General features: G+C 44.5%; 4 protein-coding genes across 4 annotated transcripts; 3 read left to right on the top strand and 1 right to left on the bottom strand.

Moving 5' to 3' along the window:
* The first annotated feature begins 59,345 nt into the window (after positions 1–59,345).
* On the top strand, positions 59,346–75,754 carry LOC575987 (DNA-directed RNA polymerase II subunit RPB3). Its single transcript, XM_030975695.1, has 7 exons — positions 59,346–59,525; positions 70,560–70,678; positions 71,346–71,398; positions 71,791–71,919; positions 73,016–73,061; positions 74,193–74,399; positions 75,454–75,754. Exons 1-7 carry the CDS (start codon positions 59,440–59,442, stop codon positions 75,639–75,641), a joined length of 828 nt encoding a protein of 275 aa, XP_030831555.1. The 5' UTR covers positions 59,346–59,439; the 3' UTR covers positions 75,642–75,754.
* Positions 60,365–66,038, top strand: LOC115920267. Its single transcript, XM_030975696.1, has 5 exons — positions 60,365–61,102; positions 62,187–62,329; positions 62,592–62,660; positions 63,282–63,377; positions 64,177–66,038. The coding sequence occupies exons 3-5, from the start codon at positions 62,602–62,604 to the stop codon at positions 64,439–64,441; spliced, it is 420 nt and encodes a 139-aa protein (XP_030831556.1). The 5' UTR covers positions 60,365–61,102; positions 62,187–62,329; positions 62,592–62,601; the 3' UTR covers positions 64,442–66,038.
* Positions 75,755–79,391: 3,637 nt separating the features above from the next.
* On the bottom strand, positions 79,392–87,202 carry LOC590568 (deubiquitinase OTUD6B). Its single transcript, XM_030975694.1, has 9 exons — positions 87,024–87,202; positions 86,362–86,522; positions 85,744–85,836; positions 84,769–84,906; positions 84,113–84,178; positions 83,167–83,275; positions 82,292–82,353; positions 80,783–80,889; positions 79,392–79,837 (listed from the first exon to the last, which is right to left on the bottom strand). The coding sequence occupies exons 1-9, from the start codon at positions 87,076–87,078 to the stop codon at positions 79,753–79,755; spliced, it is 876 nt and encodes a 291-aa protein (XP_030831554.1). The 5' UTR covers positions 87,079–87,202; the 3' UTR covers positions 79,392–79,752.
* Positions 87,203–87,236: 34 nt separating this feature from the next.
* Positions 87,237–140,490, top strand: LOC100888112 (sorting nexin-16). Its single transcript, XM_030975693.1, has 8 exons — positions 87,237–87,347; positions 103,202–103,962; positions 115,761–115,847; positions 116,660–116,808; positions 124,791–124,860; positions 132,725–132,879; positions 134,010–134,162; positions 139,557–140,490. Exons 2-8 carry the CDS (start codon positions 103,246–103,248, stop codon positions 139,669–139,671), a joined length of 1,446 nt encoding a protein of 481 aa, XP_030831553.1. The 5' UTR covers positions 87,237–87,347; positions 103,202–103,245; the 3' UTR covers positions 139,672–140,490.
* The last annotated feature ends 3,689 nt before the right edge of the window (positions 140,491–144,179 follow it).

Here is a 144,179-nt window from a genome sequence, read left to right as displayed (position 1 = left end):
CCGTGCCATGGCCGATGTACGAGAGGGGAATGCTGGGCTATTATACTAAGCTCTGTGAGTGGGAGCACCGTGCCGTGGAGATGTACGAAAGGTGAATGCAGGGCTATACTTAGCTCTGTGAGTGGGAGCACCGTGCCGTGGCCGATGTACGAGAGGGGAAAGCGGTTGGCCATAGCTCTGTGAGTGGGAGCACCGTGCCGTGGCCGATCGATGCACGAGAGGGGAAAGCGCTTGGCTATAGCTCTGTGAGTAGGAGCACAGTGCCGTGGCCTATATGCACGAGAGGGGAATGCTGGGCTATACTTAGCTCTGTGAGTGGGAGCACCATGCCGTGGCCGATGTACGAGAGGGGAAAGCGGTGGGCTATAGCTCTGTGAGTGGGAGCACCGTGCCGTGGCCGATGCACGAGAGGGCAATGCTGGGCTATACTAAACTATGTGGGTGGGAGCACCGTGCCGTGGCCGATGCACGAGAGGGGAAAGCGCTGGGCAATAGCTCTGTGAGTGGGAGCACCGTGCCATGGCCGCGATGCACGAGAGAGGAAAGCGCTGGGCTATACTAAGCTCTGTGAGTGGGAGCACCGTGCCGTAGCCGATGCACGAGAGGCGCCGGTGTTGGAGCTTCCCGGAGTTATGTGAGTGGGAGCACCGTGCCGTGGCCGATGCACGAGAGAGGAAAGCGCTGGGCTATACTAAACTCTGTGAGTGGGAGCACCGTGCCGTGGAGATGTACGAGAGGTAAATGCAGGGCTATACTTAGCTCTGTGCGTGGGAGCACCGGGCCGTGGCCGATGTACGAGAGGTTAAAGCGGTGGGCTATAGCTCTGTGAGTGGGAGCACCGTGCCGTGGCCGATCGATGCACGAGAGGGGAAAGCGCTTGGCTATAGCTCTGTGAGTAGGAGCACCGTGCCGTGGCCTATGCACGAGAGGGGAATGCTGGGCTATACTTAGCTCTGTGAGTGGGAGCACCGTGCCGTGGCCGATGTATGAGAGGGGAAAGCGGTGGGCTATAGCTCTGTGAGTGGGAGCACCGTGCCATGGCCGCGATGTACGAGAGGGGAAAGCGCTGGGCAATAGCTCTTTGAGTGGGAGCATCGTGCCATGGCCGCGATGTACGAGAGGGGAATGCTGGGCTATTATACTAAGCCCTGTGAGTGGGAGCACCGTGCCGTGGCCGATGCACGAGAGGGGAAAGCACTGGGCAATAGCTCTGTGAGTTGGAGCACCGTGCCATGGCCGATGTACGAGAGGGGAATACTGGGCTATTATACTAAGCTCTGTGAGTGGGAGCACCGTGCCGTGGCCGATGCACGAGAGGCGCCGGTGTTGGAGCTTCCCGGAGTTATGTGAGTGGGAGCACCGTGCCGTGGCCGATGCACGAGAGAGGAAAGCGCTGGGCTATACTAAACTCTGTGAGTGGGAGCACCGTGCCGTGGCCGATCGATGCACGAGAGGGGAAAGCGCTTGGCTATAGCTCTGTGAGTATAGGAGCACCGTGCCGTGGCCTATGCACGAGAGGGGAATGCTGGGCTATACTTAGCTCTGTGAGTGGGAGCACCGTGCCGTGGCCGATGCACGAGAGGGGAAAGCGCTTGGCTATAGCTCTGTGAGTAGGAGCACCGTGCCGTGGCCTATGCACGAGAGGGGAATGCTGGGCTATACTTAGCTCTGTGAGTGGGAGCACCGGCCGTGACGTGGCCGATGTACGAGAGGGGAAAGCGGTGGGCTATAGCTCTGTGAGTGGGAGCACCGTGCCGTGGCCGATGCACGAGAGGGCAATACTGTGTATGACTTTTTCTTGTAATTCTTTCTTTTCTACTTGAAGTGCATAGGGACATGCTATCCTGTAATGTGTTATGCGCTATAAAAGAACTGAGTATTATTATTATTATTATTAATACTGGGCTATACTAAGCTCTGTGAGTGGGAGCACCGTGCCGTGGCCGATGCACGAGAGGGGAAAGCGCTGGGCAATAGCTCTGTGAGTGGGAGCACCGTGCCATGGCCGCGATGTACGAGAGGGGAATGCTGGGCTATTATACTAAGCCCTGTGAGTGGGAGCACCGTGCCGTGGCCGATGCACGAGAGGGGAAAGCGCTGGGCAATAGCTCTGTGAGTTGGAGCACCGTGCCATGGCCGATGTACGAGAGGGGAATGCTGGGCTATTATACTAAGCTCTGTGAGTGGGAGCACCGTGCCGTGGAGATGTACGAAAGGTGAATGCAGGGCTATACTTAGCTCTCTGAGTGGGAGCACCGTGCCGTGGCCGATGCACGAGAGAGGAAAGCGCTGGGCTATACTAAACTCTGTGAGTGGGAGCACCGTGCCGTGGCCGATCGATGCACGAGAGGGGAAAGCGCTTGGCTATAGCTCTGTGAGTAGGAGCACCGTGCCGTGGCCTATGCACGAGAGGGGAATGCTGGGCTATACTTAGCTCTGTGAGTGGGAGCACCGGCCGTGCCGTGGCCGATGTACGAGAGGGGAAAGCGGTGGGCTATAGCTCTGTGAGTGGGAGCACCGTGCCGTGGCCGATGCACGAGAGGGGAAAGCGCTGGGCAATAGCTCTTTGAGTGGGAGCACCGTGCCATGGCCGCGATGTACGAGAGGGGAATGCTGGGCTATTATACTAAGCCCTGTGAGTGGGAGCACCGTGCCGTGGCCGATGCACGAGAGGGGAAAGCACTGGGCAATAGCTCTGTGAGTTGGAGCACCGTGCCATGGCCGATGTACGAGAGGGGAATGCTGGGCTATTATACTAAGCTCTGTGAGTGGGAGCACCGTGCCGTGGCCGATGCACGAGAGGCGCCGGTGTTGGAGCTTCCCGGAGTTATGTGAGTGGGAGCACCGTGCCGTGGCCGATGCACGAGAGAGGAAAGCGCTGGGCTATACTAAACTCTGTGAGTGGGAGCACCGTGCCGTGGCCGATCGATGCACGAGAGGGGAAAGCGCTTGGCTATAGCTCTGTGAGTATAGGAGCACCGTGCCGTGGCCTATGCACGAGAGGGGAATGCTGGGCTATACTTAGCTCTGTGAGTGGGAGCACCGTGCCGTGGCCGATGTACGAGAGGGGAAAGCGGTGGGCTATAGCTCTGTGAGTGTGAGCACCGTGCCGTGGCCGATGCACGAGAGGGCAATGCTGGGCTATACTAAACTATGTGAGTGGGAGCACCGTGCCGTGGCCGATGCAGGAGAGGGGAAAGCGCTGGGCAATAGCTCTGTGAGTGGGAGCACCGTGCCATGGCCGCGATGTACGAGAGGGGAATGCTGGGCTATTATACTAAGCCCTGTGAGTGGGAGCACCGTGCCGTGGCCGATGCACGAGAGGGGAAAGCGCTGGGCAATAGCTCTGTGAGTTGGAACACCGTGCCATGGCCGATGTACGAGAGGGGAATGCTGGGCTATTATACTAAGCTCTGTGAGTGGGAGCACCGTGCCGTGGAGATGTACGAAAGGTGAATGCAGGGCTATACTTAGCTCTGTGAGTGGGAGCACCGTGCCGTGGCCGATGTACGAGAGGGGAAAGCGGTTGGCCATAGCTCTGTGAGTGGGAGCACCGTGCCGTGGCCGATCGATGCACGAGAGGGGAAAGCGCTTGGCTATAGCTCTGTGAGTAGGAGCACAGTGCCGTGGCCTATATGCACGAGAGGGGAATGCTGGGCTATACTTAGCTCTGTGAGTGGGAGCACCATGCCGTGGCCGATGTACGAGAGGGGAAAGCGGTGGGCTATAGCTCTGTGAGTGGGAGCACCGTGCCGTGGCCGATGCACGAGAGGGCAATGCTGGGCTATACTAAACTATGTGGGTGGGAGCACCGTGCCGTGGCCGATGCACGAGAGGGGAAAGCGCTGGGCAATAGCTCTGTGAGTGGGAGCACCGTGCCATGGCCGCGATGCACGAGAGAGGAAAGCGCTGGGCTATACTAAGCTCTGTGAGTGGGAGCACCGTGCCGTAGCCGATGCACGAGAGGCGCCGGTGTTGGAGCTTCCCGGAGTTATGTGAGTGGGAGCACCGTGCCGTGGCCGATGCACGAGAGAGGAAAGCGCTGGGCTATACTAAACTCTGTGAGTGGGAGCACCGTGCCGTGGAGATGTACGAGAGGTAAATGCAGGGCTATACTTAGCTCTGTGCGTGGGAGCACCGGGCCGTGGCCGATGTACGAGAGGTTAAAGCGGTGGGCTATAGCTCTGTGAGTGGGAGCACCGTGCCGTGGCCGATCGATGCACGAGAGGGGAAAGCGCTTGGCTATAGCTCTGTGAGTAGGAGCACCGTGCCGTGGCCTATGCACGAGAGGGGAATGCTGGGCTATACTTAGCTCTGTGAGTGGGAGCACCGTGCCGTGGCCGATGTATGAGAGGGGAAAGCGGTGGGCTATAGCTCTGTGAGTGGGAGCACCGTGCCATGGCCGCGATGTACGAGAGGGGAAAGCGCTGGGCAATAGCTCTTTGAGTGGGAGCATCGTGCCATGGCCGCGATGTACGAGAGGGGAATGCTGGGCTATTATACTAAGCCCTGTGAGTGGGAGCACCGTGCCGTGGCCGATGCACGAGAGGGGAAAGCACTGGGCAATAGCTCTGTGAGTTGGAGCACCGTGCCATGGCCGATGTACGAGAGGGGAATACTGGGCTATTATACTAAGCTCTGTGAGTGGGAGCACCGTGCCGTGGCCGATGCACGAGAGGCGCCGGTGTTGGAGCTTCCCGGAGTTATGTGAGTGGGAGCACCGTGCCGTGGCCGATGCACGAGAGAGGAAAGCGCTGGGCTATACTAAACTCTGTGAGTGGGAGCACCGTGCCGTGGCCGATCGATGCACGAGAGGGGAAAGCGCTTGGCTATAGCTCTGTGAGTATAGGAGCACCGTGCCGTGGCCTATGCACGAGAGGGGAATGCTGGGCTATACTTAGCTCTGTGAGTGGGAGCACCGTGCCGTGGCCGATGCACGAGAGGGGAAAGCGCTTGGCTATAGCTCTGTGAGTAGGAGCACCGTGCCGTGGCCTATGCACGAGAGGGGAATGCTGGGCTATACTTAGCTCTGTGAGTGGGAGCACCGGCCGTGCCGTGGCCGATGTACGAGAGGGGAAAGCGGTGGGCTATAGCTCTGTGAGTGGGAGCACCGTGCCGTGGCCGATGCACGAGAGGGCAATACTGTGTATGACTTTTTCTTGTAATTCTTTCTTTTCTACTTGAAGTGCATAGGGACATGCTATCCTGTAATGTGTTATGCGCTATAAAAGAACTGAGTATTATTATTATTATTATTAATACTGGGCTATACTAAGCTCTGTGAGTGGGAGCACCGTGCCGTGGCCGATGCACGAGAGGGGAAAGCGCTGGGCAATAGCTCTGTGAGTGGGAGCACCGTGCCATGGCCGCGATGTACGAGAGGGGAATGCTGGGCTATTATACTAAGCCCTGTGAGTGGGAGCACCGTGCCGTGGCCGATGCACGAGAGGGGAAAGCGCTGGGCAATAGCTCTGTGAGTTGGAGCACCGTGCCATGGCCGATGTACGAGAGGGGAATGCTGGGCTATTATACTAAGCTCTGTGAGTGGGAGCACCGTGCCGTGGAGATGTACGAAAGGTGAATGCAGGGCTATACTTAGCTCTCTGAGTGGGAGCACCGTGCCGTGGCCGATGCACGAGAGAGGAAAGCGCTGGGCTATACTAAACTCTGTGAGTGGGAGCACCGTGCCGTGGCCGATCGATGCACGAGAGGGGAAAGCGCTTGGCTATAGCTCTGTGAGTAGGAGCACCGTGCCGTGGCCTATGCACGAGAGGGGAATGCTGGGCTATACTTAGCTCTGTGAGTGGGAGCACCGGCCGTGCCGTGGCCGATGTACGAGAGGGGAAAGCGGTGGGCTATAGCTCTGTGAGTGGGAGCACCGTGCCGTGGCCGATGCACGAGAGGGGAAAGCGCTGGGCAATAGCTCTTTGAGTGGGAGCACCGTGCCATGGCCGCGATGTACGAGAGGGGAATGCTGGGCTATTATACTAAGCCCTGTGAGTGGGAGCACCGTGCCGTGGCCGATGCACGAGAGGGGAAAGCACTGGGCAATAGCTCTGTGAGTTGGAGCACCGTGCCATGGCCGATGTACGAGAGGGGAATGCTGGGCTATTATACTAAGCTCTGTGAGTGGGAGCACCGTGCCGTGGCCGATGCACGAGAGGCGCCGGTGTTGGAGCTTCCCGGAGTTATGTGAGTGGGAGCACCGTGCCGTGGCCGATGCACGAGAGAGGAAAGCGCTGGGCTATACTAAACTCTGTGAGTGGGAGCACCGTGCCGTGGCCGATCGATGCACGAGAGGGGAAAGCGCTTGGCTATAGCTCTGTGAGTATAGGAGCACCGTGCCGTGGCCTATGCACGAGAGGGGAATGCTGGGCTATACTTAGCTCTGTGAGTGGGAGCACCGTGCCGTGGCCGATGTACGAGAGGGGAAAGCGGTGGGCTATAGCTCTGTGAGTGGGAGCACCGTGCCGTGGCCGATGCACGAGAGGGCAATGCTGGGCTATACTAAACTATGTGAGTGGGAGCACCGTGCCGTGGCCGATGCACGAGAGGGGAAAGCGCTGGGCAATAGCTCTGTGAGTGGGAGCACCGTGCCATGGCCGCGATGTACGAGAGGGGAATGCTGGGCTATTATACTAAGCCCTGTGAGTGGGAGCACCGTGCCGTGGCCGATGCACGAGAGGGGAAAGCGCTGGGCAATAGCTCTGTGAGTTGGAACACCGTGCCATGGCCGATGTACGAGAGGGGAATGCTGGGCTATTATACTAAGCTCTGTGAGTGGGAGCACCGTGCCGTGGAGATGTACGAAAGGTGAATGCAGGGCTATACTTAGCTCTGTGAGTGGGAGCACCGTGCCGTGGCCGATGTACGAGAGGGGAAAGCGGTTGGCCATAGCTCTGTGAGTGGGAGCACCGTGCCGTGGCCGATCGATGCACGAGAGGGGAAAGCGCTTGGCTATAGCTCTGTGAGTAGGAGCACAGTGCCGTGGCCTATATGCACGAGAGGGGAATGCTGGGCTATACTTAGCTCTGTGAGTGGGAGCACCATGCCGTGGCCGATGTACGAGAGGGGAAAGCGGTGGGCTATATAATATAGCTCTGTGAGTGGGAGCACCGTGCCGTGGCCGAGAGGGCAATACTGGGCTATACTAAGCACTGTGAGTGGGAGCACCGTGCCGTGGCCGATCGATGCACGAGAGGGGAAAGCGCTGGGCTATAGCTCTGTGAGTAGGAGCACCGTGCCGTGGCCGATGCACGAGAGGGGAAAGCGCTGGGCAATAGCTCTGTGAGTGGGAGCACCGTGCCATGGCCGCGATGTACTGGGCTATTATACTAAGCCCTGTGAGTGGGAGCACCGTGCCGTGGCCGATGCACGAGAGGGGAAAGCGCTTGGCTATAGCTCTGTGAGTGGGAGCACCGTGCCGTGGCCTATGCACGAGAGGGGAATGCTGGGCTATACTTAGCTCTGTGAGTGGGAGCACCGGCCGTGCCGTGGCCGATGTACGAGAGGGGAAAGCGGTGGGCTATAGCTCTGTGAGTGGGAGCACCGTGCCGTGGCCGATGCACGAGAGGGGAAAGCGCTTGGCTATAGCTCTGTGAGTAGGAGCACCGTGCCGTGGCCTATGCACGAGAGGGGAATGCTGGGCTATACTTAGCTCTGTGAGTGGGAGCACCGGCCGTGACGTGGCCGATGTACGAGAGGGGAAAGCGGTGGGCTATAGCTCTGTGAGTGGGAGCACCGTGCCGTGGCCGATGCACGAGAGGGCAATACTGTGTATGACTTTTTCTTGTAATTCTTTCTTTTCTACTTGAAGTGCATAGGGACATGCTATCCTGTAATGTGTTATGCGCTATAAAAGAACTGAGTATTATTATTATTATTATTAATACTGGGCTATACTAAGCTCTGTGAGTGGGAGCACCGTGCCGTGGCCGATGCACGAGAGGGGAAAGCGCTGGGCAATAGCTCTGTGAGTGGGAGCACCGTGCCATGGCCGCGATGTACGAGAGGGGAATGCTGGGCTATTATACTAAGCCCTGTGAGTGGGAGCACCGTGCCGTGGCCGATGCACGAGAGGGGAAAGCGCTGGGCAATAGCTCTGTGAGTTGGAGCACCGTGCCATGGCCGATGTACGAGAGGGGAATGCTGGGCTATTATACTAAGCTCTGTGAGTGGGAGCACCGTGCCGTGGAGATGTACGAAAGGTGAATGCAGGGCTATACTTAGCTCTCTGAGTGGGAGCACCGTGCCGTGGCCGATGCACGAGAGAGGAAAGCGCTGGGCTATACTAAACTCTGTGAGTGGGAGCACCGTGCCGTGGCCGATCGATGCACGAGAGGGGAAAGCGCTTGGCTATAGCTCTGTGAGTAGGAGCACCGTGCCGTGGCCTATGCACGAGAGGGGAATGCTGGGCTATACTTAGCTCTGTGAGTGGGAGCACCGGCCGTGCCGTGGCCGATGTACGAGAGGGGAAAGCGGTGGGCTATAGCTCTGTGAGTGGGAGCACCGTGCCGTGGCCGATGCACGAGAGGGGAAAGCGCTGGGCAATAGCTCTTTGAGTGGGAGCACCGTGCCATGGCCGCGATGTACGAGAGGGAATGCTGGGCTATTATACTAAGCCCTGTGAGTGGGAGCACCGTGCCGTGGCCGATGCACGAGAGGGGAAAGCACTGGGCAATAGCTCTGTGAGTTGGAGCACCGTGCCATGGCCGATGTACGAGAGGGGAATGCTGGGCTATTATACTAAGCTCTGTGAGTGGGAGCACCGTGCCGTGGCCGATGCACGAGAGGCGCCGGTGTTGGAGCTTCCCGGAGTTATGTGAGTGGGAGCACCGTGCCGTGGCCGATGCACGAGAGAGGAAAGCGCTGGGCTATACTAAACTCTGTGAGTGGGAGCACCGTGCCGTGGCCGATCGATGCACGAGAGGGGAAAGCGCTTGGCTATAGCTCTGTGAGTATAGGAGCACCGTGCCGTGGCCTATGCACGAGAGGGGAATGCTGGGCTATACTTAGCTCTGTGAGTGGGAGCACCGTGCCGTGGCCGATGTACGAGAGGGGAAAGCGGTGGGCTATAGCTCTGTGAGTGGGAGCACCGTGCCGTGGCCGATGCACGAGAGGGCAATGCTGGGCTATACTAAACTATGTGAGTGGGAGCACCGTGCCGTGGCCGATGCAGGAGAGGGGAAAGCGCTGGGCAATAGCTCTGTGAGTGGGAGCACCGTGCCATGGCCGCGATGTACGAGAGGGGAATGCTGGGCTATTATACTAAGCCCTGTGAGTGGGAGCACCGTGCCGTGGCCGATGCACGAGAGGGGAAAGCGCTGGGCAATAGCTCTGTGAGTTGGAACACCGTGCCATGGCCGATGTACGAGAGGGGAATGCTGGGCTATTATACTAAGCTCTGTGAGTGGGAGCACCGTGCCGTGGAGATGTACGAAAGGTGAATGCAGGGCTATACTTAGCTCTGTGAGTGGGAGCACCGTGCCGTGGCCGATGTACGAGAGGGGAAAGCGGTTGGCCATAGCTCTGTGAGTGGGAGCACCGTGCCGTGGCCGATCGATGCACGAGAGGGGAAAGCGCTTGGCTATAGCTCTGTGAGTAGGAGCACAGTGCCGTGGCCTATATGCACGAGAGGGGAATGCTGGGCTATACTTAGCTCTGTGAGTGGGAGCACCATGCCGTGGCCGATGTACGAGAGGGGAAAGCGGTGGGCTATATAATATAGCTCTGTGAGTGGGAGCACCGTGCCGTGGCCGAGAGGGCAATACTGGGCTATACTAAGCACTGTGAGTGGGAGCACCGTGCCGTGGCCGATCGATGCACGAGAGGGGAAAGCGCTTGGCTATAGCTCTGTGAGTAGGAGCACCGTGCCGTGGCCGATGCACGAGAGGGGAAAGCGCTGGGCAATAGCTCTGTGAGTGGGAGCACCGTGCCATGGCCGCGATGTACTGGGCTATTATACTAAGCCCTGTGAGTGGGAGCACCATGCCGTGGCCGATGCACGAGAGGGGAAAGCGCTTGGCTATAGCTCTGTGAGTAGGAGCACCGTGCCGTGGCCTATGCACGAGAGGGGAATGCTGGGCTATACTTAGCTCTGTGAGTGGGAGCACCGGCCGTGCCGTGGCCGATGTACGAGAGGGGAAAGCGGTGGGCTATAGCTCTGTGAGTGGGAGCACCGTGCCGTGGCCGATGCACGAGAGGGCAATACTGTGTATGACTTTTTCTTGGAATGTGTTATGCGCTATAAAAGAACTGAGTATTATTATTATTATTATTAATACTGGGCTATACTAAGCTCTGTGAGTGGGAGCACCGTGCCGTGGCCGATGCACGAGAGGGAAAGCGCTGGGCAATAGCTCTGTGAGTTGGAACACCGTGCCATGGCCGATGTACGAGAGGGGAATGCTGGGCTATTATACTAAGCTCTGTGAGTGGGAGCACCGTGCCGTGGAGATGTACGAAAGGTGAATGCAGGGCTATACTTAGCTCTGTGAGTGGGAGCACCGTGCCGTGGCCGATGTACGAGAGGGGAAAGCGGTTGGCCATAGCTCTGTGAGTGGGAGCACCGTGCCGTGGCCGATCGATGCACGAGAGGGGAAAGCGCTTGGCTATAGCTCTGTGAGTAGGAGCACAGTGCCGTGGCCTATATGCACGAGAGGGGAATGCTGGGCTATACTTAGCTCTGTGAGTGGGAGCACCATGCCGTGGCCGATGTACGAGAGGGGAAAGCGGTGGGCTATATAATATAGCTCTGTGAGTGGGAGCACCGTGCCGTGGCCGAGAGGGCAATACTGGGCTATACTAAGCACTGTGAGTGGGAGCACCGTGCCGTGGCCGATCGATGCACGAGAGGGGAAAGCGCTTGGCTATAGCTCTGTGAGTAGGAGCACTGTGCCGTGGCCGATGCACGAGAGGGGAAAGCGCTGGGCAATAGCTCTGTGAGTGGGAGCACCGTGCCATGGCCGCGATGTACTGGGCTATTATACTAAGCCCTGTGAGTGGGAGCACCATGCCGTGGCCGATGCACGAGAGGGGAAAGCGCTTGGCTATAGCTCTGTGAGTAGGAGCACCGTGCCGTGGCCTATGCACGAGAGGGGAATGCTGGGCTATACTTAGCTCTGTGAGTGGGAGCACCGGCCGTGCCGTGGCCGATGTACGAGAGGGGAAAGCGGTGGGCTATAGCTCTGTGAGTGGGAGCACCGTGCCGTGGCCGATGCACGAGAGGGCAATACTGTGTATGACTTTTTCTTGGAATGTGTTATGCGCTATAAAAGAACTGAGTATTATTATTATTATTATTAATACTGGGCTATACTAAGCTCTGTGAGTGGGAGCACCGTGCCGTGGCCGATGCACGAGAGGGGAAAGCGCTGGGCAATAGCTCTGTGAGTGGGAGCACCGTGCCATGGCCGCGATGTACGAGAGGGGAATGCTGGGCTATTATACTAAGCCCTGTGAGTGGGAGCACCGTGCCGTGGCCGATGCACGAGAGGGGAAAGCGCTGGGCAATAGCTCTGTGAGTTGGAGCACCGTGCCATGGCCGATGTACGAGAGGGGAATGCTGGGCTATTATACTAAGCTCTGTGAGTGGGAGCACCGTGCCGTGGCCGATGCACGAGAGGCGCCGGTGTTGGAGCTTCCCGGAGTTATGTGAGTGGGAGCACCGTGCCGTGGCCGATGCACGAGAGAGGAAAGCGCTGGGCTATACTAAACTCTGTGAGTGGGAGCACCGTGCCGTGGCCGATCGATGCACGAGAGGGGAAAGCGCTTAGCTATAGCTCTGTGAGTAGGAGCGCCGTGCCGTGGCCTATGCACGAGAGGGGAATGCTGGGCTATAGCTCTGTAAGTGGGAGCACCGTGCCGTGGCCGATGCACGAGAGGGCAATGCTGGGCTATACTAAACTATGTGAGTGGGAGCACCGTGCCGTGGCCGATGCACGAGAGGGGAAAGCGCTGGGCAATAGCTCTGTGAGTGGGAGCACCGTGCCATGGCCGCGATGTACGAGAGGGGAATGCTGGGCTATTATACTAAGCCCTGTGAGTGGGAGCACCGTGCCGTGGCCGATGAACGAGAGGGCAAAGCGCTTGGCTATAGCTCTGTGAGTAGGAGCACCGTGCCGTGGCCTATGCACGAGAGGGGAATGCTGGGCTATACTTAGCTCTGTGAGTGGGAGCACCGGCCGTGCCGTGGCCGATGTACGAGAGGGGAAAGCGGTGGGCTATAGCTCTGTGAGTGGGAGCACCGTGCCGTGGCCGATGCACGAGAGGGCAATACTGTGTATGACTTTTTCTTGTAATTCTTTCTTTTCTACTTGAAGTGCATAGGGACATGCTATCCTGTAATGTGTTATGCGCTATAAAAGAACTGAGTATTATTATTATTATTATTAATACTGGGCTATACTAAGCTCTGTGAGTGGGAGCACCGTGCCGTGGCCGATGCACGAGAGGGGAAAGCGCTGGGCAATAGCTCTGTGAGTGGGAGCACCTTGCCATGGCCGCGATGTACGAGAGGGGAATGCTGGGCTATTATACTAAGCCCTGTGAGTGGGAGCACCGTGCCGTGGCCGATGCACGAGAGGGGAAAGCGCTGGGCAATAGCTCTGTGAGTGGGAGCACCGTGCCATGGCCGCGATGTACGAGAGGGGAATGCTGGGCTATTATACTAAGCCCTGTGAGTGGGAGTACCGTGCCGTGGCCGATGCACGAGAGGGGAAAGCGCTTGGGTATAGCTCTGTGAGTAGGAGCACCGTGCCGTGGCCTATGCACGAGAGGGGAATGCTGGGCTATACTTAGCTCTTTGAGTGGGAGCACCGGCCGTGCCGTGGCCGATGTACGAGAGGGGAAAGCGGTGGGCTATAGCTCTGTGAGTGGGAGCACCGTGCCGTGGCCGAGAGGGCAATACTGGGCTATACTAAGCTCTGTGAGTGGGAGCACCGTGCCGTGGCCGATCGATGCACGAGAGGGGAAAGCGCTTGGCTATAGCTCTGTGAGTAGGAGCACCGTGCCGTGGCCTATGCACGAGAGGGGAATGCTGGGCTATACTTGGCTCTGTGAGTGGGAGCACCGTGCCGTGGCCGATGTACGAGAGGGGAAAGCGGTGGGCTATAGCTCTGTGAGTGGGAGCACCGTGCCGTGGCCGATGCACGAGAGGGCAATGCTGGGCTATACTTAACTATGTGAGTGGGAGCACCGTGCCGTGGCCGATGCACGAGAGGGGAAAGCGCTGGGCAATAGCTCTGTGAGTGGGAGCACCGTGCCATGGCCGCGATGTACGAGAGGGGAATGCTGGGCTATTATACTAAGCCCTGTGAGTGGGAGCACCGTGCCGTGGCCGATGCACGAGAGGGGTAAGCGCTGGGCAATAGCTCTGTGAGTTGGAGCACCGTGCCATGGCCGATGTACGAGAGGGGAATGCTGGGCTATTATACTAAGCTCTGTGAGTGGGAGCACCGTGCCGTGGAGATGTACGAAAGGTGAATGCAGGGCTATACTTAGCTCTCTGAGTGGGAGCACCGTGCCGTGGCCGATGCACGAGAGAGGAAAGCGCTGGGCTATACTAAACTATAGCTATAGCTCTGTGAGTGGGAGCACCGTGCCGTGGCCGATGCACGAGAGGGCAATACTGTGCTATACTTAGCTCTTTGAGTGGGAGCACCGGCCGTGCCGTGGCCGATGTACGAGAGGGGAAAGCGGTGGGCTATAGCTCTGTGAGTGGGAGCACCGTGCCGTGGCCGAGAGGGCAATACTGGGCTATACTAAGCTCTGTGAGTGGGAGCACCGTGCCGTGGCCGATCGATGCACGAGAGGGGAAAGCGCTTGGCTATAGCTCTGTGAGTAGGAGCACCGTGCCGTGGCCTATGCACGAGAGGGGAATGCTGGGCTATACTTGGCTCTGTGAGTGGGAGCACCGTGCCGTGGCCGATGTACGAGAGGGGAAAGCGGTGGGCTATAGCTCTGTGAGTGGGAGCACCGTGCCGTGGCCGATGCACGAGAGGGCAATGCTGGGCTATACTTAACTATGTGAGTGGGAGCACCGTGCCGTGGCCGATGCACGAGAGGGGAAAGCGCTGGGCAATAGCTCTGTGAGTGGGAGCACCGTGCCATGGCCGCGATGTACGAGAGGGGAATGCTGGGCTATTATACTAAGCCCTGTGAGTGGGAGCACCGTGCCGTGGCCGATGCACGAGAGGGGAAAGCGCTGGGCAATAGCTCTGTGAGTTGGAGCACCGTGCCATGGCCGATGTACGAGAGGGGAATGCTGGGCTATTATACTAAGCTCTGTGAGTGGGAGCACCGTGCCGTGGAGATGTACGAAAGGTGAATGCAGGGCTATACTTAGCTCTCTGAGTGGGAGCACCGTGCCGTGGCCGATGCACGAGAGAGGAAAGCGCTGGGCTATACTAAACTCTGTGAGTGGGAGCACCGTGCCGTGGCCGATCGATGCACGAGAGGGGAAAGCGCTTGGCTATAGCTCTGTGAGTAGGAGCACCGTGCCGTGGCCTATGCACGAGAGGGGAATGCTGGGCTATACTTAGCTCTGTGAGTGGGAGCACCGGCCGTGCCGTGGCCGATGTACGAGAGGGGAAAGCGGTGGGCTATAGCTCTGTGAGTGGGAGCACCGTGCCGTGGCCGATGCACGAGAGGGGAAAGCGCTGGGCAATAGCTCTTTGAGTGGGAGCACCGTGCCATGGCCGCGATGTACGAGAGGGGAATGCTGGGCTATTATACTAAGCCCTGTGAGTGGGAGCACCGTGCCGTGGCCGATGCACGAGAGGGGAAAGCACTGGGCAATAGCTCTGTGAGTTGGAGCACCGTGCCATGGCCGATGTACGAGAGGGGAATGCTGGGCTATTATACTAAGCTCTGTGAGTGGGAGCACCGTGCCGTGGCCGATGCACGAGAGGCGCCGGTGTTGGAGCTTCCCGGAGTTATGTGAGTGGGAGCACCGTGCCGTGGCCGATGCACGAGAGAGGAAAGCGCTGGGCTATACTAAACTCTGTGAGTGGGAGCACCGTGCCGTGGCCGATCGATGCACGAGAGGGGAAAGCGCTTGGCTATAGCTCTGTGAGTATAGGAGCACCGTGCCGTGGCCTATGCACGAGAGGGGAATGCTGGGCTATACTTAGCTCTGTGAGTGGGAGCACCGTGCCGTGGCCGATGTACGAGAGGGGAAAGCGGTGGGCTATATAATATAGCTCTGTGAGTGGGAGCACCGTGCCGTGGCCGAGAGGGCAATACTGGGCTATACTAAGCACTGTGAGTGGGAGCACCGTGCCGTGGCCGATCGATGCACGAGAGGGGAAAGCGCTTGGCTATAGCTCTGTGAGTAGGAGCACAGTGCCGTGGCCTATATGCACGAGAGGGGAATGCTGGGCTATACTTAGCTCTGTGAGTGGGAGCACCGTGCCGTGGCCGATGTATGAGAGGGGAAAGCGGTGGGCTATAGCTCTGTGAGTGGGAGCACCGTGCCGTGGCCGATCGATGCACGAGAGGGGAAAGCGCTTGGCTATAGCTCTGTGAGTAGGAGCACAGTGCCGTGGCCTATATGCACGAGAGGGGAATGCTGGGCTATACTTAGCTCTGTGAGTGGGAGCACCATGCCGTGGCCGATGTACGAGAGGGGAAAGTTGTGGGCTATATAATATAGCTCTGTGAGTGGGAGCACCGTGCCGTGGCCGAGAGGGCAATACTGGGCTATACTAAGCACTGTGAGTGGGAGCACCGTGCCGTGGCCGATCGATGCACGAGAGGGGAAAGCGCTTGGCTATAGCTCTGTGAGTAGGAGCACTGTGCCGTGGCCGATGCACGAGAGGGGAAAGCGCTGGGCAATAGCTCTGTGAGTGGGAGCACCGTGCCATGGCCGCGATGTACTGGGCTATTATACTAAGCCCTGTGAGTGGGAGCACCATGCCGTGGCCGATGCACGAGAGGGGAAAGCGCTTGGCTATAGCTCTGTGAGTAGGAGCACCGTGCCGTGGCCTATGCACGAGAGGGGAATGCTGGGCTATACTTAGCTCTGTGAGTGGGAGCACCGGCCGTGCCGTGGCCGATGTACGAGAGGGGAAAGCGGTGGGCTATAGCTCTGTGAGTGGGAGCACCGTGCCGTGGCCGATGCACGAGAGGGCAATACTGTGTATGACTTTTTCTTGGAATGTGTTATGCGCTATAAAAGAACTGAGTATTATTATTATTATTATTAATACTGGGCTATACTAAGCTCTGTGAGTGGGAGCACCGTGCCGTGGCCGATGCACGAGAGGGGAAAGCGCTGGGCAATAGCTCTGTGAGTGGGAGCACCGTGCCATGGCCGCGATGTACGAGAGGGGAATGCTGGGCTATTATACTAAGCCCTGTGAGTGGGAGCACCGTGCCGTGGCCGATGCACGAGAGGGGAAAGCGCTGGGCAATAGCTCTGTGAGTTGGAGCACCGTGCCATGGCCGATGTACGAGAGGGGAATGCTGGGCTATTATACTAAGCTCTGTGAGTGGGAGCACCGTGCCGTGGCCGATGCACGAGAGGCGCCGGGTTGGAGCTTCCCGGAGTTATGTGAGTGGGAGCACCGTGCCGTGGCCGATGCACGAGAGAGGAAAGCGCTGGGCTATACTAAACTCTGTGAGTGGGAGCACCGTGCCGTGGCCGATCGATGCACGAGAGGGGAAAGCGCTTAGCTATAGCTCTGTGAGTAGGAGCGCCGTGCCGTGGCCTATGCACGAGAGGGGAATGCTGGGCTATAGCTCTGTAAGTGGGAGCACCGTGCCGTGGCCGATGCACGAGAGGGCAATGCTGGGCTATACTAAACTATGTGAGTGGGAGCACCGTGCCGTGGCCGATGCACGAGAGGGGAAAGCGCTGGGCAATAGCTCTGTGAGTGGGAGCACCGTGCCATGGCCGCGATGTACGAGAGGGGAATGCTGGGCTATTATACTAAGCCCTGTGAGTGGGAGCACCGTGCCGTGGCCGATGAACGAGAGGGCAAAGCGCTTGGCTATAGCTCTGTGAGTAGGAGCACCGTGCCGTGGCCTATGCACGAGAGGGGAATGCTGGGCTATACTTAGCTCTGTGAGTGGGAGCACCGGCCGTGCCGTGGCCGATGTACGAGAGGGGAAAGCGGTGGGCTATAGCTCTGTGAGTGGGAGCACCGTGCCGTGGCCGATGCACGAGAGGGCAATACTGTGTATGACTTTTTCTTGTAATTCTTTCTTTTCTACTTGAAGTGCATAGGGACATGCTATCCTGTAATGTGTTATGCGCTATAAAAGAACTGAGTATTATTATTATTATTATTAATACTGGGCTATACTAAGCTCTGTGAGTGGGAGCACCGTGCCGTGGCCGATGCACGAGAGGGGAAAGCGCTGGGCAATAGCTCTGTGAGTGGGAGCACCGTGCCATGGCCGCGATGTACGAGAGGGGAATGCTGGGCTATTATACTAAGCCCTGTGAGTGGGAGCACCGTGCCGTGGCCGATGCACGAGAGGGGAAAGCGCTGGGCAATAGCTCTGTGAGTGGGAGCACCGTGCCATGGCCGCGATGTACGAGAGGGGAATGCTGGGCTATTATACTAAGCCCTGTGAGTGGGAGTACCGTGCCGTGGCCGATGCACGAGAGGGGAAAGCGCTTGGGTATAGCTCTGTGAGTAGGAGCACCGTGCCGTGGCCTATGCACGAGAGGGGAATGCTGGGCTATACTTAGCTCTTTGAGTGGGAGCACCGGCCGTGCCGTGGCCGATGTACGAGAGGGGAAAGCGGTGGGCTATAGCTCTGTGAGTGGGAGCACCGTGCCGTGGCCGAGAGGGCAATACTGGGCTATACTAAGCTCTGTGAGTGGGAGCACCGTGCCGTGGCCGATCGATGCACGAGAGGGGAAAGCGCTTGGCTATAGCTCTGTGAGTAGGAGCACCGTGCCGTGGCCTATGCACGAGAGGGGAATGCTGGGCTATACTTGGCTCTGTGAGTGGGAGCACCGTGCCGTGGCCGATGTACGAGAGGGGAAAGCGGTGGGCTATAGCTCTGTGAGTGGGAGCACCGTGCCGTGGCCGATGCACGAGAGGGCAATGCTGGGCTATACTTAACTATGTGAGTGGGAGCACCGTGCCGTGGCCGATGCACGAGAGGGGAAAGCGCTGGGCAATAGCTCTGTGAGTGGGAGCACCGTGCCATGGCCGCGATGTACGAGAGGGGAATGCTGGGCTATTATACTAAGCCCTGTGAGTGGGAGCACCGTGCCGTGGCCGATGCACGAGAGGGGTAAGCGCTGGGCAATAGCTCTGTGAGTTGGAGCACCGTGCCATGGCCGATGTACGAGAGGGGAATGCTGGGCTATTATACTAAGCTCTGTGAGTGGGAGCACCGTGCCGTGGAGATGTACGAGAGGTGAATGCAGGGCTATACTTAGCTCTCTGAGTGGGAGCACCGTGCCGTGGCCGATGCACGAGAGAGGAAAGCGCTGGGCTATACTAAACTATAGCTATAGCTCTGTGAGTGGGAGCACCGTGCCGTGGCCGATGCACGAGAGGGCAATACTGTGCTATACTTAGCTCTTTGAGTGGGAGCACCGGCCGTGCCGTGGCCGATGTACGAGAGGGGAAAGCGGTGGGCTATAGCTCTGTGAGTGGGAGCACCGTGCCGTGGCCGAGAGGGCAATACTGGGCTATACTAAGCTCTGTGAGTGGGAGCACCGTGCCGTGGCCGATCGATGCACGAGAGGGGAAAGCGCTTGGCTATAGCTCTGTGAGTAGGAGCACCGTGCCGTGGCCTATGCACGAGAGGGGAATGCTGGGCTATACTTGGCTCTGTGAGTGGGAGCACCGTGCCGTGGCCGATGTACGAGAGGGGAAAGCGGTGGGCTATAGCTCTGTGAGTGGGAGCACCGTGCCGTGGCCGATGCACGAGAGGGCAATGCTGGGCTATACTTAACTATGTGAGTGGGAGCACCGTGCCGTGGCCGATGCACGAGAGGGGAAAGCGCTGGGCAATAGCTCTGTGAGTGGGAGCACCGTGCCATGGCCGCGATGTACGAGAGGGGAATGCTGGGCTATTATACTAAGCCCTGTGAGTGGGAGCACCGTGCCGTGGCCGATGCACGAGAGGGGAAAGCGCTGGGCAATAGCTCTGTGAGTTGGAGCACCGTGCCATGGCCGATGTACGAGAGGGGAATGCTGGGCTATTATACTAAGCTCTGTGAGTGGGAGCACCGTGCCGTGGAGATGTACGAAAGGTGAATGCAGGGCTATACTTAGCTCTCTGAGTGGGAGCACCGTGCCGTGGCCGATGCACGAGAGAGGAAAGCGCTGGGCTATACTAAACTCTGTGAGTGGGAGCACCGTGCCGTGGCCGATCGATGCACGAGAGGGGAAAGCGCTTGGCTATAGCTCTGTGAGTAGGAGCACCGTGCCGTGGCCTATGCACGAGAGGGGAATGCTGGGCTATACTTAGCTCTGTGAGTGGGAGCACCGGCCGTGCCGTGGCCGATGTACGAGAGGGGAAAGCGGTGGGCTATAGCTCTGTGAGTGGGAGCACCGTGCCGTGGCCGATGCACGAGAGGGGAAAGCGCTGGGCAATAGCTCTTTGAGTGGGAGCACCGTGCCATGGCCGCGATGTACGAGAGGGGAATGCTGGGCTATTATACTAAGCCCTGTGAGTGGGAGCACCGTGCCGTGGCCGATGCACGAGAGGGGAAAGCACTGGGCAATAGCTCTGTGAGTTGGAGCACCGTGCCATGGCCGATGTACGAGAGGGGAATGCTGGGCTATTATACTAAGCTCTGTGAGTGGGAGCACCGTGCCGTGGCCGATGCACGAGAGGCGCCGGTGTTGGAGCTTCCCGGAGTTATGTGAGTGGGAGCACCGTGCCGTGGCCGATGCACGAGAGAGGAAAGCGCTGGGCTATACTAAACTCTGTGAGTGGGAGCACCGTGCCGTGGCCGATCGATGCACGAGAGGGGAAAGCGCTTGGCTATAGCTCTGTGAGTATAGGAGCACCGTGCCGTGGCCTATGCACGAGAGGGGAATGCTGGGCTATACTTAGCTCTGTGAGTGGGAGCACCGTGCCGTGGCCGATGTACGAGAGGGGAAAGCGGTGGGCTATAGCTCTGTGAGTGTGAGCACCGTGCCGTGGCCGATGCACGAGAGGGCAATGCTGGGCTATACTAAACTATGTGAGTGGGAGCACCGTGCCGTGGCCGATGCAGGAGAGGGGAAAGCGCTGGGCAATAGCTCTGTGAGTGGGAGCACCGTGCCATGGCCGCGATGTACGAGAGGGGAATGCTGGGCTATTATACTAAGCCCTGTGAGTGGGAGCACCGTGCCGTGGCCGATGCACGAGAGGGGAAAGCGCTGGGCAATAGCTCTGTGAGTTGGAACACCGTGCCATGGCCGATGTACGAGAGGGGAATGCTGGGCTATTATACTAAGCTCTGTGAGTGGGAGCACCGTGCCGTGGAGATGTACGAAAGGTGAATGCAGGGCTATACTTAGCTCTGTGAGTGGGAGCACCGTGCCGTGGCCGATGTACGAGAGGGGAAAGCGGTTGGCCATAGCTCTGTGAGTGGGAGCACCGTGCCGTGGCCGATCGATGCACGAGAGGGGAAAGCGCTTGGCTATAGCTCTGTGAGTAGGAGCACAGTGCCGTGGCCTATATGCACGAGAGGGGAATGCTGGGCTATACTTAGCTCTGTGAGTGGGAGCACCATGCCGTGGCCGATGTACGAGAGGGGAAAGCGGTGGGCTATAGCTCTGTGAGTGGGAGCACCGTGCCGTGGCCGATGCACGAGAGGGCAATGCTGGGCTATACTAAACTATGTGGGTGGGAGCACCGTGCCGTGGCCGATGCACGAGAGGGGAAAGCGCTGGGCAATAGCTCTGTGAGTGGGAGCACCGTGCCATGGCCGCGATGCACGAGAGAGGAAAGCGCTGGGCTATACTAAGCTCTGTGAGTGGGAGCACCGTGCCGTAGCCGATGCACGAGAGGCGCCGGTGTTGGAGCTTCCCGGAGTTATGTGAGTGGGAGCACCGTGCCGTGGCCGATGCACGAGAGAGGAAAGCGCTGGGCTATACTAAACTCTGTGAGTGGGAGCACCGTGCCGTGGAGATGTACGAGAGGTAAATGCAGGGCTATACTTAGCTCTGTGAGTGGGAGCACCGGCCGTGGCCGATGTACGAGAGGTTAAAGCGGTGGGCTATAGCTCTGTGAGTGGGAGCACCGTGCCGTGGCCGATCGATGCACGAGAGGGGAAAGCGCTTGGCTATAGCTCTGTGAGTAGGAGCACCGTGCCGTGGCCTATGCACGAGAGGGGAATGCTGGGCTATACTTAGCTCTGTGAGTGGGAGCACCGTGCCGTGGCCGATGTATGAGAGGGGAAAGCGGTGGGCTATAGCTCTGTGAGTGGGAGCACCGTGCCATGGCCGCGATGTACGAGAGGGGAAAGCGCTGGGCAATAGCTCTTTGAGTGGGAGCATCGTGCCATGGCCGCGATGTACGAGAGGGGAATGCTGGGCTATTATACTAAGCCCTGTGAGTGGGAGCACCGTGCCGTGGCCGATGCACGAGAGGGGAAAGCACTGGGCAATAGCTCTGTGAGTTGGAGCACCGTGCCATGGCCGATGTACGAGAGGGGAATACTGGGCTATTATACTAAGCTCTGTGAGTGGGAGCACCGTGCCGTGGCCGATGCACGAGAGGCGCCGGTGTTGGAGCTTCCCGGAGTTATGTGAGTGGGAGCACCGTGCCGTGGCCGATGCACGAGAGAGGAAAGCGCTGGGCTATACTAAACTCTGTGAGTGGGAGCACCGTGCCGTGGCCGATCGATGCACGAGAGGGGAAAGCGCTTGGCTATAGCTCTGTGAGTATAGGAGCACCGTGCCGTGGCCTATGCACGAGAGGGGAATGCTGGGCTATACTTAGCTCTGTGAGTGGGAGCACCGTGCCGTGGCCGATGCACGAGAGGGGAAAGCGCTTGGCTATAGCTCTGTGAGTAGGAGCACCGTGCCGTGGCCTATGCACGAGAGGGGAATGCTGGGCTATACTTAGCTCTGTGAGTGGGAGCACCGGCCGTGCCGTGGCCGATGTACGAGAGGGGAAAGCGGTGGGCTATAGCTCTGTGAGTGGGAGCACCGTGCCGTGGCCGATGCACGAGAGGGCAATACTGTGTATGACTTTTTCTTGTAATTCTTTCTTTTCTACTTGAAGTGCATAGGGACATGCTATCCTGTAATGTGTTATGCGCTATAAAAGAACTGAGTATTATTATTATTATTATTAATACTGGGCTATACTAAGCTCTGTGAGTGGGAGCACCGTGCCGTGGCCGATGCACGAGAGGGGAAAGCGCTGGGCAATAGCTCTGTGAGTGGGAGCACCGTGCCATGGCCGCGATGTACGAGAGGGGAATGCTGGGCTATTATACTAAGCCCTGTGAGTGGGAGCACCGTGCCGTGGCCGATGCACGAGAGGGGAAAGCGCTGGGCAATAGCTCTGTGAGTTGGAGCACCGTGCCATGGCCGATGTACGAGAGGGGAATGCTGGGCTATTATACTAAGCTCTGTGAGTGGGAGCACCGTGCCGTGGAGATGTACGAAAGGTGAATGCAGGGCTATACTTAGCTCTGTGAGTGGGAGCACCGTGCCGTGGCCGATGCACGAGAGAGGAAAGCGCTGGGCTATACTAAACTCTGTGAGTGGGAGCACCGTGCCGTGGCCGATCGATGCACGAGAGGGGAAAGCGCTTGGCTATAGCTCTGTGAGTAGGAGCACCGTGCCGTGGCCTATGCACGAGAGGGGAATGCTGGGCTATATAGCTCTGTGAGTGGGAGCACCGGCCGTGCCGTGGCCGATGTACGAGAGGGGAAAGCGGTGGGCTATAGCTCTGTGAGTGGGAGCACCGTGCCGTGGCCGATGCACGAGAGGGGAAAGCGCTGGGCAATAGCTCTTTGAGTGGGAGCACCGTGCCATGGCCGCGATGTACGAGAGGGGAATGCTGGGCTATTATACTAAGCCCTGTGAGTGGGAGCACCGTGCCGTGGCCGATGCACGAGAGGGGAAAGCACTGGGCAATAGCTCTGTGAGTTGGAGCACCGTGCCGTGGCCGATGTACGAGAGGGGAATGCTGGGCTATTATACTAAGCTCTGTGAGTGGGAGCACCGTGCCGTGGCCGATGCACGAGAGGCGCCGGTGTTGGAGCTTCCCGGAGTTATGTGAGTGGGAGCACCGTGCCGTGGCCGATCGATGCACGAGAGGGGAAAGCGCTTGGCTATAGCTCTGTGAGTAGGAGCACCGTGCCGTGGCCTATGCACGAGAGGGGAATGCTGGGCTATACTTGGCTCTGTGAGTGGGAGCACCGTGCCGTGGCCGATGTACGAGAGGGGAAAGCGGTGGGCTATAGCTCTGTGAGTGGGAGCACCGTGCCGTGGCCGATGCACGAGAGGGCAATGCTGGGCTATACTTAACTATGTGAGTGGGAGCACCGTGCCGTGGCCGATGCACGAGAGGGGAAAGCGCTGGGCAATAGCTCTGTGAGTGGGAGCACCGTGCCATGGCCGCGATGTACGAGAGGGGAATGCTGGGCTATTATACTAAGCCCTGTGAGTGGGAGCACCGTGCCGTGGCCGATGCACGAGAGGGGTAAGCGCTGGGCAATAGCTCTGTGAGTTGGAGCACCGTGCCATGGCCGATGTACGAGAGGGGAATGCTGGGCTATTATACTAAGCTCTGTGAGTGGGAGCACCGTGCCGTGGAGATGTACGAAAGGTGAATGCAGGGCTATACTTAGCTCTCTGAGTGGGAGCACCGTGCCGTGGCCGATGCACGAGAGAGGAAAGCGCTGGGCTATACTAAACTATAGCTATAGCTCTGTGAGTGGGAGCACCGTGCCGTGGCCGATGCACGAGAGGGCAATACTGTGCTATACTTAGCTCTTTGAGTGGGAGCACCGGCCGTGCCGTGGCCGATGTACGAGAGGGGAAAGCGGTGGGCTATAGCTCTGTGAGTGGGAGCACCGTGCCGTGGCCGAGAGGGCAATACTGGGCTATACTAAGCTCTGTGAGTGGGAGCACCGTGCCGTGGCCGATCGATGCACGAGAGGGGAAAGCGCTTGGCTATAGCTCTGTGAGTAGGAGCACCGTGCCGTGGCCTATGCACGAGAGGGGAATGCTGGGCTATACTTGGCTCTGTGAGTGGGAGCACCGTGCCGTGGCCGATGTACGAGAGGGGAAAGCGGTGGGCTATAGCTCTGTGAGTGGGAGCACCGTGCCGTGGCCGATGCACGAGAGGGCAATGCTGGGCTATACTTAACTATGTGAGTGGGAGCACCGTGCCGTGGCCGATGCACGAGAGGGGAAAGCGCTGGGCAATAGCTCTGTGAGTGGGAGCACCGTGCCATGGCCGCGATGTACGAGAGGGGAATGCTGGGCTATTATACTAAGCCCTGTGAGTGGGAGCACCGTGCCGTGGCCGATGCACGAGAGGGGAAAGCGCTGGGCAATAGCTCTGTGAGTTGGAGCACCGTGCCATGGCCGATGTACGAGAGGGGAATGCTGGGCTATTATACTAAGCTCTGTGAGTGGGAGCACCGTGCCGTGGAGATGTACGAAAGGTGAATGCAGGGCTATACTTAGCTCTCTGAGTGGGAGCACCGTGCCGTGGCCGATGCACGAGAGAGGAAAGCGCTGGGCTATACTAAACTCTGTGAGTGGGAGCACCGTGCCGTGGCCGATCGATGCACGAGAGGGGAAAGCGCTTGGCTATAGCTCTGTGAGTAGGAGCACCGTGCCGTGGCCTATGCACGAGAGGGGAATGCTGGGCTATACTTAGCTCTGTGAGTGGGAGCACCGGCCGTGCCGTGGCCGATGTACGAGAGGGGAAAGCGGTGGGCTATAGCTCTGTGAGTGGGAGCACCGTGCCGTGGCCGATGCACGAGAGGGGAAAGCGCTGGGCAATAGCTCTTTGAGTGGGAGCACCGTGCCATGGCCGCGATGTACGAGAGGGGAATGCTGGGCTATTATACTAAGCCCGTGAGTGGGAGCACCGTGCCGTGGCCGATGCACGAGAGGGGAAAGCACTGGGCAATAGCTCTGTGAGTTGGAGCACCGTGCCATGGCCGATGTACGAGAGGGGAATGCTGGGCTATTATACTAAGCTCTGTGAGTGGGAGCACCGTGCCGTGGCCGATGCACGAGAGGCGCCGGTGTTGGAGCTTCCCGGAGTTATGTGAGTGGGAGCACCGTGCCGTGGCCGATGCACGAGAGAGGAAAGCGCTGGGCTATACTAAACTCTGTGAGTGGGAGCACCGTGCCGTGGCCGATCGATGCACGAGAGGGGAAAGCGCTTGGCTATAGCTCTGTGAGTATAGGAGCACCGTGCCGTGGCCTATGCACGAGAGGGGAATGCTGGGCTATACTTAGCTCTGTGAGTGGGAGCACCGTGCCGTGGCCGATGTACGAGAGGGGAAAGCGGTGGGCTATAGCTCTGTGAGTGTGAGCACCGTGCCGTGGCCGATGCACGAGAGGGCAATGCTGGGCTATACTAAACTATGTGAGTGGGAGCACCGTGCCGTGGCCGATGCAGGAGAGGGGAAAGCGCTGGGCAATAGCTCTGTGAGTGGGAGCACCGTGCCATGGCCGCGATGTACGAGAGGGGAATGCTGGGCTATTATACTAAGCCCTGTGAGTGGGAGCACCGTGCCGTGGCCGATGCACGAGAGGGGAAAGCGCTGGGCAATAGCTCTGTGAGTTGGAACACCGTGCCATGGCCGATGTACGAGAGGGGAATGCTGGGCTATTATACTAAGCTCTGTGAGTGGGAGCACCGTGCCGTGGAGATGTACGAAAGGTGAATGCAGGGCTATACTTAGCTCTGTGAGTGGGAGCACCGTGCCATGGCCGATGTACGAGAGGGGAAAGCGGTTGGCCATAGCTCTGTGAGTGGGAGCACCGTGCCGTGGCCGATCGATGCACGAGAGGGGAAAGCGCTTGGCTATAGCTCTGTGAGTAGGAGCACAGTGCCGTGGCCTATATGCACGAGAGGGGAATGCTGGGCTATACTTAGCTCTGTGAGTGGGAGCACCATGCCGTGGCCGATGTACGAGAGGGGAAAGCGGTGGGCTATAGCTCTGTGAGTGGGAGCACCGTGCCGTGGCCGATGCACGAGAGGGCAATGCTGGGCTATACTAAACTATGTGGGTGGGAGCACCGTGCCGTGGCCGATGCACGAGAGGGGAAAGCGCTGGGCAATAGCTCTGTGAGTGGGAGCACCGTGCCATGGCCGCGATGCACGAGAGAGGAAAGCGCTGGGCTATACTAAGCTCTGTGAGTGGGAGCACCGTGCCGTAGCCGATGCACGAGAGGCGCCGGTGTTGGAGCTTCCCGGAGTTATGTGAGTGGGAGCACCGTGCCGTGGCCGATGCACGAGAGAGGAAAGCGCTGGGCTATACTAAACTCTGTGAGTGGGAGCACCGTGCCGTGGAGATGTACGAGAGGTAAATGCAGGGCTATACTTAGCTCTGTGAGTGGGAGCACCGGGCCGTGGCCGATGTACGAGAGGTTAAAGCGGTGGGCTATAGCTCTGTGAGTGGGAGCACCGTGCCGTGGCCGATCGATGCACGAGAGGGGAAAGCGCTTGGCTATAGCTCTGTGAGTAGGAGCACCGTGCCGTGGCCTATGCACGAGAGGGGAATGCTGGGCTATACTTAGCTCTGTGAGTGGGAGCACCGTGCCGTGGCCGATGTATGAGAGGGGAAAGCGGTGGGCTATAGCTCTGTGAGTGGGAGCACCGTGCCATGGCCGCGATGTACGAGAGGGGAAAGCGCTGGGCAATAGCTCTTTGAGTGGGAGCATCGTGCCATGGCCGCGATGTACGAGAGGGGAATGCTGGGCTATTATACTAAGCCCTGTGAGTGGGAGCACCGTGCCGTGGCCGATGCACGAGAGGGGAAAGCACTGGGCAATAGCTCTGTGAGTTGGAGCACCGTGCCATGGCCGATGTACGAGAGGGGAATACTGGGCTATTATACTAAGCTCTGTGAGTGGGAGCACCGTGCCGTGGCCGATGCACGAGAGGCGCCGGTGTTGGAGCTTCCCGGAGTTATGTGAGTGGGAGCACCGTGCCGTGGCCGATGCACGAGAGAGGAAAGCGCTGGGCTATACTAAACTCTGTGAGTGGGAGCACCGTGCCGTGGCCGATCGATGCACGAGAGGGGAAAGCGCTTGGCTATAGCTCTGTGAGTATAGGAGCACCGTGCCGTGGCCTATGCACGAGAGGGGAATGCTGGGCTATACTTAGCTCTGTGAGTGGGAGCACCGTGCCGTGGCCGATGCACGAGAGGGGAAAGCGCTTGGCTATAGCTCTGTGAGTAGGAGCACCGTGCCGTGGCCTATGCACGAGAGGGGAATGCTGGGCTATACTTAGCTCTGTGAGTGGGAGCACCGGCCGTGCCGTGGCCGATGTACGAGAGGGGAAAGCGGTGGGCTATAGCTCTGTGAGTGGGAGCACCGTGCCGTGGCCGATGCACGAGAGGGCAATACTGTGTATGACTTTTTCTTGTAATTCTTTCTTTTCTACTTGAAGTGCATAGGGACATGCTATCCTGTAATGTGTTATGCGCTATAAAAGAACTGAGTATTATTATTATTATTATTAATACTGGGCTATACTAAGCTCTGTGAGTGGGAGCACCGTGCCGTGGCCGATGCACGAGAGGGGAAAGCGCTGGGCAATAGCTCTGTGAGTGGGAGCACCGTGCCATGGCCGCGATGTACGAGAGGGGAATGCTGGGCTATTATACTAAGCCCTGTGAGTGGGAGCACCGTGCCGTGGCCGATGCACGAGAGGGGAAAGCGCTGGGCAATAGCTCTGTGAGTTGGAGCACCGTGCCATGGCCGATGTACGAGAGGGGAATGCTGGGCTATTATACTAAGCTCTGTGAGTGGGAGCACCGTGCCGTGGAGATGTACGAAAGGTGAATGCAGGGCTATACTTAGCTCTCTGAGTGGGAGCACCGTGCCGTGGCCGATGCACGAGAGAGGAAAGCGCTGGGCTATACTAAACTCTGTGAGTGGGAGCACCGTGCCGTGGCCGATCGATGCACGAGAGGGGAAAGCGCTTGGCTATAGCTCTGTGAGTAGGAGCACCGTGCCGTGGCCTATGCACGAGAGGGGAATGCTGGGCTATACTTAGCTCTGTGAGTGGGAGCACCGGCCGTGCCGTGGCCGATGTACGAGAGGGGAAAGCGGTGGGCTATAGCTCTGTGAGTGGGAGCACCGTGCCGTGGCCGATGCACGAGAGGGGAAAGCGCTGGGCAATAGCTCTTTGAGTGGGAGCACCGTGCCATGGCCGCGATGTACGAGAGGGGAATGCTGGGCTATTATACTAAGCCCTGTGAGTGGGAGCACCGTGCCGTGGCCGATGCACGAGAGGGGAAAGCACTGGGCAATAGCTCTGTGAGTTGGAGCACCGTGCCATGGCCGATGTACGAGAGGGGAATGCTGGGCTATTATACTAAGCTCTGTGAGTGGGAGCACCGTGCCGTGGCCGATGCACGAGAGGCGCCGGTGTTGGAGCTTCCGGAGTTATGTGAGTGGGAGCACCGTGCCGTGGCCGATGCACGAGAGAGGAAAGCGCTGGGCTATACTAAACTCTGTGAGTGGGAGCACCGTGCCGTGGCCGATCGATGCACGAGAGGGGAAAGCGCTTGGCTATAGCTCTGTGAGTATAGGAGCACCGTGCCGTGGCCTATGCACGAGAGGGGAATGCTGGGCTATACTTAGCTCTGTGAGTGGGAGCACCGTGCCGTGGCCGATGTACGAGAGGGGAAAGCGGTGGGCTATAGCTCTGTGAGTGTGAGCACCGTGCCGTGGCCGATGCACGAGAGGGCAATGCTGGGCTATACTAAACTATGTGAGTGGGAGCACCGTGCCGTGGCCGATGCAGGAGAGGGGAAAGCGCTGGGCAATAGCTCTGTGAGTGGGAGCACCGTGCCATGGCCGCGATGTACGAGAGGGGAATGCTGGGCTATTATACTAAGCCCTGTGAGTGGGAGCACCGTGCCGTGGCCGATGCACGAGAGGGGAAAGCGCTGGGCAATAGCTCTGTGAGTTGGAACACCGTGCCATGGCCGATGTACGAGAGGGGAATGCTGGGCTATTATACTAAGCTCTGTGAGTGGGAGCACCGTGCCGTGGAGATGTACGAAAGGTGAATGCAGGGCTATACTTAGCTCTGTGAGTGGGAGCACCGTGCCGTGGCCGATGTACGAGAGGGGAAAGCGGTTGGCCATAGCTCTGTGAGTGGGAGCACCGTGCCGTGGCCGATCGATGCACGAGAGGGGAAAGCGCTTGGCTATAGCTCTGTGAGTAGGAGCACAGTGCCGTGGCCTATATGCACGAGAGGGGAATGCTGGGCTATACTTAGCTCTGTGAGTGGGAGCACCATGCCGTGGCCGATGTACGAGAGGGGAAAGCGGTGGGCTATAGCTCTGTGAGTGGGAGCACCGTGCCGTGGCCGATGCACGAGAGGGCAATGCTGGGCTATACTAAACTATGTGGGTGGGAGCACCGTGCCGTGGCCGATGCACGAGAGGGGAAAGCGCTGGGCAATAGCTCTGTGAGTGGGAGCACCGTGCCATGGCCGCGATGCACGAGAGAGGAAAGCGCTGGGCTATACTAAGCTCTGTGAGTGGGAGCACCGTGCCGTAGCCGATGCACGAGAGGCGCCGGTGTTGGAGCTTCCCGGAGTTATGTGAGTGGGAGCACCGTGCCGTGGCCGATGCACGAGAGAGGAAAGCGCTGGGCTATACTAAACTCTGTGAGTGGGAGCACCGTGCCGTGGAGATGTACGAGAGGTAAATGCAGGGCTATACTTAGCTCTGTGCGTGGGAGCACCGGGCCGTGGCCGATGTACGAGAGGTTAAAGCGGTGGGCTATAGCTCTGTGAGTGGGAGCACCGTGCCGTGGCCGATCGATGCACGAGAGGGGAAAGCGCTTGGCTATAGCTCTGTGAGTAGGAGCACCGTGCCGTGGCCTATGCACGAGAGGGGAATGCTGGGCTATACTTAGCTCTGTGAGTGGGAGCACCGTGCCGTGGCCGATGTATGAGAGGGGAAAGCGGTGGGCTATAGCTCTGTGAGTGGGAGCACCGTGCCATGGCCGCGATGTACGAGAGGGGAAAGCGCTGGGCAATAGCTCTTTGAGTGGGAGCATCGTGCCATGGCCGCGATGTACGAGAGGGGAATGCTGGGCTATTATACTAAGCCCTGTGAGTGGGAGCACCGTGCCGTGGCCGATGCACGAGAGGGGAAAGCACTGGGCAATAGCTCTGTGAGTTGGAGCACCGTGCCATGGCCGATGTACGAGAGGGGAATACTGGGCTATTATACTAAGCTCTGTGAGTGGGAGCACCGTGCCGTGGCCGATGCACGAGAGGCGCCGGTGTTGGAGCTTCCCGGAGTTATGTGAGTGGGAGCACCGTGCCGTGGCCGATGCACGAGAGAGGAAAGCGCTGGGCTATACTAAACTCTGTGAGTGGGAGCACCGTGCCGTGGCCGATCGATGCACGAGAGGGGAAAGCGCTTGGCTATAGCTCTGTGAGTATAGGAGCACCGTGCCGTGGCCTATGCACGAGAGGGGAATGCTGGGCTATACTTAGCTCTGTGAGTGGGAGCACCGTGCCGTGGCCGATGCACGAGAGGGGAAAGCGCTTGGCTATAGCTCTGTGAGTAGGAGCACCGTGCCGTGGCCTATGCACGAGAGGGGAATGCTGGGCTATACTTAGCTCTGTGAGTGGGAGCACCGGCCGTGACGTGGCCGATGTACGAGAGGGGAAAGCGGTGGGCTATAGCTCTGTGAGTGGGAGCACCGTGCCGTGGCCGATGCACGAGAGGGCAATACTGTGTATGACTTTTTCTTGTAATTCTTTCTTTTCTACTTGAAGTGCATAGGGACATGCTATCCTGTAATGTGTTATGCGCTATAAAAGAACTGAGTATTATTATTATTATTATTAATACTGGGCTATACTAAGCTCTGTGAGTGGGAGCACCGTGCCGTGGCCGATGCACGAGAGGGGAAAGCGCTGGGCAATAGCTCTGTGAGTGGGAGCACCGTGCCATGGCCGCGATGTACGAGAGGGGAATGCTGGGCTATTATACTAAGCCCTGTGAGTGGGAGCACCGTGCCGTGGCCGATGCACGAGAGGGGAAAGCGCTGGGCAATAGCTCTGTGAGTTGGAGCACCGTGCCATGGCCGATGTACGAGAGGGGAATGCTGGGCTATTATACTAAGCTCTGTGAGTGGGAGCACCGTGCCGTGGAGATGTACGAAAGGTGAATGCAGGGCTATACTTAGCTCTCTGAGTGGGAGCACCGTGCCGTGGCCGATGCACGAGAGAGGAAAGCGCTGGGCTATACTAAACTCTGTGAGTGGGAGCACCGTGCCGTGGCCGATCGATGCACGAGAGGGGAAAGCGCTTGGCTATAGCTCTGTGAGTAGGAGCACCGTGCCGTGGCCTATGCACGAGAGGGGAATGCTGGGCTATACTTAGCTCTGTGAGTGGGAGCACCGGCCGTGCCGTGGCCGATGTACGAGAGGGGAAAGCGGTGGGCTATAGCTCTGTGAGTGGGAGCACCGTGCCGTGGCCGATGCACGAGAGGGGAAAGCGCTGGGCAATAGCTCTTTGAGTGGGAGCACCGTGCCATGGCCGCGATGTACGAGAGGGGAATGCTGGGCTATTATACTAAGCCCTGTGAGTGGGAGCACCGTGCCGTGGCCGATGCACGAGAGGGGAAAGCACTGGGCAATAGCTCTGTGAGTTGGAGCACCGTGCCATGGCCGATGTACGAGAGGGGAATGCTGGGCTATTATACTAAGCTCTGTGAGTGGGAGCACCGTGCCGTGGCCGATGCACGAGAGGCGCCGGTGTTGGAGCTTCCCGGAGTTATGTGAGTGGGAGCACCGTGCCGTGGCCGATGCACGAGAGAGGAAAGCGCTGGGCTATACTAAACTCTGTGAGTGGGAGCACCGTGCCGTGGCCGATCGATGCACGAGAGGGGAAAGCGCTTGGCTATAGCTCTGTGAGTATAGGAGCACCGTGCCGTGGCCTATGCACGAGAGGGGAATGCTGGGCTATACTTAGCTCTGTGAGTGGGAGCACCGTGCCGTGGCCGATGTACGAGAGGGGAAAGCGGTGGGCTATAGCTCTGTGAGTGTGAGCACCGTGCCGTGGCCGATGCACGAGAGGGCAATGCTGGGCTATACTAAACTATGTGAGTGGGAGCACCGTGCCGTGGCCGATGCAGGAGAGGGGAAAGCGCTGGGCAATAGCTCTGTGAGTGGGAGCACCGTGCCATGGCCGCGATGTACGAGAGGGGAATGCTGGGCTATTATACTAAGCCCTGTGAGTGGGAGCACCGTGCCGTGGCCGATGCACGAGAGGGGAAAGCGCTGGGCAATAGCTCTGTGAGTTGGAACACCGTGCCATGGCCGATGTACGAGAGGGGAATGCTGGGCTATTATACTAAGCTCTGTGAGTGGGAGCACCGTGCCGTGGAGATGTACGAAAGGTGAATGCAGGGCTATACTTAGCTCTGTGAGTGGGAGCACCGTGCCGTGGCCGATGTACGAGAGGGGAAAGCGGTTGGCCATAGCTCTGTGAGTGGGAGCACCGTGCCGTGGCCGATCGATGCACGAGAGGGGAAAGCGCTTGGCTATAGCTCTGTGAGTAGGAGCACAGTGCCGTGGCCTATATGCACGAGAGGGGAATGCTGGGCTATACTTAGCTCTGTGAGTGGGAGCACCATGCCGTGGCCGATGTACGAGAGGGGAAAGCGGTGGGCTATAGCTCTGTGAGTGGGAGCACCGTGCCGTGGCCGATGCACGAGAGGGCAATGCTGGGCTATACTAAACTATGTGGGTGGGAGCACCGTGCCGTGGCCGATGCACGAGAGGGGAAAGCGCTGGGCAATAGCTCTGTGAGTGGGAGCACCGTGCCATGCCGCGATGCACGAGAGAGGAAAGCGCTGGGCTATACTAAGCTCTGTGAGTGGGAGCACCGTGCCGTAGCCGATGCACGAGAGGCGCCGGTGTTGGAGCTTCCCGGAGTTATGTGAGTGGGAGCACCGTGCCGTGGCCGATGCACGAGAGAGGAAAGCGCTTGGCTATACTAAACTCTGTGAGTGGAGCACCGTGCCGTGGAGATGTACGAGAGGTAAATGCAGGGCTATACTTAGCTCTGTGAGTGGGAGCACCGGGCCGTGGCCGATGTACGAGAGGTTAAAGCGGTGGGCTATAGCTCTGTGAGTGGGAGCACCGTGCCGTGGCCGATCGATGCACGAGAGGGGAAAGCGCTTGGCTATAGCTCTGTGAGTAGGAGCACCGTGCCGTGGCCTATGCACGAGAGGGGAATGCTGGGCTATACTTAGCTCTGTGAGTGGGAGCACCGTGCCGTGGCCGATGTATGAGAGGGGAAAGCGGTGGGCTATAGCTCTGTGAGTGGGAGCACCGTGCCATGGCCGCGATGTACGAGAGGGGAAAGCGCTGGGCAATAGCTCTTTGAGTGGGAGCATCGTGCCATGGCCGCGATGTACGAGAGGGGAATGCTGGGCTATTATACTAAGCCCTGTGAGTGGGAGCACCGTGCCGTGGCCGATGCACGAGAGGGGAAAGCACTGGGCAATAGCTCTGTGAGTTGGAGCACCGTGCCATGGCCGATGTACGAGAGGGGAATACTGGGCTATTATACTAAGCTCTGTGAGTGGGAGCACCGTGCCGTGGCCGATGCACGAGAGGCGCCGGTGTTGGAGCTTCCCGGAGTTATGTGAGTGGGAGCACCGTGCCGTGGCCGATGCACGAGAGAGGAAAGCGCTGGGCTATACTAAACTCTGTGAGTGGGAGCACCGTGCCGTGGCCGATCGATGCACGAGAGGGGAAAGCGCTTGGCTATAGCTCTGTGAGTATAGGAGCACCGTGCCGTGGCCTATGCACGAGAGGGGAATGCTGGGCTATACTTAGCTCTGTGAGTGGGAGCACCGTGCCGTGGCCGATGCACGAGAGGGGAAAGCGCTTGGCTATAGCTCTGTGAGTAGGAGCACCGTGCCGTGGCCTATGCACGAGAGGGGAATGCTGGGCTATACTTAGCTCTGTGAGTGGGAGCACCGGCCGTGCCGTGGCCGATGTACGAGAGGGGAAAGCGGTGGGCTATAGCTCTGTGAGTGGGAGCACCGTGCCGTGGCCGATGCACGAGAGGGCAATACTGTGTATGACTTTTTCTTGTAATTCTTTCTTTTCTACTTGAAGTGCATAGGGACATGCTATCCTGTAATGTGTTATGCGCTATAAAAGAACTGAGTATTATTATTATTATTATTAATACTGGGCTATACTAAGCTCTGTGAGTGGGAGCACCGTGCCGTGGCCGATGCACGAGAGGGGAAAGCGCTGGGCAATAGCTCTGTGAGTGGGAGCACCGTGCCATGGCCGCGATGTACGAGAGGGGAATGCTGGGCTATTATACTAAGCCCTGTGAGTGGGAGCACCGTGCCGTGGCCGATGCACGAGAGGGGAAAGCGCTGGGCAATAGCTCTGTGAGTTGGAGCACCGTGCCATGGCCGATGTACGAGAGGGGAATGCTGGGCTATTATACTAAGCTCTGTGAGTGGGAGCACCGTGCCGTGGAGATGTACGAAAGGTGAATGCAGGGCTATACTTAGCTCTCTGAGTGGGAGCACCGTGCCGTGGCCGATGCACGAGAGAGGAAAGCGCTGGGCTATACTAAACTCTGTGAGTGGGAGCACCGTGCCGTGGCCGATCGATGCACGAGAGGGGAAAGCGCTTGGCTATAGCTCTGTGAGTAGGAGCACCGTGCCGTGGCCTATGCACGAGAGGGGAATGCTGGGCTATACTTAGCTCTGTGAGTGGGAGCACCGGCCGTGCCGTGGCCGATGTACGAGAGGGGAAAGCGGTGGGCTATAGCTCTGTGAGTGGGAGCACCGTGCCGTGGCCGATGCACGAGAGGGGAAAGCGCTGGGCAATAGCTCTTTGAGTGGGAGCACCGTGCCATGGCCGCGATGTACGAGAGGGGAATGCTGGGCTATTATACTAAGCCCTGTGAGTGGGAGCACCGTGCCGTGGCCGATGCACGAGAGGGGAAAGCACTGGGCAATAGCTCTGTGAGTTGGAGCACCGTGCCATGGCCGATGTACGAGAGGGGAATGCTGGGCTATTATACTAAGCTCTGTGAGTGGGAGCACCGTGCCGTGGCCGATGCACGAGAGGCGCCGGTGTTGGAGCTTCCCGGAGTTATGTGAGTGGGAGCACCGTGCCGTGGCCGATGCACGAGAGAGGAAAGCGCTGGGCTATACTAAACTCTGTGAGTGGGAGCACCGTGCCGTGGCCGATCGATGCACGAGAGGGGAAAGCGCTTGGCTATAGCTCTGTGAGTATAGGAGCACCGTGCCGTGGCCTATGCACGAGAGGGGAATGCTGGGCTATACTTAGCTCTGTGAGTGGGAGCACCGTGCCGTGGCCGATGTACGAGAGGGGAAAGCGGTGGGCTATAGCTCTGTGAGTGTGAGCACCGTGCCGTGGCCGATGCACGAGAGGGCAATGCTGGGCTATACTAAACTATGTGAGTGGGAGCACCGTGCCGTGGCCGATGCAGGAGAGGGGAAAGCGCTGGGCAATAGCTCTGTGAGTGGGAGCACCGTGCCATGGCCGCGATGTACGAGAGGGGAATGCTGGGCTATTATACTAAGCCCTGTGAGTGGGAGCACCGTGCCGTGGCCGATGCACGAGAGGGGAAAGCGCTGGGCAATAGCTCTGTGAGTTGGAACACCGTGCCATGGCCGATGTACGAGAGGGGAATGCTGGGCTATTATACTAAGCTCTGTGAGTGGGAGCACCGTGCCGTGGAGATGTACGAAAGGTGAATGCAGGGCTATACTTAGCTCTGTGAGTGGGAGCACCGTGCCGTGGCCGATGTACGAGAGGGGAAAGCGGTTGGCCATAGCTCTGTGAGTGGGAGCACCGTGCCGTGGCCGATCGATGCACGAGAGGGGAAAGCGCTTGGCTATAGCTCTGTGAGTAGGAGCACAGTGCCGTGGCCTATATGCACGAGAGGGGAATGCTGGGCTATACTTAGCTCTGTGAGTGGGAGCACCATGCCGTGGCCGATGTACGAGAGGGGAAAGCGGTGGGCTATAGCTCTGTGAGTGGGAGCACCGTGCCGTGGCCGATGCACGAGAGGGCAATGCTGGGCTATACTAAACTATGTGGGTGGGAGCACCGTGCCGTGGCCGATGCACGAGAGGGGAAAGCGCTGGGCAATAGCTCTGTGAGTGGGAGCACCGTGCCATGGCCGCGATGCACGAGAGAGGAAAGCGCTGGGCTATACTAAGCTCTGTGAGTGGGAGCACCGTGCCGTAGCCGATGCACGAGAGGCGCCGGTGTTGGAGCTTCCCGGAGTTATGTGAGTGGGAGCACCGTGCCGTGGCCGATGCACGAGAGAGGAAAGCGCTGGGCTATACTAAACTCTGTGAGTGGGAGCACCGTGCCGTGGAGATGTACGAGAGGTAAATGCAGGGCTATACTTAGCTCTGTGCGTGGGAGCACCGGGCCGTGGCCGATGTACGAGAGGTTAAAGCGGTGGGCTATAGCTCTGTGAGTGGGAGCACCGTGCCGTGGCCGATCGATGCACGAGAGGGGAAAGCGCTTGGCTATAGCTCTGTGAGTAGGAGCACCGTGCCGTGGCCTATGCACGAGAGGGGAATGCTGGGCTATACTTAGCTCTGTGAGTGGGAGCACCGTGCCGTGGCCGATGTATGAGAGGGGAAAGCGGTGGGCTATAGCTCTGTGAGTGGAGCACCGTGCCATGGCCGCGATGTACGAGAGGGGAAAGCGCTGGGCAATAGCTCTTTGAGTGGGAGCATCGTGCCATGGCCGCGATGTACGAGAGGGGAATGCTGGGCTATTATACTAAGCCCTGTGAGTGGGAGCACCGTGCCGTGGCCGATGCACGAGAGGGGAAAGCACTGGGCAATAGCTCTGTGAGTTGGAGCACCGTGCCATGGCCGATGTACGAGAGGGGAATACTGGGCTATTATACTAAGCTCTGTGAGTGGGAGCACCGTGCCGTGGCCGATGCACGAGAGGCGCCGGTGTTGGAGCTTCCCGGAGTTATGTGAGTGGGAGCACCGTGCCGTGGCCGATGCACGAGAGAGGAAAGCGCTGGGCTATACTAAACTCTGTGAGTGGGAGCACCGTGCCGTGGCCGATCGATGCACGAGAGGGGAAAGCGCTTGGCTATAGCTCTGTGAGTATAGGAGCACCGTGCCGTGGCCTATGCACGAGAGGGGAATGCTGGGCTATACTTAGCTCTGTGAGTGGGAGCACCGTGCCGTGGCCGATGCACGAGAGGGGAAAGCGCTTGGCTATAGCTCTGTGAGTAGGAGCACCGTGCCGTGGCCTATGCACGAGAGGGGAATGCTGGGCTATACTTAGCTCTGTGAGTGGGAGCACCGGCCGTGCCGTGGCCGATGTACGAGAGGGGAAAGCGGTGGGCTATAGCTCTGTGAGTGGGAGCACCGTGCCGTGGCCGATGCACGAGAGGGCAATACTGTGTATGACTTTTTCTTGTAATTCTTTCTTTTCTACTTGAAGTGCATAGGGACATGCTATCCTGTAATGTGTTATGCGCTATAAAAGAACTGAGTATTATTATTATTATTATTAATACTGGGCTATACTAAGCTCTGTGAGTGGGAGCACCGTGCCGTGGCCGATGCACGAGAGGGGAAAGCGCTGGGCAATAGCTCTGTGAGTGGGAGCACCGTGCCATGGCCGCGATGTACGAGAGGGGAATGCTGGGCTATTATACTAAGCCCTGTGAGTGGGAGCACCGTGCCGTGGCCGATGCACGAGAGGGGAAAGCGCTGGGCAATAGCTCTGTGAGTTGGAGCACCGTGCCATGGCCGATGTACGAGAGGGGAATGCTGGGCTATTATACTAAGCTCTGTGAGTGGGAGCACCGTGCCGTGGAGATGTACGAAAGGTGAATGCAGGGCTATACTTAGCTCTCTGAGTGGGAGCACCGTGCCGTGGCCGATGCACGAGAGAGGAAAGCGCTGGGCTATACTAAACTCTGTGAGTGGGAGCACCGTGCCGTGGCCGATCGATGCACGAGAGGGGAAAGCGCTTGGCTATAGCTCTGTGAGTAGGAGCACCGTGCCGTGGCCTATGCACGAGAGGGGAATGCTGGGCTATACTTAGCTCTGTGAGTGGGAGCACCGGCCGTGCCGTGGCCGATGTACGAGAGGGGAAAGCGGTGGGCTATAGCTCTGTGAGTGGGAGCACCGTGCCGTGGCCGATGCACGAGAGGGGAAAGCGCTGGGCAATAGCTCTTTGAGTGGGAGCACCGTGCCATGGCCGCGATGTACGAGAGGGGAATGCTGGGCTATTATACTAAGCCCTGTGAGTGGGAGCACCGTGCCGTGGCCGATGCACGAGAGGGGAAAGCACTGGGCAATAGCTCTGTGAGTTGGAGCACCGTGCCATGGCCGATGTACGAGAGGGGAATGCTGGGCTATTATACTAAGCTCTGTGAGTGGGAGCACCGTGCCGTGGCCGATGCACGAGAGGCGCCGGTGTTGGAGCTTCCCGGAGTTATGTGAGTGGGAGCACCGTGCCGTGGCCGATGCACGAGAGAGGAAAGCGCTGGGCTATACTAAACTCTGTGAGTGGGAGCACCGTGCCGTGGCCGATCGATGCACGAGAGGGGAAAGCGCTTGGCTATAGCTCTGTGAGTATAGGAGCACCGTGCCGTGGCCTATGCACGAGAGGGGAATGCTGGGCTATACTTAGCTCTGTGAGTGGGAGCACCGTGCCGTGGCCGATGTACGAGAGGGGAAAGCGGTGGGCTATAGCTCTGTGAGTGTGAGCACCGTGCCGTGGCCGATGCACGAGAGGGCAATGCTGGGCTATACTAAACTATGTGAGTGGGAGCACCGTGCCGTGGCCGATGCAGGAGAGGGGAAAGCGCTGGGCAATAGCTCTGTGAGTGGGAGCACCGTGCCATGGCCGCGATGTACGAGAGGGGAATGCTGGGCTATTATACTAAGCCCTGTGAGTGGGAGCACCGTGCCGTGGCCGATGCACGAGAGGGGAAAGCGCTGGGCAATAGCTCTGTGAGTTGGAACACCGTGCCATGGCCGATGTACGAGAGGGGAATGCTGGGCTATTATACTAAGCTCTGTGAGTGGGAGCACCGTGCCGTGGAGATGTACGAAAGGTGAATGCAGGGCTATACTTAGCTCTGTGAGTGGGAGCACCGTGCCGTGGCCGATGTACGAGAGGGGAAAGCGGTTGGCCATAGCTCTGTGAGTGGGAGCACCGTGCCGTGGCCGATCGATGCACGAGAGGGGAAAGCGCTTGGCTATAGCTCTGTGAGTAGGAGCACAGTGCCGTGGCCTATATGCACGAGAGGGGAATGCTGGGCTATACTTAGCTCTGTGAGTGGGAGCACCATGCCGTGGCCGATGTACGAGAGGGGAAAGCGGTGGGCTATAGCTCTGTGAGTGGGAGCACCGTGCCGTGGCCGATGCACGAGAGGGCAATGCTGGGCTATACTAAACTATGTGGGTGGGAGCACCGTGCCGTGGCCGATGCACGAGAGGGGAAAGCGCTGGGCAATAGCTCTGTGAGTGGGAGCACCGTGCCATGGCCGCGATGCACGAGAGAGGAAAGCGCTGGGCTATACTAAGCTCTGTGAGTGGGAGCACCGTGCCGTAGCCGATGCACGAGAGGCGCCGGTGTTGGAGCTTCCCGGAGTTATGTGAGTGGGAGCACCGTGCCGTGGCCGATGCACGAGAGAGGAAAGCGCTGGGCTATACTAAACTCTGTGAGTGGGAGCACCGTGCCGTGGAGATGTACGAGAGGTAAATGCAGGGCTATACTTAGCTCTGTGAGTGGGAGCACCGGGCCGTGGCCGATGTACGAGAGGTTAAAGCGGTGGGCTATAGCTCTGTGAGTGGGAGCACCGTGCCGTGGCCGATCGATGCACGAGAGGGGAAAGCGCTTGGCTATAGCTCTGTGAGTAGGAGCACCGTGCCGTGGCCTATGCACGAGAGGGGAATGCTGGGCTATACTTAGCTCTGTGAGTGGGAGCACCGTGCCGTGGCCGATGTATGAGAGGGGAAAGCGGTGGGCTATAGCTCTGTGAGTGGGAGCACCGTGCCATGGCCGCGATGTACGAGAGGGGAAAGCGCTGGGCAATAGCTCTTTGAGTGGGAGCATCGTGCCATGGCCGCGATGTACGAGAGGGGAATGCTGGGCTATTATACTAAGCCCTGTGAGTGGGAGCACCGTGCCGTGGCCGATGCACGAGAGGGGAAAGCACTGGGCAATAGCTCTGTGAGTTGGAGCACCGTGCCATGGCCGATGTACGAGAGGGGAATACTGGGCTATTATACTAAGCTCTGTGAGTGGGAGCACCGTGCCGTGGCCGATGCACGAGAGGCGCCGGTGTTGGAGCTTCCCGGAGTTATGTGAGTGGGAGCACCGTGCCGTGGCCGATGCACGAGAGAGGAAAGCGCTGGGCTATACTAAACTCTGTGAGTGGGAGCACCGTGCCGTGGCCGATCGATGCACGAGAGGGGAAAGCGCTTGGCTATAGCTCTGTGAGTATAGGAGCACCGTGCCGTGGCCTATGCACGAGAGGGGAATGCTGGGCTATACTTAGCTCTGTGAGTGGGAGCACCGTGCCGTGGCCGATGCACGAGAGGGGAAAGCGCTTGGCTATAGCTCTGTGAGTAGGAGCACCGTGCCGTGGCCTATGCACGAGAGGGGAATGCTGGGCTATACTTAGCTCTGTGAGTGGGAGCACCGGCCGTGCCGTGGCCGATGTACGAGAGGGGAAAGCGGTGGGCTATAGCTCTGTGAGTGGGAGCACCGTGCCGTGGCCGATGCACGAGAGGGCAATACTGTGTATGACTTTTTCTTGTAATTCTTTCTTTTCTACTTGAAGTGCATAGGGACATGCTATCCTGTAATGTGTTATGCGCTATAAAAGAACTGAGTATTATTATTATTATTATTAATACTGGGCTATACTAAGCTCTGTGAGTGGGAGCACCGTGCCGTGGCCGATGCACGAGAGGGGAAAGCGCTGGGCAATAGCTCTGTGAGTGGGAGCACCGTGCCATGGCCGCGATGTACGAGAGGGGAATGCTGGGCTATTATACTAAGCCCTGTGAGTGGGAGCACCGTGCCGTGGCCGATGCACGAGAGGGGAAAGCGCTGGGCAATAGCTCTGTGAGTTGGAGCACCGTGCCATGGCCGATGTACGAGAGGGGAATGCTGGGCTATTATACTAAGCTCTGTGAGTGGGAGCACCGTGCCGTGGCCGATGCACGAGAGGCGCCGGTGTTGGAGCTTCCCGGAGTTATGTGAGTGGGAGCACCGTGCCGTGGCCGATGCACGAGAGAGGAAAGCGCTGGGCTATACTAAACTCTGTGAGTGGGAGCACCGTGCCGTGGCCGATCGATGCACGAGAGGGGAAAGCGCTTGGCTATAGCTCTGTGAGTAGGAGCGCCGTGCCGTGGCCTATGCACGAGAGGGGAATGCTGGGCTATAGCTCTGTAAGTGGGAGCACCGTGCCGTGGCCGATGCACGAGAGGGCAATGCTGGGCTATACTAAACTATGTGAGTGGGAGCACCGTGCCGTGGCCGATGCACGAGAGGGGAAAGCGCTGGGCAATAGCTCTGTGAGTGGGAGCACCGTGCCATGGCCGCGATGTACGAGAGGGGAATGCTGGGCTATTATACTAAGCCCTGTGAGTGGGAGCACCGTGCCGTGGCCGATGAACGAGAGGGGAAAGCGCTTGGCTATAGCTCTGTGAGTAGGAGCACCGTGCCGTGGCCTATGCACGAGAGGGGAATGCTGGGCTATACTTAGCTCTGTGAGTGGGAGCACCGGCCGTGCCGTGGCCGATGTACGAGAGGGGAAAGCGGTGGGCTATAGCTCTGTGAGTGGGAGCACCGTGCCGTGGCCGATGCACGAGAGGGCAATACTGTGTATGACTTTTTCTTGTAATTCTTTCTTTTCTACTTGAAGTGCATAGGGACATGCTATCCTGTAATGTGTTATGCGCTATAAAAGAACTGAGTATTATTATTATTATTATTAATACTGGGCTATACTAAGTTCTGTGAGTGGGAGCACCGTGCCGTACGTGGCCGATGCACGAGAGGGGAAAGCGCTGGGCAATAGCTCTGTGAGTGGGAGCACCGTGCCATGGCCGCGATGTACGAGAGGGGAATGCTGGGCTATTATACTAAGCCCTGTGAGTGGGAGCATCGTGCCGTGGCCGATGCACGAGAGGGGAAAGCGCTTGGCTATAGCTCTGTGAGTAGGAGCACCGTGCCGTGGCCTATGCACGAGAGGGGAATGCTGGGCTATACTTAGCGCTGTGAGTGGGAGCACCGGCCGTGCCGTGGCCGATGTACGAGAGGGGAAAGCGGTGGGCTATAGCTCTGTGAGTGGGAGCACCGTGCCGTGGCCGAGAGGGCAATACTGGGCTATACTAAGCTCTGTGAGTGGGAGCACCGTGCCGTGGCCGATCGATGCACGAGAGGGGAAAGCGCTTGGCTATAGCTCTGTGAGTAGGAGCACCGTGCCGTGGCCTATGCACGAGAGGGGAATGCTGGGCTATACTTAGCTCTGTGAGTGGGAGCACCGGCCGTGCCGTGGCCGAAAGGGCAATACTGGGCTATACTAAGCTCTGTGAGTGGGAGCACCTTGCCGTGGCCGATCGATGCACGAGAGGGGAAAGCGCTTGGCTATAGCTCTGTGAGTAGGAGCACCGTGCCGTGGCCTATGCACGAGAGGGGAATGCTGGGCTATACTTAGCTCTGTGAGTGGGAGCACCGGCCGTGCCGTGGCCGAGAGGGCAATACTGGGCTATACTAAACTCTGTGAGTAGGAGCACCGTGCCGTGGCCTATGCACGAGAGGGGAATGCTGGGCTATACTTAGCTCTGTGAGTGGGAGCACCGGCCGTGCCGTGGCCGATGTACGAGAGGGGAAAGCGGTGGGCTATATAATATAGCTCTGTGAGTGGGAGCACCGTGCCGTGGCCGAGAGGGCAATACTGGGCTATACTAAGCACTGTGAGTGGGAGCACCGTGCCGTGGCCGATCGATGCACGAGAGGGGAAAGCGCTTGGCTATAGCTCTGTGAGTAGGAGCACTGTGCCGTGGCCGATGCACGAGAGGGGAAAGCGCTGGGCAATAGCTCTGTGAGTGGGAGCACCGTGCCATGGCCGCGATGTACTGGGCTATTATACTAAGCCCTGTGAATGGGAGCACCGTGCCGTGGCCGATGCACGAGAGGGGAAAGCGCTTGGCTATAGCTCTGTGAGTAGGAGCACCGTGCCGTGGCCTATGCACGAGAGGGGAATGCTGGGCTATACTTAGCTCTGTGAGTGGGAGCACCGGCCGTGCCGTGGCCGATGTACGAGAGGGGAAAGCGGTGGGCTATAGCTCTGTGAGTGGGAGCACCGTGCCGTGGCCGATGCACGAGAGGGCAATACTGTGTATGACTTTTTCTTGGAATGTGTTATGCGCTATAAAAGAACTGAGTATTATTATTATTATTATTAATACTGGGCTATACTAAGCTCTGTGAGTGGGAGCACCGTGCCGTGGCCGATGCACGAGAGGGGAAAGCGCTGGGCAATAGCTCTGTGAGTGGGAGCACCGTGCCATGGCCGCGATGTACGAGAGGGGAATGCTGGGCTATTATACTAAGCCCTGTGAGTGGGAGCACCGTGCCGTGGCCGATGCACGAGAGGGGAAAGCGCTGGGCAATAGCTCTGTGAGTTGGAGCACCGTGCCATGGCCGATGTACGAGAGGGGAATGCTGGGCTATTATACTAAGCTCTGTGAGTGGGAGCACCGTGCCGTGGCCGATGCACGAGAGGCGCCGGTGTTGGAGCTTCCCGGAGTTATGTGAGTGGGAGCACCGTGCCGTGGCCGATCGATGCACGAGAGAGGAAAGCGCTGGGCTATACTAAACTCTGTGAGTGGGAGCACCGTGCCGTGGCCGATCGATGCACGAGAGGGGAAAGCGCTTGGCTATAGCTCTGTGAGTAGGAGCGCCGTGCCGTGGCCTATGCACGAGAGGGGAATGCTGGGCTATAGCTCTGTAAGTGGGAGCACCGTGCCGTGGCCGATGCACGAGAGGGCAATGCTGGGCTATACTAATTACTATGTGAGTGGGAGCACCGTGCCGTGGCCGATGCACGAGAGGGGAAAGCACTGGGCAATAGCTCTGTGAGTTGGAGCACCGTGCCATGGCCGATGTACGAGAGGGGAATGCTGGGCTATTATACTAAGCTCTGTGAGTGGGAGCACCGTGCCGTGGCCGATGCACGAGAGGCGCCGGTGTTGGAGCTTCCCGGAGTTATGTGAGTGGGAGCACCGTGCCGTGGCCGATGCACGAGAGAGGAAAGCGCTGGGCTATACTAAACTCTGTGAGTGGGAGCACCGTGCCGTGGCCGATCGATGCACGAGAGGGGAAAGCGCTTGGCTATAGCTCTGTGAGTATAGGAGCACCGTGCCGTGGCCTATGCACGAGAGGGGAATGCTGGGCTATACTTAGCTCTGTGAGTGGGAGCACCGTGCCGTGGCCGATGTACGAGAGGGGAAAGCGGTGGGCTATAGCTCTGTGAGTGTGAGCACCGTGCCGTGGCCGATGCACGAGAGGGCAATGCTGGGCTATACTAAACTATGTGAGTGGGAGCACCGTGCCGTGGCCGATGCAGGAGAGGGGAAAGCGCTTGGCAATAGCTCTGTGAGTGGGAGCACCGTGCCATGGCCGCGATGTACGAGAGGGGAATGCTGGGCTATTATACTAAGCCCTGTGAGTGGGAGCACCGTGCCGTGGCCGATGCACGAGAGGGGAAAGCGCTGGGCAATAGCTCTGTGAGTTGGAACACCGTGCCATGGCCGATGTACGAGAGGGGAATGCTGGGCTATTATACTAAGCTCTGTGAGTGGGAGCACCGTGCCGTGGAGATGTACGAAAGGTGAATGCAGGGCTATACTTAGCTCTGTGAGTGGGAGCACCGTGCCGTGGCCGATGTACGAGAGGGGAAAGCGGTTGGCCATAGCTCTGTGAGTGGGAGCACCGTGCCGTGGCCGATCGATGCACGAGAGGGGAAAGCGCTTGGCTATAGCTCTGTGAGTAGGAGCACAGTGCCGTGGCCTATATGCACGAGAGGGGAATGCTGGGCTATACTTAGCTCTGTGAGTGGGAGCACCATGCCGTGGCCGATGTACGAGAGGGGAAAGCGGTGGGCTATAGCTCTGTGAGTGGGAGCACCGTGCCGTGGCCGATGCACGAGAGGGCAATGCTGGGCTATACTAAACTATGTGGGTGGGAGCACCGTGCCGTGGCCGATGCACGAGAGGGGAAAGCGCTGGGCAATAGCTCTGTGAGTGGGAGCACCGTGCCATGGCCGCGATGCACGAGAGAGGAAAGCGCTGGGCTATACTAAGCTCTGTGAGTGGGAGCACCGTGCCGTAGCCGATGCACGAGAGGCGCCGGTGTTGGAGCTTCCCGGAGTTATGTGAGTGGGAGCACCGTGCCGTGGCCAATGCACGAGAGAGGAAAGCGCTGGGCTATACTAAACTCTGTGAGTGGGAGCACCGTGCCGTGGAGATGTACGAGAGGTAAATGCAGGGCTATACTTAGCTCTGTGAGTGGGAGCACCGGGCCGTGGCCGATGTACGAGAGGTTAAAGCGGTGGGCTATAGCTCTGTGAGTGGGAGCACCGTGCCGTGGCCGATCGATGCACGAGAGGGGAAAGCGCTTGGCTATAGCTCTGTGAGTAGGAGCACCGTGCCGTGGCCTATGCACGAGAGGGGAATGCTGGGCTATACTTAGCTCTGTGAGTGGGAGCACCGTGCCGTGGCCGATGTATGAGAGGGGAAAGCGGTGGGCTATAGCTCTGTGAGTGGGAGCACCGTGCCATGGCCGCGATGTACGAGAGGGGAAAGCGCTGGGCAATAGCTCTTTGAGTGGGAGCATCGTGCCATGGCCGCGATGTACGAGAGGGGAATGCTGGGCTATTATACTAAGCCCTGTGAGTGGGAGCACCGTGCCGTGGCCGATGCACGAGAGGGGAAAGCACTGGGCAATAGCTCTGTGAGTTGGAGCACCGTGCCATGGCCGATGTACGAGAGGGGAATACTGGGCTATTATACTAAGCTCTGTGAGTGGGAGCACCGTGCCGTGGCCGATGCACGAGAGGCGCCGGTGTTGGAGCTTCCCGGAGTTATGTGAGTGGGAGCACCGTGCCGTGGCCGATGCACGAGAGAGGAAAGCGCTGGGCTATACTAAACTCTGTGAGTGGGAGCACCGTGCCGTGGCCGATCGATGCACGAGAGGGGAAAGCGCTTGGCTATAGCTCTGTGAGTATAGGAGCACCGTGCCGTGGCCTATGCACGAGAGGGGAATGCTGGGCTATACTTAGCTCTGTGAGTGGGAGCACCGTGCCGTGGCCGATGTACGAGAGGGGAAAGCGGTGGGCTATAGCTCTGTGAGTGTGAGCACCGTGCCGTGGCCGATGCACGAGAGGGCAATGCTGGGCTATACTAAACTATGTGAGTGGGAGCACCGTGCCGTGGCCGATGCAGGAGAGGGGAAAGCGCTGGGCAATAGCTCTGTGAGTGGGAGCACCGTGCCATGGCCGCGATGTACGAGAGGGGAATGCTGGGCTATTATACTAAGCCCTGTGAGTGGGAGCACCGTGCCGTGGCCGATGCACGAGAGGGGAAAGCGCTGGGCAATAGCTCTGTGAGTTGGAACACCGTGCCATGGCCGATGTACGAGAGGGGAATGCTGGGCTATTATACTAAGCTCTGTGAGTGGGAGCACCGTGCCGTGGAGATGTACGAAAGGTGAATGCAGGGCTATACTTAGCTCTGTGAGTGGGAGCACCGTGCCGTGGCCGATGTACGAGAGGGGAAAGCGGTTGGCCATAGCTCTGTGAGTGGGAGCCCCGTGCCGTGGCCGATCGATGCACGAGAGGGGAAAGCGCTTGGCTATAGCTCTGTGAGTAGGAGCACCGTGCCGTGGCCTATATGCACGAGAGGGGAATGCTGGGCTATACTTAGCTCTGTGAGTGGGAGCACCATGCCGTGGCCGATGTACGAGAGGGGAAAGCGGTGGGCTATAGCTCTGTGAGTGGGAGCACCGTGCCGTGGCCGATGCACGAGAGGGCAATGCTGGGCTATACTAAACTATGTGGGTGGGAGCACCGTGCCGTGGCCGATGCACGAGAGGGGAAAGCGCTGGGCAATAGCTCTGTGAGTGGGAGCACCGTGCCATGGCCGCGATGCACGAGAGAGGAAAGCGCTGGGCTATACTAAGCTCTGTGAGTGGGAGCACCGTGCCGTAGCCGATGCACGAGAGGCGCCGGTGTTGGAGCTTCCCGGAGTTATGTGAGTGGGAGCACCGTGCCGTGGCCGATGCACGAGAGAGGAAAGCGCTGGGCTATACTAAACTCTGTGAGTGGGAGCACCGTGCCGTGGAGATGTACGAGAGGTAAATGCAGGGCTATACTTAGCTCTGTGAGTGGGAGCACCGGGCCGTGGCCGATGTACGAGAGGTGAAAGCGGTGGGCTATAGCTCTGTGAGTGGGAGCACCGTGCCGTGGCCGATCGATGCACGAGAGGGGAAAGCGCTTGGCTATAGCTCTGTGAGTAGGAGCACCGTGCCGTGGCCTATGCACGAGAGGGGAATGCTGGGCTATACTTAGCTCTGTGAGTGGGAGCACCGTGCCGTGGCCGATGCACGAGAGGGGAAAGCGCTGGGCAATAGCTCTGTGAGTGGGAGCACCGTGCCATGGCCGCGATGCACGAGAGAGGAAAGCGCTGGGCTATACTAAGCTCTGTGAGTGGGAGCACCGTGCCGTAGCCGATGCACGAGAGGCGCCGGTGTTGGAGCTTCCCGGAGTTATGTGAGTGGGAGCACCGTGCCGTGGCCGATGCACGAGAGAGGAAAGCGCTGGGCTATACTAAACTCTGTGAGTGGGAGCACCGTGCCGTGGAGATGTACGAGAGGTAAATGCAGGGCTATACTTAGCTCTGTGAGTGGGAGCACCGGGCCGTGGCCGATGTACGAGAGGTGAAAGCGGTGGGCTATAGCTCTGTGAGTGGGAGCACCGTGCCGTGGCCGATCGATGCACGAGAGGGGAAAGCGCTTGGCTATAGCTCTGTGAGTATAGGAGCACCGTGCCGTGGCCTATGCACGAGAGGGGAATGCTGGGCTATACTTAGCTCTGTGAGTGGGAGCACCGTGCCGTGGCCGATGTATGAGAGGGGAAAGCGGTTGGCTATAGCTCTGTGAGTGGGAGCACCGTGCCATGGCCGCGATGTACGAGAGGGGAATGCTGGGCTATTATACTAAGCCCTGTGAGTGGGAGCACCGTGCCGTGGCCGATGCACGAGAGGGGAAAGCGCTGGGCAATAGCTCTGTGAGTTGGAGCACCGTGCCATGGCCGATGTACGAGAGGGGAATGCTGGGCTATTATGCTAAGCTCTGTGAGTGGGAGCACCGTGCCGTGGAGATGTACGATCGAAAGGTGAATGCAGGGCTATACTTAGCTCTGTGAGTGGGAGCACCGTCCCGTGGCCGATGTACGAGAGGGGAAAGCGGTGGGCTATAGCTCTGTGAGTGGGAGCACCGTGCCGTGGCCGATCGATGCACGAGAGGGGAAAGCGCTTGGCTATAGCTCTGTGAGTAGGAGCACCGTGCCGTGGCCTATGCACGAGAGGGGAATGCTGGGCTATACTTAGCTCTGTGAGTGGGAGCACCGGCCGTGCCGTGGCCGATGTACGAGAGGGGAAAGCGGTACGTGGGCTATAGCTCTGTGAGTGGGAGCACCGTGCCGTGGCCGATGCACGAGAGGGCAATGCGCTGGGCAATACTAAGCTCTGTGAGTGGGAGCACCGTGCCGTGGCCGATGCACGAGAGGGGAAAGCGCTGGGCAATAGCTCTGTGAGTTGGAGCACCGTGCCATGGCCGATGTACGAGAGGGGAATGCTCGGCTATTATACTAAGCTCTGTGAGTGGGAGCACCGTGCCGTGGAGATGTACGAAAGGCGAATGCAGGGCAATACTATTAGCTCTGTGAGTGGGAGCACTGTGCCATGGCCGATGTTCGAGAGGGGAATGCTGGGCAGTACCATGGTACTAAGCTCTGTGAGTGGGAGCACCGTGCCGTGGCCGATGTACGAGAGGTGAATGTTGGGCTATTAAGCTCTGTGAGTGGGAGCACCGTGCCTTAGCCGATGTACGAGAGGTGAATGCTGGGCTATTTAAAAGCTCTGTGGAGCACCGTGCCGTGGCCGATGCACGAGAGGGCAATGCGTGGGCTAAATCTCTGTGAGAGAGAGAGAGAGCACAGTGCCCCGGCGGCGATTTTTTTTTCCTGCGAACTTTGAGCACGCGACGGGAAGCAGTGAGGCAAAGCAAAAAATGTGACCTCTTTGCATGCGTCAAGTATTACAGATCGTATGTGAGCATGCGCCAGGTATAAAAATTCGTAGGAAAAAAAGTTCGCGCCCCCGCTGAGATGTACGAGAGAGGATTGCGCTGGGCTATATACTAAGCTCTGTTAGTGGGAGCACCGTATAAAAATCAATGAATATGAATATACAATATTCAGAAAATAGTTTAAGTTCTTCAAAGTTCATATAATATTTTGTGTTATATCCCTCATGTATAGTTGTTTGCATTGCGATTGTACAGAGCACGAAAAAGGTATAGCTAAGTACTATCTACCTGAGATAGTACTTTTGTAAAGTAATTTTTGGGGATGCAAAGCCTGGGTAAATCAAGTTTTGAGGGATGAAAGGGAAAAGATATCGATGTCACAAACTGATAACCAAATTGGCAATTCGTGTATAGTTTTTAAGTTTCATATAGTTTTTCATACTTTATAAAGAAATTCATTACTTTCTCACTATTATCCGATTCTACTCACTTTTGCTGTTGCTCTGTTTTTCTTGTTTTTCTACATCTATTAAAAGCAAACTATATTTGGAGTGGACTGAGCCTTTAACTTGATAATTTTCCAAAATATGAAAACATCTTCTAAAAACTGTGTCTGAGAATTATACATACAAAACGTTTTTGTACCTCTTAACTTAATCATGTGAAATCATAGTTCATTTAAGTTTTGATGCCCTAACCCTTATTATGCCCGGGTTTCAGTAAAAAAATAAACAGAGATAAATCTGAATCAGCACTAAAATCTGTAAAGACCCAATGGCCACCACAACTTAAACTTTGATGCAACAACGTCTCGTACAAAGTAAAGCTCACCCTAAAAAACAAAACTCCATATAAAAAAAAAATGCTAGTATGCGTTCCTAATTGGAAAGCTAGAATAGGGACTCTTAGATTTGCACGCCGAAATAATGGACTGCTACGTGCAGTGGCGTACGCAGAATTTTTTCAAGGGGGGGGGGGGGGGTTTAAAATCGGGACAAAAATTTCGCAACGACTCAACCAGCCGCTGAATAAGCGGGGGGGGGGGGGGGGGGGTAAGAGGACATTTTTTTTTTTTGGGGGGGGGGGTCCCAAAAATTTGAAATATTGACCCATCCGACATTACGTTCCGTTTATTGTATTTTTTTGATTAAAAAAAAAACACCTCAAAAGGGGGGGGGGGGGTTCCCCCAAAACATACACAAAACATACACATAAAAAAAACTCAAGGGGGGGGGGGTTAACCCCAAAACCCCCTCGCTGCGTACATGACTTCCGCTATACACCGCACCTTTATTTCGCATCCCCTCTTTTCATATTCAAAGAATTGAAAATTCCGTCACGCATGCCGGATAACAATTAGTGTTCCAACTAACTTATTGCCGTATAAACAACATTTGCCAGAAATACATGTACATTTTCCGCCTAGAGATCAGTGCCTGGCTATACTATTTTTCGAGTTATTCATCAGTGATGATTAGATGGCGCTGTTTTTATTTCTCTGGCTCGAAAATTGATTCAGTGGGTATCACAGCTTCCGTTCATTCGATGCCGGTGCGGGCAATAGGTGTCGTCCATGAACAGGGTGCGAGTATTTTTTTTATTAGTAGGGACTTTAAGATTTAAATGGTTACGTAAATGTTACCTATTTTAAACAAAAAAAAATCAAAAGCGGCCCCCCCCCCCCCCCTCCCCCTGGCCAAAAAAAATGTTGTTTTTTTAACAATTTTTTTAGTCCTCTTGCCCCCGCTTATTCGCCGGCTGGCTGATTCGGCTCTAAATATGTTATCACGTATAAAAAATAAAAAAAACGGCTCTTAAAGGTAGGCCTACTATGTCCCATTTGCAGGCCAACAAAAATGAAAAGGTTAGATATCAACGGCATTTGAAAGATAATACTAATTTAGAACTTCCCTAAGAAAAAAGGGGCTTGAAAATTTCTTTCAGTGGGAAAAATAACGACTATTGTCAAATCGACTTAAGTGCTATACCAATTAGTCAGTAAGTAGTCTGATTTTCAGACCATTGTACCGAATGGTCGTACGTTTTGTGCTGTACAAAGATTCCATTAGTTTAATTTTGGCCATTACAAGAAGTGGGTTTATAGACAAAGTGCTCATTACCATGCAGCTCACTTTACGTATGTTATCACCAAAGAAGAAAAACAAAACATTGTCCGACAGTGAAGTCTAGCAAGTAAACGGGTTTCCTTGCATAATTTGAATATTAGGCCACTGCTAACGTGTAAATTTCACAGATAGAACATACATTACATGTCCATAATTCCTGCAAAGTTCTACAGAATTGGTGTTGGCTGCAAAAGGGAAATAGTATCATCATTTGCCAGCGATCCGATGTACATTTTCCGCCTGGTTACGTATACTGTTTTTCGAGTTATTCATCAGTGATGATTAGATGGCGCTGTTTCTATTTCTCTGGCTCGAATATTGATTCAGTGGGATTCAGCTTCCGTTCATTCGATGCCGGTGCGGGCAATAATTTAGATGTCGTCCATGAACAGGGTGCGAGTATCTTATTAATAGGGCCTTTTTAGATTTAAATGGTTATATAAATGTTAACTTTTTAAACAAAAACTAAAGCGGGCCCCCCTCCCCCTGGCAATTTTTGTTTTAGTCCTCTTACCCCCCCCCCCTCCCCCAGCTTATTCGCCGACTGGCTGATTAGCATCTAAATACTTTCTCACGTATAAAGAAGGGCTCTTACCCCCCCCCCCCCCCCCCCGGCTTATTCACCGACTGGCTAAGTCGTTGCTAAATATTTCCTCCCAAATTTATTGTACCAAAACAAATGGGGGGAAATGTGCTCTTCTCCAAATCCTTCGCTCTTGTCACCAGTTATCAACTTTCAGAACTCAACTAAAGACATATCTATTTCAGATTGCTTACAATGATTCACTGCTTTTTTGTCCCTTATAAGCTGCACCTGTTAGACCATCATCAAGTTTGGATCCATCTGTATTTATTTTCTTAGTTGAGGGGGGGGGGGGCTAAACGCTTTTTTTTTCCCCCCCCCCCCCCCCCCCCCCCCCCCCCCCCCCCCCCCCCCCCCCCCCCCCCCCCCCCCCCCCCCCCCCCCGAAACCCAGTGATTTACAAATGTTGCTGAAATTACATGATTTTCAAGAATGTTTTCTCTTTTTGGGGTGTAAATTATACCTTTTTATGCGCTTGTTGGAAAATTACAAAATACAGCCTGGCAAAAAAAAATATTCAGAAGCCTTCGTTGGTGGTGAGCATGCACTAAAAATAAAATCTGTTAAAAAAAAAAAAAAACTCTCAACACCTCCCCCCCCTTCAGCAAAAGGAAGAAGAAAAAAGATAAAATTGTTGTAATCATGTATGGCTGGAGGTTTTTATTATAAACCGGGAGATTCTACATCGACGCGGTAGAGCGGGAGGCGAAGGGCGTGGTGGTGGTGGGGGGGGGGGGGTTCTCCCTCCAAAAACGGAAGGGTTGACAGCCCTGCTATAACCCCTGAGTTTCAAGGGGCTCAATCATTATGATTCGATCCATTAACCGTCGATCTTGATGACTTAAATGATTATAATACACGAAATAGCCGATTCAACTTTAACTTGCCAAAAAGAGAAGGTAGTATTTGGTAATTCCTTTTATTATAATGGCATAAAAAAAATGTAATTCCCTTCCTAATGTTATAAAGGAAATAGAAACTTTGCTCATCACTTGAGAGTAGAGAAGAGAAGCGAATATGACATGTTATATGATTGAAATTGTTATTCTTCTGCCGGTTCATACTTTTTCATTTTGTATATATTTACGTTTTTGTACGTTATAGAAATTCTGCATAATTATTCATCATTTTGTCCTCTTCCTCCTCCTCCCCCTCCTCTTTTTCTTCTTCTCCTTCTTCTTTTCTTCTTGTACTTACTATCATTTCTATCATCAGTTTAATGTTGTTATCTTTATTATCACAAAGTTTTTTTTCTTAGATCTTTAGGGAATTCAATCACCTAAATAAAAGAAATAGAAATAGATTTCTTTCCTACCTTGTCTCGTAGAAACACCTGTTGAGTACAGATACTTGGAACATATATTATATCACAAGTAGTAGTTCAAATATTGCACAGCACCCGTAGAAAGAATATGTAAGACCATGTACAAAGTAATGACGCTTCTTCGCGAATTAAGTAAAGAAGAAGAAACTTATAATCTCTATAAAGTAATAAGGCCTCAGAACCGAGTAGAGAAACAAGCGAAGAAATAGGACAAGAATTAAGATGAAGCTGAATTAGCTTTGCTGTAGATAGACTCTCTAGAATACGTGTGCTCTATATGAACAGCTCAGGAGAAGTGATCAAAATAGGTGTGGCAAATAAAGCAAGCAAGTGTAATGTCCCTGTACAGTATAAGCTATACCAGTACATTAGGTGGTTGCACATCCCAACCCATAGGGTATGGAATGTGCTTGCCAGAGTAAGTATTTGTGGCACTCTAGTAATGCAACAGGTGTCACTAAAGAAATCAGTAACAATGGAATAAAAGGCTAGACTTCAAGCCACACAATAAAGACAAGACAATAATATTTACAAATGCAAAGTTCTCCAAAGGTCAAGTCACTACAGTAGCTCCCCTCTAGATTTGTTGTCGAATGAAAAGTAGCAACAAATCGATGAGGAAATATAGACCTACATGCATGTTGACTTGAAAATACGAAAATATGGTAATACTGTTGAAACACAGTAAGTTTAATATGCTTCACCCGACTTCGAAAAAATCCACGAACCTCACTGGCCATCTAACTTGACGACCAGACCTGGTCTTTCGAATCTCAGGAGTGTTCTGCTTCAGTGCAGGATCCAATGCTAACGGAGCAGGATCCAGTGCTAACGGAGCAGGATCCAGTGCTAACGGAGCAGGATCCAGTGCTAACGGAGCAGGATCCAGTGCTAAGTCTGCGGAGTTGGATTGCCGAGGGACTTGGATAGGTGGATCTTGACCCTTCTTAGATTGAGCAGGGAGATCTTGCTCCATGAAAGCTGGTTTAAGTCTCTCAACACTGACAGATTCACGTTTACCATTGTAATCAATTATTGATTACAATAGTAAAAAACTTGTCAGAGCGTTGAAGGACTCGAAAAGGCCCCCTGTAAGGAGGTTGAAGGGGCCCCTTGCACTGCATCAACCCTCAAAAAGACGTGGGATGAGGAATGCAACTCTGGGTGTACCTGTGTAGGGGTAGCTCGTTGTTTGCGAGTAGGGGTGGGATGTAATTCACGCATCAGTCTCTTCAGTCTGTGGGCGTAATTAGCTGGATCGCCAGCAGAGTCAGTCTGCGAAGGAGACACAAATTGGGCCGGTAGCATGACCGTAGTACCAAAAACGAGTTCTGCTGCGGAACATCCCAGATCAGACTTGATAGCTGTACGTATACCCAGCAATACCAAGGGAAGGACCTCAGTCCAACGGACTGTGTTATGCGCCTTGAGAGAGGCTTTGAGTTGCCTGTGAAAACGCTCAACAAGCCCATTGGCTGCTGGATGGTATGCTGTTGTGCGGATGCGTTTAGTGCCAAGAAGATTAGTGAGAGCAAGGAAGAGTGCTGACTCAAATTGTCTACCCCTGTCTGTAGTAAGAGTAGTTGGAGCACCAAACACCGCTACCCATCTGGCCACAAAAGTACGTGCTACAGTATCCCCAGTGATACCTGGGATAGGTATAGCTTCTGGCCATCTGGCGTAACGATCCACACAAGTAAGAAGGTATGTGTTACCCTCTGAAGTAGGAAGTGGGCCTACAAGATCGATGTGCACATGAGAGAAACGCGCATCAGGTGAGGTAAAAGTGCCAAGTGGAACTTTTGTGTGCTTATGCACCTTGCATCTCTGGCATTCAAGACATGTTCTGGCCCATTTCCTGATATCATGATTAATACCAGGCCAAACGAAACGTTCCGTGATGAGCTTTTGAGTGGCCCTGATCCCAGGATAGTCCGTGGAGGGCGTCAAAAATAGCTCGTCTGTGTTTGACTGGAACAAGGGGTCTAGCAACACCTGTCGAAACATCACATAGCATGGTAGTAAGAGAACCAGGAAGCGATATAGACTTGAGCTGAAGCGAGGAGTCCTGTACCTCACTATCATCCTCTTGATCTTTCGCAATGGCTGCAAAATCTATGACCGAGGATGAATCAACTCTGTCGATACACAGACGGGAGAGAGCGTCTGCTGCTGTGTTCTCCCTTCCTGCTATGTGGTGTATCTCAGATGTGTATTGGGATATGAAATCAAGCTGGCGGATTTCACGAGGTGAGTGTCGGTCAGGCTTTGAATTCAAAGCATGGGTGAGAGGTTTGTGATCCGTGTAGATGGTAAATGTGCGACCTTCAAGTAGATGTCGAAAGTGCTTTACACCGAGGTAGGCTGCTAACAGTTCCCGACCGAAAGTGCTGTACTTAGTCTCGGCAGGCTGTAGTCTCTTAGAAAAGAAAGCCAACGGTTGCCAAATACCATCTACCAGCTGTTGAATAGTTCCCCCAACTCCCACATCAGATGCATCAACCAACAGGCATAGAGGAACATCAATTCTAGGATGAACTAAAACTGCAGCGTTAGCTAACTGATCTTTAGCCTGATTGAAAGCAGAAAGTTCTTGTTCACCTAGGGTGATTGGTTGGTTCTTCTTCAATCTATTTTTCAACAGATCTGTGAGAGGCTGGAGTACTTCTGCACACCGCGGAATGAACCGTCTGTAGAAATTGATCAGCCCGAGGAACTCTCGTAGTTTGGTAAGTGATGTAGGTATCGGAAAATCACGGATGATCTTCACCTTGTCACTAAGTGGCTGTATTCCTTCCGAGTCAACTTTATGCCCTAGAAAGGACAGTAAAGGTACTCCGAACTGACACTTAGCGGGGTTGAGAATGATTCCATACTCTTGCTGCAGGCGGTCAAAGAGTAAACGGAGATGTGTCTCGTGTTCGTCTTTGGTAGTACTAGCTACAAGAATATCGTCTAGATAAACATAGACGAAAGGAAGACCGCGAGTGACATCATCCATCAATCTTTGGAATGTCTGAGCTGCATTGCGAAGGCCAAACGGCATCCTAACAAACTCGAATAATCCAAAAGGGGTGGTTATAGCTGTCTTGTGGATATCGCTAGGCTCGACTGGGATCTGATGATATGCCCTGATGAGATCAATCTTGGAAAAGATTGTCTTGCCACTAAGTGACGCTGAGAAATCTTGCAAATGAGGAATAGGGTATCTATCAGGAATAGTACGAGCATTAAGCATGCGATAATCTCCACAGGGTCGCCAGTCCCCTGGTGTCTTCTTCGGAACCATGTGCAAGGGACTTGACCAGTTGCTATCAGATTGTCTGATAATGCCGAGTTCAAGCATGTGTTCAAACTCTGCCTTGGCAATCTGCTGCCGATCTGGAGCAAGCCGACGAGGGCGAGCTGAAGCAGGTGGGCCTCGAGTTTGGATATGGTGGGTGGTTGTATGCTTGACTTCTGAGTGCTTGTACACTGGCCGGGTGATGTCAGAATACTCACGAAGAAGGGAGTGGAAACGCTCCGAAGTATCTTGCTTGACATACACCGGGCTAATGATGCCTGTGTATGTACCGACTCCCTGTACTGTAAGAGTGGTGGTGGTGTCTATCAGCCGTCGATGTTTGATGTCGACTAATAGTCCATATAGTTATCAAGGAAATCGGCTCCCAAGATAGGTGTAGGTATGTCCGTGACAACAAAAATCCAACGAAAAACTCGCCGCAACCCAAGATCAAGAGTGAAAGATCTCTGGCCAAAAGTCTTAATGGGTGACTTGTTAACAGCTTGAAGTTGGATATTTGTTGCACTTACCATTGCCGATTTTCCTAACATGGAATGAGGGAAAATACTAACTTCGGCCCCAGTATCAACAAGAAAACGCGTGCCTGATTGTTTATCATGAACAAAGAAAAGGCGACTGGGTTGAATGGTGCCAAGTGAATTAGTCGCCGCTATTCCTTGGCGGGCCCGTTTCCCTGGACATATCCAGGGCGGCTTTGTCCTGCTGAGTATGAACAAGGACTTATGCACTTCTGGGCTCGTTTGCCATGCTTCCAGTGGTACCAACATTCAGCCCCAGCATGTTGTTGATGCCGACTCGGGCTACGGGAAGCTGATTGGCGAGGGCCGGAATTCTTCGGGCCTCGCTGTCGACTGCGACTTCTGCAGTCCTCCTGTATAGAACAAGTCAAGGCTTGCACCTGAGCAGCCAGTTGAGCAACCTGGGTAGAAAGTCGATGTACTTCACCAGAGTCATTGGGAGTAGCGCAAGCGTAAGTCTGCGCTGGCACTTCTTTAGGTAAGACATGAGAAATAGTAGGCGGACCAGCAACTTCAACAATTTTGTCGGCTAATGCCGCTAGCGCAACCAAGCTGACATCATCGCTTGTGGAAGCGAGAATCAACTGTACATTGGTTGGCAGGCGTTGCAAAAATAATTGCTTAAGTATACTAGTTTCCAAAGTATTAGAGCCTAATAATTGTTGCATTCTCCTAAGGAGTTGGGAGGGCGACCTATCGCCTAACTCTTCACTCGTCAGCAATTTGTTCAGACGCTTTTGCTCAGAGACAGAAGTTCGCTTAACCAGTGCTGCTTTTAGTATCTTGTACGGCTCTGTTTGGGGAGGGGCAATTAAAATATCGCGCACCTCTAGAGCTACCTCTGGTTGTAATGAGGCGACAACATAAGCAAACTTTGTAGACTCAACTGAGACACCTCTAGTTTGAAACTGAGCCTCAACCTGAGCAAACCAAATATCAGGATCATGTGCCCAAAATGGTGGAAGCTTTAAACTAACATATGAGACTTGAGGGGATGGCTCAGAAGCCTCACTAGGTAATACATTGCTATCAGTATCAGATATAATGACGATGACAAGGTAGATTAGATCAACAGAAGAAAACAAATCTGGATCACGTCGGGGTCACCAGTTTAGGGAATTCAATCACCTAAATAAAAGAAATAGAAATAGATTTCTTTCCTACCTTGTCTCGTAGAAACACCTGTTGAGTACAGATACTTGGAACATATATTATATCACAAGTAGTAGTTCAAATATTGCACAGCACCCGTAGAAAGAATATGTAAGACCATGTACAAAGTAATGACGCTTCTTCGCGAATTAAGTAAAGAAGAAGAAACTTATAATCTCTATAAAGTAATAAGGCCTCAGAACCGAGTAGAGAAACAAGCGAAGAAATAGGACAAGAATTAAGATGAAGCTGAATTAGCTTTGCTGTAGATAGACTCTCTAGAATACGTGTGCTCTATATGAACAGCTCAGGAGAAGTTAGTAGGTGTGGCAAATAAAGCAAGCAAGTGTAATGTCCCTGTACAGTATAAGCTATACCAGTACATTAGGTGGTTGCACATCCCAACCCATAGGGTATGGAATGTGCTTGCCAGAGTAAGTATTTGTGGCACTCTAGTAATGCAACAGGTGTCACTAAAGAAATCAGTAACAATGGAATAAAAGGCTAGACTTCAAGCCACACAATAAAGACAAGACAATAATATTTACAAATGCAAAGTTCTCCAAAGGTCAAGTCACTACAGATCTTATCGGTCTGTAAATATTACTAGTTTTACTTATTAATTGTGTACATTTCTGTCGTGGACCCCACTAGAATTAAGCTCTCGAGCTTTCGTGTGTTATCCTGTTCAGGCTGACTTAATTTTGATCTGTTATTCTTGTATATTGTTGTATGTTGGAAGTTTGGCAAATAAAAATCAATCAATCAATCAACCCTCCACGTTTTGCTTTCCATACACCAACGAGCTGAATCCGTCGATAGTCGCGAGCCGCGTCGCAGACATTTCTTGGACAGTTTCTGCAGATGTTCGTCTGAAATTACGATAAAGAGAATATGCCTTACGCCAACCAGCCAACGATACAGCTTACGGAGCTCACAGATGACAATGTAAAATTCATAATCGAAGACACTGATCTCAGGTAAAGCCTCTCAAATTAAATTTTCGGGGTTAGACTTGTCGAAAAGACAATGACCAAATTGAAACGGTGCAAGAAATTTGTTTAGAAAAAGAAGAACACAATTCAATTGATGGAAACTCGCTGTTTTTTACCGGTCACGATTCTTCATGTGTGTGCTTCATATTTACTTGTGCTTTCAGCTACGGATTTTACTATGTCCATCATTTGGCGCTAGTGTACTTTCGTATCCATTTTTGACCCGTACCCGTAACTCTGGTGTGGAGTCTACCCCACTAAAACATACCAAAACATAGATCTAGACTCTACCACAAATGGCAAAAAATCAACTTGATCTTCATCAATTGTTCATTAAAAATAATTGGTCATGATATAAAGTCGTTATAGACTCTATCTAGACTAACCCCTTTCATGTCAATTTTCTTTTCTTTTTTGGAGTATTTCTTCCTAAAAACGAAGACATTATAATTTCACTTTCTCACAGGTTTCACGGCAAACCGTTGTGCAATTGCATCCTGTATCATACCGACGAAGGGTGTGGGCACGCCTGCGTGCGTGAAGTTATTGACTGTATTAATTGAATTCATGCACGCTCGCGCGCCTGCAACCTAGCCCTTGGCCTTTTGCCTGTCGGTACGGTACGGTATGCAATTGTATAGTAATTGTGCAGCATCCTTAAATACTCTCTATAATTTTATATTATCAATAAAGAAAACAATCAGTGGATTGTGAGGCAATGACGTCAAAAGACTCATGTCATGAGTGAGTTGCCAATTTTTGAATTTGTCTTGTGATTTTCAAAGTTTTTCATGTCATTAAAGGTATAGTTGAGTATTGGTAATTTCCAAAGTGCCCCTCCAAAACAAATTTGGTTTATTTCAGTACCATATGAAAGATCATCGAAAAAAACATGGGAGATGATAATAATTCCAAATCAAATGCTCTAATTGTTGTGCAATTTGCTTTCAAAACATTATATAAAAGTGTTTGACGTCCGGACATCACTTTTGACTTTCGACGGTTTATTTTTTGAATTTACGTGTTTAGCTCCCTCTATGTCATTTAACAACCAGCGTATTTACAACGAGTGTTTGAGTTCGTTGGTACGTACAGTACAGTACTAGTAGCTAGCAGGCGGGTATCCGACCGCGCGCTAGTAATACAGTACAGCTGATCAATTCCAATACGCTGCTTTCACGTAAAGTATAACACACACAGTACAGCTCAGATCAGATTATCACCGGCGCCGATCGAACGCTAGACAGCTACAGACAAGCTTTGATTGAAATACGATAACGAGATCGAAAAGGAGCTCGAGGTCACGGACGATGGCCGACTCGGACTCAGCTAGTGCTAAGCCTAAGGACAAGGCTAAGGCTACGCTAAATCGGAATAAGACTAAGTAAGACGGTAAGAGGAAGGAGAGAAACAAGCAATGGCAGCTCGACCATCCGGACCAGAGGAGGCGCGGGAGTGGCTGTGAACAAGGCCAGGGTACGGCGGAGAAACTTCGCGAGCTGCAGGCGGCCTTCTCGTTGCCGAGTCTAGAGGATGCAATAGACATGCCAGCTCACTGAGAGGTAAGTTGAAATGATATAGAGTCTACGCCCCACTGCATTGGGTAGGCCTACCGTTTTAATTTGATCTAGTCTAGAGACTAGATGCATGGAATCGGCAAATTTAAGAAATTACGTTTTGTTATCTCTTGCCTTGGATTTTTAATTCAGATTTCATGAATCATATGATATTGATAGTCTAGCCTAGGTCTACAGTAGACCGAAAGCTTCAGTCTCTATATCGTCGGTTGTTCCACTGAGACTACGTCTGGCTCCACTAGACCTCCGGATGAATTTGGTTCAAATGAAAATATTGGAAGCATAGTCTATGCGATCCTACAATATTCAGTGAACGTTGTCGCGTTGAAATCGAGTCTAAAGTGATGAAATTGTAAATAATAATCTCTTTATGGGGTATACTATAACTCTCTCTCAAGGTCAATATATTAATTCAGCTATACAACAAGCTACAATTGACCGATTGGCTATTACCTTTTTGAAATTATATATCACAACTACATATTCCGGGATTTTTATGGTAGCAGCTACCGTTGTACGACCGTAGGCGCTATTTTAAATTTATCAAAATTTACCGGGAGCAACGGTAAATTTTTATATTCAATTTTTTTCGAAAGCAGAAGTGTTTTAGGAGCTAAATTTTCTAGTGCTTATAATACTTCCACAGGGGCATCCAAATATATCAAAATTGTAAAGAATCACTATCCACCCAATTTTCAAAATTTCCCAAAACTTTGTAATAGACCCTACCTTTAATGTCCCTCGTTACAACTGCAGTTTTCTTTGTAATGATGACGTGCAGGGCTAGTCAACCGGGTAAACATCCTGCTCTTTTTAAAAGTCGACAAGGTTATACTATAGCTTGCTTGAGATGTGACTGTCTCATCTATATTTATCTCTACCAAAGAGTGTCTCAACTTCACATACATGACAGAGAACCAATGCATCAGTTATTAGTCATGCAAATTCCAAATCTGGCTAGCTGTGATAATTATTAGAGAATGCCATCTTCAAAATAATTTCTTTTGGTGATTTAAAATCTGAATGTTTTTTACTTTGTGAATGACTTTCGTTTCTTCACCTTTTACAGATATGAAGAACAGACAACACAATCCATCCCCAGCGAAGAAATTCCAAGCAGCAGTAGGGGAATTAGCAGGTGAATAGTACAAGTCACCTTTGACCGCAAATTCATGGAGAACTTGGCCTACTCTGCTGATTTGCTCGCTTCAGGTAGGATTCTGTATACATGTACGAAAGGCTCTGTAAATTGAGAGGAATTTAATGAGAATGCGTTCATTACGTACATGTTTGCAAGATTGAGCTCTTTTTCGGTTATGACCTATAAAATTGGGACATATCAGCAGGTCAAGATAATGCATCTTATTTGCTCATGTGTATGACATGGGATTTTCAATATTGATTTTGTGGTATGAAAATAATGAAATGCTCTATCATTTATATCAGTTTTTATTTTGTTTTCATAATTCCTTAGGCACACCAGCATGCTCGAGTGTTTCCACAACCATATACTGATGTATGCTTCCAAGCGGTATTCCTTTGAGTAAGTATTTTTAGTATCATTTTGTATGTTTGAAGTAAGATTGTGGAAAAGTTGAAACATATCATTACAGTACGGTTACAGTTACAATATCATATTTTGAAGCAAATAGCAAAGTTAATGAGAAATTATGAATGACATCTATATAAATGCTGAAATCACTTTTGGATGCATGCAGAGTCTTGAAACAGCAGACTTTGTATCGTACTTGTGTCGGTACCTGATGTTAAGTCAAGTTGGAGTGGTTGTAGCAGGGAAATGTAACTACCTTTAATTAAGAGTCAATAATTTACAACACAAATCCAGAACTGAAGTGAATGGCTCGTATTCACAAAGGAGGTTTGTGCAAACCATGGTTTGGCCAAGGTTTACATCTATGGAATGCCATTTGTAAACTGATGGAGAAGGAATGTAAACTCCATACTTGTTAACAATGTTAATTTACAATTTACGGTATGCGAGCAGCATTCCATAGATGTAAACCATCGTCAAACCATGGTTTGTACAAACCTCCTACAAACCTCCTTTGTGACTACGGGCCAATGAGTCTGAGATTTGTCTAAAGCATTTACTATTCATTCATCATGGTAGTGGTAATACCAATTGTTTGTCTTATCCATCCAGCTACCCAGCAAACCGGGCAAGGAATTTGCTTGCGGTCATCGACTACATGGCACACAAGGACAGGCCCGACCAGATTGATGAACAAGGCAATACAAAGTGAGTGGAAATTAGAAAGAAAGAAAAAAAGGTTTTCTTTTCTTTCTTGTTTTTCCTATTTTTATTTGTACATTTTTTTTTAGATGGACAAGGCAATCCAAAGTGGGTGGAGTAAAAAAAAAAACATGATTTTTTGTTTTCCCTGTGTAGTTGGACAGGGCAATCCGAATTGGCAGTTCTTTCCCATGAAATTTATCAATTTTGGGGAAATTATTAAATATCTAATTGTCCTTCCTGGGAACGCCCCTTTTAAATCGCCAAAATATGACGTCATCTAAAGAAGTTGTCCCTGTACACGACGCACATCTAAATTATGTAGATGACGGACTGTAAGCTGATGGTTTGTCAATCATGCTGCTGATTTTGGACCCTAAATGCGGACTTGGATTCAGTGTAATAATATACTTGGTGTGTAATGCAAGGTTCTGGAGTCATCAAAATCATCATAAATTTGGCAGAGTTTTGGTAAAGTAACAATCACTTACACAGAAAGATGTTTATGGGACAACACACATGGTGTCGGCCTGTCGGGGCTAGTACTACCCTCATTTCCTTATCTTTCTATGCTCATTACTCAGCCAGTATACATTTTCTTCCAAAATTGTTTGGCACATGACATTTATTTGTAATCTTGAACATTCAGTGTAAGTTTCGTTAGATTCTGTGAGAATTCATTTTCTTTTTTTACCAGAACTCAAGTTTATCTTTAAGAGATATGAATCATTTCCAATTGACAAGAATGAGTGTGCATATAATGCAACTTGTTACATTTTGCATGTTCTTTTATTTTATGATACAGATATGTTGCAGTATGGTCAAAGCGTGCCAACAACTACGTGGCCCGGAAGGAGAAGGTCCCCAAGACCTACCCCTACATGTATGTACAAGGACTCATCGGTGCGATACTGGAACGCAGAGAACAGGACCAAGGACCACTGTTCTCGAAGGCTGTTCTGCTCCCTGATGACCCTAGACACACAAGGCCCCGGCTTGCACCATTTCCTCCACCACAAGTTGATGTGATCCTAGCCAGGAGACTAGGCCGATTAGAGAAATCCATGTAATCCTCTGTAGTGAACATTTGGGATTGTCTGACTTGAGAACTGCTTTTTTTCGAGCAGAGACTAAGGGATCCAAATGGCGTCCTTCCGTCCATCCTCCGTGACTGTACACAAATTTGAATGAAGTCTAATGTGAAATCTTACCTGCAAAAATCAATTAGGGTTGCTAACTTTCCAACCCTGCATCTGTTTGTAACCATACTTGATTGGTAGATGCCCTTTATTGGCCTCCATGATATTCTGGAGTTGAAGGTCACATAAGTAGGTCAAAGGTCAAATGAGGTTCATTGTTGCATGATTGCATGCAAGACTCTTAATCGCCTCGATTTAATTTGTCCATGTGGCATGTTTTTAGGCTATCTTGAGGATTGGTTGGAACTTAACATTTTGAACTCATTTGGTTGCTAATGATTTTGTGGTCCGGAGGTGAAAGATTGCATGGCTTAGCATTACGAGCATGTATTCTTGATATGTCAGAGACCCTTTGACAAAATACCACCAAACTTGATACTAGAGTGTCCCTGGGGATCATGGGGATGTGGTTATCTGGAGAAAAAAAATCACATAACACATGATATACATGTACCAGAAATAAATTGTTATTGTTGCTAGATTAGCCACCATGCTTGGCACTTGTATATTGTATTACAATAAGAGGTTGGCAAGTTTACAAATGGAAGAAATGTAGGAATATAAAAGACAAATTGTGACATCAGTGTATAAAAGCTCTATGTGATTTATACAATTCATAATTTGTGATAAAATCAGTGCTTGCTCATGTGGAAATGGTGGATATTTCAATTTGTATCTATTTGGCAACCTATATTCCTTGAAGAAGTTACGGTAGTAATTATAAAATTTACAGCCAAGAGGTCAAACCATGAGTCAACAATGTGTTTGGTTTTAGTGACTGTGCATGTAACTGAGGTGACAGTCGATCATGAAAAAGACTATACTTCGGAACCTGTTGAAAATCAACATGGACAGAAGAAAGATTTGTAGAATATCTTATTGTAAATAGTCTTCATTTTTTGTTTAATGCAATCAATGTGACTAAAATAATGCAAGCGAAAAAGAGAAATGATCACAAGACAGCAAAACAGTTGGTTTCATGCATCATTTGAATCAATGAACGTGAATCAGCTCAACGCCAAAGTATTGCGGTTCAAGGTTATACCATCAAGAGATATGCTGCCTGTAACTACTTTGTAGTTTGAAAGGGTGTATAAAGGAATAAGGATACAGTTGGGCAGGCGAGTCTTTCTGTTGGTCTATTGTAAAAAACTGGGTCAAATTTTTTCCAATTTTTTTGCAAATTGTAATAAAACTTGGTATACCGATTGACCCGAGGGTGTGCAAGACACATTTGTTGTGTCTGTCTGTTAAGGTACCTCCATGGTAACCAAGCTTTGCACAAAGAATACAATTTGTTTTAATAATCTTGTGGAGCATATTCTTTCCAAGTTTTAGCAATTTTATAGTTTTGGTATCTTTGATGAGGCATTATAATAACAGTATAAAACTCAATGCATGTGCAGTGTGTAAAATAAGTATGTGAGCAAACTATTGGAAGTAGTTTGATCGATTCATATGAAACTCAGTACACACAACGCAGAATTGTCTTTTGTGCTTTTGTAGGACATGACCAGTTTTGAAATGTCTGTGCTATTTTTTTGAAAAACCTTATGTTGGATGTTAATCACTTGAGGTGATATTCATAGTCGAGCATTAGGGAAGATGAAAGACATATATGTACCTAACTATACTTAATGTTGTGCTGAAACTGATATGATTCAGGATTTGAGATCGATATGGAGTATGTATACATGTATACTCGTACACATTAAGGAAAAGAATCACTCAGACAATTTTTAAAGCATTTATATATAAAGTAAGATGTGAAACTTAAAAGATAAAACCAGTTATGGTCATGCGACTGCATTGTGAAAGGATTGTTGTGGAATCGATCAGAAAAGGTTGATCATCTAGCATATAAGTCTTGGTGTGTACTGCAAGGTTCTAGAATCATCGAAATGATAAAAAAATTGGCCCAGTCTTGGTAAAGTTACAAGCACTGTACACAGAAAGATGTATATGGGACTACGCACAAGTGCGCGACACATGCGTTATATCTATCAAGTCCAAATAGATATAATAATTTACCAAATATATCAATTAGTAGGCAGTTTCTCGGCAAAATTTGTATGATCACGTACTAGTCAAAACATTGTGTGCGGGCAAGCACTGAATCAAATGACCGGGGTAATAGTATATTTGTCAAGCGCGTAGAAACATTACTGTTATAGATACTTTTCTTTGGTAAACTTATCTACACATTGCCTATAGAGTATGTCAAGTTTTTATGAAAGACACAAGATAAGATGTATATAAATAAGCAGTAACTAATAAGTAACAAGACATGGTGGTATACAAATAAAGTATATTGCTCCTTCTTAATGACGACGGTTAAAGTTGTCATAGCGATAGATGCTAAATAAAAATGTGCCTTTTTTAATACACATGATCTGTTTGTATGCAATGGTTGAAATCAACATCACGTTTAAATATTGCCTTCAGTACAGCAATTATAATTTGTATTCATCTCAATAATGTTGTGTAAATTTAACTGTTAGTTATGGCCGAATAAAGCTTTCAATGTACACCATAAAAATATGTTATGTATCTTCATTTTAGCATTACTATAATTATATTAAAATCTTATGTCTTTACACATTTACAAGTTATCACGTACTGACGTAGGTCATGCAATACACAGGCACTGTAGAACACAACTTATTTACAAGAAGTTACAATCACTTTTTTTTTTAAACTTTACAATTGCATGCAGTACCAAAATAAGAATACTGAAAAACACTGCATTATGGACAAGTATGAATCAAGTAAGATGTTAAATTAATTCACTACTGTTATTCATTATAGTATACTGATACAACAATTTTTAATATTTTTTTTAATTTATTTCTTTTTATTTCTCCACTTTCCCTTTAGCCATGTACCTTCATGTTGTTATATATGTTAAAGGTGTCGCTCTGGACCTATAACATATGATAAGACAAAAAATCCACCAGTTATTTCTGATTTCTATCAAATTTTTAGATTTTGTGTTGTTGTTGTTGTTTGGTATTATCGGCGTTTCATTCTTTTTTAGAATATTTACGCCTTTCACTTTATTTCTTTTTTTTCTTCTATTTTTGGTACTATTTTTCAATTCATATTCATCTCTTTTTTTTTGGATAATATAATCTCAGATCTACTGGTCCATGAAAACCCCTCACCGCAATTGGCACCTTCCTGCCAGACCGGCGCGGTACATTGCGCAATCTTCTCGGCCATCATTGGCCTAGGCAACTCTGGTGCCGGTGAGAGGATTCTGGGGTAGATCTTTTGTGTCTCTTGTTTGGGGTTTACCGTCCTCAATCCGTCTTTACTCTTTCTTACCTTTTCTCTTCTAGTATTTTTCCATTTTGTAAAACCTTATTTTTCTATCAAAGTGGGTATCAACATCTTAGGGCATTTGGTTGTCGTGCGATATGTGCCAAAAAAAAAATGTGGATTTAGTAATTCCTTTTTGAATGAAACATGGATTTAGCTTCTTTTGGAATTGAATGGATTTAGCTCCTTTTGGAATGAAACTGTAATAATGTTGTTTACTTTCTTTTCGAAAGGTTATATTTATGTGTGATTTCACTATTATTATTTAAAAGGAAAGGTTTGCTGCTAAATTTGAATAAAATTTCAGTGACTTTATTGAGAAAATATGATTTATTTTTTATTTTTTAGGTACAATAACATGTTTCATTCCAAAAGGAGCTAAATCCACGAAAATAAAAAATCAAAAAATTTAGTAAACATCAGAAAAGCCGAAGGGAAGATTTTTTCTTATCATTATTGGCAGATAATCAGGTCCATGCAGGGTGACACCTTTAACATATATAACAACATGAAGGTATACATGGCTAAAGGGAAAGTGGAGAAATAAAAAAGGCAATTTACTCAGAAGTACCCAAAGTGGATTTGGCTCCTTTTGGAATGAAACTCTTCACATATTATAAAAGGAAGACAAGTAATATAAAAGGAAAAACGAAGGCCCACGTCATTTACATAGAAGGTAGGTGGACAGATAACCTCGATGTTTTTAATCTAATTTCATCTGGGAGATCATTCCACAGCTTTGTTCCTACAAACGAAATACAAAATTGCCCTTGCGTTGTCTCACATATTGGTTGATAGATAGAGTAAGCCACTTTCTTTACACTGTAGAAGTAATCAACTGGGTCATACGACGTACAATACATACACATACACTACTACTAGGTCGAGCGTACTCGCACTACATACACATACAGTATTCGCATATCGCGCTCAAAAACAATAGCGCTACCAGTACCACAGACCATGCAATTATGTGCAGGCCTCGCATACCATAATGTGTATAATATAAATCAGTCAGCGCGCTATAGACATGGTTCGGATATTACTTGCACGCCCATATCCGATCGTCGTCTTGGCGAAAATTCACGGTGTGCTGCCGCTTGACCGAGAGGTGGCGCTATACAATTACACTGAACACGCCTCGAAAGTAAAATTTTTGATAAATAAAATCATTTGCAGTCGAACAGGTTTTTTGCATATAAATTCACTCTAATGTAATATTTCGGATTTATATCTTCAATGATGCATTCTTAGACATTTATTGTATGTTTTTTTATGTTTAGATCATAGTTTCGTTCGCTAATGTGAGTATTGACCAACACTCAACTATTCCTTTAAAAGATTCATAACTTTCTTATCCGATTTTGCTCAAACTTTTTTGATTAGTTTGTCTAATTTTTCTGCTTCTATTAAAAGTAAGTTATTTTTGGAGTGGACTTACACTTTAAAGTTCTACGTGCAATTGGAGACACATAAACTTGTTTATTTAATAGGTTTTCCTTTAATTTTGATATTAAATTTTGAAACAAATATATATATTTCTCCAGTTTAAACCCCTCAACAATTATAGACAATACCTCCATTATAAAACACAAAAGAGAGAGAGAGAGAGAGAGAAAGAAGAAAAAAAAGAATGACCTACCGGTTTATAAAAAAAGATGATGAGGAGAAAAGGAAAGAATAATGATGAAGAAAACAACCGGAAAAAGTCTAGAAGACAAAATCCTGCCATCTGCATGCATTCCTGTTTCATTTTGAACAAAAAAGTTGCAATTTTATGATTGTTCATTATATGTTCATTAGAAGTAGACCTATAGTTTATACCGGTAGTACATTAGCAATTTAGTCCATTTTTATTTTCTGCGTGAATTCTCACCACACCGGCCTCGGTCATAAGTTTTAAATCATGTTGTGAAAAAAACATTGTGTTTGAAATCTAATACCTTAATTAACGTTGTATAAACTGCCCTTGTGTATTAACCGCACCCCTCTTTTTCGCCCTAAAAAAAAATTGAAAAAATAGTTTTTGTTTTTGCCGACTCTGTCGGCAGCAAGCCAGGTCTGTGTTAATAAACCCATGCGGGAAGGCCTTTAATTTAACTGCGAGGTGCAGTTGAATGTGTAAGATCATTCATGTATTATTAAAACACAGTAGAGGACCTAAAAAAGTAGGATAGAACCTTGTGGTACGCCGTGTGTAATAGAAGAAAAATTGAAGGAATTATTATTATAAACTACATATTGAGATCTATCAGAAAGATTACTTTCAAATCAAGATGACAGACAAATTTGAGTGTTGTTCTAGTTTCCGAGTGGTGAGTGGACACACCGATTACTGAGCTGTGAGACATTACCAGGCATAGCACCAGGTGGAAGGGCATAAATGGAAACTTTCAACAACAAAAAAACCCAAATGGAAGGGGTAATTTGCTGATAGTTCAAAGTTGGGTAAAGTTGTCTCTGAAATAGGTGTTCTAGAGAAGGAGGAGGGGGCATTGGGGATAGTTCTCTGCAAGGTACTTGTCCTGTAGTGGATTGGTAGTACTTTTTTTTCTTCCTAGAAATAATGAATCAATACCAATTTGTAAAGCACTAATCCAGAATATGTTCATCAATTTACAGGTCAACTAAGTTACTCATTTTCTTCTTCTTCTTTATTGATCACTAGTGTTGCCAACAGTATCAGGAGGACTATCTTGGCTGAGGTTCCCACCATAGCTATTGACTGGGTGGAAATTCAAGCTAATAGCTCCGTTCTGCATGATGAATTCATTTCTCATAGAGTTGGTAAGCTTTGGCAAATCATAAAGTTTTTTTTTTTTTTTTTTTTTTTAGAGTGGGGGGGGGGGGGGTGACATGTAGTATTTTGTGCCAACTCATTTTAGATGTCTTCAAGATAAAAACAATAGCAGTACAGGGGAGTGTTTCACAAACGCTAAGATCGACTTTAAGCTGGACTTAACTATTGCACGCCATATATGCCATTGTTTGCCCTCACAATGCCCTTTACTGGCATTGGTCTCTCAAGAGACATACAAATCATGGTCACAAATCTACAGAATTTACACTCTTTGGATAATTTGTTATTGAAGGAAAAATATAATCTAAAGATCATGATGGTGAGAGCAACCAGTGGCATGATTAGCTGCCATAGTTAAGTCCAAATTAAAGTCGATCTTAGTCTTTGTGAAACACTCCCCAGATGTTTATTTCATGTTGGTCAAAAATCAGAGAGTAGTATTTTTTTCTACTAGTCCAAATTGACAGGTTGGCATTAGGCTGTTCACTTGATGGATTACAAATTTTCTCGTGTGTAGCTGACTGGAAAAAAAATGGATCATGTAATAACCTTGACCAACAACTCTGAAATGCAGTTTGTGAAGAAAAGATAATGAATGTTTTTGGTTCAATTTTGTTATTGTCTAATGAGCTGAACTTGTTCTCTGTTTTGTAGGTCTCATCCCACTGACAAGTGATGAAGTAGTTGACAAACTCAACTTCAACAGGGTAAGTGGCTTCATTCATATCTCTTCTTTGTTCTCTGCTTTTAGTGCTGTAACCTTTCAGTTCATTTCTTTTTAATTCATTTAATTTCTTTAAACTTTAAAAACTGGAAAGAGGTTGTAAGTCGCTCAAGTATGCACTATTTTTTTTTTTTAATTGGAGTGTTGCAATAAATATTATAATATTGACTTAGTTGATGTGCAGACAATCTGGTATGAGTTATATTTTATGTAAGATTGGTTATTTTGATAAGATAGTAAAGAAAGAAGTGCACTAAATATGGTAATACCAACTTTGGGCAAATGCTCAATATCTTGGGCACTTGGAAATCACTATATTAAGGCAATGCCATTCAAACTGATAACATTATTGTACTTTATTTCTGTATTTAACAGGACTGTGGATGTGAGGAGTTTTGTTCGGATTGCTCAGTAGAGCTGTCACTAGATGTGAAGTGTACGGATGATCAGACACGTCATGTTACCTCTAGGGATCTCCTCTCAAGTAACCAGAAAGTTGTCCCGGTAAGCACTCGCCTCCTCTCCGCATCATCAAGCGTAATGTTATCAGTACCGGGGGATGTTTCATAAAGCTGTGCGTAAAGTTAGGCAGGACTTTAGTGTGTTGCAAGAAAATGAATAGGTTTGGGTAGAATCATTTTCTATAGGGAAATGGAGAATATTCATTGAAAATATATTAGAGTATTTGATGCTCCAACAGAAAAAAGAGAAAATGTATTAGAGTATTTTATGCTAAACCAAAGATAGAGAAAATGTAGTAGAATATTTTTAGCTCCAACTCTTTTGTTTTCTGTCTCTGCCATGTAGTTCTGATTTTTTAGGAGAATACCAGCATCAGTGATTTTGTGACATTTTATTTTCACTCTCCTATGCTCCAAAACTAACGATTTATTGATACATGTACCTAACCATTTTTTCAGGTAACTTTTAATGATATTCAGTGCCCTTGCAGATCTGTAAGTTGTCCAAATCCAATTAATTACCGTATTTGCCGACGTAAAGGCCGCAGTATTTTTAGAAGAGAAAATATCAAAAAGTTGGGGTGCGGCCTTTGCGGCGAAAGAGTAAAAAAAAAAAAAGTCGCAAGTCAAAACCATGAAACACAGCACGAATTTGTACATATGGGACATGACGGACATTTCTAGAATAACTGTCTAGAGTACACATGTCTTACCGACAATTATGTGTTATATTTTTTAAATGAAGAGCAAAGTTTTGTCAATCTCGAAAATAAAATTCATAACTTACCAACCAAACTCTACTGGTAGATCTAGATTTAAGTTTTTGCCATAGCTAAAGCCCCCTCAATCCTCTCGCTCGCGCGATCAAAGCTATGGCGCAATACTCAAGAGAAAGACGCAATATATACACAAGAGAAAGCTGGAAGGGATAGCATCAGGGCCGGGATTGCCGAGCGGTCTAAGGCAGTGATTTGGGTCACATCTGCATTTGTAGGGGAGGGTTCATATCCCGCCTCCGACAATTTTTTTTTTAAATGTCGAAATCGGGGGTGCGGCCCATGCGTTGCTGCGGCCTTATCGCCAGCAAATACGGTACGTTGATCATCTCACCATTTTGTTTTACTATTTTTAATTTTCAGGTTCCGTCAAGAAATCAGGAATCGAGTGACTATGGTGAAGTAGATGGTGAGTTTTTAAAACAAAATAAAGAAGATGTTGACGTAATAGAGCCTTCCTTAAATTTCTTCAAGGGTTGGAAAATCATAAAATCCTTGAATGTTACAAGTAGAAAAGTATGGCCACTGGTTTTTGGATCACAAGGGTCCGCGGTTCCAAGTCCCGCCACGGCACTAATGTCCTTTGGCAAGACATTGATCTACATTTGCCACTCTCCACTCAGGTATTACATGGGTACCCGGTAGGATGCGAAAGCTAATGTGGTTAGATGAACAAGTTTGCGCTTGTAAAAAATGACGCCTGGCTGGATTGCTCCCAGGGAGTGGAGAATGTGCATTCATTGTGTGCGGGTAAGCCTGAATCCGATGACCGGGCTAATAACATATATCTGATAGGGCCTGCGGTCCTGAAAAGCGCTATATAAGAAGAAACTATTATTATTATATATTATTAAATGAAAACGTTTAGAGGTAAATTTCAGGCTAATAATAAAGGAGTCAATGATAGCAAAATAGGGCAATATTGTGTATTTTATTTTGCTACTCAATGCTTCAAGGGTATTGTTATCTGTTTTAAAGGTAAAGACCAGTTATGGTCATGCGATTGCATTGTGAAAGAAACGTTGTGGAATCGATCAGAAAAGGTTGATCATCTAGCATCTAGCATCTGCAAGGTTCTGGAATCATCAAAATGATAAGAAATTTGGCCCATTCTTTGTAAAGTTACAAGCACTATACACAGAAAGATGTATATGGGACTACCCTATATCTCTCACAGACCATGAGAGAAACAAATTTACCAAATATATGAATTAGTAGGCGGTATCCCGGCCAATTTTTTATCATCATTGTATTTTAATAGTCAAAACATATTCTTTCACATGATTGGTAATGAGAGCTTCCATTTCATTTTTTGAAATTGGGGCGTTTCCAATACTGGTCTTTACCTTTAATAGCAGTTTTGAAGGACAAAATAATACCACCTGCCCTACATCCCATGGGCAACACAGTTTGCCAGACAGTTACAGTTACTACTTAAAACATTCACTTGCCCTACCAGCAATGCTTTTTCTATATTTGGTGAAAACATTGAGCAATACAGTGGTTATTCTGTAGCACTCTCCCTTTTCATATCCATTAGACATCCTGATCGTGAAGCTGAGGAAAGGGCAGGAGCTGAGGTTACGAGCTTATGCCAAGAAAGGTTTTGGTAAAGACCACGCCAAATGGGTCCCCACTGCGGCCATTGCTTTTGAATACGACCCTGATAACATTATGAGGCATACAGTCTACCCTAAACCAGAGGAATGGCCCAAGAGTGAATTCACAGAAGTAGATGAAGACACAGGTAAGTCCTCTACATTTTTTGTATAATAATTTTTTTGGAATAATTATTTAAATTGTAGTTTAAATTGTTAAATTGTTAAATTAATTTTTAAAGGTATAGACCAGTTCTGGTCATGCGATTGCATTGTGAAAGAAACGTTGTGGAATCGATCAGAAAAGGTTGATCATCTAGCATTTGGTGTGTACTGCAAGGTTCTGGAATCATCAAAATGATAAGAAATTTGGCCCAGTCTTGGTAAAGTTACAAGCACTGTAGACAGAAAGATGTATACAGGACTACCCTATATCTATCCAGTCCGGATAGATATAATAATTTACCAAATATGTCAATCAGTAGGCAGTTTCCCGGCAAAATTTATATCATCATGCATTAGTCAAAACATTCTTTCACATGATTGGCAATAAGAGCTTCCATTTCATTTTTTGAGAGGTGGCGTTTCCAAAACTGGTCTTTACCTTTAAATTATTATGAATTTGTATTTTTTGTAAGTATCATTTTTTTCTTTTTATATTATGGTCTGTTCTTCAACATGCATGGAAATAAATGCTACTCCATATTTAACATGCTCTTAAGATTTAGATATAACTAGGAAATTCTCTTATGTCATAAGTGTTCATGTACACTACAGATCTATAGCAGAGTGCCCTGCATATGATGAGTATGTTCATAATGAAACTATTACTACAGTGAACTGATTTATAGCATCCAAGGGCCAAAAGAATAGCAAATCCCATGATAATGAAATAATTTTTTTTAAATCAAAACCGAAGTTAGATGTACATATTAATTGATCTATTATCGCAAATTCAAGTATCAACAACAAATTTCCTCTAATTGTTAATAAAATGAATTATTAAACCAATAGACATTTTTGTTTTAATACATGTAAGTATGTATCAGTTGAAATTATCTAATGTTAAAAGAGATTGAAATTTGCATGTTTTGCCTTTATGTACATTAATTCCCATGAAATCATCATATATTGTACTCACTAATACAGTGAAGCATCTTTATTTGTTATCATTTGTACATGTATTTTGTTTTTCCAAAAAAGCCCAGGGCAAGTTTGATGGCGACGCTGTTCCTAACAAGTTCTTCTTCAATGTCGAGTCTATCGGTGCTCTGACGCCTGAAAACATTGTCTTCTCTGGATTGTCTGTACTGAAGAAGAAACTGAGTGATCTCCAGACGCAGCACAGCCATGAAGCACAGGCACAGGCCGAGGGATTAGCCATCAACTGAGGAATGAAGGGTGGTGTTTGTTTGTTTGTTTGTTTGTAAGAATTCAGGATTATTCAAGACTCTAAGTTCTGAGATCAGTAGAAGAGACAGAGAGAGAGATCATAAGAGAGAGAGAGAGAGAGAGAGATAGAGAGAGAGATGGAGAAAAAGAGATAGAGTTAGAGATAGAGATAGAGAGAGAGAGATGGAGAAAAAGAGATAGAGTGAGAGAAAGAGAGAGAGAGATGGAGAAAAAGAGATAGAGTGAGAGGAAGAGAGAGAGAGAGATGGAGAAAGAGATAGATAGAGGGAAAGAGCCAGCAAGATGAGAGGTTTTTGGAAATAGCAGACATCATGAAGGAAGTAGAGATCAATGGATGTCAATGTTCATCCCTTCCTATATGAATACCGGTAGATACTCTCTGTGAGGCCATGCCACCGCTATACTTCAACCCTTTGCTCTTAAACTTGATGTCATACATGTACAGTCAAACCTGCTTTAGTCTACAAAGACCACATTTTTTGTTTCCCTTGAAAATGGTTTCTCGTAGAATCATGTACTAAAGGAACCTGTCTACAAAGACCACTTCGTCGCCTGGCTGGCAGAAGGGCGTTAGCTCGAATTTCAGGTCAATAATGAAACTTTAAGCAGAAGGGCGTTAGCACTAAATCGCCTCAAACTTTTATAAAGCTTGACTTATTTCCGAGAAAAAAAAATTGTGGACGTGTTTTACTACAACATTTTTATTATGTTTTAAACAAATTTTCGGGACAGAAAGCAGTTTTAATATAAAACAAGTCTTTAAATGTGAATAATTCGAAAAAAAGTAGTTTTCGAGTCGCTTCTGCCACCCGGCCGACGACTTTTTGTGTTTCCCTTGGGTGATCGCTATAGACAGGTTTGACTATATCCTTAGTCTGGCCAGACAGACGTAGTGAATTTTGAATATGAACGGCAAGGAGGAGACTCGTCACTCATGGGAAATACATCTTAGCCAAGGATATAAATCGGGCCTAATATAAATTCCTTTTTACTCCTATTTGACAATGATCCACTTGAAGGAAATCAAGCTTGATAGTAGACAAATTGGCTTTAATGTGAAGTAAGGTAGAGATTAATTGCCCTTTATTAGTACTGAAGGCACTTTTTACTGACCAAGCTTCTTTTCTTTCTTCCTTAAAATTCCAGAGAGATTAAAAAATTACAGGTATGGCTTTGTGGAACACTATTTTTAACAAGATAAAAATAAAAAGGGCGTACCGTACATACCAACTTCAAATCTTCTGTCATACATGTTCATCAATTTGGTTGCATAGCAAAGATAATTATTTGAATGCTGTGAGCACCGAAATCGGTAGCCTAGCTGAGCCGGGGTAATATTGGAGCGCTTTGAGCACCTTGCAGGGTGGATATATGCGCTATATAAATACCCAATATTATTATTATTATTATATCTGGTGGGGATGTTTGACATCCTAAGTTTAAGTTTGTTTTGTTTTCAACAACTATGAATGTTATGACAATATCTCTTGAAGACATCTTGCAAGTTTTGTCTATAGAACAGAGATATTTCCCTCACATTTAATTCCTCTGTTTAGTAATCTCAAAAGAAATTATGGTATGATCTTAAGCGTAGAGCACACATTGAGTGTGACTATTTTACTGGGACTTTATATTGTTCCAGCATGCCTGTATAGTGTGAGATATGTAGACATGAGAACAGGAGTTTCACATATAATCTAATGCATGCTGTTGTCTCTCAATTGCATCAGAATCCAAGTGATAGTGTCTTTAGTAAATGATCATTTTTTTTACTGAAAACTTAGTATATCATTGTGATATCAAGTAAAATCAGGAATGTGTATAAATTAACACTCTGGCATGAAAATGCATGCTGTACTGGCTGTACTGCAAAGTAAATTATGATTCTGAAAAATACGAATATCAAGAAAAACAACAATGAATGAAGAAACTAATTTGAGTCCCTTTCCAGTTGGATGTAAATTGACCATTCTTGTAAGGTAAAATTATCATAGGAATGTTGACATCTGTAAGTACCATTTGTCAAGATATGTGTACCAGTGTAATGTTTTTGCCAATTCAAATTGCGTTCTGTAAATATTGTTGTAAATAAATTCTGTAATAAAATGAGAGAGAAATTTGTTGCATTGATATGTATGTCTCGTGTCGAAATACATTGTTCCATTAAAAAAACTGGATGTACTTTGAAGCCTTCATAGACCATTTTGGAATCCATAATGGAGACAAGAGTTATTACATGACATGTGTAACCTAGACAATGGCGGAGAGTATCCCAAGTGTGACATCATACTTCCCAAGTTGTCAAGTTTGCTGGTTCCAAGATTTTGCAGTGAACCTTGTGAGCAGGCTCTGTTGTTTGAAACCAGTAACCTTAACAATATTTTTAATACACTTAACATACATGGGAGCATTATAGATGACATACAAAATTAATACTGCAGCATATAGAAATTGGTCTACTGGTATTTTCTTCATTTTTTATTCTGAAGGTAATAGAGTTCCAGTTGACAGTTGGACATTAGTTTGAACATTATTTATACATACACACTTTTCCATATACACTGTAGCACAAAATACAATTGGCTGTTCAGTTTGTTTGACCATTAACAAAATGGTCAATTTCTCTGTACATTTTTATTATAATTTTCACTGATATGTTATGACAATAAATAAAAATTCATTAAGTATAATTGTCATTTATTTAAACATATTTGTGGCTTACACCCAGTAAATAAGATCGATCGATCGATCTGTATTGAAAAACAAGTCGGAAAAAATCTTGGAACCAGCGGGACTTGAACCTGCATCTACTGCTTGCCGGGCAGCGACTCTACCACTAGGCCATCACTGGTCCATGGCACAGTCACGATGAACTAGAACAAATACCCAAGTTCTCATGATTCATTCTGACTCATTAATATTCATTAGTCCGCCATATGACAATAACTTTTATAAATGTAATGCTTCCTGGGAGAAATTTCAATTATTTAAACATATTTGTGGCTTACACCCAGTAAATAAGATCGATTGATCGATCTGTATTGAAAAACAAGTCAGAAAAAATCTTGGAACCAGCGGGACTTGAACCTGCATCTACTGCTTGCCGGGCAGCGACTCTACCACCAGGCCATCACTGGTCCATATAAAAAAATATAATTGTCATGTAACTATACAATCAATAATCACAATGAATCCAATAGTAAAATCTTACATGATTGTAACCCTAAAGGAATAGGATGAATATAATGATTTTTAAAAAAACTTGACCTTGAAGATTTAAAAAAAATTATTTGCATTATTGCAAAGGTGAAACTTTGATTGGGCAATTTTATCATTTTATCAAAGTTCAATGCTTGGAAAAATTCAAAGTAATGATTATTATCAATTGCAAAACGCTTAAATACAGCCCCGGCATAGCACCTGAAGAGCTCCATGAACGCTACTGAGATGTGTGACATTCCCGGCCCCCCCCCCCACTCAGTGTTATTTAGGGTACGCATATGCGTGTTCCAACCAACCCCCCCCCCCCCCCCCCCCCTTTTCAGCAAAAGTCCGGTGTGTAAAGTCAATACGGCTCGACCTTTTTCTTTTGTATACGAGCCTTTTTCAGCACCCCCCCCCCCCCCCCCTTTTCAGCAAAAGTCCGGTGTGTAAAGTCAATACGGGTCGACCTTTTTCTTTTGTTACGAAAAGGACATTTTGGCAACACGCATGGGGTCCGTCCGTTCTCGGAGTGGGGGGGCCGGGGTGACATTTCAGGTTAAGCATGTTTTGCACAAGCAGACGATGTTGCATAACATCTCACACATTTTCAGTGCCTGTTATGTCGTCTCTCTTCAGTCAATTCTCTTACTTCACTACCATCAGGCTAAATGTTTAATTATCTGCCAATAGTTGATATAGTCTTGAAATTAGTGCAGAGTCTTGCAAGTCACTGTCAGCTAGTATCTTCTCTCACACGATAGCCTCATATAGCTTCCCAATGAATGCTATTAAGCACGGTCATAGAAGCATTGGCTATGCATGATACATTCACATTGCATAATCAGCACAGCCTGGTTCACTCGGGTCTAGGTGTATGGCTGTGTGTTATGTTTCATCTTCAGCTAGTTTCTTCTCTCTCTCCATCACTGAGTTGTAATGCTCTCCAAGGCCGTATGCATGATGGTGGTACCTGTAGAAGTTTTAAGGTCATAGCAAAGGGAATGTGTCAAAAGGATGTTGGTATGTTTATGTACTGAAAAATCAAAGCAGGTATAGTGCATTTTAACGAATTAAAGGATAAATAGTATGACAAAAAATTCCCACATCCACCCCCCCCCCCCCCCCCCCCCCCAATTTTATAATACCCAGTCCCGGTAGATTAATGTGAATCCAACCATAGGGAAAGACTTTCAAAAAAATGTTTCACAGCATCAAACTCCTCTATAAAGTAAAGAAGGTATACAAAGTTCTCAGGAGCTCTGTTTTTTATAGTTTTTCTCTGCAGAGCAAATTTTTAGAGGCAATATATTATCAATTTCCAGAGCTAAATCTCTCTACTACATGTAGTCACTGCTTTAATGACCACCTGTCTACAAAGACCACATTTGTTTGTTTCCCTTGAAAATGGTTTCTAGGAACCTGTCCACAAAGACCACCTGTCTCCAAAGACCACTTTGTGTTTAACTTGGCAGTTGCTATAGATAGGTTTGACTATATCTGTATATTTCAGCCAGCTGAAGTTATATTTTTCCATTTTTTTCGTAAAGAAATACACTATTCAAACATTATATTTTTCCAACACAAAGTATCATCCTTAAACATTACTATTTTTTAAATATTTTAATTGTGGTATTGAAAGGTATAAAGACAGTTTCAGCATCAACCGGTGATGTAATTGAATAGATGCATTGATCCTTGGTTGTTAATAATAATAATAATAATATTCAGCTTTTTTATAGCGCTTAATACATCTTGGACGTCTCTAAGCGCTTTACAGATATACTATTACCCCGGTCATTGGATTCAGTGCTTGCCCGCACACACTGTGTGCACAATCTCCACTCCCTGGGGAGCATTCCAGCCAGGCATTAATTGACGCTCAAAAACTGTTTGATATTTCAACTATTTAACTTACGATAGCATAATAGGATGACCTTTGAACTCTTCTCCCATCTTCAGTAGTGGACCTTCTGCCTGCAGTACTTCAATGGGTTTCTTGTATACCTCTGTTATGGCTTTCATCTGACACAAAATTCAAAACATACAAATTAAAAACCTAATAATTAAATGCATTTGGGTTCAGGTAAATTCATAACAAACATGGCGAATATTTGGTGACGGACACGGTACTACATAAATTTATTGTAATGGGCATTCTTGAAATTCACGACATTAAATTTGAACATAGATTTTTTGATACGCCTAAAATTGTGACTTAAATTCTATTCATTACATTTGTACTTTTCACAGTGATTTTATTGTCTGCAGAGCTCAATTTTGTAAACATGTTGTCAGTGCCTCATGAAGGGAATCATAAATCATTAGTTTTATACTTATATGACAGTCATATAGTTGAACTACAAATAAACTTTACCTCTCATGTAATATAAACAACATAAGTGTATGAGGAGATACATACGAAATGACCATTCCCACACCCAATACTCTAGTATACCTCACAACTGTATTAATTCAATAACCCAAGTAAAGCAAGGTTAAAAAACAATTTTTTGAAAGGAAAATATACTGTATATGTGGATTGTCCAATCAACTTGGTAATGTAGGACATGTGATGACCAAGTGGCTTGGACAAATAACAGGAGTTTACTGAATTTTTTTAAATGGAGAGTTAACATAAAAGAGAAGAGAGGAGAGTTGTAGAATAAATTAGATGTAGACACTGACGGACAGATGGCGGAGAGGGAGGGAGAGAGAGAGAGAAAGAGGGGGTGGGGGAGAGAGAGAGTGAGAGAGAAAGAGAGGGAGGGAGAAAGAGAGGGAGGGAGGGGGAGAGGGAGGGAGAGAGAGAGAGTGAGAGAGAAAGAGAGGGAGGGAGGGAGGGAGGGAGGGGAGAGGGAGGGGGAGAGGGAGGGAGAGAGAGAGAGAGAGAGAGAGAGAGAGGGAGGGAGGGGGAGAGGGAAAGAGGGAGGGAGAGAAAAAGAAAGAGGGGGTGGGGGAGAGAGAGAGAGAGTGAGAGAGGGAGAGAGTGAGAGAGGGAGAGAGAAAGAGAGGGAGGGAGGGGGAGAGGGAGGGAGGAGAGAGAGAGAGAGAGAGAGGGAGGGAGGAGGGAGAGAGAGAAAGAGGGGGTGGGGGAGAGAGAGAGTGAGAGAGAAAGAGAGGGAGGGAGGGAGGGAGGGGAGAGGGAGGGAGGGGGAGAGGGAGGGGGAGAGGGAGGGAGAGGAGAGGGGGAGAGGGGGGGGGGGTAGTCAGACTGGAAGTAGATAAGAGAGTTGAAGACTGAGGCACAGGGCCCTGTTTCACAACACTTGTTAGCAATAACAAGTCACAATAACTGTTAAAAGCTACTGAAATCATGGCATTTGATTGGCTGAGAGCAAATTTGTCATACAAATTTAGCATTTTGTTATTGACAACAAGTTTTTATGAAACAGGGCCCAGTAGAACAGATCCTCTCACTAATTACCTCATGATGACCACCCCAATCAGCTGTGTTAGCAACATCATCACAATACTTCTCATATTCATCTAGTAAAAACAAATGAATAATAATACAAAATAGATCTTTAGCAGTTAAAGATAAAGTTGAGTACTGGGCCTCGTCTTACAAAGCGTTGATATTTATCGCAACTATATATATACATAAGAGATAAGAGACTGCAAACTTGCAATTGATGGGAGGACTAGCGAATGATTTGGATCAATCGCAACTCTTTGTAAGACGGAACCCTGGTCTTTTGATTATTATTACTTTGTGAAATAAACTGTTCAGAAGCAATTGGGATCTAGGTTGATTATGTAGTACATAAGCATTGATGTATAGATTCAGAGGGGTGTTTCACAAAGATCCCAAGTCGAACTTAACTCTTAGTTCGACTTAAAAGTTATGGAAAGCCATTTGTAGCCTTAAAATAAAATATTAAAAAGTGAAAATTCAAGTATTTTAGACTTTTTATAAATTCCACATCAAGCACATAAAATCTCCTTGATAATAGAAAATATGAATGATTTGAATCAACATTTTATGCCTTTTAAAACAACTCTCACAATATACAGTATGTTCATAGATGCTAATGGCTTTCCATAATTGTTAAGTCCAACTTAGAGACAAGTTCAACTTAGGATCTTTGTGAAAGACAGCCCTGGAATGACCAAATTGATCCAGTCCTGCTGAAAATCACAATTTAATTGGAGTAAGGGGTTATTTTAAACATAACAATTTTTCTCTAACAATCTATTGAAAATAAGAAATACTTGCAGTCAAATTCTACTTGTTTCTATAATCTATTTCACCCAGCTTCAGTCATGCCTGTACTAACAGACATCTATCACATGGCTCACCTGGTGTCAACATGTCTCCTGTATCAGGTTTTGTCAGGAAGCACAAGAACTCATCGATATTGCATTTCATATGATCTGATACCTTCTGTCTAACCAACTCCATTTTCTCCTGCAATAGAATACAAATATATAGGAATAAAAAGTATTCACCCTTTCATTATTGCACAAAAGCAAATTAAAACCTTATTTTCCGCACCCCCTACAAACAACTGGTCAACAGGGGTCAAATTTTCAGAAGTTATAGTGACGACATAACATGTGGACCCAATCGGTTCACCTATAGAGCTGAGGCGATGAGCCGTGCTTAATTACCGGTAATGCAAAGTCATTGTGAATATGCATACTCCACATAAGATGATGTCATTAAGTTGATAGCAAGTTTTCGTTAGGTTGACAACTTTTGATTTCAAAGCTTTGGGTTTTGAGTTTTCAGAGGGCTGATACTCCTCTGACAGACACTAAAATGGCATATAATTGATATTATTGTAATATATGGCTTACAAGCTTTCTGTTGATATAAAATTCATCCATTTCATTTTTCAGTTCAGATATGGTCTTTGACAATCACTTTACAGCTTTCACAAGACTTGAACTGAGTGTCATAACTGGACATCAGTTTTTTTTTATCACTGTTTAAGCAACCCTCATACTACTTTGTGGAGTAAATTGGGAAGAGTTTTGTAATTTCAAGGAAAAGGCACTATACCCAATACTGAGTCTGTAAATTGGCTGAACTGAAAGACACAAGTATGATATCAAGACTAGTTGGTCTTCTTAATAGACCGACTACTTGCAAAAAATATTTTAAAAATAAGAAGAAAAAAAAAGGAAAAAACCAATGTCCCCTAATAATGAACTTGACCAATACTGTGTGACAATGATATATCAGTAAATGCTAATGCGATACACTAATTCATTATTTTAGCTGGTTTAGAATAATACACACCTCAATACCCTGTAAGGATAGTTGATGAACCACTGCATTGTACAAACAATGACCATCTGATGGTATCTGGGGTAAAAAAAAATCAATTAAATAAACAATCAATGAAAATGTGTTGTTTTCTAGGATCGATCATAAGGAGGAGAGGGAAATAACAGTGCATTGGATGGAATAGATAACAGCTACAGGAGCAGGCCAGTTTATTCCATCTTACATCTCAAATGTAGGGGTACCCAGAACCTCAAATTATTTTAATTTGCATAATAGTATAATATCAAATAGCAGAGAATTATAATATAAATATGACACCATGCACTGAGATGTTTACACATTAAGTCAGGTCACAACAATTCCTCTATGATTTCATGCAAATTTCATATCTTCTTCTTTCCGTGTACTTGTCTTCCCTTCCTTTCTGCAGAACTGAAGTACATCAATACAAATGTCTAAATTGTTCAAGGGAGACAGTTTTCTTCATACCCTTTTAAAAGCAATGTAAATTTCAGAATATGATTTGAGATTTTGAAAACTATCACATTTTGAAGAAAGGACCTAAAGCCGTCGGTCCTCTGGTTGCTTACTAACAAGTATTTATGCTTTCTTAGCAGTCAGGTAAAATAATCACCATTACTACTACTACTACTACTTGTTACACTCACCTGTTTTATTTGTAGATTTCTCTTTGATGTGATACATGCAAACTGTTTATTCTCAATGTTTCTTGCACTGTTTACATTATCCTTCTCTGCGATGGCTATCCTTTCTACCTTCTCCTTTTCTTCTTGAGCTTTCTTATTCTGTGATGAATTCAATAATACATACTTGTAAACTATTAAATGTATACTATCAAAACAAAAATGAACGCTCAACTGCTTCATTCCAATAGCAAGATGAACAAGAAAAATAAACAAATAAATGAAATCGATTAGGGGCCTTTTACTTTTTGACATGACCTTATCATGACATGTAAACGGTGTTTCAATCTAAACAAAATGTAATCAATCACATTCTTTTATAGTGGGGGGGGGGGGGGGGGGAGGGGGACTTTAATGCATTTACATGTATGAGCAGCTTTCTCACTCACAATGAAAGAACATCAAGTACATTTTACTATTGGACTATTCATAATCCACTTCATTCTTCATGTTTTTTTTTCTTTCTTTCTTATACTTGGCCTGCAATTTATTAAATATTGTGTAATCACCTTTCCGCATGTGGGTCTATTACACATCATTTCATTTATGCTTTATCAAATTTCCAAATTTTCTGCGGGTTGTTTCACAAAGACTAAGATCGACTTTAAGTTGGACTTATCTATGGCTGGCTGTTTATGCCACTGTTTGCTCTCACCATTTACTGACATTGGTCTCTCAAGGGACGTACAAATCATGGTTACAAATCTACAGAATTTACATTTGTTGATAATTCATTATTGAAGGAAAAAATATCATCTAAAGATCATAATTGAGAAACCAATGATGAGAGCAACCAGGGGCATGATTGGCTTGCCATATTTAAGTCCAACTTAAATTCAATCTTAGTCTTTGTAAAACAACCCCACTGGTAAGTCATTTTATATTGCTCTTCTTTTTTAAGAGGGTGAGGGTGGCTAATCATCAAAGACTTGGACTCACTCTTCTTTTCTGTGCTTTTGAAAGCTTCTGAGGTTTATCTCCTGATTCTTCATTGATGTCTAGTCCTCCAAGCATTTCTTCCGTTGCTACCTCCTGTAAAGTAAAAACAAACAAACAAAACAATGAAATGTAATAATCATTATGAATATAAAATAGATGATTAACATAATTAAAATGAGAGTCATTTTAAGAAATAATGAAGTAAAACAGCAAAATCAATACACCTGATCTTCAAATTATAATCTACAGACTGTTTGGACAAACATTTTAGCCCGAATACAGTAAATTTCAAAACCCTTATTTCCAATTCCACATTCAGCCCACCATGTTTTGGCTGTTTTACTGCGCCTTGAGCATTTGACTGTCCAGTGGATTTGGCGCCTTATAAATCCTATGTATTATTATTATTATTATGTAACGAATGGAAAATGGAAAATATCTTCATTATTATAGTCCATATGGTAGTCCTGTGTCCTTCAATCCTAAAGATTATTACAGGATAAATGTTGTGTATAATGTGCTTGTGCTTAATGGTGCAGTTTAACTATTTATCTTGAATATTAAATCTTGATTAAACAAATATTTTTTGGGGCTTTACAGTTTACAGTATCTTCTCACATTCTGAGCTGCATCCAGAGGTACAGCTGCCTCGTTAGCCTCAAGCTCAGCCTGATGCCTCTGATCAAGTTCTGCTTCTAGTCTAGCGATCTCTTCGGTTGCTTCTTTCTTCCTCTTCTTGTCTCCTTTCGGTGCAGCTTTCTTTATTCCTTGAATCTTAGCTGTAATATAACAATTGGTAAACATTAAAGTATTTCTTACTTGATCTTGGTATACATATATGCAGACATTCCTTACTTTTGGGTTAAATTGATGTCAATCAAAATTTACAATAAATCAAAAGGTGCAAACTTTAGCCTTTTATTTTTAGGGCAAGCATGAGGGGATCAGAAGAAAAAAATGTTCAGTCATCAACTTTGTAAGTTGTAAACTTGTATTTGTACATGTAGACCTAGATCTATGTATGAGAGCTACAACCCTGCTGTAAACATTGTAAATAGTTTTTCCTTTTTAGCAGATCTTGTCATTTCCATCTGCTCCTTATTTCTAAATAATGAGGAGATTACAACAAAAGTCAAAACAAAGCTGTGGGACTGAGCACAAACAACAGTGACAAATATCTACACAATCATTCATAGGAATTTCATTAAAGTACTTTATACTGCATTCGTGTCAAAAATCCCTGAAAAACTCATGTCAAAAGTGTAAGAAATAAATTTTACCTTGCAATTCTTTCCGTTCATTCCTGTGTTTTTGTTCCAGTTCATTTTGATCCATGGTTGTGTGGTCAACAGCTGAGCGATGGCTTATTTTCTGTTCATAGGCTGCGAGAAATAAGAATATTGAAAGCCAATTTCTGCAAGAATCGAGCGCCGTTCTTGTTGAAGCTGCGCAGGTGAATTGAGAGAATTTGCGAATATCGTAGCGTAAAGTAAGCCAAATGCAAGCCAACAGAACCTTGATTAACCTATACCCGAAACTCTTCGGATAACAAAAGCAATCACTCAGCTCGGGATCTACGGCTCTCAAGAAAGACCTTCTTTTTGGTAAGAAGAATGACCTTTATCAATTGTCATGTTAGAGTGTGTGAGTGGCAATTGTTTGTACCAATGAACGTTTTATAAAAATGTCTTTAACTTACGTACAGGCTTCGTAAAAGGAACTTATGAGCATTTTTTGTTTCATCATTGTTTTCTTCGATTTCGCCACCGCTTCCCGTGTAACTTCCCGGCCGGGTGGTGAGGCGTACATAAAGAAACGGGTACCGAACGGTACTACAGGGCCGTGGAGTGGAGTTGCAACTGCTAGCTCTGCCGCGCCGCGTAGCCGTAGGGCACTATTTTGATAATACATGTATCTACACAATTTACCACATGATGTTGTTTTTTCATTGTTGTTCCTGCATTTCTGTGTTATTATAATTATTTTTTTCTTTATCACGATCTACCATAAAAATTTGATTATATAGAAAGTTTATCTAATGTTATTAATCATGTCGTCCCTATTTTCACAGTGATTTTTCCTCACTACTAGTGAGGAAAAATCGTAACGCAAAGTGAATGCGATTTTTATTCACTACCGTCACTTCGTGAAAATAGGGACGATGTGTTCCTAACTTCCTATTATCCTAAGGCTAATGCTAATCATTATCCTATTCTTCGTGGTATAGGCCTACTCCTAGGTCTACTAGTACTACTAGTTTTGATATTAATAAAATCATAAAATACAGATACATGTAGGTCTAGACCTAGGTCTAAGTAAATTAAATTAGCTATCTCGAAGACATGAATATGAATGAGTGTGATATTGTTGTTGTTGTTGTTTTGGCTTTACTTTAGAATACCCGACCAAATAGGGGTTAAACAGTAGGGGCGCTGTTCCGAGAATAGGGACCGTCTTCGTAAATTTTTGCTGAGGATGCTGATTTCCGATCCCTGCATTGGCGATGCAAAAAAATGGTTTTACAATGATTTTCTTGATGCATTTTAGTGATTTTACATTGATTTCTGGTTAATTTTTGTGGTGGGGTATTCTAAAGTTGCTCCAATGTTTTTGTGATAATTATATTTTTACTTGTAAGATCATTACAACATTTGGGGGGGGGGGGCATTGCAATGATGTTGTTTCTGTTTTTGTTTTTTTTTGTTATTTTTAATACATATATTTAAACCGGAATACTGCTATCAAAGTCACTACTGGTATATTTATTGACTTTGGGATGGTGCTTTTGTTTTAAAACAGCTGTAAAACACTTTTCAAACATGATGGCAAGTCTACATTTACAACCATGTATTAACAGTTTAACACTCACAAAATGCCCCCCCCCCCCCTCCAACAAATAGAAATAATGGACAATGGACATGTTATGTTGTTTCATGCTTCATCTGCATTATTTCTTGTTTTCTCTTCTGCGACGAATACATTTAAGTATTGATAATAATAAAAAAATAAATCTTGTACAATTATGATAGACCAAGAAATAGAAATGAAATAAAGAAACTAAAAAAGCTGATGAAGAACAAGAAAAATTTAAATATGTGTAATTGTGTATGGATCCAAAACATGAATGAGTAATACATGTAGCATGTAACTGAATAAGAGAGGAGTCAGAGAAAATATAGAAGAAAAAAAAGAGGAATGTTAAAGGTAATACAAAGTTTTGGGAAATTTTGAAAATTGGGTGGATAGTGAATCTTTACAATTTTGATGTCCCTGTGGATGTATTATAAGCACTTAAAAAATTAGCCCCTAAAATACTTCCGTTTTGAATATAAAAATTTACCGGTGCTCCTGGTAAATTTTTATAAATTTCAAAATAGCGCCTATCGCCGTACAATGGTAGCTGCGACCATGAAAATCTCAGAATATGTAGTTGTGATATATAATTTCCAAACGGGAATAGCTAATCGGTCGAATTTAGTCAAGAAACATTGTTTCGTAGCTAAATTAATATCTTGACCTTGAGAGGGAGCTATACAACATAAAGAGTTTATTATTTATAATTTCATAACTTTAGACTCGATTTCAACCGCGACAACGATCAATGAATATTGTAGGAACGCATATGCTTCCGAAATTGTTAATTTGAACCAAATTCATGACCCCATACCAAAACTTTGTAATACCTTTAATAACAATAATAGAAAGAGGGAACAGAAGAATGATAACAGATAGAATGTAGAAGAAGAACAGCAGAAGAAAGTTTTTTACAAAAAGGAAGAATCAAGATATGTTGGTGACAAGTGTCAAGAGTCACCGAATAAACTTCACCAGGCATCTTTTTAAGAAAGACAACAAAAAACAAAAACAAAAAAAGAAACTTGTACAATATGGAAGGACAGTGCACTTTAATACTGCAACACAGGAAAGTACCGTAGTCCACATACATGTATACATGTACATCTCAACATGTCATCTTTTTCTACATGCGGATTTCAGAGTGCCAGAGGTTATCAGGTGTTTCCTTTTGTGCTTGTATGTTTCTTTTTAACATTTGATTGTGGCCATCGGTGAAAAGACAGTACAAGACATACTGTATGGAGAATTAAATATATATACAGACATCGCTTGTGCATCTGCACGACTGAAGCTGGTGAGTCTGGCCAGACTCACAGAGAATGCAAGAATGAATAAACATATAAGGGAGGATTATCATATGCTGTAGGAGATAGGAAAAACAGACAAATTCATTTACCATAAAAGGAAAAAAAAATGAGGGGGAAAATAAATGTTCAAGAAGAGATTTAAAAAATTGGGAAGAGATGATACTGCTCTTTTTATAGTCCTGCATTTGTGAGTTTGAGATGTGTAGCTTTTATAATGTAAAAAATAATATGTCTCAACATACATGTATATAGCAATGAGATGAGTTACATTGTATTAAGTGGACAGGAAAAAAATATGTTGTAAGCATCATACATCATATTATACATTTAGGATAGGATATTGCATCGTAAACTACCCACTAGTCACATGCATGCTAGTCATCCATCCGTCAGTCCTGAATAAATGGGCTGACAAACATAGTTCCCCGTCTATTGATTGAGACGTTTTTGATTGATTGGTTTTATTTGATTTGACTAGATCTGCATACAAATTACTATTTCCTTTCCTTGTCCTCAATATTAATATCTCTTAGCCCACTCTATCGTCATGCATGCATTCAGGAGTTTACGAACCATCCCATATTCAATTCAATTCCAGTCCGCCAGCCTTGTGTACCATTCAATTCCAGGCCGCCAGCCTTGTGTATCCTACCATTCCTACATTTACCTAATTTGTTTACAATTCATTTATCATCTTCCATGCATGGCAGTCAGATTTCAATCAACTTTGAGAAGCAGGAAGAAAAAAAAGAGATATTTAGAAACAGTATACCCTGTATTATGTTTATGGGGCAGTGTGCACTGTACTATCCTGGTAAGATAGGGTAAGCTTTGAATAGTAATCTGACCTAGGTAGTGTTTACTGTGGTTTAATCAGATTCATTTGAGAATTATCATTTGTTGAATTTTCTGACTGGTGTAATGTTTTCAGACTTTATGAAATGATAAGACTTACCGGTACTTGGTAGATAAAAAACAACGGATTGAGATGTACTGTAAATGATTCACAAACAAGTGTTGGTGAATGTTCCGTCTCTCCTGGTACATACCTAAACCAGAATTTCCTGTTCTCAGTAGATTTTTTTCTAGGCTCTATTTATAACCCTTTTGAGAAATTAACATGTTACCTAAATTTGTATGGACATTTTTTTCTTTGTAGACTAAATTCAAGATGAGATTATGGAGTCCACCAAATTTTTAAACATAATATCTGTGCTATGTATACATGAAACCAGGGACTATAAATGATTCCAATTTGATTAATTTCATTTAGTCTTTGAACTTCTGTATTTTAATGAAGTATAACCATTTTATTATACGTGTAGTGTATTTGCAGTGCAGTGCGTACAGTGTATGTGGAGTGCGTCAACCCACAGTGCGTTAATCTTCATTTCATGAAGCCTGCACTTTTCAGGAAGAAAAGAAGAACAAGTGATGCAAATTGTATTTACAAGGTCAAGGTGAATCACTGCACATTTAAATACCAGCTCATTTTTCACAAACAATTCATTGTAAATTTCCTGTGATAAGAATAAAGGAAATGAACAAAAACAAAGAGCTTGGTTAGAAGTTTTAAACACTTAAAAAAATAACCACCATATTGGGTATTTATTATTATACAGGGCGTATCATAATAAAGGATATTGAAGTTTAATGACGATTTATATGAAAACTACTGATTTCATAATCAAGCATTTTATGTCTGTTGTAAAGGACAGAATGTCCTCTTGTTAATGACACCCCGATCATACTACTACTGTCACAGTTGAATGAATAACAAAGCATTGCTGTCCACCATGTGAAAGGTGCACTGTGACAAGTTAGCATTCACAGATAAATTCTAAAGATTAGTGCTTGTGTCAGCCCAGACATATTGAAATGCTGAACAATGAGTGGATCATGTGTCTAAGAAGGAAATGTTATCAAACTTGGCACAGTGCACCTTTCACATGGTGGACAGCAATGCATTGTTATTCAGTCAACTGTGACAGTAGTAGTATGATCGGGGTGTCATTAACAAGAGGACATTCTGTCCTTTACAACAGACATAAAATGCTTGATTATGAAATCAGTAGTTTTCATATAAATCGTCATTAAACTTCAATATCCTTTATTATGATACGCCCTGTATACTTGCAGTTTAAAAAAAAGATGCTGAAACGATATTATTCAAGCCTTGATGTGATGAGCAGAATAAAGAGAGAGAGAGAGAGAGAGAGAGAGATGACAACCTTGCCTTGGTCGTTTTTTACATCATGTTTGATAATGAAAGGCGTGATATGATTTTGTTCTTTTCTATCCGGATAATTGATTTTGTGGGCATATGTTGTGTAGCCTGGCATTCAGTTCAAAGCATTTCTTATTTTCCATGCTTCTCTCTTTTCATTATAGATATTAAATAAACAGAATAGTTTACATAAGTTTGTAATTCACAGACCTTTAGCTGTAAACTATAGAGAAAGAAACAATTACTCCTACATAAATTGTACAGGTATATGTCATCATGCTATTTTTAACTTGAATGTGTTTGCATGAATTCCATCTACCGGTAATGCAAAAACAATTATTCTTTTCATTCTGTGGAAATGAATTTAATGAAGAGTAGCGAACCTTGGTATGTAGGTGTACCTAGCTGTAGTCCACTCCTGTACAATGTAGGCATACTGCTGTTGGGAGACGGTGTATGTACATGTAATTCAGATTCAAGGTTCGTTTTGTGAGAAAGAGACAGCGTTACATGTAGGATGGGTGAGTGTCATAATATTTCATATTTTCTTAATGTTCCCTTCAGAAAATCCAATAGCAGAGCTCACCTCTTGTGTCAACAGCAAACAGGGTTTTTGTTATTTTTCCATATGGCATTGCTTTTGTCATCCTGATGAGTCAGAAGCACGATTTTTGCACTTTGGCTCCTGGACCTAACAATTAGTGTGTTGATTCAATGAAAGGTCCATTATAGATCGTGCCATCGGATTTAGCATTATTATGTAGACAGTGTATATTTAATAATTTTGTTGGCTGCCCGCAATAAGGCATTTAGAGCTGTTTATTGCCAATGGCAGTAACAGCCTTTGTGCGGGCAGATGATTTCCTTGTAATTGATGAGTATGCAGTTAATTTAGGTGCAAGAAGATGGTACTGTTGAGTACCTTAAGGGCAAGACCTTGTACCGAAATCACATCTTCTGTTTGGAACCAGAAGGGCGTTAACTCTGTGTAAAGTAATTTGAGTTAACACCCTTCTGTCTCCAAACAGACATTGTCATAAATGTAGGTTTATTGGGCTTAGGGTACTTGTGTTCCGTTGTTGTACTTGGGATGAACTACAGTGTAAATGTTTGGATTTAGCTTTCTGAAAAGTCAGAAATGGGAAACGATAGAGGAAGGAAAATGTGATAAGAATCAAGGATAAGCTGCAATGGACAGTAACACTGCAGTTACACAATGTGTATGATTGAAGTTCAAAAGCAAGTAAGAAACCCACTTTGTTTTTGAAGACCCATCATACATGATGCATGTACATGTATCATTTCGTTTAATTTTGAAGTGATTATGCAGAAAACTATGGCAGGAAATGTTCTTTTTCGTATATTTTGAAGTCGATATCGATTCCTACATGTATATGTACACATTTATTCTGCTAAATTGGTGGGTTGTGGGTCTTTAAATTATGCACTGTAGTAAGGTATGCAGTTTTCCCCGATAATTTTTACCTAAATATTAACATGGTATGGAGACTGTTTTCAGAGTTCTTTGCGCAAATCTGAGCTTGGTTTGCTAATTACCCCATCTATTTTTTTTCCACTGCAAACAGCAATTGTATGGATAGGCCTACATGGAATGAAACATATTTCAATCCCTCCCTCACATACATTTACCTGTATTACAAAGGGAATATACATGTGTATAGTGTGTAATCAGTGCACATTTACATACATACATGTAGCAGACAATGCAAGGGCGAGGTATGTCTGTAGTTTGATTGTTTTTCTCTTGTTCCTGTGTTTTCATTGTCATCATGTGCCCTTCTGACTGGAGAAATGTTTACACTAGTGAAAGAAAATACTAAGGTAAAAACCACATACATGTATGTACACATCAGGTTGGTAAACATACATTGGACTTATATCTGAAGAAGAAAGGAGATATGGCAAAGGAATGGTAGGACATTTAAAGGGAAATCCAACTTTGATAGCAACCTACTCTAGATAAAGCAGAAAAATCAGAGAAGTAGACTGGTGAAAGTTTGATTGAAATAGGACAAAAGATAAGAAAGTTGTGATTTTTTTTAAATTGTAATCACTATACATGTAGGTATGGGCTCTTCAAATTGGCTGAATCGGTAATGTCTCTGTTACTACAATTTCAATTTTTTTTCAAAAATGCATGACTTTCTTTTTAAAGGACTTGTATTAAGATACTCTCCATAATATATTTTGAGTAGGGTGAAGGCACTTGGGAGAAAAACAGAAGTTAGTGATATTTTTTTAGACAACATCCGGGGGAGTTATCCATCTCTACGTCACAATCCACTGAAAATTTGCTAATTTGAGATTCACCTAGCTGTAGTGATATCATATTCCAAATATTTATAACTTTTTTATTTTTGTGTGGACCCGATTCATTTAAAGGTAAAGACCAGTATTGGAAACGCCCCAATTTCAAAAAATGAAATGGAAGCTCTCATTACCAATCATGTGAAAGAATATGTTTTGACTAATACATGATGATAAAAGATTTGCCGGGAAACCGCCTACTAATTCATATATTTGGTAAATTTGTTTCTCTCATGGTCTGTGAGAGATATAGGGTAGTCCCATATACATCTTTCTGTGTATAGTGCTTGTAACTTTACGAAGAATAGGCCAAATTTCTTATCATTTTGATGATTCCAGAACCTTGCAGATGCTACATGATCAACCTTTTCTGATCGATTCCACAACGTTTCTTTCACAATGCAATCGCATGACCATAACTGGTCTTTACCTTTAAGACTTTCGCCATTCTGTTTCTCTGATTTTTCTGCTTTCATTCAAATGAATTTATTACAAGGGTTAGATTGATTTGCACTTATTTATATTATTGTATCTCTCAGTGTCATGCATGGCTCTTACGTTATTTATCCATTTTGAGTCCATTAAGTTTAGAACACTGTGGTTTGGAGTCTGTGGACAAAGAAGAGATTCTCTTTTCTTCTCAAATTTCTTAGTACCTTAGTACATCAATTGCTATAATAACCATAAATCTATCAAATTTCTGACAAATTTAGGCATACAATTTTGGAAATCAAGGGGTGGGGGGGGGGCGTACTGGATGAGGATTAATATAGGTTCTTGACCATAAACCAATAAGACTGTTAAGACAGTATGAAAGTTTTCATTAAATCATATCGTTCAACACAGCAAGTGTCGGGTGTGTAAGTACAGCAGTATTGACGGAGTCTGAATAGAAGATGTGATGCATTCCTTTCTAAGATATTCCCATCTGGTCCAGTCATCGTAATTCCACCCTTCTACAAAGTGGCTGACCATATAATACCAGCCTTTTACATTACACCCAGGGCTAACAGATGCCAAGTGTCTGTCAAATAGACCCACATAAGACTTATGTGATCCTGCATACTGATACAGGTACCTACAATGTACATTTTGTACCAATATTCAAAGATCAATCATTTGATTTATGTTTTACCCAGGATATTAATGCTATAGTAATACTCATGTAATACTCTCGTAATACTCTCATGTATAGCCAATCCGTATTATAACTAAAAGAGTGATGGTGGGCACTTCTTCAAATCATTTGAAAGTGTGGTTAGCGCACTTGCAGAACCCTTATAGTAGCAATTGTCTCTTGTACCACCTAGAAGTTTATCTTCAGATGTTCTAGCTATTTTTGTTTGTCTTGAATTATTCCAACCACTGTGGTCTACGTACCCTGAAAATCATCTGATGTTTGAATAATTTTACCATTTGCAATAAAGCATTCTAAATATTTTCTTAATTTGCTTGTAAAATGTGACTAATTTAGCCATTGGCTGTTAATCACGTTTTGTATTATAATACAATGTGTGTATAACTCTAAGCCTAAGCGCCACCGTCTCTGTATTGCCACTGTGCAATGAATCTCCCTTATATCTCCATGTTTTATCTCTGGACTTTATAATGTCATCTCCATCTGCCCGACTCCGAATCTGACCCCTAGAACCATGGGTCCTCCTCATTAGCCGCATCATCAGCTGCGCCTTGATTATCAACTTTCATCTTGAAATAATTGACAGGGCTGTGTTTGTTAGATCATGTGGCTGAGAGGCGTGCTTGCTTGGGAGTTGGATTACAAGATAGTTGGTGTTGCTGCAGACGGTATTATGTTGTAATGGGAATAGCACACGATGAAGAGCGCTTAAGTGTCATTGACTTGTGAAGAACTCTGCACCTGTAAAAGTGTCATGTGTTTTAATCTCCTCACCCTGAAATTGCATTCATGATATGAATGATTAATTGCTGCATATTTTCAATATGGAAAAAGTTGCTCAGGCTCAACTGAGCAAAGTTGTGTGTTGATGTTGTTGTTGTTGTTTGTTTGTTTGTTTGTTTGTTTGTTTTGTTTTTTTTGTTGTTTTTTTTGTTGTTGTTGTTTTTTTTGGGGGGGGGTAATTTCACATTTAATTTACCACATGTGTTTGACTGCCACGTTTAATGTTTGCCATTTAAGGCCTATGAATGCTATATTTATCTATCTACAGTACGTGATTTAAATTAAGAGTACCCACTACAGTTATGTTTAAGCAAGGAGTTGCTGGTATCTCCTTGGTTTAAGCATGTGTAGTTATATGATATCTGTATGTATTTGTAATCAATTGATGGTATGTGCAACTTTAACCTTGAATTGTACAAAAATGTTTACAGAAACAGATTTTTATTATTGTTATTTTCATAGGAAAAATTCAGATTGTAATATGATGCTCTTATTTGTTTTATAATATTGATGCAATTTTCTCTTGATGAACAGTTGATAAAGCCATTCAAACATGTATTTTTATCACATACAGGTAGTACACTACCGCTCAAAGGTTTTGGCACATCGGTTCGGTAACGGTTTGGTGCGCAATGTCCTTCGGTTAGCCTCCGAGGTTAATCTCCATGATTTTGTTGTTCACCGCAAAGTCTCGGTTAGCAAACGGTGAGCAAACGGTGAGCAAACGGTGAGCATACGGTGAGCAACCGGTTAGCAAGAGAGAGCGCACGCGCGGATTTCTCTGAACGGTGAGAAATCGCGGTTAGCTAAAAGCGCGCACGTGGTGAGCTAAGATCGCGCACGCATTGAAAGCTGTATTGTGACGTAACAATGACAGATTTTATAAAGCCTCATGCAGATCTAGGAATCACGTTTGCTAATGTATAAAGAATTAAATCAAGTAAATAATCATTTTTGTATCATTCTGTCGGCAATGACATCAAGTAAATAATAATTTTCGTATCATCCTGTCGGCAATGACATCAAGTAAATAATCATTTTCGTATCATTCTGTCGGCAATGAAATCAAGTAAATAATCATTTTCGTATCATGCTGTCGGCAATGACATCAAGTAAATAATCAATTTTCGTATCATTCTGTCGGCAATGACATCAAGTAAATAATCATTTTCGTATCATTCTGTCGGCAATGACATCAAGTTAATAATCATTTTCGTATCATCCTGTCGGCAATGACATCGAAGTAAATAATCATTTTCGTATCATCCTGTCGGCAATGACATCGAAGTAAATAATCATTTTCGTATCATTCTGTCGGCAATGACATGAAGTTGATAATCATTTTTTTATTATTCTGTCGGCAATGACATCAAGTAAATAATCATTTTCGTATCATTCTGTCGGCAATGACATCAAGTTAATAATCATTTTCGTATCATTCTGTCGGCAATGACATCGAAGTAAATAATCATTTTCGTATCATTCTGTCGGCAATAACATCAAGTTAATAATCATTTTCGTATCATCCTGTCGGCAATGACATCGAAGTAAATAATCATTTTCGTATCATCCTGTCGGCAATGACATCGAAGTAAATAATCATTTTCGTATCATTCTGTCGGCAATGACATCAAGTTAATAATCATTTTTTTTATTATTCTGTCGGCAATGACATCAAGTAAATAATCATTTTCTTATCATTCTGTCGGCAATGACATCAAGTTAATAATCATTTTCGTATCATTCTGTCGGCAATGACATCGAAGTAAATAATCATTTTCGTATCATTCTGTCGGCAATGACATCAAGTAAATAATCATTTTCGTATCATTCTGTCGGCAATGACATCAAGTTAATAATCATTTTCGTATCATTCTGTCGGCAATGACATCGAAGTAAATAATCATTTTCGTATCATTCTATCGGCAATGACATCAAGTTAATAATCATTTTCGTATCATTCTGTCGGCAATGACATCAAGTTAATAATCATGTTCGTATCATCCTGTCGGCAATGACATCGAAGTAAATAATCATTTTCGTATCATCCTGTCGGCAATGACATCGAAGTAAATAATCATTTTCGTATCATTCTGTCGGCAATGACATCAAGTTAATAATCATTTTCGTATCATTCTGTCGGCAATGACATCAAGTTAATAATCATTTTCGTATCATTCTGTCGGCAATGACATCGAAGTAAATAATCATTTTCGTATCATTCTGTCGGCAATAACATCGAAGTAAATAATCATTTTCGTATCATTCTGGTGGCAATGACATCAAGTAAATAATAATTTTCCTATTATTCTGTCGGCAATGACATCGAGTAAGTAATCATTTTCGTATTATCCTGTCGAGTATGATTGAGTAATATAGCAAGACCAAATTTTTTAATAATATAATAGCAAGCAAGACTAAGAAAATATCGCAAATATAGTTCAACCCTAAACTTGATTTATTCAACTCGCGTGGCCCTTGTCACATTCCACCAAGTCTCAAGAGAAACAAATTACGGTATCTCTTATCTTGTTGACATAATTATATCATTCAACGACTGACTCTTATCTTAATCTATTGCTGAGTGACTTGATGACAGAGAAAGTGCATGTTACGCAATGTACGGTCTCACCCAGGCAGGGAGAAAGTTATGGTTCCCACGCTAAGACCTTACTTCTTGGAGCCTTGCCAACTTCACACCGCGCGTGACTATGCGCTCATGAAAGGGGTTCTCTCTCTCTCTCTCTCTCTTCAGATGAACTGAACTGTATTGTTCCCATTCCAATACAATTTACATATACTTACGAACCAAGTCATAATTGTCTGGCGGCCGCCAGATAATTCTATCTTTCCTTATCATGATTATGTTATTTTCCTTGTATCTTCTTCACTTTCTACCTTTTCTTATGTTATTCTTTGTTTTTATCCTTCCACCTTCTTCTCTTTCTATTTTCCGTATGTTACTCTTTGCTTTTATACTTCTATCATTTCCTCTTTCTATTTTCATTTTGAAATTCTTTGTTTTCCTTTCTATCTTCTGTTCTTTCCTGTCATTATTCTTTGTTTTTATCTTTCTATCTTCTCTTTCTATCTCGCTATCTTCTCTTTCTATCTCTCATGTTATTCTTTGTTTTATTTCTCTTTCTATCTGCATCATAACGTACGGAAATATAGATAGATTATTTGGCGGCCGCCAAATAATTCTATCTTTCCATATGTTATGTTGCTTGACTTCTATCGTCTTCTCTTTCTAATGGTTGAGTGCAAATGAGGTATTGCCTGGGTTATCAGGCTACACATGAAGAGAAAATATTAACAAAATTATCCATTTTCAATGTTTAGGTAAGATTCAAAGCATACTAGCTGACATTAGAAGGCGGACGTGGTTTATTTAAAAACGCTCAAGAAAAGCCTGAAATACAGGCGCGGATCCAGGGGAAGGAGTGTGCTTGGCCCCCTCCCCCTCCCCGCCAAAATAAAAGAGAAAGAGAGAATGAGAATAAGGGTAAGGGAAATAAAGAAGAGAGGAAGAAGAATAGAAAGGGGGAAGAAGGAGATCCTTTATTGTAACTATTTTTTGTATACAACTCGTGAAATATATTGACCTGTTTCGTTTTGTTTGTTTTAAAATTAATCAAGTTTATTTGTAAACACTAGCATTGGCGGATCCAGCGGGAGGGGGGGGGGGGTAATATGATGTATATTTTGTTTCCATAATAACGGGAGACGGTCAATCCCATAAATACAAGAAAAAGGGAGGAGGGGGAGCCAATAACAAATAAATAAATAGCAACAAAACGAACAAACAATAAATGAATCAGAAAATAAAACGAAATCGGTGAGATGGCCTCGGACCTCCGATTATCACCTTATTAATCAATCAATAATGATACCCCCTTCTACCTTTCACTCTATATCACCGATTGCGCTCTTATCCCTCCTTTTCTAATATTCCTCTCTTCCTTCATTCCTTCCTTTCCTTTTTTTATTTGTCCTTTATAACATTCTATTGTACTATTTCTCCCCGTCTATGTCTCTCTCTCTACAGTTATTTAGGATATCTTAAGTATTATGGGGGGGGGGGGTGGGCCGTCTCGGCCTACTGAATTCATTAATGTTCGTTTTTTTTTTAGGTACCTTTTTCCAGTTTCGGAATTATGGACACTATTTCATTTTCGGATTATGAACCCTATTACATATTTCGGAAATACGAACCTTCGGACAACCACCCCCCCCCCCCCCCCCCAGGAACGATAACTCCCGTGGGCTATAACATCCGAGGACAAATACCCCCCCCCCCCCCGGAACGAATATCCACGGAGAATTAGCTCCCCTAGGACAAATATGCCCCAAGGACAAATATACGCCCCCCCCCCCCCCCCCCCCGTTCAATGAAGGGGAAGTCCACCCTGATGATAATTTGCATTTTTTCGGGGGGGGGGGGGTTGAAAATCAAAGGGGGTAATTTTCCGAGGGGGAGGGGATAACTGCCTTGGCCGGGGGTGTTCGTCCTATTACCCTTTTATTTATATCAAGTCTCCTCTTCCTCCCATGTAGATTTCCTCTCCCACGAATCCTTTATTCTTATCCAGTTTCTGATTCTTCCCATCTATTTAAATATTTCCTTGTATACTTTATCCCGTTACAGTCGCCTCTTCGTTCCATATATTTCCTATCTCTGATATCATTTAATCTTTAATATCTACATGTATTTCCCTTCCCTTTTATCCTTTATTCTTTGATTGGTCATCTGAAGACATCACCCTTCATGGATGTTTACAAGTCCCGTCAGACATTGATCGATTAACAAGTAAATGACATTGAGGTCACTGTCCTCCACACCTCTACCTTACCCCGTCTTTCTACTTCCCTCTCTGCCCTCTCCCTCTCTCTCTCTCTCTCTCTCTCTCCTTCTCTCTCCCTCCTTTACGTGATTACATTTCCCAGACATGTTTTGACAGTTCTTATCTAAGAAATATGACACGCCCCAGCCAGCTCAAACTGAATGGGCTTGTATAGTCTGCCAATTCAGACGTCATACCATAAATGACAACTGAAAACAAGCAAATATTTGCTTTAAAAAATAAACTTGCAAATTATTATTTAGCCAGTGAGAAGAGCTAACTTGTCATCTGAAAATCAGCATTTCGAGATGCAAGAACGAGATTGTACGAATCGTTGTTGTAGTGGTTTTAAAATGGAATTCTTGTGTCCGAAACTAGACTTTTAGCTTCTATACCATTGATGGTTCCAACGACGTGTGTAAGGGAATTAATCTTTCGGATAACTTTCATCTGATTTTCGGATTTATCGTTAAACATGGATATTCTAAAAGTGGGATCCCGTCATAGAATCAGGTAAGTATGCAATACTTTATCAATCTGTAGCTTAAAAATCTGCAGCTGCTTGTTTATTCTTAGTTGGGTCGTTTGTATTTTCAAACCAGAATGAGCAAAGCGGTATGGGAATATTTTAACAACTCATGTCCTATGTAATTATCAAACTTGCGTGCCTCGCGTATCGATGAATGAACTTGCTTGCTTTTGTTTTGTCTTCGGGTTACTAGGTTACACGCTGGGGTAGTTTAAGTTTATCAGACCATTATAATGTTCAATGTATTTGTGGCTGCTTTTACCTCTTGAAATAAAGGCTCTTCGTTATTCAAATATTCAACAATTATTCTGAAATAATGATGGTATTGTGAAATCCAACCCAAACTCGTTATTTCTCATTATCAAAGAACATTTTTTTCAGCTAATTACAAACAATGCCTGGTTGGCTAAGCCTATGTAGATGTACGCGCTACCTTTCCCTTTCTAGTCTGGTGAACGACCATCATGTGCAGTACGTCCGAACTTGTGGAATCAAGTCAGTCAATCGGCAATTTCCATTCATACAGATCAAAAAATAGAAATCCCCATACATGACTCACTCACAATAACACACACATTTTTATTTATGTTTTGAGGAATCAAGAAAATAATCATTTTCGTATCAATGTCTAGCCAATGAAATCAACTAAGTAAGTAATCATTTTCGTATCATTCTGTCGCCAATGAAATCAACTAAGTAATCATTTTCGTATCATTCCGTCGGCAATGACATCAAGTAAATAATCATTTTCGTATCATTCTGTCGGCATTGACATCATTTAATTAATCACTTTCGTATCATTCTGTCGGCAATGAAATCAAGTAAATAATCATTTTCGTATCATTGTCTTGGCAATGAAATCAACTTTATAATCATTTTCGTATCATTCTGTCGGGAATGCCATCAAGTAAATAATCATTTTCGTATCATTATGTCGTGTGTTTATGCTCGGAATGAAAAGAGTATTCTTTCACACTATTGTGATGTAATAATAAACTGATTGTGACGTCAGTGGCAAGCGCGCATCGGTATGATAAAATAAAACAAATAACTTGACTTTCCGCGTACGCGTGTGCAACTTTTGAGAGTTCTTTGGATACGCGCTCGCAGACTTAGCGCGCACATTTTTTGTCGTTATTAACCACAATTCCTCGGTTAGCAAACGGTGAGCGTACGGTGAGCAAACGGTGAGCAAACGGTGAGGAACCGAAGTTGGGCGTACGGTGAACGGATCCTCGCCGTTCACCGTACACAGTTCGGTGCGGTTTACGGAGCGGAACCGATGCCAAAACCTTTGAGCGGTAGTGTACATGTATAACTAAGATTTCAAGTCTGTGTATCAAGTCATGTATATACATGTACATTGTTAAGACAAATTTATAGCATTGAAAAAATATCTTTCTTTCATTGAGAGAATGTTTTTGTTCTTTCATTTTTATATCACAGAGCTATGTGAAGTATCCAAGTTGACTGAGTCACCAGACATCAAGATGTCAGACAGCGAAGGAGAAGTCTTGGTTGCCGAGGAGGCGACCCCCGAGAGCCTTACCGATCAAACCAGTTCAGACATCACAAACCAACCCCACTCCAGTACTACCCAATCCTGCCAATCCAGTCATGAGCATGGCGCCCTCTCAGGCGAGAGGACAGACAGTCAGGGTTCTGCTGCTACAGCTGGTGCTGATGTCACATCAGTCAGTCGTAGAGCTGAAATCAATCAACAAGGTACTACTCGCGTGTCTGGTCGAACAGTAACAAGCATCCATGAGTCAAGGGGTGAGCATACTCTAGCGCAGGGAGCTGGAGCCTCATCACATCACAGTAGTGCCGCCAATACTACACCTTGTACCAGTACACCTACAACCAATCGTGCCGAGAACAGTACTGCACCTACTGCAGGTTCAGCCTCTTCTGCAGGAAGGGGACCTCACAGTACTTCTACACCTCTGGGAGTTAGTCAGAGGTATCCGAGCCAGTTCACAAGGAATTATACCGGTAATCAGAATAGGGAATACAGTGAACAAGAAGAAGAGGAGGAGGATTGCGATTGGGAGCAGGTAGAGAGGATGGGTAACGTGGCAGGTTCCATCCTGGGCTACTCGCCCCTGGTCTTTGAGAACAATGAGGAAGAAGGGGATGATCATCTAGATGAACTCTATGTTCCTATCAGTGGATATGAGGTCATGGAACAAAGGTCAAAGTTCACAGTAAGTATGATTTCATGTCAATTAATATATAGAATTCCTCTCATTCAGATTACTCAGTTCTGTTTATGCTAGCCTGTACATTATGTGTGGTGTTTTCTTGTCTTTCAATTGATGTCTACACTACTGTATGTCTATTTCTACTTGAGTACTTTCTCCTCAACCTTTTCTCTGACTGTCTATTTCCTGAAGATTTTGTTCTTTCATGATACATGATGCGTGATACTTGCTGTCTCTCTCTCTTTGTTCTCTGTGTGGAGGTATCTATACGTTTGTACGTCCCTTCTATACTGCCCTCTCATGCTTTCTCCCTCTCTCTCTTTGTCCCTCTCTCTCTTTGTCCCCCTCTCTATTTCTCTTTCTCTCTCTCTCTCTCTCTCTCTCCCTCTATACTGTAATTACATTCTCTTGCCTCCCATCCAGCTTGCTTTTTGCTGCTTCTTCCTCTCCCTCTCCCTGTCTGTCTCTCTCTCTGTCTCTCTCTCTCTCTGTGTGTCTCTCTCTCTTCTCTCCCCCTCCCCCCTCAATATATCTCTATCTTATCCTCTCCCTACCCTTTCTCTCACTGTCTTCCTCCGTCTTGTCCTCTCCATCCTTTAATATCCCCTTCCATGGACTGTGAAGTGAAGCATCTTGTTCCCATCTGCTTCCCATTAGTGTGATGATTGAAGGTAGTAGCCATGGCTGCATATGGTATGAACAGTATCATTCTCTGGATCACAACAACAGACTTGTATTAATCCCAAACAAGAAGCATTGGAATTGGATAAATCAGTCAAATGTTGGTTTCAAGTATCCCATGTACATGTACATGTGCATGTATAGTTGTATACAAGACACCGCCCTTGGATAAACAGCATTAGTAATGTCTATCTGGAGCGAGAAGGAAATTAAATCATATACACATGTACTTTAAACACACAGGTATAACACCCTTCTGGTTCTGAGCAGACAATATATGCATAGAGCAAGAAGGCACAACATATAAACATCAAATTTACGAAAGATACTGGTATTCTTCATGTGGATAATCAGATGGCAAGTCTTTTCTTGTGTTAGATGTACTACATGTATCTAATATGTCTTTGCAAAATATATCTAATACTGTATATATGCTGTACTTACAGATGACTATGGTTGTCATGAGGACAGCTTGTACATGATTTTAGGTTCCATCGTCGATGAGGTCATCTTTTTCTGTTTTACTTATGGCTTTTGTGTGGGTTTATTCAGCTTGAAAATATTTCATAATCTATTCTTTATTATAGTATTGTGACAATTGCTTCAACAATAGAGACACAGGTATTGATTGCCCTTTATGAAATTGATTTATAAGTACAAACAAAAGATTGTATGTGGCTTACAATTAGTATAGTCAACTTTTCAAGGAAACTTCATTTGAAATGAGTGGAAAGTTAGGTATGTCTTTGTCTCTCTTCCATACATGTATGAGCGGACATGGAGTGCTATAAAGCCTGTAATCAAATTAACTTCTGACCCTGTATGCATAACTGTGCAAATTAAGCCCAATGGTGCCCTATGATCATAAATATCCCTCTCTGATCTAACCGCAGTGACCTGATAATACATTTGTGATACAGTTTGTTTTGTTTTGTTTTGTTTGTTTGTTTGTTTTTGTTTTTTTTTTTTTTTTTTTGGGGGGGGGGGGGGGGGGGTATTAACCAGGAGTTAAAACAAGCAATGAGATAGCCCAAACCACTGAGATGGTGAAATTGTTTATGTCTAGGAAGCAGTGTATATTAAAGGGACTATGTCCCATTTGCAGGCCAAAAAAATTAAAAAATTAAATTCCAACTGCATTTGAAAGATAATACTAATTTAGAACTTCCCTAAAAAAGGTGGGGCTTGAAAATGTCTTTAAGTGGGAAAATAACGACTATTACAGGTAGTTGTCAAATCGACTTTAGGGCTATAGAGCCCAAAAGTAATAGTCTTGATTTTCAGACAAATGTACCGAATGGTCATACGTTTTATGCTGCACAAAGATTCAATCAGTTTAATCTTGGCCATCAAAAGAAGTAGGTTATTGATGTAGACAAATGCTCATGTACCCTTTACAACTTTTTTCATGAACATGTATGTTATTACCAAAGAAGAAAAAAAGCCAGTCAGTCACTCAATAGTGTCTGACAGTGAAGTCTAGCAAGTAAACGGTTTCCCTTGCATAATTTGAATATGAGGACACTGCTAACGTTTAAATTTCATAGATAGGATATACGTGACATATTCATAATTCCTGCAAAGTCCTATAGCATTTGAGGTTGGCTGCAAAAGGGACATAGTACCTTTAAGTGTCTGGTAACTCCTTGATTTGACCTAATAATATTCATGGAATAGCATAAGATGTGTCACATTGCCCTGAGTTGATCCGCCTCAGATATAGGGCCTTATAAAGGTGCCTGGTTTAGACTGTGTCTTGTGTTGTAGAGTTCAAGTGCTAATAACCTTAAGTTATGAGTGCTATGCAAAGAAGCTTTTAGTGTCCCTGAATCTCTTTTTAACCCTATATTTGAAGAAGAAAAAAGGTCATAAGTATGAAGTACACACATGTAGATGTCTGCTTTTACTGACAAAGATATATCTCTGATTAGACCAATGGACCACAATGATGAAAGCTGACCAAACAAGTTGCCTAAATATTGTTCTTCACGTTGGACAATATCCTAGGCCATTTGTATCCTCTATTAATCATCTGGCCTAGATTATGCAGAATGAATGCCTTGTCTACGGTAGTTGAATTATAAATGGAATCATTGATAGAGTCGACTGGTCATGCAGTCCATGTACAATGTATGCCCTGCTAAAATGTGCTTTTCAGGTAGGAACAGCCAGCTTGTATACTGTATTCCTTTTGTTTAAACCATAATATCGTGCTTTAGAACAGCTTCTCTAGCAGAAGAAAACTCAACATGCGTTAGACTACCAGCATTCATTGTATACCAAAGCTATATGATCTTACATATAGCTACCGTATACATAATAATTGCAGTGGTCATAGTCTGAACGTTGAATAACGAAACATTGAGTAGCGAAACACATGTGTTTAGGCATTGTTTTGAACAAAAAGTTGATAAAGAATCAGATTCTGCTGTAGTCTGAACGACCGTTGTAACATACAAATATCCTATTACTGGGCTGGGCTTTTCATGAGCACGTACGTCGCGTATAATGATTGGTCGGCAGTCATGACGACTTACATGTACCTCGTCAAAATTAGTTGGGTACAACGTTTCTTTACATGATGTTGTTTTCTAGTCTGTACGCTCCTTTTGTACTTAATGTAAATATGATGATTCTTTAAAATATAACATTTCTTTATACGACTTTTGTGTAAATCACCTGTGCTATGGTCTGAACAGTCTTATTTGTTTTCATGGAAATTAGAACAAAGGAATCTTTTTCACCCTTCCCAATTCTGAGCATTTTTATGATTTGTCAGTAAAGATAACAAGGAGTGGAATCAAAATACAACTCGGCAGTCCAAGGCAAATATTTCCTTAATTTGTACTTTTTATGAAGCGTCTGATTGTCTGTCAATAGGTCATTTACCTAAATTCTTATCACCTACAAATGAACTATTGGCCAAATTATGTAGGCAAAGTTTGCCTGTATAAGGTCACCGAAGTTTGTCTTCAGGAAGTGCAGGTTTCTGATCTACTGGTATACCATTATATTCAAAGTCACTTGAGATCTGTTCATGAACAAAAACTCTAGGATACCTTTGAACATGCCTCTGAAAAAAGTCAAGAAATAATAATATGTGAAAATATGTACATACATGTATGTTCCACCCATTTTGTTTGCACATCAAAATATATGAAGGCCAGGAGAATTTGAACCAAGAACAAATCAAGCCTGTGATAATAATTTCCTCCACAACCAATCTTAATTTTAATACAAAAAAGTTTCTCTCTCTTGTGTATGGGGGGGGGGGTGTATTCTACATGTAAGTCAAAATACAAAATGTAATTCGTAAAGCAAACTCAGAGAATCATAGCCTACATTGAAACTTACATTATACCCCCCCCCCCCCCCCCTTACACTATTCTTTCATTGGATCTTTTATCATTTACAACTTACGAGGGCTATTTATAATTGTTTAGGATACACATTGCCCTCAGTCCAACTTTTTTCCCTCTTAGCTACATACTGTAGTATTAGTAGGCCTGCTTTCAGGCATCTTTGATAGTATGATCTGTTTGAAGCCAGAAGGGCATTAACTGTTCGCTTCAACACAGAGTTAACACCCTTCTGGCTCTGAACAGAGGATATCATGTTTTCTTTTGAAGGAAATGATAATTGGGGTGAGAATATCAAGAAGGAAGGGGGAAGTGTTTCAAGGATCAGTGGATAATCTGCTGTCTGGGTGATCATCATTTGGTTTCTAGCTCAGGGCTTACTGGCAGTGTGAAAAATACTTTTCTGTTTGTGCAGAAGCTCTTATAGGATTTGGTGTGGTAAAATAGTGATTTTCACCCAGTGATATTTAAGTATTTCATATTTTTTTTACCAGAGCTCTGTTTCGGTTTTCCAGAGCTATTTTGAAGTTTTCTAGAGCTAAAGCGCTCACTGTTCCTGAGTATTTACTGGTAATATGATGAAAGATTGCAAATAGTGACTCTGTTTCTCACCTGAAAAGATATTACATGTACATGTACCTAGCACCTAGGTAATTAATAATGATAACAAGCAGTTCTTACATAGTTCTTGTCCCCAGGCATACATTGTATCTTTAAATATTCCATATCGTGTTTTCTTTTAAAGGAAATGGTTATTGGGGTGTGAATAAAGGGGGAAGGAAGGGGGAAGTGTTTCAAGGGATAAGTGGATAATCTATCGTCTGGGTGATCCTAATTAGGTTTCAAGCTCAGGGTTACTGGTAATATGGTGACAGACAGTGCTGATAGTGCCTCTGTCTTCTCACATGAAATGAAAACATGAGAGAGGGCACTTCCTGCAGTGGAATAACTGTACATGAATAGGGGCATTAGAAATGGGGCACTGAGATGGGGCACTCGGAATGGGGCATATAGTATACATGTACATAAAGCTGGGGTAATAATTTGATATCCGGGCGCTCAGGGAGAACAGTATTAATACTGATGAGGCTACCCTATGTAATCAAGACATTATTTGCAATGACGAACCTTCGTCATTGCCTTGTTTTCGTTCACGTTATTAATATTCTTGGTTCTTCCTCTTCTTCTTGTCGTCCGGAATCCCATTCGCTTTGCACGTAGTGCTTGTTATTCCTATCCAGGTCCTTTCCTCAAGTCCTTTTCCTTTCAAATTTCGTAGGCATCATCTCTAGCATCTCATCAAGGTCACCTACTTTTTCGATTTTCGAAATCACTCATGCATGACCGTCCAGGCGCCATTTTGTCCGTTTCTGGTCCATTTTAAGGCTTTTATATCTTCCTTCCTATCTCCACTATCCTAGATCCTACAAACTTCTAACAAATTCCTCTAGATAGTCTGAGAGATGTTCTTTCATCTGCGACATATGACTTGACCTTCAAAATGCCATCTTCGTACTCAAAATTTAAATCTGAAACTAACTCCGTCAAAAATCTCTCAAATTCTTGAAAAATGAACCCCTAAAAAATCTAAAACTGCCATAACTTTCTCATATAAATTCCGTTTTGTGTTTAAATCTCACATTATCCTTATCTCATAATTGCACATAGCCATGCCAAATTTCATGCTCCAATGGCTATGCAAAACATAAATAGCGCCCTCTAAAGTTCTGGGAACTGGCTTTCTTTCTGTGGCCGTATCTCCATAATGGCTTGGCAAACCCGTACCCTTTTTTGGATTTAGATACTTGAAGATATGCCCTTTCCAGCCATATACAAAATTATATACCCTTACACTGACCGACTTTGAGAAAAATGCCCTCCAAATTCGCCATTTTTGAGAAAATTCCAAAATAACTTCAACTTGCTCTAAAATCGCGATCGTAATACCTACATCAATGAAACTTAGCAGACATATGTATCCATATACGTGACAACTGTTTACCAAGTTTGGTAAAATTCAAATATGTCAGCGCAAAGTTATCGCCAAAAATGATGAATTTACTATGGATTACGTAATAGCGCGTTCAATGCGCGCAATACATTGCGCGCAGTTAACAATGGTGTCAAACTGACCGCAATGAAGTGCCCTTTCGGATGATACCAAGTATTATATATGTTCACACAGAAAATTGTGAGTAAATCGCATTTGAACAAAGATCACTACACGAATTCCGCCGAGTTTCCGCCCGAACCTAACACGTTTCGGCTATGACGTCATTTTTTCAGACTGCTTTTCGCCCCTTAAACGTCCTTTTTTTTCCTTGAAAATTTGCAGTGACATGCCGAGTTCCAATACGCAGGGCACCTCTTGGCCGGATTTTTGAAATTGGTCAAGGGGGCCATTTAAGACGCCATTTTGTCCTATACATCTATTTTACATCACGTGTTTCGATAGGATTATCATAGAAAAAAAGAGAGTGGTTTACAATAACAACCATGAAATTCTCTTTCTAATGATACCAAATACGGCCCATAAAGAGACGTAAAGAGAGAGAGAAAAAACAATTTAACTCCGGCCATAATACAGATCCTGCACGTTTTCCGCCCATTCATTACACGTATTGTCTATGGGGCATATCGGGTTCACGCTTTTGGCCCCCAGAACGAACTTGATTGCAATGTCAAACATGCACCAAATCCCATTGGTTTGTGCACGCAGTGCTTGCGAGCCCTTTCTAGGTTCTTTCCCCTATCCCAATTTCTTTCAAACTTCGTAGGCATAGTACCATCCCATCAAGGTCACTGTTGATGCCTTTCTTTCGCCCTACCTATCTCCAATATCACAGAAGCTACAGACTTCGTACAAATCGCTCTGGATAGGGCGAGAGAAGCTCTTTCGTTTGACACGTAGAAACATGGCGTCATTGCACGCACATCGTTGTGACACGATTGCATTTCTAGTATTCTCCTTATATTCCTCGTCAGAAAATCGCATTCGTTTTACACATGGTGCTTGTGATTCCTAGTTAGGTGCTTTCCTCATGTCCTTTTCATTTCAAATTTCATAGGCATAGTCTCTAGCATCTCATCAAGGTCACCTACTTTTTCGATTTTCGAAATCACTCATGCATAACCGTCCAGGCGCCATTTTGTCCGTTTCTGGTCCATTTTAAGGCCTTTCTTTCTTCCTTCCTATCTCCACTATCCTAGATCCTACAAACTTCTAACAAATTCCTCTAGATAGTCTGAGAGATGTTCTTTCATCTGCGACATATGACTTGACCTTCAAAATGCCATCTTCATACTCGAAATTCAAATCTAAAACCGACTCCGTCAAAAATCTCTCAAGTTCTTGAAAAATGGACCCCTAAATAATCTAAAACTGCCATAACTTTCTCATATAAATTCCGTTTTGTATTTAAATCTCACAGTATCTTTATCTCATAATTGCACATAGCCATGCCAAATTTCACGGTCCAATGGCTTTGCACAACATAAATAGCGCCCTCTAAAGTTCTGGGAATTGGCTTTCTGTCTGTGGCCGTATCTCCAAAATGGCTTGGCAAACCCGTACCCTTTTTTGGATTTAGATACTTGAAGATATGCCCTTTCCAGCCATATACAAAATTATATACCCTATCACTGACCAAATTTGAGAAAATTGCCCTCCAAATTCGCCATTTTCAAGAAAATTGAGAAATAACTTCAACTTGCTCTAAAATGGCGATCGTTATACCTACATTAATGAAACTTTGCAGACATATGTATCCATATACGTGACAACTGTTTACCAAGTTTGGTAAAATTCGAATATGTCAGCGCAAAGTTATCGCCAAAAATGATGAATTTACTATGGATTACGTAATAGCGCGTTCAATGCGCGCAATACATTGCGCGCAGTTAACAATGGTGTCAAACTGACCGCAATGAAGAGCCCTTTCGGATGATACCAAGTATTATATATGTTCACACAGAAAATTGTGAGTAAATCGCATTTGAACAAAGATCACTACACGAATTCCGCCGAGTTTCCGCCCGAACCTAACACGTTTCGGCTATGACGTCATTTTTTCAGACTGCTTTTCGCCCCTTAAACGTCCTTTTTTTTCCTTGAAAATTTGCAGTGACATGCCGAGTTCCAATACGCAGGGCACCTCTTGGCCGGATTTTTGAAATTGGTCAAGGGGGCCATTTAAGACGCCATTTTGTCCTATACATCTATTTTACATCACGTGTTTCGATAGGATTATCATAGAAAAAAAGAGAGTGGTTTACAATAACAACCATGAAATTCTCTTTCTAATGATACCAAATATGGCCCATAAAGAGACGTAAAGAGAGAGAGAAATTTTTTTTTAACTCCGGCCATAATACAGATCCTGCACGTTTTCCGCCCATTCATTACACGCATTGTCTATGGGGCATATCGGGTTCACGCTTTTGGCCCCCACAACGAACTTGATTGCAATGTCAAACATGCACCAAATCCCATTGGTTTGTGCACGCAGTGCTTGCGAGCCCTTTCTAGGTTCTTTCCCCTATCCCAATTTCTTTCAAACTTCGTAGGCATAGATAGTACCATCCCATCAAGGTCACTGTTGATGCCTTTCTTTCGCCCTACCTATTTCCAATATCACAGAAGCTACAGACTTCGTGCAAATTGCTCTGGATAGTCCGAGAGAAGCTCTTTCGTTTGACACGTAGAAACACGGCGTCATTGCACGCACATCGTTCTGACACGATTGCATTTCTAGTTTTGTTGTTGTTGTTGTTGCCATTGCTGTTGTTGTTGTTATCATTATTATTGAGCAGTAGTAGTTGTAGTAGTAGTTGTAGAAGTATGCTCCCCCAAAGTGAATGGACATGCGCAATAAATTTATGAAAGGAAAAGAAAAAGAGAATTAGGGATAGAAAGTACTGGAGAGGGGCTGGCAAGCAGCAACATGAAAAGATGATATGACCCTTTACCCCCCCCCCCCCCCCCTCCCCCCTCAAGTATTAAGGATGAGTTCCCCCTTATTATGGCTGGATCCACACTACACCTAAGACTAGCTGCTATGACTGGAAATGATAGATAAGTTTTCAGAGAATGATTCCAATATCAGATAGTGATTAGCTTCTAGACATAATATTCGTTATGTAAGACAAAACACAACTGCTATCATTGTTTACATACAGTACATGTAGATGTTTAATTTGCCTTCCAAGATAGGGCTGCTGCCCCTACATTCCAGCAGTCAAAACCTCATATAAGCCCTACACAATAAAATATCCTTTTCTCCTAAAACTCTGCAATTATTGGATTAGAAAGCTGTTAGCAATTTATTTTATTTTACTTTCTCCCTTCTTTTCATTCCATTACTATTGACATGTAAGTTGTGTATGTACTTCTTTTCCAGTTTCCAGTTTCCCTTTTCCTTTTTTTCCCATAAGTGAAATCTTGTGAGTTCTTCTGATGAAAATATGTGACCACATGGTGTTAGCAAATACTTCCAATTTCACTCACCATGGGAACCTGCAGAGAACTCTTTAAAAAAAACGTTTTGAATACCTGTGACCCAAAGCAAAGTTTCACAAACGAAGAATATTGGTTTCAAATAACAATTTTTAAAGTTTACTTGAAACATACACTTTGCCGTACCGTATCTGTGGTAATGGTTTATAAAAGTCATCAAACATGAAAGTGGAAATTGTTCAATTTACACAGTAAAGAATATACAAGGCATACCATTGGTGAAATGAAAATATCATTAATCTGAATAACTATTGTGTATATCTACATGTACATGCGAATTACAGATACATCCTTTTCTGTTTTCCTATTTGAAGTGGAGATATATTAATGATTGTATATGATGATATCTTGGGTAGAGTAATTAATTAACCTACCCTGGACAATGGACATACATTATGTATAGAGCCCAATTAATGGCTTCTCATTTCCTTGTTTTCATTTTCGTAACAAGAGGATACTCTCTCTTGTATCTACATGTACTTGAGCAACAGTATGTAGATAATGATTCAAGTACGCAATGGATAAGAGGACCATAAATCATGTTTACATCCTACATTGTGCAAATATTTGATTGTCAATACATTTACATGTGCATGTTTGTTTGTATACAAACATGCATGCTTTTGCTTCTCAGACTTCTTTGATTATCATTATTTCCTGTATATTTTTCCCCCTTTTTTTTAATAGTAAAAACATAGATGTAGTCATGTATCAAGTTACACAGAACTTCTTTTCAATTACAAAAAATTATGGATTCATTTTAAATGAGGGTTAGCCCTGCAGCGACATTATAGCTTGAAAGTGGGTATTCCCCCTTTTGGTCAATGAAATATTCATGTCTTGTCAAGAAAAAAATGTTTTAGATGCAAAAAAAGTAGGGCTGGCTTCATTACATAACTCTAGCATCTGGCGCAAATTCAGTTATGCAGATGTCAAACCTATGATCTATATGGAAATCAATGAGTTTCATGACTCTATCCTCTTTTCGTAATTAATGTCTATTTCGTAAGAGCTAAAAATTGATTTACACTTACTAATACCTCTTCCCCTAGTTGAATGTCCTCAGCAGAGTCCAGGAAAGGACCATTTATTGATTTGGCCCAAGCCTTTACTCCACAACATAGATGAATCATTGGATGGTGTTGAATTACATTCAATGGATACTTAGGCTTCCTGCAGCTTGGGAGGAATACTTGCTTTCCTATTTCCTTGATTTAGAAAGCTGATGCCAAGATTCTTACCGGTAATTGCGACCTAGAAATAGAATATTGAATGTATGAACAGTATTCCTGCGGACTTCCCTGATAAATTGAACTTGATGCATAGGCCTATTATTTCTTGATTGCGATAGCTTAGCAGGATCCAGTAATTGGTTGGGAGGGAGCTCTTTTGCCTTCCAAATTTCATCCATTTTGTTAATAAGCTCACAAGTTAATGTTCTGCCGATTTTCTCATTATTTAGTTTCAGTTTTCTTTCTTATGTCATTGTAATGACAATATTTTTATTCTGTATTTCCATATTGTAATATTTCTATCCTGTCATCTTTAAGTGCCAACTAGAAAACTGAAACTTAGTTACATGTTAAGTGCAGAAGATGGGACAAAATAACAAAGGGAATTTCAATAAAAAAAGTTTCAGAATCATTTGTTCTTGGAAATGTGAAAGAATTGTTTCCACAAGCCAGCTTTCATATATATATAGAGCTTCACTTACAAATAATATTTTTGCTGGGGGAAAAAGAAAGAAAAAATTCAGGGTGAGCAGTAATTAGTGCGTCACATGATCATGTAGGGATTCCTGCAGGTTTATTATATCCTTTTGACAAAAACAGAACTATGTTTTCAGAAGAAGGCTTATTGTATGCAAATGCTGAGAAACATTGTGAAGATAACATGATTTTAATGAACAAATAATGTCTTTTGCCTCTAAACACAATGTCAAGTTGTGTTTTAACAGACAGTTTTTGGTGAGAGTGCATTGATAAAAACATTTTTTTAATTGAGGGGAAAACAAATTCTGTATACCTTCTGCAAATCTGCACATACATGTACATGTAGACTAAAAAGATCAGAATTATGCTACATTTTTGTGAGATTTTGTTTGTACCTGTAATTTAATCCTTGTATATCTCTGTATTCATTCAGGAAATAATGAGTGATTATTGTATCACTTGTGTTAGCTTTAACTTAAGTTCATATAATTACATAATTTTAATGCAGTTTCTTGTTTCTTTCCTTTCTTTTAGGTCTTTAAATTGCATGTGCAAAAATCAGCGACCGATGGTTACTTTATTTTCAGGAGATATACAGACTTCACAAGACTAAATATGAAGGTGAGTGAGAAATGGGCAATTTCATATCAATTTGAAACGATACATTGTTGTAAATAGTGTCGGGTGATGAAGAAATGGAATGGAACTATGGAAGTGATAGAATGTAGGGTTAGATGAAGAGCGATTTGCTGTAATTTAAATGTCTGAATGAAGGAAATAATAGAGAACGTTTTGTCTGTTTGGAACCAGAAAGGCATTAACTCACTCACTTAAACATAGAATTCAGCCATTTGGGCTCAGAAAAAATGATATGATAGTCAAAAAGTATACAATTGTTATATTTTAGGGGTGAAGAAGAAAAGTCATATGAATTTTGTTAACCCTATTCATGAAGATGGACAGTGATAATGTTGATTGATGAATATATATGAAGGCTATTTATTTTATAAGAGCGGTGTATTGTAAAGTCAGATGCTATGTATTTTGTGTGGACGCTAGCTTGTTCAGGAAAATGCCTGCTCTAACTTCTAAGTGTGGGAAATCCTACCTCTTTGTTTGTGACAAATTATGATTTTATTCAAGTTGAATAATTTCATATATATGCTTCATGTTTGTGCCTGAGTTAATGGCACTAATTTTCATCAGACTAAAACCTTTAACTATTGATTTCTTACTTGTTTTGTATGTATTTTTAAAACTAGCAAAAGTTTCTGATATCTTCAGCTGCAGTTTTTGAAAATAACTCAAACTCTACTCTTCTACATGCAGCGAAGCACCATGCTGGTTTACTCATTTAAATCATCAGATTTCAAGTCATCTTTATTAATTTAAATCACATGTTTTCTTTCCTCCCCATACCATGTGCATCACAGCTGAAGATGTTGTACCCCTGTTTCCGTCTGGCCTTGCCTCCGAAGCGATGGTTTTCGAATAACTTTGACCCCATCTTTCTAGAAGATCGCCTGCTGGGTCTACAAGCTTTTCTGAACAATGTCACAGGTCACAAGGATATTAGGAAGAGGTAAGTTCATGTCCCTGAGAATCGTTTGATTGAGTGAACCTGTATATAAAGACCATTCAAGTAGGGAAATAAGAAGTAGTTCTTACAGATCATAGGGTCTGCAAGTCCTTCTTAAGTATGTCACAGGTCACAAGGACGTTATGAAGAGGTATGTTCGTGTGGCTGAGAATCATTTGATTGAGTGAACCTGTATATAAAGACCATGCAAAGGGGAAAATAAGAGGTGGTCTTTACATATTATAGGGTCTGCAAGTCTTTCTGAAGTATATCGCAGGTCACAAGGACATTAGGAAGAGGTACGTTCATGTCACTGAGAATCATGTGATTAAAACATATGACTTAATGCCCTTCTGGCTCCACTAACATAGGATTTCAAGCAGCCTTCATGAAAGTGAGACGGTCATTGTCGCTTCGCGACAAACAGTTACTACTACTACTACTATTAACATAGGATAAAAAGATTAGAAAGAGGTAGGTTCCTATTGATAGAATTTGAAAACTCTGTATGAAGACCACTTGAAGGGATCATGACAGGCAGACTTTTTGGAAAGGGTTTGCAAGCCATTATCAACTCCATTGCAGATCATACAAAAAATAGAAAGAGGAAGATATCTGCTTTGGAATCAATTTTACAGTCAAATCTGTACATAAAGCCCACTCAAGGAAAACTAAGTACCATAGATGTAGACTTTGAGAACTCTCAGAAAAGTTGAAAGCCAACAAAACTGAAATTCCTTTCACTTGGACCTTCATATAAGTTCATACATCTTTTTAGCTATAAAGAACTGTAAGTGGGCCTACAGTATTTGATTTTCAGATTTCTTTAAAATGTAAGTCCTGTACATGATCCCCTTTGAGTAGAAACTGTGATGATACAACCTTATCTGATACAGACATGCTTGTATGACTCTTCTCCCAAATCTACCTTGTCTCTATTTCTCATGTTCTCCTGTGTTCTCTTCTCCCTTTTATTTCTTAAGCAATTTGAAGTTAATTCAGGAGCTGCTTGATTAATTGCAGTAATCCCACTGACAGTTGTTTATAGTCAGCTGTCATTAGTTTATGAAGACATCTTACATCAAGACACGAATGACTAAATATACTGAGAACATCTCACATTAGATACTCAGTTCTATCATCCAGATTAAGCAGATAGCTCAAACATGCTTGCCCCGCCCCCCTCTGCCAGGGAAAAAATACTTTAAACATTTTGGGGGCTACCTACAAGCTTGCTTGCATGAAAATAACACTCTTTTCTTTTTTTTTTTTTGCATTGAACTCTATGCAATTTTGGGGGCTCTTTTTGGCATTTTGGGGGCTAATTCGCCCGAGCCCCCATGTATTTTTTTCCCTGCCCCTCTCCTCCCCCTCCTTTCTTCCCAATTCAGACTACTAGGTATAGCTTTATGAAAACCGTTCGGCTATTCGTTTCTGGTCTGAACATTGTACAATGAAACATATTGAAAAGTATTATAGTGAAATCACTATTTAAGCATTGTTTCAAACAAAAACTTGATAAAGAATCAGTGTCCACAGACACTTCTAATGTGAAGGTTGTATCATACAAAAATGATATAACTGGGCAGGGCGCATCTTTAGTGTTCATTGATGATTGGCTAGCTGTCATCTGACTGACTCTAAAAATACTCCTCATGTCACCTGACCTTTCCATAACTAGTTTCTTTATTTGATGCGTGTACGCCCCTTTGTACGCCCCTTTCACAGAAAGATTTTTCTTCATATGACGTTTCTTTATATGAAGTTCATATAACTTTCCCCCTAGTGCAAACAAGCTTTAAAACAGGAATATCCCAGCCATGACTCACAATCATTTATCCAGACAAACTGGTATTTCTTCCCCTCCGCTCTCTTTTTAGGGGGTTCCGTCCCTCAGGAATTTAGTGGTTTGGCCTATGAATGCAACCCTCTGTGAACCATGGCTTTCTAGGTAGCAGAAGTTTTCCTAATTTGGCAGTTTAGCCTTTAGCCTAGGAAACTCAAACCAAATTTAGACTAAATGCAGATGCTCTCCATTTGAGCTCTTCAAAATCAATGTATGGGAAAAACTTGCACTTTAGGTGCGATATTTTGATTATGATTTATAATGCCATTATATTGCCATTATATCTCCTTATTTTAATTATTGTAACCTTGCCTGGGGATCCTCAACTGATCATGCAATGAGAAGATTATTATGCTTACAAAAAAGAGCTATTCGTTTAGTCTTACACGCCGATTATTTTGCTCATACTAAACCTTTATTTCTAAAATTAAAACTTTTGAATGTCCTACATGTAGATCTTTGTAATTATAGCTTTGCAATATTTATGTACTTATGTTTTCATAATTTCATACCAATTAGTCTTTCCAGCATATTTTGTCTTAATTCTGCATTACATTCATATAATACTTGAAGTTATTCTAATTTTCATTTAAATAAAATATGACTAAATATAACTAAGAAATCAATATCTTTTAAAGGGCCACAATTGTGGAATAATATACCTCAAAATATAAAATCTAGTCCATCAATTAACGTTTTTTAAAAGGAGATATAAATCATTTTTAATCCAACAAAATAAATAAAGATTGATCATGTACACAGTCTGTTTTTGTTTTTTTGTTTTTTTTTCTCAAACAACAATATAATACTGCATTATACTTTATTACTGTTTTGGTGGCAGCACCAATAAAGCCTTTGGCTTTCCTAGCTTTCTCCACATTCATATATATTTTTGTTGTTGTATTGTATTGTAAATGTTTTTCTCTAACTTGTACGCTATATTTTGTATTTTATATGTTTGTTATGATGTTTTTATGATGAATGAAATAAAGTTCAATTCAATTCAATTCCCCCTTTTGAAACAAGATCAATTATCTTTTTAAGTAATTGGTATAATTTGATAATCATTACTGGCCATTTTAAAGCAATACTCAGGATGGCATTGTTTATTTAGCTAAATTACAAAGAAAAACTAATCTGCAGATAGTAATCCTTAGATATTTTTTTTCTCTACTACTCTAGCTAGTTGTATGTATCTTGATCCTTATAACCTAGACAGTAATACTTTTTAAACATGTTTTTTTAGAAGATGATTGATATATATTTATTTTTTTTAATCAATTTTTATACTAGTTTTGCCAACATTTTATGGGAAATTGTTGTAACTTGTCAAAATACTCCTGTGTTCTATTCTATGTTTACAATGATGTGATGCAAGCATCACGATTACTCAGGCAATGATACATACTACTGAAAGACCAGTTTGTGATATTCTATGTAGACAGGAAATGTGTAATGGAGTCTAAAAAAGACAAACTTGGCAGCCCTGCTAGGGTTATCCAGTCAGATTCACAGCCAGACAGAGGATAATTCTCCTCTATTTTGCTGATCGCCTTGAATTAATGTAGGATGAAAGTCTGTTTGTTACAGAAGCTCTGCTTAAGTCCGGACTGTAGTATAGGCATTTTTTCCCTCTGTGGCTGGCATGTATTCTGCATTGCAGTTCATGATTTTGAAGGTTCATTATTTCAAAGAATGCTTGTGACATTTTATGGATTAATGAACGGTTGAACCCCTGTACTACTTGAACATTTTCTATGTTGGGGAAAAAGCCTTGGAATAGTGAGCATCTCCATACTTTCTTTAGGTATACAAAATATGTTGACAGCATTGTTTTCATATATGCATCAATTAATCTCTTAATATTTCATAAATTACTTGCAACATGGTATTAACAATGTGTGTTATAAAAGTGCTTTAGGCCTTTATGGATAAAATATAAGAAATATGTTCTTGTTACTTCAAACATGTTTTTATTATGTAATCTCTAGCTTTACGGTTTACCCCTTTCATTAGTGATTCTTACAGACAGGCTGAATGCAAAATACTCAATTTTCTATCCTTCTTTCTCTCTTGATTTTCTTCATTTGAATAAGAGACAGCTCTTGGATAATGATCAAGGCAGACAGCGTTTCATTATAATGGATATTTGTGTGACATACCTGCACATATCCTGAAAAAAAGTCAATTTCCTTGTAGAGGAGATTGAAGTATGATGAATTGCTCTCCAGATATCTGCTATGAATGTTTGTAATTTCCCATGCCAAATTGAACTGTAAGGACAAGAGGAACGTACAGACCTAACACAAAATGCATGAAATAAGGAGGCCTCCACAGTCAGAACTACATTGTATATTTTTAAATCTTTAAATGATGAAAAAGTAGAGCACAGTAGGCAGGGCTCGACTAACATGCACCTGGGAGCACACGTGGATGCCCAAAATCTAAGTCTCGACCCCTAATTTGTTTAAATTTAAACACATGGCTTATACATACAGACACTAAAAAGATCAGTTAGGGTGATAAATGGCAACTTTTTTTAAAAGTGCAATGTAAATAACAGACATGGGACTGCAAACATGAGATTGATTAGAGGACTTGCGATTGATCTTGATCAATCGCAACTCTTTATGAGACGGGGCCCTGGACCCCCTACCAAAAAGATTGGTGTGGAGCCCTGCAGTTGGTTTCCTTAGGCTTTTGCTTGATGTCACAAGACCAGAAGTGTGGGAGAGCGTAGATTGTTAAATTGTTAAATTCTTTTTAAGCAGGAGCGCCAATAGTTTGTTGAACACTAAGTCATACATGTACATACATACATTAACATTTAAGTTGAGATACTTTGAAGTTACTTTAGAATTGTTTGACAGCACAAAATATAACCACTTTCACATGACAAATTATTCTTATCTGGGCATGTACAAACATGTCATCCTACCTCAACTGTCAATACATTATCTATTAAAATGTTTATGAAAGGAAGTATGCAGCTTTTGTATTCATGAAAACCTAATAAGGTTCTCTGTTGTTTTGTGAAAGTAGTTGAAAGGGCTGAAGGCTTATGCTTGAGTGGTGAGTTTCTTTTGTCTACATATCGTCATGTTTCAGCTCAATTTTAACTTCTTGAACTTGAATTTTTAAGAAGAGAAAACTCAACTCCCATTCTAGAGTTAAATATATATGCAAAAGTGGAATATTAAAATTTGGCATAATACTAGTGTGGCCTCATGATTAGATTTAAAAGTGATATGATTTTTTTCAGCTGCAGACAAAGTGGATATATAAATATAGCTTGCTCACAACATGATACATACTCTTACAGATATGAAGATAAAGATTTGTTTCTGGAGGAAGTATGAGTAACATTGATGATTAAGTTATCCGTCTACAAAAGTTGATTTAAAGATAAAATTCTCAATTTGTTTCTAACAGACCTTCCATGGGTATTTAATATGTTTCAATTATCAGTCGACATAAAAATTCATTGTACCACCATGCATTCGTAGGGCAATAGAATGGCTTGGGCGAATAAGAAAGAAAAATTGAACAATAAAACAAAAATTCCCTTAGGATTATGTTTATTCACTAATCATTGAAATCATAGTTTTTTTTCTGTCATGAATCCTTTGCAAGGTAACAATGTAGGTGGGTCTGGAGTTTGACAATCATAATACATTTGTATGGTTCATTGTTGAAGTTTTTTCTGTCTGTCTTTCTTTCTTTCTCTCTTTCTATGTTTAGCATACAAGTATCTTGATCATGTAGTACCTGCACGTCCTATAGAATGTGATGTGAGAAGGAAACAGCAGGGAGGATACAGGAGGATGTTTATGTGGGGAAGGCAATGATAAAAGACTCAAAGCACATTAAGTTCAAAGGCTAGGTCTGTGTTAACATGAATGGCTTGAAAGATTTAGGCAGTCATGCGAGGTTCCATGGTTAGGGGAAAAGATAGGGAGAGATAGAATTAAAGATGTATTAATACAAGCAGACATTTATGAATATTTCATGCATCCTCCTAAGGAATTGAACATGGACAGGTACGTGTCAATGATACATGTCTACAATGTTCCATGGATGCAATTATTCATGTAGTATGAGGTCGTGTCAAGAAGGGACGGCGGCAGGCTTATACAGTTGGTATTATTGCTGTTATTATTACTGAACTTGCACTGATACAGTCAAACCTGCTTTAGCAATGACCTTGTCTATGAAGAAAACAAAATGCATTTTGTTTCCCCTTGAACAAAGACCATTTTCTTGAGTCCCTTGATCTGTTTATAGTAAAATTATTAAGTCAATTAATTATTAATCCATTCATCAACAGAGTATGCATGAGCAGAGACCATGGTAGAATTTCCCACAACATGTGGTTGAATATCAAATGACTACATATCAGCAACATAATTTAACAAAGTTTATAAATTCTTCCTTTAGAATAAGAGGAAACTGTGGTCATTTCCCAATCAGTGATCTACATGTGACATATGCCTATACAGTCATATTATCTCGGGTACCAGTCCTCGTGGGCACTTTGACCCCGTCTGGGCTACCCAATAACAGATGTTACAAATCCCCCAAAATAGATTTATTCTAATTGTATAATTATGTTATAAATGAAATGAAGAAAAAAAAATGAAATAAATGGTGAAAGCTCAATATTTTTCATCTCTCTCTCTCGTATCTAAGCGCATAGAGACAATTATGTTATATGCGCTATCTGCCGTCTGTCCTTCCTTCCTTCCGTGCGTGCGTCCGTCTGTCCGTAACAAATTTGGTTTCCGATCGATAACTTCAGTAATGTTTGACGGATTTTAATGAAATTTGATATGTAGGTACATGATATCAAAATACAGGCTAAGTTCAATTTTGGAGTACGTAGGTCAAAGGTCAAAGGTCATAGCTCATTAAATATGTGAAAAATACACATCTGGTCTCCGATCGATAACTTTAGTAATGTTTGACAGATTTTAATGAAATTTGATATGAAGGTTCATGGTATCAAAACACAACCTAAGTTCAATTTCGGAGTATGTAGGTCAAAGGTCATAGCTCATTAAATATGTGAATCTGGTTTCCATTTGATAACTTGAGTAATGTTTGACGAATTCTAATGAAATTTAATATAAAGGTACATGGAATCAAAATACATTTACAGCCTAAGTTCGATTTCTGAGTATGTAGGTCAAAGGTGAAAGGTCATAGCTCATTAAATATGCAAAACCCCTAATTATATATGTGAAAATGTGGTTAACTTTCTTGCCTAGTAATATACATGTAATAGTATAGTCCAATGGAGGTAACTTGTTCTGACGTATATTGTACCCTGCGAGGGGATGCTACGCTTTGCGTTGACTTGTTATTATTATTATTAATTATGATTGATGGGTCTTACATGATCAAACTTAATCTGAAAATTTCAAACATATCACAAGCACCCACCCAACCTTTGTCTAAATAGTTGTAGATGTCTCTTATCTTTTTGTCAGCTTTGTGTGAACACAAACAGTATTTTGAACCAGAAGCTGCTGGTGCTTGCCATATACAATATACAATGCACATGAGAATCCATAAATGTATAGTGAACAATTAAATTATTCATACCTCTAGTACATTTAATGTTTTTTTGTAACACAAGAACAAATGGTGGACCGGTTGAATTAGGACCTTTGTTAAATACTTTTAGATGTACAATGTAGGTTTTAATTGTCATATTCTCAAGAAACATGAATCTGGAAAATATTACATACAGTCCTTATACATGCTTTAGCAACCACGTGTATAGAAATACCACATTGGAACCTGTACATAAAGACCATCTTCCTATAAAACAACTTTCCATGTGTCCCTTGAGTGTTCTTTGATATGCAGGTTTCACTGTACTTAAAAAATTACAAAACTTGGTAATAAGGGTATGAATAATTGACATGTTATTAAACCAAAATGCGTGCTGGTAGTACCTTTAAGTTTGATCTGTCTTCGATAGGTGAAGGACATGTGATGTGCATTGTTTTGATCTTCTCTTCCTACCGCGCACCACACCCCGAACGTACACCCTCGTGATGCCTGCCCTCTATGTATAGCATCACTAAGTATGCTTGTCATGTCTGATATTTATTCTATGTATCTCCTGTTACAGTGCACCCGTCAAGGAGTTCCTGTGTCTCAACGATCCGCCTGGACCGCATGACAGTCTAGAGGAGAGCAGGGTAAGCCAGGGTTCATCATACTTCATCAAGGTTTAACCCTTTTGTGACAATAATTCCACATTTTGTGGTTTAATTGGCTCAATAAAGTTTGATTCAAAGCCCCCCAAAAATATGCCAGATGCCCGAGTAGAAAGGGCAACCAATTCTGCACACACTGCATCCATTTTTGTTTCATGAATATATTCTGTTTAATGTCAGGAATTTTTTAAAGAAATATACACTTTAAAATCCTTAAATTGGCAACATGTTGAGAGATTCAAAATCATTGTTTTTTTTTATCAAAATTGTTTTCAACTTTTTTAGTACACTTATTAAAGTTTGCTTTATAAAAATTTAAAAAACAGTAAACAGACACAGTTTACCGCGGCATATGTGGACGACTTTAGCTTTCCTATTTTATTTCAGGTTGGGTGGGGGATGTTAGACCTAATGAGCTAATGGGTTAGACAGAAATTACAGCATTAGTTGAATATGTCCTAGAACTGCCACATGTGCCTTAAAAAGAGACTCACACATTCTAAATGGTGGTTGAGGTGTGAAAACCCTGACACACCGCTCTAGCAGACAAACTAGTTCATCCGTCTGCAGTCATCAATTTATCTCTCCTAAATATGTTTGCTATTCTAATATCCCTATTTGTCATCGGCCCAAATTTTGTAATTGCATTACATCACTAATTACATCACTAATTACATAATCACTTCTGTTTTTACTTCCAAATTAATGTTGGAACTAATTTCTCTCTCATACATGAACAACTTCTCTATAAATTGAATTATGTTCTTGGGATTCTAGGGGATCTCAATAATGTGAACAGTTCATGCACACCTACATAAGCCTTGCCAATTGCTCAGGATCAGTCCTAATTAGCGCAATCATGAAGCAATCCTAGCTTTACCTATCATCTTGATCTTTATCTTTTAATTCCGGCCTACATCCATGGATTCCCCAAAGCCACTATTTTGTGACTAACATTTCTATTTCTGTACTTCCCCAACATTCTTTGTTCATTCAAGGAATTTCTAGTCCATCCTCACTTTCTTTCTCTCCATCTCTCTCCCCCCCCCCCCCCCCCCCCCCTCTCTCTCTCTCTCTCTCTCTACATATATATATATATATATATATATATACATGTATATATCTCTCTTTCTCACTCTCTCTTTTTTATCTATCTTTCACTCTTTCTCTCTCAAGCATGCACACAAACACATACACACACTCTCTTTCTCTCTCTCTCTCTCTCTCTCTCTCTCTCTCTCTCTCTCTATATATATATATATATAAATAAATATCTCTCCTTCTCACTCTCTTTCTATCTCACTCCTCTCTCTCCCTCTCTCTCTCTCCCTCTCTCTCTCTCTCTCTCTCTGTCCTCTTTCAGCTGAAAGGACATGGAAACATGCACAGGTGACTAAACTATAACTCCAAATGCACTCTGTCTTCCTAAAGCTTTGGGTCCCAAAAGACAAGTGCTCACGTGAGCTGTCACATTTAATAGCAAAATGGAGGAAAAGGAAGGGGGAAAGATTGGGAAGGGGTCCTATCAGGTGCTATGGTAGGACTCGGCTGCAAGCATAGACTCTGCCATGTGACTTCAGACTAAACTCATGCTAGGTCAAGCAAATCCAAGAGCTTGACCTATAGTATCAAGGTGATATAGTCTGTGGTCAGTACCAACACAGTTTAATAGCTTCTATGTGTTTTTTTGCTAGTGAAAGATCATACCAGAAAGAAAAAAAATGAGGTTGTGATATGTCTGCCAAATCCTGAAAAGAGACTCCCAAGAATTGTTGAATATACAAAAAGTTCAAAGACAGGTTTTAATATTTGAAATCACTGACACTAAATATGATTGCAAAGTTAAGTTTAGTTCGAAAATCAACCTGGAAATTAAATTACATTTTTCACCCTGGATAATCAGAGCATCATGCCTAAACATGAGTATAAGTATTAGATTTTTGCCAAATGCCTTTCAGTTTTTCTCCGTGAATCATTTGACACCCAAATTGTGCATTTGTAGATCAGATCATGTGGTAAACCACATGAAACCACATTAACAAAAATAAATCATTATCTAATTTGGGTCCAGGTTCTTCTCATAAAATCTATATTTAGAGATCCCTCTACATTCACATAGTCAAATTAATGTGAAGTCCAGGTTCCTATGTGGATTCAGATCTGGGCGTAGCACATCCATCCAGATTGGAAATTTGTGTTTCTGCTTTCATTATCCTCTCAAATCTGGCTTGTATCCTGTTTCCTCTCATATGCTATGTGGTATCCTGATGGCTTAGACAGGTCCTGGATAAATCCTGGATGGTAATAGGAGAGACGGGAGTGGCAATTTAGGATAAAGGGATGTAGGGATGCTCCAATTGGGTAATAAGGTTTGGGCTACATGCATGTAGGTGTGAGGTGTGACATGTTATAATCGGGAGTAGCTTACCCCTGTCACCCCCTCTTTTTATCACCATAACCTTGTCTGTTTTCTACCTTTCTCTCTCTCTCTCTTTCTGTCATGTCATTCTCTGTCTCCCTCTCCTTTTTTCTTCTCTTTCTCTATGATTGTAATTCTCTCTTGCATTCTCTCCCCCCAAAAAAACTTTTTCAACCCTTCTCTCTATCTCTCTCTATCTCATTCTCACTTTTACTTTAATCATATTTTCTTCTCTCTCTCTCTTTCTTTTCTAACTCTCTTTATCTTCTCTTCCTTTCAATCTCTATTTTAAGTATGCATTCACTCACCCCCTTACACCTTACTCTACCTGATGTTTCCTCTTTTTTTTTAAATCTCCCCCTCTCCCTTTCTTTTTTCTCATTGTAAGCTTGAATACCTGTTCTCTCTTTCTTTCTCTCTCTCTCTCTCTCTCTTTCTTTGTTTCTATTTCAAGTAGTGATTGAATTGTGACTCGCTCCCCCTTTCTCTCTTTTTTGTACTCAAACAGAAGAAATATACTCAATGTCAATGAATATACACTGTAACAGGCAGGCCAGGTTGGATTTTAAATTCTTTTTTTCTATCCAAATAGCATTGCTCAAACAGCATTCTGTGTTATAGTTTAAAAATTCTGATTGATTTCATTGCAAAATGTAAACAGAAGATATTTTACAGCCTTCGTTTGAGAAACAATTATTCTGTACAGTATGTTAATCATAGAAATCATTCATGTGTAATGACATTGATGCGCTTGAAAGAAGAAAAATAAAAGAAACATTCCCTGGTATTTAAACTAAATTGCTACAGCCATGAACTTCTTTGGCATAATGGTAAATGATTTTGACCTTAGTGTGACGCTTTATGTATTTAACAAATATTTCCCCATTTTTAAGATCGATTTAAATGCTGTGCAAGAGAAGGGTTCATTTTGTTTCTGGTTTTTTTTTATTCATCAGTCAATTCCAAATTTCATTTTTTTCTCTGTTCATCACTATTCTAAAACTGTTTTTAAACTTGTAATTCTGTCCTTGTTTTTACAAGTACTTTATACATGTACAGTTGGTGTGTGATTGCTATAAATACAATGTATATATTTTGTAGGAATTGGTACTTAATTATCATTTGATATACTGTACCATTGTTAATCACCCTATCCCCCTATATCCCCCCTTTCTCCCTCCCTCCTCTCTCTCTCCTTTTCTAAATCTCTCTCTCTCTCTCTCTCTCTCAATCTCAATCTCAATCTCTCTTGCCCCTCTCTTTCTCTCCCCTCTCCTTTTCTAAATCTCTCTCTCTCTTTGCCTCTCTTTCTTTGCCTTTCTTTGCCTTTCTTTGCCTTTCTCTGTCTTTCTCTATCCCATACACTTTGCCTTTGATTTTGTCTCTACCTCCAATGTTCTGTCAGATTAGTCTGTCGAGTTTTAATAAGTTCTACCCTTTAGCAAGACAGGTCTTTTCATTACTGGTGCATTAAACTATGTGAACGTGTAATGATAAAACATTTCCCCAATCACCGTGCATGTTTTAATTAGCTTCTGCAGATTGATGCCTTAATCAGGAGGAATCTCATTCACGCTCAATGGTTTTGACATTTTATGCTCACTGCCCTCTAAATGAACGTTTGCAAGTATGCTCGCTTTCATGCCTTACGATCAAGACTCCGTTACAGATGTTAATTAAAGTGAACATGAACTGTATACACGTGGTCATGTGCTGTGACGTAATTGGTCTACTGCCCCACAGAGATAAGCTAATTAGCAACATTTGAATTTCTTCATCTTCAAAGCAAGAAGGAAGCTTTAGTTAGAGAGTCATAAGGGAATTAATGCTTTATTTTAAAGGCACACTGTCCTACTTGTAGCTACTTGCTCCCTCTATATAGGAAACTTCCCAAATCGGTGCCTGTTGGTCCCCCATGATCCTCTTTTTCTTATGTTAAATGAGAGCTGAGTTAATGAGATAGCCACCTGTCACAGTGACCTCGATGGCTCACTGGGTGGTCTAATCCGAGTCTCTCCTCAAATGAATTAAAAGAACTACGCACATGTAGATGAGCATATTTTCGAAGAGGATGATGCAGTTTGAAACAAGAGACAAAGTATGACCGGGAAACTATGAAAATATATAGCTCAGAGCATGAGGGATGACATTTATCTATGTAGTCATAGTTATTCATTTTGACTATGATTTAACTTCTTATAAAAGTCAATCTTGGAAGGAATAAATCAAAGCTGCAAACAACTTTTCCATAACTTTTTTGAAAGGATTTCTTTGTTTCAACAAACAATGCAATCAGATTCATCTGAATATCAAAGGGAAGAGTGAGTGTATTAGAGGATGCAATATATCTGAAGGATTTATAGATTATCCTAATCTTTGGGATTACTGTGATAACTTGTCTTGATCATCTTCTAGCCTGTTCAGACTAGAGAAAATTGTACGAAAGTTGTATAAAGAATCATTGTATTGTGAAAGAGGCTTACACACTGGATAACCACATAATATAAAGAATCTAGTTTTGAGGAGGTTAGTTGACCTCAGAGCTGGCCAATCATAGATGGGCACTCTCGATAAGCCCCGCCCAGTTGCAGGTTTTCTTAATGATACATTGATCACATTAGAACAGGACCCTGATTCTTTATTGCCCTGCATTCAAAACTATACGATATTTCGTTATACAAACTTCAGACTAGAAAATGTTAATAGCTGTATGGTTTTCATGTATATTTACAGAAAAGTTTGGTAGTCTGAACAGGGGGGTTGGTTAAAACTCTCTGACAAGCTGTGAGCTTTAATATCCAGGGTATAAGCACATGGATTGATTCACCTTGATCTCCCCCTTAATAAGCCCCTTGTCCCCCACAGAGTACCTCATAAATGTCAAGGGTGAGGAGACATTCATGAATGATATGATTGCTCCAAAGGGAGGGATCCAGTTCAAGATCTACTAAGTTTTTTACAATTTAGAAAGTTTGTAATGTTTAAATATGTTTCTTTGATTGATAAACAATATTGATTAAAATAATATGCTTCATAATTGAACTACATACATGTAGGTATGTCCAAACTCTAGAGACGATCTGTATTTCAGTATTGACAAAATATATTAAATCATTTCATTTATTTGGTTCTTCAAAAGAATTAAGTTCTATTTTCGCTTGACATAAATCTTAGAATTAAAACTTCTTAATATTTCAGACTTCTAAAATTACTCCTGGGATATGTTTTGAAAACCGATTCAAATCACCTTCAAATGGCTTTTGAAATTCTTCACTGTTTTCAATTTTGTATGCTTTACTATAGAGAAGTACAAATAACAATTGACTTACGGTAGTGTCATTAAAAAGGGCCTTTGTATTTCTAGGATATTATCTTTGTAGGGTTCCTCAGCTCATGAAGAGTACATTGAAGTCATAATGGGATGTCGTTAAGTGATGTTTTCTCTAGGAAACTGATATGCTCTGCTTCTTTCCATGGCTCCGCTATAATTCCCCCATGCAGTGCCAAGTGAATGTGAAGGTCTTAGCAGTGTCTATGGGTATGTTTATGCTCAACTTTTTCTGGCCAGAATCAGGCATCTGTTACGCCTTTAGTTCAAAACACGGTTGTGTCCTTTCTCACTTTTGTAGAATCACCAAAAAACGGCGATCACGATCATCGATCGTAAACTCACAAAAAGGTGCGTTTACAATTTGTAAATGTGTTTAAATGGGGTCAACGCACTGACCTCTAGTGGGTCTACGTAGCATGCACAGTGCAGTTTTGCGAATCCAACTGCAAGGCCAATTAAGGCCACCCAGCGAGAATTGCCTGGAGGAGCCAGAGAAGTGAGCATAAACAGTACACCGTGGAACTGCGATTACGATGAGCGTTTACGATGTGCGTTTCAAATCGCTCATTCTGCCTTCAAAATTGAGCTTAAACGCACCCTATGAGTAATGCATTATAAAGAACAGGAATATAGCGAGTTGGAGGTTTGCCACAGATATTAAATAGCCAAATCATATTTCCACTATAAAATAATATAATTATAATGAGATGATGATGATGATGATGATGATGATGATGATGATGATGATGATGATGATGATAATAATATTAATGATAATGATAGTGAAAATGATAATGAAATTATAATGAAAATGATAATGAAAATGATAATAATAGTGATTATGATATTGAAAATGATATTAATTATGATAATAATAATGATAATAATAGTGATAATGATAATAATGATAATGACTATGATAATGATAATATAACGTCATGTATATAGCACTGACACATATTAAACAGTTTCATAGCACTTCACATTGTGGGAAGATTTCAAGTTTCTCATATTGATTATCAGAGATTATATCCTTGCATGTCTAACATTGATCAACCCCATGTCCTATGTCCTGACATAGTATGTAGTGCATCAATGTAAGCATGCTTCTAAGAAATGGAAACATCTAACATTACTATGTAGCATCTCAAGTGTAAACAGATTCAGCTACCTGCAATAATCATAAAGTCATTTCTAGGGCAGAAGACAGATTATGCTTGACTTGTATCACATGTTCGTTACACAATCCTCAGCGCTCATGAATTATTGCTCCAATAGTACTTTGTCACTATAGTCCCCGAAGACGTACCTTGTAAATGTGAAGGCCGCAAAGGCATACAAGCCTGACTCATGAAGTATACCCAGAGTTGACAGCACGTCGCGATGAAATGCTGCAAAGTCTCTAAAATTCAGTGGTTTGAATCACTGAACAGGGGCTGCCTGCAATAAGGCTATAAGCGCTGTGTATTGTCAATGGCAGTACGGTAACTGCCTTCTTGCATGCAAACCTATGATGTTGTGGTGAAGTTACAGTGGAAAGGATTTTAATGAAAAGTCTAACCACCGAAGCACGATGTACCTGTAAAGTTATGACGGATTCGATTTACCTTAATATAAAACTGTCATAGATGATTGGAAAGATCTATAGTGAATGTATTGTAACTGTAAGTGAATTTCCATACCGGTAATTTGAATTATAACTTGGCTGCAAATGTGTGCAGTTGAAATGTATATGTATTCTATTCTTTTATACATTTCAAGGGCAAGGCAATATTTTCCTCAAGTCTTTCTTTCATCTGTAATTAGCTTGCTGTGTAGATCTTTTCTAATTTAAATCCTAGTCTGTAACAGTTATAGAACATGATAAATTCATGTATTTCCTGTTAAACAATCATGCATTGTTATAAAATGCACTCAAAATCATTAATTCTGTATTTTGTTAAAATCTCATCAATTGTAACAAGTTTTTTCATGTAGAAGGACTGTTCGTGCTGCTTCAGAAGAAACATTCTTCATATATCTTTCATTCGCTGTATTATTGTAATGTAACGATTGTAATGTAACGATTATTCTTCTCGTTGCTGTATTTTGTTCAGGTAATGGTGGAATCTTTGGAAGAAGTAGCATACAACCTGAGGAGAGACTGTGCTGAGAGGGATAGATTGTTGAGGAAGAAAAATGAAGAGATAGCGAGTCTCAAAGCTAGGATACAAGAACTGGAGAATGCAGGGCTCCCACTGGAGACTCTGGAGTAAGTTATCATTTCGCTCCATGGAATTTTCATATTTATGTAGCATTCAATACTAAGTTCGGTCTTGTTTTTTCCGAGCGAGCTTGTCACAAGGTGGATACTGAGCCAGACCCTAAGTTAACTTGTCACAACTTGCAGAGATATTGAAAAACAACTCTGTAACACTTAAAGGGATCCGGTAACTTTGTCTCAGATTCTGAAACCAAATCCTGGATTTTGCTCAGGCTGCAATGATAATTATAAACCTTTAGGTCAGTCAGGAACCCCATGACTTTTACAAGCCAATCACCTGTCTGATTATCAAGATATTTATGATTGGAAATCAAAACCAAAGTTTGCGTTTTCCTAACGGTTTTCATAACACTACAGTCTATTGGGGACTACGAGTATGGTAAAACCAGTCACTTTACTTTTTTGAGGCACTTCTTGATCATTTTGAAGCGCGTTTTTTTTTTAGGGCTTCAATATTACACCATATCACAGACACTGATAACACGTAGGGCTGTGCATCTCAGATTTAACATTGTTAAACGATTCATTTAATACACACAACTTTTAGCAACTTGCCTATAGGCACAACAAATACAGTGAATCCTGTCTTAGTAGCCACCTCTCTAGAAAAGCCACCTGTCTATAGTGGCCATGTATTTTGTCTCCCTCAGGAAAGAAAGATGCATTGTATATCCTGTCTGGGAAGGCCACCTGCCTACAGTGGCCACTTTCTCTGATTCCCTTGGGTAGCCTCAATAGACAGATTTGACAGTGCATGTATTTATAGAACATGCAGAAAGCGATTGCAAGTTGGTGCCAATCCACACAAGCTATGGTAATCTATTGCAAGCTTCTCCTTAGCTCCACCCAGTCAGCTTGATCTAACCATGGATATAGTAGGTCCAAGATCTAACCTGGCACCCAGCTTGCACCCAACTTGGCAAGTCTGAGAGGAGTTTCCTTTTTGGGGGGCCTCTTTAAAAGTACTGTCAAGATTATTATAAGACAGGTTTAAGAATACACTATTAGGCAATTCAATTGGTCAAATTTAGAAAATCTGTTGAATTTCTGGCAATATATATGCCATTGAATACCAATTTTGATCATGATACTTTATCTCCATTCTCCATATTTTCCAGAAATGAGCGTGTTGGAACAGACCAGGAGAGTGAGAGCAGTACTGTAGAAGGTGATCGAAGATCCTGCGTCGAGGCCGACCTGATGGATCATGGGATACCCGATGCAAACGACGAGGGTATCTCGGAATCCATGGACAGCTCCCTCAAAGTCAAGTAGGTTTATGCCGAATCAACTATTCGTATATTAAAGAGTAAGGGGGAAACCCCGGTGTAGTCGTCCACCTTCACAATCCCATTCAGTTATACCGGGAGGAGAGACCCGAGGGTTACAGTGATTCAGTTCGCTTTTTGTTTCCCAGGCACAGGTGATGCCAAATACACAATGATGATAATGATAAAGCAGTTTTAGCATTGTTGATGTAGATACATGCTTTTGATACCAATGATGGGTTGATAATACCTCTGACAGCTTGTCCACACACAAAACAATTTATCCCGAAACTCTGTAACGAAACGTCGTATAAAGAATCATCGTATAAAATTTCAGAGTGTCCACACACAAGAAACATCGTATAAATATTCATTGTATAAATTCCAGGATGTCCACACACAGAAGAAAGTAATCCTGAAACTCTACAGCGAAATGTCGTATAGGTGCACAGTTTGCTACTGCGGTCATGAAATGGAAGCGGAAATGAGTGGTCAGGTCTCCTTTCGCGCGAGGTCACGTTAACCCCCGCCCAGTTAGTTACACTAGTTACGTCCACACACAACACCTTCCGTGATTAGGCGTGATTAGGCGTGATTCTTTATTGAGTTCTAGTTCGAAACGATGCCCAAACCTGTGTTTCGTTATACAACGTTTCGTTATACAACGTTTCGTTATACGACGTTTCGTTATACGACATATCATTAGTGAGCGTCCACACACACAATTTCATCGTATAACTATCGCGAAACTGTATAACTATCGCGAAACGGTATAGCTAATCATGCCTAATCACGGAAAATGTTGTGTGTGGACAGGGGGTTAACTCAATTTCTGGCCATTTATTTTTCCTTTGTAATTTTGTATCTAAGGACCAATTTAATGTTCTGATAAACACAACACATATTTTCAACAATGTTAACACAACTGACCTGCATAGTAATGGTCATTATCTATGCTCTTGTTGGGCTAAACTTGAAAGTTTTTTGCACTCTTGTAAATTAAACATGTCTAAGTTAGAAGGTATTATCGGCCCACTGACAGTGTGCAATTACTAAGATATGAATAGGATTTAAATTAAAATGTAGACTAGATTAAAAACCCTAATGATTATTAAACTCAGGACTTAGAACCCCTAGAAACTGCTTGATTACTCTCCTGTGGACAATTGCCATGAAGATGATTTACTCCATTGGTCAGCTAGTCAGACAGGACTATTATTGCCAATTCAAATGTGTAATTGTCATTAGGATGATCATCTACATGTATGTAGTAATTGACCTTGGGGTTATCTTACTGATGGAATAGCTATCTGCAATGTTAGTTGTATGGAGGAAGGGGGAGGGTGTCTTGATGATGGGGGTAATGGTCGTAGGATGCCATTTTCCTTGGAGATGGTAGCGGAATGGAGGTCATCCTGGGGACAGTCTTCCAGAAACACAGTCCGAATTATGCAATAATGGAATTAATCAGAGATTATGTATACAATCTCTTATCCTCAATGCTACTGATAGCATACATTCAAAGACATTAACTCTGCAGATAGGACCCTACAATTAGCCTCTACATGATCATTGTTTGTTCACTAGGTCACCCACAAGGCCTGAATCCTGATAGTAGAGTAGTGATTACTTTCCAAGAAGCCACTTGGACCATTCCAATGTTTCATAGAGCTAGCTAGTGGTCTTCTAAACACTTAATGGCCTGCATTTTACTGAAATGTAAACCTGACGCCTGGTTTAGGCCTTTTTTCAAAATCTGGGCCCGTCTTACAAAAGAATTGATATCAATCACATAAGAGATAAGAGACATAAGAGATAGGAGACTGCCAACTTGCGATTGATTGTAGGACTTACGATTGATTTGGATCAATCATATCTCTTTGTAAGATGGGGGCCCTAGTGTAACATTTAAGAAGTTAGGCCGAAGTTTTTCTTAAAATTGTAAAGCAAGATTTTAGACCCAGGGTCAGGTTTAAATACATTTATAGAATGCGGACCAATGGGTTAATTTCAGTAGTGCAGCTCTTGGCAACATACTGCAAAATAACTGTGCGATGCTTATTATTGTGAACAGTCTGTTATGGTTATGATGACTGATAGCTGTGGTTTGGCATGCCTATAACCAAGAAATCTAGATGGTTAAGAAATCATTTGATTCTGTTTGATATCTCTTTAGAGTAGAAACAGCTACTGCTACAGCTACTGCTATGGCTAAATATGCGATGTGTCAGGTAAAATGAAAAAAGAAAATACCATGCAGACACTGTTATTTTTATTGCGTTAGAAACTTAAAAGCCGTAATGGTTTGATAGTACCTGGTTAAATCTATATTTTTTTTAACTTCTCATTTAAAAAAAAAATGATATCACATTCATCACATAAATTAGCATCTTGTATAAATCAGTAAGACATGGCATTCGTTGTATAAATCAAAGACCAATGACAGTGCATGTGTACTTTATATGTTATCTTTATAGGATAACAGTGTTTTAAGATTATGTCTCTCTCTTCTGCGTAGACAATACATCAGACTAGTTTGTTTTGTCTATGTACATATTATCCTGGACAATGTTTAAATAGTGCAGACCGATTACTGAGATTGGTACTCACGGAGGTCATCAAGATTAGCATATTATGTTAGGTTACATAAAACACTTATCACAATTTACAGCTCAGAGTTACTGAGAGCTTTCTCTTTTTTTACCTACTTTTTTTAATATCAGCTTTCAATATTGTTCTTAAAAATCCAAAACAGTCTATGAAGTATTTGATGTAGCACCATTTCTTTGCAAATGAGGTCAACTTTTCTAGGATTTATTTTCAAAAATAATCATTTTGATTTTACAAAATATATACCCCTCCCCCTCCTACCAACGGACACCATACAAATAGCCATTCGCCCCCCAATGTAAAAAATGTGGCAAAATTAGTTACTTTTGTTTTTTGCTATGGGGCAGAGCAAGCAAATTGGATTATTAGAACAGTGCAAACTGGCTTCATTCTTCAAAATGTAGAAAAACAAGGCATTTACCCATTCCCAAAATGAAGAAAAATATCTCCTTTCTACTGAAGAACAGGAGAAAGAAACAATTACAGTAGCAGTTTATAATGAATCATATATCATGGTCACCCAAGATGCCTAATTTAATATGAGTTAGAGCCAAGGGATAATAAGAAATGGTCAATACTCGCAAAAACAACTTCGTGCGGAAGGATGGATGACGACATGTGTTTATGGCAGTTCCATGACATATTTTGCCATCATCCCTTTATTCCTTTTTCCTGTCGAGACACTATCAATTTCATGTACCGTATTTGCCGGCGTAAAGGCCGCACCGCCGTATAGGCCGCACCCCCGATTTTGACATTAAAAAAAAAAAAAAAAAAAAAAAAAAAAAAAAAAAATCGTTTTTTTTGTTTTTTGTGTGTGGTTGTTGTTGTTGTTGTTTTGTTGCCGAAAACCCACGCGGGGAAGGACCTTCATTTAACATCGAGGTGCAGTTAAAGGCGCTGATTTGTGCTTGTAAACTTGTCACAAAATAATAGTAACAATGTCGTTTTTAGAAGAATGTGTAAGATCATTAATGTGAATTAAAAACAAAAGAGTACTAGGTCCTAGGATAGTACCTTGTGGTACACCATTTGTTATATAAAAAAAATTGAGGAATTATTATTATAAACTACATATTGAGATCTATTAGAAAGATTACTTTCAAACCAAGATGACAGACAAATTTTAGTGTTGTTGTAGTTTCCGAGTGGTGAGTCAACAATGATTACTGAGCTGGGAGACATTGCCAGGCATAGCGCCATAAATCAAAACTAAAAAAAAAATAAAAAAAAAAAAAAAAAAAAAAATCTTTTTTTTTACTCTTTCGCCGCATAGGCCGCACCCCGACTTTTTGATATTTTTTCTTCCAAAAATAATGCGGCCTATACGCCGGCAAATACGGTAAGCATATTTGTAGTGTGATTAAGTAGCTAGCCGAGGATAATGTATCTGGGACAGGGCATTAATGAATACCTCTTTGTTTCAAAGCTTGACCTAGAATTATTGTAAAAAGCTTGCAAAGTAATTCCGTGATTTAGGATTGTCTGTTCATATGTGCCAATCCTCCATGTTTCATGTCAAGTGCTCAAAGAAACTACCCTAGATTTTCAAGTTTTCCAGTACATATTACCTGGGACAGAGTGCTTGCTGGGAAACCTTTGTATAATGATTTGAAGTCTAATCGTGAATGCTCTCCTTACTCATCCTTGTAAAAAAAAAAATTTGCACTGTAATTCTATGATTCAGTCTCTGAAGTCTACTGTAGATTTTGTATCCATAACATTCATGTTTTTACCAAGTAATTAACATTGGTTTTCATGTGTTTTTGCCCTATCATGAGAGGGATTAGATGTGGTTTCTTGTTTGTTCTTCTGCAAGTCATCCATTTTAAGATCAGTGAGGGTCTTTAAATCAGTAGTTTAATTCTTGAGTCTTGAAGGAGTAGTTCTGTTAAGTTCTGCTTAAGTCTTCTGTATTTATTTACAAACACAACATTTCCATTTACTTGGATTTTGCTTGGAGTTCAAAAATATGCAAAAACATGATAACTAATCCCTCTATACATGATGGAATTATTTTACAAATGTTTACCCATAGAGCTCCTCAAGAAATGATTTATTTAAAAATAAATCATTACTAACTATTACTTTTTAGAAAGAAATCATTAAAATTTCTTGAAATAAATCATCTTACTTGAGAAATCCCTATTGGTGAAGATTAAAAATGTTTAAAAATGTAAAATGATTTCTTCTTTTTGAGGGAGTTCCTTATTTATTGTATTTTTGCATAATTATATGTGTACATGTATGATGAGCGCCATGTCGATTCAGAACTTAATTAACAAGATAAGAAAAAGAGAGATAAGGATGAATATAGAAAGTCCAAACGCCATCCTCTCTCCCAGATATCAGGATGCAATATCAACATCCACAGAACTGCTTTTTATTTGCACAAGTAAATTCTGAAAGATTCCATATGACTTTGTCCATGCTGGAATAAGAAAATAGCATCCCTCCGAATGATCATTGATGCTACACTACACCCTTTCTCGGTCACAAGAGTGTGCACGCGTCGACATGGGTGCCATTTTAAATTGCGAGTAAATTTTATTTCATGCAGCATGCAAAGTGCTTGTGTCGATATGATGTGAGCGCGCATCGCAGGCAGTGACGTAACAATACATGCGCGTCTAAAAATATTGATGACGTTTATTTGCAAATTAAAAAGGTGGCCTTAACCGTGAAGGGGTGTATTCATTATTATGTAAACAACATAACCATCTAATAGTTCTATGAACTGTAGCATTTGTTATCTCACTCTTTTAATGTCTTTCTCTTCCATTGTAGGATCGAGAACCTTGGAAAGGAGCCAGTCAAGTGCGGGGATATGGTCGGCGAGGGAGACAAGGTTGCCATAGCGATAACTCAGTCAGTGACACCTGTAGGCGGTGACTCGAGATGACATCACAGGACTGTCGAGGAGTGACGACAAAGAGAGCTTGTCGTTGGTGAAAGACACAGGCAGAGGAGGGACTTCTTGGACTTATTGTGAAAGAGTTCCATCAGTTCTGATCCGTTGGAGCTACGCAAATTAGAGCTTTCTTGGGATGTGGTGTCGCCTGTCTTTTCTAAGCACAGCGGTGCAGGAGGAACCATGTAACATGGAGATCATTGCTGTAAAAACGAATCAAGCTAGACGCCGATGCAGTGATTAAATGCTAATGTAAAATGCGTACATGCTTTGTAAGCCAGGCACAAAAGGGTTTTTAAGCCATTTAGCTAGCATCATCCACATATTGCTTCTGCATCTGTTAGAGCTTTCCATTCTGAACAAAAAGAAAATCATCTTATCATCATGCGATGTTTAGCTTTATAATGACTAAGGTTCATAGTGTTATGCATGCCTTATTATTGGCAAGTTGATCATGCTAATCTTAACAATCAAAAGAACACTAGAGTTATGAGAGTTAAGAATATTTTGCTTGTTTCACAATGGAAGAGACATAAATGGTAGTATAATGCAAGTAAAAATAGAATGCAGCATACCAAGTTAAATCTAGAGTGTAATACATGAACATTTCCCCTAACTCTCATTCAAATCACTCTCTTTATGTGTCTGTTTATTTGTCTTTCTGCCTGTCCTTCTCTGTCATGCTTTGTCTTTCTATCCTGTTTCTATCTATCCTTTTCTATCTTCTCCTTGTTTTATCTCCTTCTCAATGTCCCTCTTATATCTGTTTCTCTTATATCTGTCTGTCTATGAACCTCTCTCAATCTCTTCCTCTTCTTCTCTCTGTCTCTGTCTCTCTCTCTCTCTCTCTCTCTCTCTCTCTCTCTCTCTCTCTTTCTTTCTTTCTTTCTCCTTCTCTTTTTCTCTCTCTCTCTCTCTATTCTCTCTCTGTCTCTCTCTCTCTCTCTCTCTCTCTCTCTCTCTCTCTATTTCTCTATTTCTATTTCTCTCTTCCCCCCCCCCCCCCTCCTCTCTCTTTCTCTCTTCCCCTCCCCCTCTCTCTCTCTCTCTCTCTCTCTCTCTCTCTTTCTCAAGTTCCTATGAAAAGGAACATAATATCATGATTGACAGGGTACATCCTAAGTGCTGAAATCAAAAGTGAAAGTAATGAATGGTGCCTTCATAAACTCTCTTATCTATCAACGAAACCGATTATCTCTGTTTATGCCTTGAGCTTGGGCAAAGTTCATGTTATACAAAACTTTGTTTTCATCATGTCTTTCCTACAAGGAAATCCGATTGTGGAGAGCATTTTGATGAAATTATTATTAATTATGATAATGATATTATTCGGTTCTTGTGTAGCGCATATCACATTTAAACGTCTCTATGCGCTTCCAAATTAGGGAAGGTCCATGAAATGATCATTGTTATGCATAATGGTGGAAATATAAGCCATTGTGATGTGTTCTGGAACCTGTTTATATGTGAAAAGGAATGTGCAATTGACAAATCTTTCAGATTTTATTTGGCTGTTAGATATATGGTATGATTGATTTGAGTTATTTGAAATAAGGATGAATTTTGTGAACAATTGAAACAAAATATTGTTTTAGTCTATTATTAGAGGGGATACTAAATAGATTTTAGAAGTGAGATCTTAACGTTTTACTCTCTTCATGTAATGGTGTGTGAAAACCATTGATGTGCTCACATTAGAAGTCTTTATTACTCTGTATTAAAGTTTTATTACATTTTATGATAAGAAAAACCATGATAGTCATATTTCAATCAATCATCTTACTTGCTATCAAGCTTAAATATCAATATGCCAGTCTACCCATATCTATGCACATGGCTTTACTTCTTAGAATAAAATAATACACCAATCTGATATAGCGGTCATGAATATGCACATGTAAATATATACATTTTTGCGCAATCATGATGTTATTTTTCACAAGATATATTTACTGATGGTGTACTTTTAAGATAAAAGGATATTCTTCTTATTTTAAGAATGGATTCTTCTTTCAAAGCCGGATGTGAAATATTTTCATCATTCCAGATATAGTTGACTCTGAAACATTTCATTGTGCAAATTATATTTTTGGTCTTACATAGAATGAAAATAAATTAAAGTATTATGCATCACAGATAATAAAATGCAAGTTTATACAGTTATAAATACGGTAACAACAAGTTTTAGATCTAGGCATTCATCATTTCCATTGTCACAGAAATCCATTTTCTCATATTATAAATAGTTTTAGATATGAGGAAATCAGTAATAAAATATACTTTAGGGAAAGTTTACCAAAGTGATATTTCTTCATCATCCCTTTGGAAGATTTGTACAATATTGAATTTGCCTGTATTTCAAACTGTCTTTTCTATGTTTTTGTTTGTTTAGTATCATCACTATTGTTATCAACACCATTGAATGAAACAATATCAGTACAGGTAGAGGGATGTGATAGTCGCCAATAGTACATCATATAATGAAGATAATTATTACAGTTGAAGCTTCTTTTTTCTGTGTGTCATATTGAATATCATCAAAGTTATTTTTTCTCTCATCAGTCATCATATAGGTAACTTTTAATGTCATGTTGCAGAGACTTGGATCAGTCTGTTTTCCACAGAAGCCTTGTATACAAAGTGGTCAGTTATAATTTGTGAATTGTAAATTACTTTAATTTTTGACACCCATGTTGATGTAGATAATTCCTTTAATTTGGCTTTTGAAATGTCTTCCTTGAATCATCATACTTAATTGCATATATGTAACCTTTTTCATGCACTGGTTGAGTTTTTGATATATCATTGTCTCATTTCTTTATCAGAATTTGATACAGTTATGTCATAATTCAGGATGGATTGAGAATTTACTAAAGCAATTACACCTGTTTGTTTTTTAAATTGTATTGCACAATTTGTAAGCTATAGCCATATGAAGTGCTGTATATAAATAGACCTCACTTTTCACTTGTGTTATGAGGTCAACTGGTAATATGAACATATTTTTCCTTAATCACCAGGAATATATTTAATTTAAATAGTTTATGTGGTACATATAATAATAATAATAGTGGGTTCTTGTATAGCGCTCATGTCTGTCATACTTGACACTCCTGGCGCTCTCAATATAGGCAAGGATAAAGTTGAAACCCATTAGCTCGACCTTAATATCAGTAGTTAAAGCTAGTGTCCTTTTTTTTAAAATCCAATTTGGTCACTTTAGGAATGAAATTCACTTCTCTTGTACAGAATTCTAGAATGTCTTTATGTCATTGTGAAGCAATTATTTCATTAGTTATTATAATGTGGATGTTATGTAGATCTGTTTATAATTGCAATTGTGTTCTTCCTATTTTGTAGTTATTGGTTCCATTGTGCTACTGAAATATTTGTAAATATTGTTAAGTTTATGTTTGTTTGTAATGACATAGATTACCATGATTTGTATATGTTTACTTTTGGTATTAGCATTAGTTTACTATAATTTTAATACCACTTTGTTGTAGGGTAATGCAGCTTGCCATGATATTCATGACTTCATTTTGTTTAATTTGGTGCTGGGAAAGTTTTAATCAATAGATGAAGAGTTGGTAGTCAAAATGGAGGTATTCTTATAGCAATGGAATGAATACTTTACATAATGCAGTACAATGCCATTTAGCAGAATAACGAAGGGTTTTGCTCGGAAGTCACTCCTTCAAATATTTTTGTAAGAAAAATAATCGCTAAACAATTTTCATCACGCACCGTGTTATTTTGTATGTTACTTTCATGAGCAAGCATCAATTAATATGCACAAATTACAAGGTATTTAAAAAGCAATTGAGCAATTTGGTAGTGCAGTTCAGAGACATTGTCTTAGCTGTAGGTAGATTCAATCAAATGTAATGTACGTTTACCATTCCAAACTTATGTTTATGCCCTTTTATTTGTGTTTCATTTCTTGATGTTGTGAGCTATTGATTTATAGCAGTTTGTAGAATTACTTGGAATTTCATCAACAACAAAATCACAAACATGATTTCATAAGACCTTTATGATTGTAAATTGGTGTAATATGGGAATATTCTACTTAACTATACTTGCATACAAGTACTAGAAGGTATAGATACTTCAATTTACTTTATGAATGAGATGAAATTAGTTTGTAGTCATATTGCAGTTTCGTTCAAAAACAAATTCCTGAAATTCTGTAGTGAGCATATAATGTTCTGTAATAGCAAATCGACTTGAAAACGACTTTTGTGATGAAACTGTAACCATATTGCATATGATGCCTTTACCCATTTTAATCGTCTAATGCAAGAAAATAGAAGAACATACTATCAAGAATTAAGTGCAGTTTTTGTATACTAAGTAAGTATTGCTACTAAAAAAATACAATTGTGTATAATCTAGCCATCTTCGCAGAGTTTTAGGAGGGCTTTAAATACGGAAGATAATCTATTTTTGAGATTCAAAGATCAAATGTGTCATGTACCTTTTCTGATGTAATAAAA

The sequence above is a fragment of the Strongylocentrotus purpuratus genome, unplaced genomic scaffold (genome assembly GCF_000002235.5).
Source record: "Strongylocentrotus purpuratus isolate Spur 01 unplaced genomic scaffold, Spur_5.0 spur5_scaffold_8, whole genome shotgun sequence".
In the NCBI taxonomy this organism is placed as follows: domain Eukaryota; kingdom Metazoa; phylum Echinodermata; class Echinoidea; order Camarodonta; family Strongylocentrotidae; genus Strongylocentrotus; species Strongylocentrotus purpuratus.
Note: the sequence above shows the minus strand (reverse complement) of the source record. Positions and strands in the feature narration are given on the sequence as shown.

Excerpts from the sequence above, each read along its gene's own strand:
- LOC575987 (XM_030975695.1), top strand. The coding sequence starts at position 59,440 with ATGCCTTACGCCAACCAGCCAACGATACAGCTTACGGAGCTCACAGAT. Across the intron at positions 71,920-73,015 it reads GTAACCAGAAAGTTGTCCCG|GTTCCGTCAAGAAATCAGGA; the intron begins GTAAGCACTCGC and ends TTTAATTTTCAG. Across the intron at positions 73,062-74,192 it reads TGACTATGGTGAAGTAGATG|ACATCCTGATCGTGAAGCTG; the intron begins GTGAGTTTTTAA and ends CATATCCATTAG.
- LOC115920267 (XM_030975696.1), top strand. The coding sequence starts at position 62,602 with ATGCTCGAGTGTTTCCACAACCATATACTGATGTATGCTTCCAAGCGG. Across the intron at positions 62,661-63,281 it reads TCCAAGCGGTATTCCTTTGA|CTACCCAGCAAACCGGGCAA; the intron begins GTAAGTATTTTT and ends TTATCCATCCAG. Across the intron at positions 63,378-64,176 it reads GATGAACAAGGCAATACAAA|ATATGTTGCAGTATGGTCAA; the intron begins GTGAGTGGAAAT and ends TTTATGATACAG.
- LOC590568 (XM_030975694.1), bottom strand. The coding sequence starts at position 87,078 with ATGGATCAAAATGAACTGGAACAAAAACACAGGAATGAACGGAAAGAA. Across the intron at positions 84,179-84,768 it reads GAAATCTACAAATAAAACAG|ATACCATCAGATGGTCATTG; the intron begins GTGAGTGTAACA and ends TTTTTACCCCAG. Across the intron at positions 82,354-83,166 it reads AGGAGACATGTTGACACCAG|ATGAATATGAGAAGTATTGT; the intron begins GTGAGCCATGTG and ends TGTTTTTACTAG.
- LOC100888112 (XM_030975693.1), top strand. The coding sequence starts at position 103,246 with ATGTCAGACAGCGAAGGAGAAGTCTTGGTTGCCGAGGAGGCGACCCCC. Across the intron at positions 115,848-116,659 it reads TCACAAGACTAAATATGAAG|CTGAAGATGTTGTACCCCTG; the intron begins GTGAGTGAGAAA and ends TGTGCATCACAG. Across the intron at positions 124,861-132,724 it reads ACAGTCTAGAGGAGAGCAGG|GTAATGGTGGAATCTTTGGA; the intron begins GTAAGCCAGGGT and ends TATTTTGTTCAG.